This window comes from Onychomys torridus, chromosome 21 (assembly GCF_903995425.1).
Source record: "Onychomys torridus chromosome 21, mOncTor1.1, whole genome shotgun sequence".
In the NCBI taxonomy this organism is placed as follows: domain Eukaryota; kingdom Metazoa; phylum Chordata; class Mammalia; order Rodentia; family Cricetidae; genus Onychomys; species Onychomys torridus.
In genome coordinates this window covers 28,038,560-28,178,609 of record NC_050463.1, presented here as the reverse complement: position 1 = coordinate 28,178,609, position 140,050 = coordinate 28,038,560, and the positions used below count along the sequence as shown (strand labels likewise).

Genomic DNA, 140,050 nt, shown 5'->3' with positions numbered 1-140,050 from the left:
AGTGTTTGTGAAATGAGTGTCCTTCTTACTGTCAAATATAACACTGAGTGCAATACTTGAAAGTGTCTTGAGCCGTTGCTCATTGGCATGAAATTGCACAAGAAAAGGCCTGTGACAGTGTTCACATAGGCAAAGGAATGTTTGTGTCCCTCACTGACAGGCATTGGCCCTGGGCAGTCTACCTGCCAATCTCATGCAGGATGGACTGATATATTTGTCCCAGCTATACATTGAGAATATAATTGGGAACAGGCATCACCTATTTGGACAGCACAAAGAATACCAGAATATTGCACAAGCATGCTAGTTGGCTTTAACTCTTTTCCGGCCTATAGTCCTCTATGTGTAAATAAATGTGTAAATCTAGAAACTCATTGAACGGTCTCTAGCATCATTCAGCTAGGTTAAGGAAACCGCTCAAATAAACATTTGACAATTCCCAAACTCTGTATATCTGAATGAACTTCTATGTCATTGGAACACCCATTCTGAAGCTATGGAACTTCAATTTAGACTTTACACTTTTACTTTTTATACCTTTCCATGTTAGTTTTCGCTTAACATGTTAATGTAGTATTATTAATGGCTTTGTTTTTCAGTCTTCAGACCAAGGAAGCAAGTGGTTTATGTGCCATGCTTACAACATTAGCGCATTCTGAAAGTGTTGGACTAACTACCAGTGACTTTCCCTTCTTCTTCTTCCTCACGTACATCTCTCCCAGGTTGAGGAGTCACCCTTTTTGGTTATGAGTCTACCTTTTAATGGCTGAGGCAACTCTCTAGCCCTTGAAGAGCCCCCTGTAGCCATTCTTTTAACATTTCTTGTAGAACAGATCTGGTGAAGGGATACACTCTCAGCTTTAATTTACTTGACGATACCTTTATCTCTTTGTCATTTCTAAAAGGTAGCTTTGTCAGGCCAAATGTTCTCGTTTAAAAGTCTTTTCCTCCATAACTGTGAAGATCTTAGGTCCCTTTCTCCTCCCCTGTAAGATTTCCACAGAGAAGTGTGCTATTGGATGAATTGGGACAGCTTTAGAGGTTGCTTATTTCTTTTCTTTTACAGCCTTGAGGATCGTTTACTTATCATTCCCCTTTGTGAGTTCAATTTTAAAATGTCTTGAGGTTACATTTTGTTGAGCTAAATTTTAATGGTGACCTGCATCTGGATATGTGCATCCTTCTCCATGTTTGAGAAATGTTTCTACTATCCCTGCCGCCCACCCAACCTAGTCCTGGAGATTGAACCCAGGGTCAATCTTGCTTGGCAAGTGTCCTACCACCGAACTATACCTCCAAACACTATTATTTCTTTGAATAAGCCCTGTACCCTTTGTCATTACTAAGTTTTTCTTGAGCCCTAATAACCTAAATATTTGCTCATTTAGCAATCTCTCAACATTCTTCTTCCTTCTTTCTCTTCCAACTATGTATCTTTAAAAGCCTATCTTCAAGGTCATTGATTTTTTTCTCCTTCTGTTTTTCTGTTCCACCATACTTGCCTTTTATTATGTTTTCACTCAGTGTAGTTTTCTATCAAAGAAATTGAATTTTTAAAAATTCCTCCCATCTGGAGTTGGGGATTTAGCTCATTGGTAGAGTGCTTGTCTAGCAAGCACAAGGCCCTGGGTTTGGTCCTCAGCTCTGGAAAAAAATCCTCCCATCTACTGAAATGTTTCTATATATTTTAAGTTTAATGAGTTCCCTTAAAATTGGTGTTCTAAAGTTTCTGAGAACTTTAGCATACTGATCACCCTCTGGTCAGTTTCTGGCTCCTTCTGAGGTGAGGTCATGGTTTCCTGAAAGTTCTTGATGCTTGTTGCTGGGCAGCAGCATCTGGTCCAGATTGCTTAATCTGGCTTTGTTTGTTCCATCCTTTCCCCAAACCCTAAGGCAGACGCTGCTCTTCTCCAAGCCTGTAGTCATGCTATTTTAACACTGGGTATGTCCAGGTCCAGATTCGCTAAGGGTCTACTGTTAGTATGTTGTCAGTATTTCAGTACTAGAAGAAAATCAAGCCCAAGTTTGTTCCAACTTCACTGATAGTGTCCTGTTCAGAAAGAACCAAGGGAATGTCTGCAATAAATAGTCTGTCTCCTCAAGGCTCTTCCTTAGAGCTGCATTAACCCAATATACCTTATCAGTGGTTATTGGCTTGTGGGGCTCTAACTAGTTTTGGCCATACTCATCCTGGACTTTGACCATACTCATCACGGATGAATCATCTCCAGATTCTTATGTCATAACTGTTATCACCCAAGACACCAAATGGTTTCCTATCAGCCTAACACTGAGCTAGGACCAAGACCCACACTAACATGGCTTTCTATTGCTGAGGTAAACTCAGGCCTAAGACCACGGCAACAAGCCACAGGTGATGCCAGTTGAAACAGATGTCTGATAGACTGTGGTCTCTTGTGTGCCAGAGGCTCCATCCATAGGCGAACCTCAGGATCAGGCTCGGTGTGTGTGGGGGGGATCTTCAATGTGATGGGAGTCCCAGGGCAAAGTCCATTCCAACTAGTGTCATCTGTGTCCGTTGCACCTATGAACTCACTGTAGCTGTGGTTACTTGCACAAAACCTACAGAAGAGAGGTCTCGACAACATTCCATCCTGGGAGGGGGAAGAGCTCATGAAGCACCACCCGTCACTGAGAGACTATTTACAGTTAATGCTGACTGGGAGGAGGGGTATGGCTTTCCTCAGTGGTAGAGCCCAGGCTCTATACATCCCACCTATGCTCTTGCAAGCAACTCTAATTAAACTCAGTGGATCCCACATACAAAAAGACGTGAAGGTAAGTTGGGGGGGCTTTAGGAAGAAGAGTGGTTTCAGTAGAAGGAACGGGGGTGAGACAAGTAATGGAAGCTGCAAATGAATAAAATCCACTCTATTCATGTATGTAACTATCAAAGAATAATAAAACAAGAGAAATCAATAGGGAGGCACAAAAAATTCAAAATCGCTTAACCCACCCTGTGTAAAAAGGGCAAAGTTGAAGGCATCACAACCCGTGATTGAAGACAGACTAAAGAGACACAGTAACCAACACCACATGGTATCAGCATAAAAACAGGCTCCCAGACCGTGAAACCAGAATAGAGATTGCAGAACTAAATCCACATGTCAGCCAACTGATTTTCCTCAAAGACACCAGCCGCCCACCCTGGAGAAAGTCTCTTCAATACACATGCTGAGAAAAGATATCCACATGCGGAAGATGCAGTCCCAACCCTTCTCTCTCACCCTGTATTAAAACTGACTCAAGCCAGGTGGTGGTGGCACATGCCTTTAATCCCAGCACTGGGGAGGCAGAGGCAGACGGATCTCTGTGAGTCTGAGGCCAGCCTGGGTTACAGAGTGAGTTCCAGGAAAGGCACAAAACAAAGCTACACAGAGAAACCCTGTCTCAAAAAAAAAAAAAAAAAAAAAAACAAAAAAAACAAAAACAAAAAACCAACCAAACAAAAAAACCCAAAAAACCAAAAAACCTGACTCAAAATACATTAAAGTCCCAAATGCAATACACTAGTAGAAGAAACTTTACTGGAAACACATCAAGAGGTTGGCCAAGGCAATGCTTATTCCAGATAAGACTCCCAAAGCATTAGAAACCGAAGAAAAAGTATACAAACATGAATACAACAAAGAAACAACTAATAGAGTGAAGACAACCTATGATATGTGGGGGAGATATTTGCCAACTATTCTCCAGACAGAACAAATAAGCAACTCGAAAACCTTAACAAGAAAATCAGTAATCAAGTTGAAAATGGGAGGTGACCAGAATAGACATGCTAGTGAGCCAGACTCTGCCTCCAGTGAATTACACAAATGTTTGCCTCCGGACACCTATATGTGACATTTGGGACTACAAGAGGAACAAATGAAGTCATTCCAAAACACTCACAGTAAGTTAGCATCCCATGTTCATCACTTGGATGAAAGGCATCTGGGCTTTGCTGGGGAGGGCCTGGAGATGGGCTCTGGACCATGTTTGTCTGACACCATCGCCACTGGATGGCAGTAAGAATCCTCGGATTTCCTGTTGAGTCTCTTTTCAAACTCACTTGCCCTTTTGTCTAGTTCAAAATGCCATGCTTTGGTAGTTAGCTTTTACCAGAACATCCTTATGTAAAATGCATTTAAGATATAAAACTCAAGTTCAAAAGTTTTATATTAGGGAAAAAAAGACAAATAAATTGTGTTCAAAATAAGATTAAGATATTTGGATGCCAGTTCCTTTTGTGCTGTTTCCCCATTAATTAAAATGAGTGGTCGCTATGCCATTTAAACATCAAATTAGGTGAAAAATGTTTAGGTGTAGAGTACATGAGTTTTCCTAGAGACTACAAGCTTTAAACCTGTGTGGAATAAGGTTCTGAAAATAAGGACATAGGTGTTCTCATTCGTTGATTACCTTCAACATAGAATAGATTCAATTCCCAGAACAGACTTTCAAATCATGACTTGAAATTCTCCATGTCTAAAAATAGACACGTTAACTTAATCTTAGAGCTTATTCCTCCAAATGTTTGACAAAAAATTATTGAAACAGGTAGGCTATGGTTAGGTATTAGGAATGTAACAGTACTCAAGACACCCAAGGCCATCACAACCATGGAGCTCGGATGCACTGGCCTTGCCTTAAATGTTCAACCAAAATCTGAGTGTCACCTCCTGGCACTCTGTCTCCCAAAGCCAATTGTTTGTTCTCCACCCTAGATATCTCTGGATTCCATCCATGTCTCATCTTTTCCACTTTGAACCCATCTTAACAGGTCTTCCTGGCTTTGGGTGTGTCTGGAGTGTCATCCATATCCCCATCCTTAAACAGGATGCACTGTTTGTTCATTTATTCCATTTGGGCAAGGAAATGCCAATAGGTAGCCCAGTACATCCTCAGGGTGCCAACCATGCTCTTTCCTGTTCCGTCATGCAAACACAGTCCTCCCCATTCCAGTGTGCTGCATCATCCTGGCCAGCTGCCTGAGATGTGGCAGCCTTCCAGTCCCACAGCACATCAGCTTTCGGGGATGGCTCCTGCCACTGGTGCAAGTTAGGTTCCTTTGAAAGCAGACCCTGATAAGGAGATCAGCACATCGGAATTGAATTAGGGAATTGCTCTTGGGAGCAGTTTTCCTAGAGGATTAGAGAAGGCAGTCAATACAGGTAGTAGAGAAAGATGGATGGTGATGGAGTTTCAAAAGACAGTTCACTTCATTGAGATCTTAAATTCTGCTGTTTAAAGGTTTGTGCTGAAACAAATAATGTTAATGGAATCGAGGTAACCCTCTGCGTCACCCGTCTTGGTATGTGGGTATCAATTTTGATGTATTGACTCTTCAATGAAGGAAACACCATCAACGAAGAGTTCTGTCAAGGCTTCCTGATATTCTTCCTCTTACTCATCTGGAGGAATGTGTTACAGTCTTCTGAATTCAATGACTATGTTTCTTACAAATGCTAGTTTTATTTAATCCTTTTCAATGGACTTTTGTTTATTTTTTTCTTTCAGATTTATTGTTTGAACCTAGTGCCTTGTGTGTACTGGGCAAAGTGCAATTCAACTGAGCCTTTATTGATTTATTTATGTCCTTATTTATCTTAATAGTCATACAAAGACCAGGTCTTCAGGAATGAAAGTACTGAACTAGAATGTAGCAAATACCAGAAGCTGAGGCATGTTGAAAACATCTGTTCTTTGGCATTTAGCATGGCCAATACTAATCTGTGTTGATATTTGTTTCTTTGGATATTCAACATGTCTTCTACATGTCTTCAGTTAAAAAAAAAAATCACTGAGGAGGGAATGCATTTTAGTTCATTGATCTTTTGCCTTAGAATCATAGCAATGTTTTATAAGTCTGGCACAATGGTTTGTGTTCAATTATCAAATATGAAGCCCTCACAGGGAGTTTCTAAGCAATGATCAGGTTTTGTGTATTGAGTCAGCAGTCAAAAAAGAGCAGGTTTGCTCTTTTTTTTTCCAAACAATTTTTAAAATTTTTATTTTGTGTGCACTAGTGTTTTACCTTCATGCATGTCTGTGTGAGGGTATAAGATCCCTTGGAACTGCAGTTACAGACAGTTATGAGCTGTCATCTGGGTGCTGGGGATTGAACCCAGGTCCTCTGAAAGTGCAGCCAGTGCTCTTAACTGCTGAGCCATCTCTCCAGGCCCAGTTTGATCTTTTTTTTTAAATTAATTTTTTTTCATTTTTACATACCAATCACTGCTCCCCCTTCCTCACCTTCTCCTGGCCCTCATCCCACCCCTCATTCACTCCTCATAGGGGTAAGGCCTGCCTTGGGTAGTCAACACTGGCTGGCTTACCAAGTAGGGCAGGACAAAGCCTCTCCCCCTTGCATCGTAGGGAATGGGCTCAAAAAAGCCAGTTCATGTACCCAGAACAGGTCGTGGTCCCATTGCTGGGGTCCCACAAACAGATCAAGCCACACAACTGTCACCCACATTCAAAGGATCTAGTTCAATCCCATGCAGGCTCTTCAACTCTCAGAGTCCCTGAGCTCCCACTAGCTCCAGTCAGCTGGCTCTGTGGTTTTTCTCCATCATGGTCTTGACTCCCTTGCTCCTATAGTCCCTCCTCTCTCTCTTCAACTGGACTCCAGGAGTGCGGCCAAGAGCTTGGCTGTGGGTCTCTGCATCTGCTTCCACGAGTCACTGGATGTAGGTTCTATGATGACAATTAGGATAGTCACCAATCTGAGTAATCAAAGGAGAAGGCCAGTTCAGGCACCCTCTCCACCATTGCTAGGAATCTTAGCTGGGGACATCCTTGTGGCTTCCTGGGGATTTCCCTAGCTCCAGATTTCTCCCTAACCCCTTAATGGTTCACTCTGTCAAGATTTCTCTTTTATTGCTTTCCCTCTCTGTCCCTCCCCAAACTCGGCCATGTGAAATCCCTCATGTTCTCACTCTCCATTTGCTCCCCTCTACCTCTACCCCACTCCCATTTACCCAGGAGATCTTAACCCTTTCCCCTTCCTGGGGTGATCTATGCATGTTCCTCTCAGGGTCCTCCTCTTTACCTAGCTCCTCTGGGGTTGTGGATTATAGCCTGGTTATCCTTCACATTGCGTCTACTATCCACATATGAGTGAGTACATACCACGGTTGTCCTTCTGGGTCTGGGTTACCTCCGGTTTGTTCTTTATAACTTTAAAAATCTCTGGGAAAATTCCTGTCATCCTCTTCTAGATATTTGACTTTTAATTTAATTTTAATCTTCCTAATTAAGATGACATAAGGCTCCAGGTGGTGTACACCAGCCACTTAGAAAGAAGTTTCTCACTGATGGTATTGGATATAAATTTGTATTGCAAAAGGCTTAGCAGGTAGGAAGGGTCTCTCTCTCTCTCTCTCTCTCTCTCTCTCTCTGTCTGTCTGTCTACTTAGACTAGGATGTCATCGACCCCCTGATCCTCCTGCTTAAACCACCTGAGTGCTGGTATTACATGTGTGCATCACCACACCAGCTCTTTTTATGATGAGTTCAGATTGACAGATTGGCGTAGACTACTCCATTCTGATCTGATGATTTTTACACACACATAGACATTTCTTCATTCATTCACTTTTGCAAACTTACTTGGCGGTTGAAGGGTTTGCATCTTGAGTAGAAAGATTTTGGGTTGCATTTTATTTAGGTTTATTTCATTACTTTTTAAAAAAATACTCTATGTAGACAGGGTCTCTCTTTGTTGACAAGGTCTCTCTAGCTGTCCTGGAACTTGCTCTATAGACCATGCTGTCCTCAAACTCAGAGATCTTCCTGCCTCTGTCTCCGAAGTGGTGATTTTAAAGATGGTACTGAAGCTAGAACCCAGGGCCTCACATATCTAGGCAAGTGTTCTACTACTCAGCTATAGCCTGTATTGTCTTCCTTGAGCCCAAGTCTCCACTGTGTTTCTTTTGAGAAAGGGTCTCACATAGTCCAGGCTGGTTTTGAACTCACTCTGTAGCCAGGGATGACCTTAAACATGTGGTCCTGCCTTTACCTCCCCAGTGCTGGGATTACAGGCACGTGCCACCATGCCTGGTTTACCCAGTGCTGGGGATTAAACCCTGGGTTTTGTGGGTGGTAGGCAAGCACTCTAAGAAGCTATATCCTCAGGCTGTTCATTTGTATTTTGAATGAAAAATTAGAGGGAGAACTATTTGAAAGCCATTTTTCATGATGAAGGTTAACCTAGTAAAACTAGAGAACACGATGTAAACGTCTTCTTACTAAATCCTTGACTAGTGGCTTGAGGCTTGTGGGAGCAGCTGATGAGGCCAGCTCTGCCAGCCCAGCCACCCTGCTCTCTCCACAGAGCCTTGGAGTTGTAATTAGAGCTGTTACTATAAGGAGCTTGGCGGGACATCAACTCCAAATTTAAAATGCTTCGTGTCCCCGTCAGCCATCTTGAACTTCTACAAGCAATTTTTGGAGCGTCTATTGATCTTGTCCTCTTGTTTTGGCCTGTCAAGAAGATATTTTAACCCCTCCCGCCACACACACACACACACACACACACACACACAGATATGAAGACACTGTCTTAATGTGTAGCCCAGGTTTGTTTGGAACTTACTAGACACAATCCTCCTGCTTCTGTTTACTGGGTGCATGTGCCTCCTACATCCAGTCCATCAAAACGGGGATTCTTATTCTGTCATCTATGATGATATATACTTTCTGTGTCTTCCAAGCTTCCACACCTTCAGCAGCTTAACTCACAACATGAACAGATACATTAAGATGGGTGTCTCCTTAAAGTGGAAGGCAGCAGTGAGACTAACTGCTTCCTTTGCCAAAGCTGCCCAGGCCCCTGGGGGTGTCAGTGGTAGTGTGGCTAATCTGTAGCTTCCTCTGAGCTTCTTCATGGGGGCCATTTGGATTTCAGATCGGGCCACATGACTCAAGCAATTCTTAGAGATTTCTGTTCGCACACCCCCCTTGCAGGCCCGCTCCAGAGATCTTCAGAATTTTCTCCCCAGTCTCCTCAACAGCTCCAGCCCACTTCCTGGCATCCTTAGGAGCCCCTCTTAAGGGAGACATTTAAATAAAAAGGTTCCCACATTTACCTTTGGCCCATTTTCTCGCCTTTGCTCTTCCCTCCACTGCCAGGCTCTCCGCCGGTTCCCAGGCAGAGGGTAGGAAACAGGATGTGTGGCCACCCTCTTTGATGTCAACGCACTTCCTCAGGTGAGAGGCTCTGGCACATGGAAGTCTGTCGGAGGGGAGATTCACAGCTCGTGTCTCAGGGAGGTGCCTGTGAGGGGGACTGCTGTGGCAGCTCTTGCCAGTTGTGGCCTGAACAGCCGCTGGTTTCCAACATTATTACCCTCTCTCACTGAGCCTGGAAGTTCCGTCCTTTTATGTCCTTTCAGTCAACACAAGAAGTGCTATTTCTACCCTCACCCCAACAAAGTCTTGCTATGTAGCCCAGGCTAGCTTCAAAGTCCTGAAAGTCGGTGTTGGGGATTTAGCTCAGCGGTAGAGTGCTTGCCCAGCAAGCACAAGGCCCTGGGTTCGGTCCTCAGCTCCAAGACAAAACAAAACAAAGTCCTGAAAGTCTTGCCTTTGCCTCCCAGATGCTGAAGCGACAAGTGTGTGCCCCCCTGTCTGCTAGAAGAACTGTCTGGATGGAATTGTGAAATTTTGCATAGTTTTCATCTTTGTTGTGGATTATCTTATTGTAACCTTTCTCCTAATCTTTGATGTCCATATCTTTGGTATCTAGGAAGGAACATTTTCTGAATTTCTGTCTTTCTGACCGTTTAGCTCTCTCTTATCTCCACCTCCATCAGAATCAGCATCTTTGACCTTGGCGATGGTTCGAAGGCTCAAGCTGTCCCAGGTCTATCACCCCATTTCTGGCCACAATGACTGTTACCAGAAGCAGGTGAGTTACCCATAGCAGAGTCCCGACAGGGACTTTTCTCACTGGAGGTAGAAGGCAGGGTGGGTTTCTCTCTGGTCACTCCGAAGACTACAGATGTGGGTCTAGAAGAGGCAGATCTCATCTCATAGAGAATTCAGAGTTTGAAGAAGAGATGGAAACCCAGGAAAAAGATTTGTGGTGCTGTTCCAATGTGTTCGCCAAACAGCCAGTGTTGCACTGTCTTTGTTCTTCCTGAAATGGAGTTAGTTCATACAATTCTATTGCGTCAATCAGTCAACTTCGATGCCTTTCCCCTTGTCACCATCAAAGGTGACTAGTTCATTTTATTAACGAAAGATAACTCACAGTTGATGTCTAACTCTAGATTCTAATGTAGTGTGGTCTCTGATCATGTCAGGCAGCTTCAGTTGCCTTCAGAACTCTGATGTGATTCCCTCGGGGTTGGGAGGGGCTCAAAGTTTGGATTTCTAGGAGTAAAGATCTTACTATCTTTTATAGTAAGTACATTTGTTCTGAGAGTCAATGGTGGAGTTCAGACTGCAAGAGACAATATCATTTGCTGTCCTGTGAGCGAAGTCATTCAGCATCTTCAATCTATGAAAGTATAATAGCCGGAGTTGCCAGGAACCGTATAGCCGGTAATTAGCAGGATCTGAAGAACTCATCCTTCTTCATTGGAAGTTTTTTCTGCTCTGGACACCTGCTGCACTGGCTGGTTTTGTGTTGTCAACTTGACACAAGTTAGAGTCATCAGAGAGGAAGGGGCCTCAGCTGAGGAATTCTCTTCATGAGATCCAGCTGTAGGGCATTTTCTTAATTAGTGATTAATGGGGGAGGGTGCAGTCCATGGTGGGTGGTGCCATCCCTGGGCTGGTGGTCCTGAGTTCTATAAGAAAGCAGGCTGAGCAAGTCAAAGGGAGGAAGTCAGTAAGCAGCACCCCTCCATGGCCTCTGCATCAGCTCCTGCCTCCTGGTTCCTGCCCTGTTTGAGTTCCTGTGCTGACTTCCTTAGGTGATGAACAGCAATGCTGAAGTGTAAGCCAAAGAAATGCTTTCCTCTCCAACTTGCTTTTTCGTCTTGGTGTTTTGTTGAAGCAGTAGAAACCCTGACTGTTATAGACATTTCTCTGTCCTTGTCTCTAAGAGTGAAGCACATAACTCAGTAAGTTAACTAGAAATATTCTTTATATCATTAGGGTTGGCTTGGTCATATATGCAGAATTCAGTCAAAAACCTACTGGGATTTCTGGGAAAGTAGTGTTCTCTCTTCAACTTGAGGGTTAAATGTAAGATGAGGAAAGTCTGGTGACAGCAACACCATCCCTTGATAATGAACAGAGACTGCCCAAGGATGGTGCCAACTCACAGGAAGTGGACCCAGAAGATGATGAGGAAATGCTGGATCTTACTACAGCATTGGACCCACGGCCTCAGTAGGTGAAACTGGTTGTTTTCTTTTTATATTTAAGAACATATAAAAATAATTGTGTAAAAGATTTAATAAGACACCATATTTAAAACCATGCTCAGAGTATGATTACATCACTTAGAGGACTTGATGGTGGTTTTAAAAGTCTGATCACTTAAAAGAAGCAAAGGTCAGCCAGCCTGCTTGCCACCTTCCTGTCTGTCCTCTTCCCAACCCTCACCTGTCTCCCTCTTGCTATCTTGGAGATACACGTACATTGTAGGCTAGACAGCCAAAACGGATGAGGAAAACCTTCCACTCTGTACTTTGGGATCCCAGAGACCATCTTGCAGGCCATTCTGATAGACAAATGGCCTAGATATTAGTATCTACAACCATTGCAAGCCACTTATTGATAGCTCTCAGGTTAGAAACTGTTCATAACTACCCTTGACTCCAGAGCATAGATATTATTTAGTTGGCAACATAAATAAGAAAAATGTGAGTTTTTCATGGCGGTGGGTATGTCTAACTTACTCAAAGACATATTTTTTGCTTGTTTGTTTTGTGACTTGTTTGTGTGCTTCTGGAGCATGGGTTTCGGAAACAGTCATTGGTTCCAGTGGTGAAAGTTGTCCATGCCTGTAAGGCATGCGAAAGTTCGTTGAAGTTGAAGCTAGTCCCGACTGACTTAAAAACCTATGTTCTTTCTAGCTTTGCCATGCCTGTCTTGCTGTTACCCTGCTCCAGTACACACAACAGAAGAGAGCTATAATCTTCCGGAGTGTCCACAAGAGGCTTTGTGGACACCTTCATCTGAGCCTCTGACCTTTCTTGGGCCACCTACCTTATTCTGATACCAGCTGTTCTTGGGATGTGACTTGCAGAGTTGGGATCCAGTCCTGTTTTGCCTTCACAGCTCCTCCAGCATTAGCCATGGCCTTCCAGAACTTCCAATATTCTGCATTTAAGATTGGTTGCCTTCCCCCAAAAAAAGCTGGGTGGTGGTGGCGCATGCCTTTAATCCCAGCACTCGGGAGGCAGAGGCAGGCAGATCTCTGTGAGTTTGAGGCCAGCCTGGGCTACCAAGTGAGTTCCAGGAAAGGCACAAAGCTACACAGTGAAACCCTGTCTCGAAAAACAAAAAACAAAAAACAAAACAAAACAAAACAAAACCAAAAAAAAAAAAGATTGGTTGCCTTTGGCTTATAAGACACTTAAAACATGTTTACCTTTATTAAAAAGAGATCCAAATGTCTCTAGGTATGATTTAACCCTTCCAACACCTCCTGAACTTTTGGGATTTTTTTTTATCACTGGTCCATCACTTCTCAAGTCTGCAATAGATGTTGGTAACAGTAATTACATTGTAATCCCCATTTTCTTCCCTCCCATCTACTCTGGTCATAATCAGTTGTTCAACAAATATTGAGAATGGAGTCTTCTATCTGATGGTGACATGATACAGGTCATCTGGCTATACAGAACATGCCAGCCTGACACCCACCAGGCCCCAGACAGAGCTCTGAACACATCCTCTGTTTCTACAACCTCATGTCTTCCCCCTCTCCCTTCCTTCTGGTTGACAGTTGGACTCCTGAAATCAGAACCTCATTTTGAGTTTGATCTATAAGCTCATTTTGAGTTCACTTTGTCATTTTTATCTTGACTATGACAGTATCATCTATTAGCTTTGAAAAATGCCCCCTTCTGTCATCAAAACAGAAAGGAAAGTAGCAGTTCTCAAGGGCAGCCGGGAGAAAGAACAGAATTGTTCAAAGGCTATGGGGTTTCAGACAGGCAGAATGAAAGCATGGGATCTGCTGCTCAACAGCATGAATATGTTAACACTGCTAAGACACACACGGGTCAATATGGTAAATCAATTACATAGTAAATGCTCTTGTTATCATTTAAATGCTGCAAAAATAAGGAATTTTTTTTTTTTTACATCTAGAGAAAAAAGATCCCTCTGTTATGACCTCTTTGAAGAGACCAAAACTGAATTTGTCACCATTAGATACGAATTGGAACTGACTCTAGAGGAAGCTTTTACCATAATGTGTTCCAGAATGATGCCTTGATGTTGGCTGTGGCTAGCAACAGTATTCCCAGTATTCCAAGTTCCTTTGGCCACTTTTTCATTCTGGCTAAGAATGTGTGTTTTGTCCCCTGGATCACCTCACTGTCACCAGATCATTGGTGCTCACACTCCAGTGTGCAGTAACAACCCAAGCGTATCATAAATGCTCATTCCAAGGCTTACCCTAGATCTAGTAAGTTATAAATCCACTGGGGCTGAGTCCCAGAGATGGACATGTTCTATAAGCTATCTAAATTATTCTGACACTGGCTCATTGGACCATGGTTTGTGGAGTTTGGCTTTAGAAGGTATGCAGCTTTTATAGAAAGGACTAAATGTTCAGTGCTTTTTTTGTTTTGTTTTGTTTTTTTTCTCATACAGTTTAAGCCCAGAGCTTTGTGCTTAGTAGGCACTTACATGTAACTAAAAGTGCTGGACTTATCCAAATAAGAGGGACTTTGTAATGTGCTTTTTCATAGTTAGTTTGTGCAGTTGCACTTGAACAAGCCATAGGATAAGGAGCTGAGAGATGATGCCAACCCCCAAACCATAGCATTACATTTAGTCTCTTGAACTCTTAGCTGTTCTGATCTTGTAAAGCCCTGTATAATGGTTGATCTTACTCACCAATTTGATGGGAACTAGAGTCACCTGGGGGACACAATTCTGGGTGTATCTCTGAGAGAGTCTTACTCATTCTAAGTGGGCTACACAATTCCTTGTGTTGGAGCTTCAGGCTGGATTAAAAAAAGAAAAAAAACAAGTGGTTGGGGACCATATTCATTTCTCTGTTTCCTGGCACAATATGCGGATGAAATATGACCTGCCACCTCACATTTCTAGCACCATATGCCACCTGCCCCCGTGATGTACTGTGGCTCCTCAAACCATGAGCCAAAGGGGTTCTCCATTCCTTCAGTTTCTTGGGTCATACATTTCGTCATAGTAGTGAGAAAAGCAAACTATTACAGGACATTTCTTCCTTGGAGTGGACATTTCTTTCTTGGCCTTTTTGAAATCACTCATTGGCTTCTAAATTGATATGAAAAACTCCTAGTTTTAAATTTATTTTCTTCTTTCAAACTGTGTTCTTGATTCAGTATTAGAGAACTTTTGTGATATATCCCAGGGTCGAATCCATCCTTACAAAAATGACAGTGAACATGTTTCAAATTTTGTATGTTTGAGCATTTAATATTTTTTGGCCTGAAGAAAAAGAAATCATTTTTCTGTTGGCAAGCAACTCAGAGTTGCCTCATTTAGATTAGATTCACTTTAATTTTTAATAGTCACTTATATTTATGCTATTCCAAGGATGTGCAATCAGAGTCCATCAGTTTTTTTCTTAGAAATTGAAATAATATGTTCTTCATGTTTTATAGGATATTTGTCCCTTCCATGAGTGATTAGAGAGATGAGTGAGAAAGCCCTAAAATACTGTGACAGTGACTTTATACTGCCAGAATGATTTCTTGATGTACTCAAAACTGCTTGGATATACTGTGAAATAAAATTCATTTCCCACAATCACATAATTTTTTTAGCCCAAAATTTGCCTGTGCAAAATTAAGTTCATAACAATCTTATCTCCATGAGGTTAAAAATGACTTCATGCTTGAGGAATATAAATGTTCCAAGGGAAAAATAAAAAATGCATCAGACAGTTGATACTCAAGTAGAGTTGGCTTTTCACTTTTCTAAGGGACTGGGCTACAGTATATGATCTGTCTCCTCTATGTTGCTCAATTAAGATATGAACAATAGTACGAACTGTCAAAATGCTGCATTTGAAACATAGTCAGGATTCTTGGCATCCCAAGATGTCTTAAGAGGCCTGGAAGAACAGGTCCAACATCACAGAGGCTTATCACTGAAGGACCTCAGAGATAGGGCAGGAGGACTGGTGCATTACTGAGTTACTCAGGAGTTCACAAAGGTAAAGGCTGCCTTGATTCTCCATCAAGGTGATGTAATCCTCGCTGATCTGAAGGAGGCAACATTAAGATGTTTGTCTGGTCTGCCTTTGTGTAACACTCTCCACCCGTCCTTTACAAGACCACAATGGGGAAGGGGACTGGAGAGTGCTTAAGATCATTAGCTTTTTTTTCCCAGAAGACCTGGGTTCAATTCCCAACACCCACATGACAGCTCACAGCCTTCTGTAACTCCAGTTCCAAGGGATCTCATACCTTCACACCAATACACATAAAATAAAGTTAAATAAATTATTCAAACAGAAAGAAAAAGGAAGAAAAAGAAAGCCCACATGGTAGCAAGAGCTCTTGTTTCTTCTAGATTGGTTACTCAGGCTCTAGGGTGGTTCCCATGATCTCTCTCCTATGGAACACAGAAGGGACCTATGTCTTGCTTCTAGCTCATAAACTTCAGCAAAGTAGATGAGGTATATATGATCATGTGTAAATGACTGCCTCAAGCAAGTCTGGAGGCCATTTTCGTACATGATCTTCTTCCAAATCTACTTGGCCAGATGTGGACAAGCTGGGGCATTAATTTCACAGCCTTAAAGGTCTGTGAACAGTGGATGGAGAAATGGTTCTGCTTTACCAGCATTTGCTGCTCGGCAGAGAACCTGGGTTTGGATCCCAGCACCTATGTGGTTATTCATAAATACCTGCAACTCCAACGCCAGGGGAGCCAATAAACTCCTCTGAATTTTTCAGGCTCCTGCACCCTGTCATCATGTGGTACACACATGTACACACACACACACACACACACACACACACACATACACACATAGCTTTTTTGTTTGTTTATTTGTTTTTTTTTTCAGGGGGAGGGGGGTCAAGGACTCACTACATAATAGCCCTGGCTGTTCTGGAACTCACTCTCTAGACCAGGCTGGCCTCAGATCTACCTGCCTCTGTCTCTCAAGTGCTGGGATTAAAGGTATGGGCCACTATACCAGGCATAAATACATTAAAAAAAAAAACAAACACTGAGGCCAAAGTATAGACTAGGGCTGTGTTCTCATCCTAAACTTGATTGGGACTGAATCTCTTTGCCTACTGGCAGATTGAGTTCCTTGCAGTCTGTCAGAATAAACCTTTCAATCTCTTGATGGCCGCTCGAGGAAAGTACCATGTAGCTCTATGAATAAGCATCTCTCTGCGAGTTGATTTGTTTCTCCAAATCCAACACAAGAGATGAGACAGGGTCTTGTTCATGTGGTACACAATCAGAGGGCTCGAGGGCTTTTTGTTTTTACTTTTAACTTGCTATATCTCATTAAATGGGGTTTGTATCCCCAGAAGTTATGCTAGAATGTAGCTGTATTCACTTGCCACTGTTAATGTAAATTCAGTTTAAGCTTTTTGCATTGATTGTATAATTTGGGCATTCAGGGACTGAAGTATTTCAATACAATTGTAAGTTCAAACAATTCTAATGTCCAAACAAGGAAACTGTATAAACTATTACATCTGTAATCAACCTACAGAGTGGCTTTTTAATCATTCTAAAGAGACTCCAAAACAATGAATTTCAATTACGAGGAGGAATTTTCCCATGTTTCTCCCTCCTCTCCAATATCTCACAAGACAAGGTAACCCAGGGCACCAATGCTCTTGGAGTCCCTAGTAGTTTCTCTTTGTCTTCAGATGTGTGTTTCACACTGTCCCTGCAAGGGTCTCCCTTCTGCATAGTGTATGCCAGTGAGGCCCTTGTTTCTTCCTGCCAGCGATTAGCTTCACAAACAACTTTACGATCGAGTCTGGCAACTTTCCTCAGGGGAGCCTGCAAGAAGCAGAAACATGTAAATGAGGGCCCATGTTTCAGAATTCACATTTTATTTGTTTGTTTGTTTGTTTTACTGCATCAGCAGTTAACATTCACTTTACTCATGACATCAGATTTTAGTGTTAGGAACACAGAACATGCTCCAGGTAGCCCCTGTCAGAGAGCCTCAGCATCTTTCTGCTGCTCTGCTTGGTGTTTTAGGTGTGAGGCAGAGGGTCAGGACAACAATAGAGCCCAAAGCCCCCAAACAATGAAAACTGCCTGGTTTAGATTTTTCCCACCGGACATTTCCGAGGCTGGGCCTCTCCTGGGAGATACTATGCATTCTAGTACTGGGCCAGGATTTTTGTAACTTTGCAAGGTGACTTTAATGTTATTTCTCCTGAGAACCTGGCCAAGTGAAAATGAACTGCTAATGTACATACATTCCTTTTAATTAAGTTAGTAGGGAAGGTTCTTTTTTATCTCACTCTTTTCTGGTTCTCTCAAACAGTGAATGACATTTATATTTTATGTTAGAATGTAGAACTCCTAACCCTTCATCTTCCTGCTTTTCCTGTTAAGCCTGTGTTGTCTTGAGCGCTCATCACAGAAGTCCCTACGTATTTTATTAATATTTATTATACAACAGTTGAGTCAGAGGATACAATTCAGTGGTGACCCAGAGCTTTTGCTCTGTGTAGACAAAGATGGGCCATTACTAAAACACATAATTAAGGCTCAGATAGATGTGGTATGTTCTGCTCCTCTGAACACTAACATCCAGACCTTTTGTTTGTTTCTTTTGGGGACATGGGTTTGGCCTTTTTTCTATATTGCCCATAATGAAATTAATTTTAGGTGATGGCGATAAGATGTATGCTGTTTTATTCACTTAACAGAAAACCAAGACAACCAGAGAAGGCTGTTCATTAGTTCTCCCAACAGGTCTCCAGTGTGTCAGATAACTTTTCTGAAGCTCCGATCTTCTGACTAGGCGTACCCAATATAACCAACATTTAATTTTTCCTCTTGTGTTTAAAATTTGAAATTCCTTTTAGAAGTTGCAATATTAATAAACAAGCCATAAAATAATTTCATAGAGAGTTGCTTGATACTAATCATGTGGGACTCAGAACTTCTGATGTAGATATCACCGATGTGACTGGTCCTTTGCTGGTCTTTTGAGAGGTTCCTCCAACAGGCAAGATGGTACTGTATTGTGTTCATGTTATTCCTATGTAAAGAGAAGCTTGTGGTAAGGCAGTTAAGTGTAGAATGGTAGATAGATAGATAGATAGATAGATAGGGAGATAGATAGAAAGATATAGAGAGATGATAGGCAGGCAATACACAGGCATTTTATAGTCTTGTGAAGCTCTTTGAATAGTACAGTTTTTCAAATTCACTATTAACTGAGTAAAGTTTTATTTTTACTTTTAGCATTTTTTTTTTACAGGACTGGGAATTAAAACTAGAACTTTGAGCATGCCAAGCAAGTAGTCTACCAGTAAACTATATTCTTGGTGCTAAATAAAATGAAAATTTGAAGCGTGACATATGCAGTTAAAGTAATTTAAAAGCTACTGTGAGCATGTGCTATCAACTAAACTGTTTTCCCATCCCTAACTTATCTCTCACTCTGCAGAATAAACTAGATTTCATTACCTTGTTGGAGCATGTAAACTGAACTTTTGGAAAGAAGGTGAGAAATACCCACAAAAGAATAGAGGCCAGGGTTGGAGAGACAGCTCAGTGGTCAAGAGCTCCGGGGACCTGAGTTTAGTTCCCAGCACCCATGTCAGGCAACTCACCAACAGCTTGTAACTCCACTTCCATTAGATCTGACACCTCTAATCTCCAGTGGCATCAGCACTCATATGCACACATATATTACCTGCCATATATACACGTAACTAAAAATAAAATAAATCGTTTTTAAAAACACAGACCAGTTTTATATTTCTGCTTACTGTTATACAAATGGTTATTTCTCTACATGTCAGAAGCAAAGAATAGCTAAAGTTTCAGCTGCCCATCTGCTCTGTAAAAAATACTCTCTAATTTCTGTGTTTGCTCACATTGTCAACCATCAAGAGGGAACTTGAACAACTTTGAATTGCAAGAATGTAGAAAAGCTATTATTGGTTAAAAGAATGGATGATATGGTTTCAGACTGGATTTTGTGAAAGTGTCTGCTTTTCTCATTTCCATTATATTCAAATGCTATATTCATTTTTCAGCACCTGGACTCAGGAAACTCTCCAGTTTTTCTTTTAAAGACTTTATTAATTTGTGTATACATACGCACACACATACACATACACACATATATGGGGAGGAGGGCTTTTGTGCACAGAGGCCAGAAGAGGTATTGGATCTCTCCATGTTAAGTTACAGGCATCTGTGGGATGCCGACCTTGTTACATGGATGCTCAGAACCAAGTTCCAGTCCTCATGATCGCTAGCAAGTGTTCTCACCCTGCTGAGCCATCCTTCTAACCTCAACATCTTTTGAAAGGACAGGAAACAAGTGAGTCTGACATGGTCGCGAGTGCTTGCACGCCCAGTATTTGAGAGGCTGAGGCAGGGGGACCATGAGTTTGAGGCTAGCTTGGGTTGCACAGCCAGACACCGTCTGAGCTGTCTGAAATGAAGGATGCAGCGTAGATCTGCTCATGGTGGTTTGACGCAGAATACGTTACGTTCCCAAATTCAAGCTCTGCTAATGGAGAGTGACAATATCTAGTCAAGCAGAAGCTGGGGGACAGAAAGTTGCAGCTCTACTGCTCACTCCAAAGTTGAATTGTTTAGGCTACATTTTCTTTAGTGTGTTTGCTGGTGTTGACTTGAAAGGAACACACACACACACACACACACACACACACACACACACACACACATCTGTGACTGCCTTTTGAAATCAAATACATTTCCTGCCTCTTCTTTCCTCAGTACTCACACAACCGATTTATTTATAGTCCAGGAAAGGGGAAAAAAAAAAAAAACACCACTCTACTGGAGGCCGGAAAACTAAGTAGGGAAAGAATAGGAGGAAGTGGGCTTACGGGTTAGCCAAGCAACCTTTACTTCATTGAGCTCAAAGCTTAGTAGCTTCGTGGTGGTGGTGGTGGTGGGTAGGCATAATTGGCTTGCAAATTTCTTTTCCTTTCTTTTTTGTTTTTAACTCTTCATTTTTGAACTGTACTTGAGCAATGGAGGTGATGACAGCTTTTTCCAAGCAAGAGCAGCGATCTCTAGGTGTTCCGGCACTTTGAAAAGAAACTTCCAAGAGCCCGGGGAAAAGAAAGATGCTTCTCTAGTGTCGTGAGCGTCTGTTGACTCCGTGTCTGCGAACGAAGGTACATGTCATTTTTAAGTTTGCCTCTTGCTGTGTCTTAACACATTTGATTGGCTTTGCATTCTGGCCATGGGCAGGATTTGTGACTGTGGGCATGTTCTCCTGGAACTGTTCAGTGAGCTTTGCTTAAGTCTGCTCTGAAGAGCAGCCAGATGCTTCAGTGATGGCACCCTGAGCTTCTAATAGTGAATGCTTGTCTTAAGGTTATTTCAGGTTTCCTTGTGGTAACTTCCGCTAATCTCAGCATCATCTATAATCTCATTGATGATCACCTTTGAAAACATCTGCCTGATAGTGTTTGTGCTTTTTGTTGTGCTGATCAATAATCCATCTGCCATTTCTTTGATCAATATCAGCTTAGGATTTATTTAATAAGCATGTCTTTAAACACAGCCAAACAATCACTGAAGTTATTTTACTGAAATTTAAGTTTTGTGTAAAATCATGAAGATGAAAATTATTCTAGTACCAAGTTTCCCTTTTTGATCAGTCATTCTTAAACAATGATGAGCGAACCTTCTAGAAGACCAAAACAATCCAGTGCTGAACTTTTCCAGTGATAGGAACTATTTGCAGTAATTATTTACATTTCATTTTGTTTTTCAAAACATATCTGCTGCATGTATTTTGAGTGTCTTCAAAAAAACGTTCTTGTGCTTAGAGATGGAAAGGTAGGAGGGAAATTAAATCCAAGAGCAGTTGATGCTGCTCACAAAAACTTGGGAGGTTCCAGGGGACCTTCTAAATGACATTCCTTGCCACTGAGTGAGCTCCTTTGTTTAAATGATGAGGCTGTGTGCATCCGAGGCAGATAGAGACGCTTGATTGATGTCAGCATGGTGACTTGACAAAGGAGGAGGCTCTGCTGGTTGCTGAGAAGGAAACAGGTCACTGTTCTTTCAGCCCCCTCCCTACTTGAGATTGCTGTGTTTAGAATCTGCAGCAAGAAGATAGCGAAGTTGAAAGGCAAACTGTGAGCCTGCCAGAGCTGGTGAGGAGCCTAGGACTTCCTTCTAGGTCAGGGCGGCTCTCTTTGGCTCTTTTGTATTCTGAAAGAATTTAAGTGTGGGCTCTTTTGTTTTGTTTTGTTTCTGACTAAAAATTTGTAAGTCATTCCATGGAAATGGTTCACAGAGTTTTTTTTTTTTAATAGGAGAAGCATAATTTCTTGGTTGTACTGAAGTTTTGAAAGGACAAAGGGAAACAGAATGACTAGCGAGATATAAGAGATCTAAGCAAACCATTCTCCATATTGATTTTTCAGGGCGCCACAATACTCCAAAGTCAGTTCTGAATCCATCTTGTTCTACTAAACTGTCACACAGTGACTCTAGGGACTGGGCTCTCACTCTCAATAATGCTGAATCTGCTAATGCTGAACTCATCCCTCCCTAAATGGCTAAACAACTTTTGCCAGCTGAGAAGACGGTCATTAAAGTGCTTGCCACATAGGCAACAACCAGGAAGACCGAGGTTTCAATCCCCAGTACTCACATTAATGCTGGGTGGCCTAGCCAGCCATGTTGGCAAGCTCTGGGTTCATTATATAGTTCTTGCCTCAAAGAATACATTAGAGGAGGACTCCCAGGTCATCTTAACACCTCTGCATGTGAGAACACCTATACACACATGCACAGCACATGCATACACATGAAAAAGAAAAAAGCACTTTCAGTAAACCTTATGAGAGTTACATTTTCATATGAATCAAGTAGATAAAAATGATGAGTTCTGGGATATATATTATCTGCCAAAGTCTTATCATTAGCTATCGGTTTCTGGGTGCCAAGCTTAATAAATGTATTCATAAGATGCCAGTTACTTCACTTGCATTTTTAGGAATTGCTTAATAACTTCATAGGTTACTTGAGGCATTTTCAGGCTCCTGGCAGTATTTTAAGTTAGGTAATTTAGAAAAGTATTTATCAATTTTTTAAAAACTTTTCTATTAACTAAATCGAGGGGTGCCATCTCTAGGATGACTCTTACAATCACTGTGTGTTTACAGGTGACAAAGAATAGCTACTCTGGGCCTCATTTTCCATAGGAATGAAATTCAGGGTCAAAAGATCAGGAGAAGCTCCAGGGATTCAGATGTCATTGAAAATAATCTTCAACATGTGGAGTATGTAAAAGAGGGTGTGGGGTAAACCAGGCCAAAGTCATGACAAAGGCACACTCATCTCCCATCTGGCCTGAAGCTGGGCAGAGGTCAGGGCCTCTGTGTGCTGGGTTCTGTCTTTCTACAGGAGCCTTGAATTTCAGATTAAGGGTCTTGGCAGAGTTCCAGTCTCCTGCAATCTCAAACCCTGAAGTCTAGGCTAGCAAGTGGCACCCCCACACCCACCATCGTGGCACCAAAGCATATCAAGTTCTCTTAGTTGTAAAATCATGTCAGATCTTGGTACACTCAACATGCAGTTAGAGAAAGAGAATTAAATAGGAATTAAAAATAGAATTAAATCCTGTATCTGGAACCAAACTAATGATATAACGAATCCTTGATAAGGAAGACCTCAGTCAGGGAGGCTTGGTGGAACATAAAGCTGAGTTGGTTCCTGTAGTGCAAATATGTGATGAGGACAGACAGAGGTGAGAACAACCACTGTGGGAAAGGAACTGTGACCATGGACAGAGATGGAGATATACATGGCATGCCCAGGGAACAGGGTTATTAGATGAAGGATGCTCACTGAAATGTGAATTTCTAGTAAAAAACAAAAACAAAAAAGCATTCTAGTATCTGTGTCCTATTACACGAGTTTACATGGGGACAATTGCATGGGTCACATTTATAAAGCTATTACTCTTTCACCTGAAATCACATTTAATTAATTGCCCTTTATTTTTAATTCTACTCTCTGGCATCCAGTCAGGGAACTGAGTCATTCAGCTTGACAAGAGCAGAGAAATGAACACGTGGAGCATGTGAAAAGTGTCTGGAAGAGGTTGAGGCCATATGCTATGGGATTGATGCCAAACTAAGGGACATCACAAAGATGTCATGGGACACTGAGAGATGTTAGGCAGGGTAATGATGTGGATAAGATTTGACACAGGACTTTCTAGGGTAGGGAGAGCAGGTCCCTGAGGTCTGGGTTCTGATGCACATGAAGAATCCATTAGGGAGCAAATTGACCTGCTCTGAAAACTAACTAGGCATGGCTATGGGAGGAGAGGACAGATTGTGTGTGTGTGTGTGTGTGTGTGTGTGTGTGTGTGTGTGTGTGTGAGAGAGAGAGAAAGAGAGAGAGAGAGACAGAGACAGAGACAGAGACAGACAGAGAGACAGAGAGACAGAGAGAAGAGAGAGACACAGAGTGAGAGACACACACACAGAGAAAGAGACTTATGGTCCATTCAAAGCCCATCAAAGGTAGTTCTGAATGAATCAGGGAGTGATGAAGGAATCAGACATGTATGGAGTATGAGGTGGTGGTGGTGGCGGAATAACCAGGTACAAAAGCTACTAGCAGCTGGAAACACAGACTAGCTGAGGAGGGAGGCAAGGAATGGCAGTGACAGCAGCCTGCTACTCCTGAGCACTTACTGCATCTCAGTGAAAGGTCAGGATGCTGATCTTCATTACCTTATTTAGGGACTCACAAACAGTTCCGGAAAGATTCCGTTGGTAGTCATGTGTCATAGGTGAAAGGGCAGAGCCCTGAGGGTGTTACAAGTCATCCATAATTCAGGACTACAGTCACTGAAAGATAACAGGAAATGGAACCAAAGTCCTTGTTCATGTATAACCTAGATTTCTGGTCCTTTCTTGTTCCAAATTTGAGTAGAATTCATAGACTTCCTTGCCTTTGTGCAGTAGTACTTTCTTATTGGGACAGTTAGCCCACAAATAATGACACAGGGACTTCTTATTAATTATGAAAGCTTGGCCGATAGCTTAGGCTTGTTTCTAACCAGTTCCTATAACTTAAATGAACCCATTTCTATTAATTTACGTGCTGCCATGTGGCTTTTTACCTCTATCCCATTTTTTTGTGTGTGTGTTCTACTCATTATGCATCTGGCTGGAGACTCCTCCTTCTTCCCAGAGTTCTTTCTGCCTCAAAAAATCTTGCCTAGCTATTGGCCATTTAGCTTTTTTATTAAACTGATTACAGTGACATATTTTTACAGTGTAAAGGAATATTGCACACCCTTGGGTTAGTATCTCTGAGGAAATGGAAATAGTTAATACAAAGAGGTTTCAGTTATTATTGTCCTCATCTTTGTTTTTTTTTTTTTTTTTTTTTTTTTTTATAAGCCAGGGTCTCACTCTGCAGCCCAAACTGGTAATTTTGTTTCAGCTTCCCAAATGCTGGCATTACGGGAACATATCATTATAATTGTCTGTATTTGTTATATATTTATTACCTGTATTATTTTCCCCTTACTAGCTCAGTTTTCTTCTTCCCTTGGTTATTCTACTGGAATAAAGATTGTGCAGTAGAACAAAACCAAGGCGTCCATCTCCTGCCTCTGTCCCTGGCTACCCTCTAGATGGGTCATCTGCTAAAAACCCTCCATCCAGGCCAGAGACAGTAGAGGCTGACTGGGAGCAGCAGGCCACTCAGCAATCTCAATAATGTGGCCGAAGTTCCCAAAGTGACTACATCACTAGCCTGCGGTGCCCACACTAGTTTAAAGGCTATTTGTATTAATAAGCTGAGGAAAACATTTATGAAATTATACAGACCCTTCAGTGGTAGGGCACTTGCCCAGCACATGTAAGACCCTAGACTGCAGGACCAATACCAGCAAAGAATGAAAAAATAAATATATTAGTTTTATTATATTTGACTATTAAAGATGATAAAGATATTATATATAAAAGATAAACTTTTAAAATACACACGTAAGACTTTATTGTTAATAGAACTTCTTAAACATCACAATGTATTTTATTTATTTATTTATATATTGGTTTGTTTGTTTGTTTTTTGAGACAGGGTTTCTCTGTGTGGCTTTGGAGCCTTTCCTGGAACTCACTCTGTAGCCCAGGCTGGCCTTGAATTCACAGAGATCTGCCTGTCTCTGCCTCCCAAGTGCTGGGATTAAAGGTGTGTGCCACCACCACCTGGCACAATGTATCTTTTTAAGTAGAAAATGAAAAGTCTAACTTAGAAATGCAGTCCAAGGAAATAATCAAATTCAGACAAAAATGTCTGCAGACTTTTTATCTTTAAAAAATTACTTATTTTTATCTTATGTTTGTGTTTTGCCTGCGTATATGGATAGAGGTACAACACCGGTGTGCAGTACCCTCTCGGATGAAGCTGGGCGGGGGGGGGGGGGGGGGGGGGGGGGTGACGGTGAGCTGTTACACGAGTGCTGGGAACTGAGCTCCAATCCCCTCTCTGTAGGAGCAGCAAGTCCTTTCAGCAGGTGAGCAGTCTCCAGGCCCTGTAGAAGAATCTTTACCTGCAACAGGCAGTACTTTATTACTAAATGGAAAATATTTAAAAAGTGGAATTATTTAATATTATTCCATAATTTTTAATTTTATAGAGATGATAGTTTCCATTAGACTATTTAAAGGTGTTGGGAAATAGTCACACTTAATGTTACATGAGAAAGAAAAGGCTCTAAGATTAGATTTGTGGTATGGTCAAATGTGCATATACATACATATATACATGTATGTAGTATATATATGAAGGAACAAAGAGTTGAGAGTTCACAAACTGAGACGTTAACAGTCAGTGAAATAACAGTGACTTTTATTTTCTACTCTGTCTGGGGTAAATAAACGCATACTACTTTATAAACAGGATCGAAACCCCATCTACAAAGTAGAGAGCCCAGTCTCTGTCCTGTGCCCTGCCGTCATGGTCAACAATACGCTTGTGCTAATTCAGCGCCATTTGTGGCCTCCTCGCCCAGCTAAGAGCCGTATCCTGTTTGTGACAGTGTAATTTATGGTCATGGAAAAGCTTGTGATGCACTGATCTGCTCTATGACTTCACCGCATTTCATGGGCAACAGGAAACAAAGACACACATACACACACACTTTTTTTTTCTTTCCGTAATTGTTTTAGTAATAATTGACAATTGGAGGAAATGAATGGAAGAAAACAATTATAGGCAGACAAGATGTCAGCAGCTCCAACTGGGAATTTCAGTGGACCCTGTCTCGGCCTTATTTCTGCTCTCACTTCAGAACCCCACAAAGATAGTATTGTTTTGTTCCCAATCTACTGTGAAATCACTATTTTTTTTTAACAAGCAGTAATACTATTCTTTCCTGGCAGCACTGCCCCCCAATATGTGTTGAATTCAGTATCTGGTAATCCATATCAGGGATTGGTGTTGAATAGTTTATGTTCACTGCTATCCCGGGGCCAAGGTGAGCTCCACCCTACACACAAATCCAGGAACACTACTCAGCAATATCTCTGGAATTTTCCCGCATCAGACTAGCTGCCTGCAGCCCAGACATGAACTATTCGAATTTTGACTTTCCATTGAACTTGAAACAATCACATTCATGTTTCTATATTTGCAGACTGATCTCTTGCCTTTGTGTAGCCGTAGTAGACAGGGGTAAGGGGTAGCAGTGAGGGTGGTGGTCAAAAATTCAGGAGACTTATTCATGACTCACTGCCCAGTTTCCTTGACATGAGGTGGGTATCGCTAACGCCTTCGTAGATGAGGTGGGTATCACTAACGACTTTGTAGATGAGAACGAAGAGTGTATTGACAATTGGGAATGGCTTAAGGGACAGAAGGTGGCTTCATCATTTAAGGGCTGATGTCCACGGCTGATGTGTTGGGAGGTATTAAAATTCTGTGCATGGAGGAGCTGAACCAGCATGGACCTTTGCAACCTTTGCTCCAGTTCCATTTGCTTCCAAGTAATTCAATTTGCAGTAGAATTTTGCAAGGGCTCTGAGTACGGCTTTTTATTAGGGAGGCCATAAGACCAGTGGTGTCCAAGAGGAATACAAAAGGAGATTCATGGTTCATTTCATCTTGTCAAGAGACTGAATTTAAATAAATAATAAATAAATAAATAAATAAATAAATAAGTCAAGTGAATTTTAGTAATTTGTTTTATTTAACCACCTATCTAGATTGTTACTAATCCAACATATGTGACTGACATAAAAACCGTTCATGAGATATTTTACCTCTCTCTCTCTCTCTCTCTTTCTCTCTTTTCCTGCCGTCTTTGGAGTTTGTTGCGTAGTTTTGTTTCCTGCACATCTGGATTCAGATTAGCTTCGTTTCAAGTGCCCAGTAGCTCTAGGTGTCCAGGGGCTGCCATGTGTGGCAGCAACACATGTAACACGTGGGTTGTGCATGCAGCGTTCAGGACTCACAGTCTCCTCCATCCTGCCTGGAGAGCTGGCAACTCTTCTGAGGTCTCAATGGAAATGGAATAGTTGAAAGCAGGCAAAGGCCTGGAGGCTTTTGTGATGTGGTCTATTAGAACAACTCAAAGTTCGTTGAGTCTGAGTACTCATGGATTTCTCAGTTGAACACAGGAGTGAACAGGGCTGGGGAGAGAGCTAAGCCAGTAAAATGCTTGCAGAGGAGTTCTGAGGACCTGCATTTGCATCCTTCACATCCACACAGAAGCTGGAAGTGGTGGCCTGCCTCTGTAGCCCCGGAACTCTCGAGACAGTGGCAGACACATGCTGGGCTCACTGGCCCACCAGTCTGCCCCCAAAGGGCAAGCCCCAGGCTCAGTATGAATCTGTTTCAAAAATTAGGGTGGGAATTGATAAACACTTACGGCTGACTCCTGGCCTCCAGACCAGGCTAGTGTACCTGCAGACACACATACTACACCGACAGGAGAGTCATGCAGGTTCAAAATAAATCGGATTATATACTTGTAATAGACTTTATTTGTTTTGAATCTGCGTGACTCTCCTGTGGGTATCACGTGTGTGTGTGTGTGTGTGTGTGTGTGTGTGTGTGTGTGTGTGCATGTGCCCAAATTCTAAGCCTAAAATAGATTCTTCTACACAGACTGAAACTGAGTTCCAGAAAGCATTTGTGATTTTGTGCTTCTGGTGGTACATAAAAGGAAGACATCATTAGCAATTTAAATGTGTGCATTTGTGCGTGTGCACACGCGCGTGCACACACACCCGCACACGCACACATACACACACACACATGCACACACACGCACACATGCACACACACACGCACACGCACACACACACACACGGTTCTAGCATTGTGACTACTTGCTGATGTTTCACTTGAAATGTAGGAAGCATGCTTCAATAGTCTTGTGTAACTCCCTGCCCTGGGGACTCCCATGCCAGTCAGCTGGGGTGGTAAAGATAGCTCGAAGTGCTAAATAAGGAGATGCAAAAATAAACCTGTGGAAGGGGATACGACCAGAAGAGCCTGTAAGTTCCCATGGTTCTGCCAAAGGCAGAGACCTGGAAATCCGGGCCCCTGGAGCCCTGAGGAGGGGCTGCAGCCAACTGCAGCAGTCCTCTTTGGGGTTCCTCTCTTGTTACACAGGGGTTTGATTATGAAGGTAGACTTAGAGCAGCCAGAAAAAGTCCAGACTCAGAATAAAAGCTAAAGACGTCTAAAACGCAAGTAATGACCATTTGCTGCATGGCTCACATGTTGGGAATGCTCCAAAAGCTTGGGGATTTTCTTGGACCTCTAAATTCACTTTCCATTTTCTCTACAGAAAGAAAGCTATAAATAGTGATCAGGCATCTGCACCTAAAATGCCATATGTCTTCGATGAAATTGTTTCAATGCATCTACAATGAATGTATAATGGACTGAGTTCTTGCTTGATAAGTTATTGTTTAATATAAATATATTATTATATTCCTGAAATTATTCATTTTATTTACAAAGAAATACAGTGGTAAATATAATGTTTCTACATTGATGCAATATACTTTATACACTAACTATATTAATATATTAATAATTGCATTGTATGACCAATGTATGAATGCCATGTTAATTAATGAAATAGCATGAATTGTCAACTTATCATCACCTTGTATGCAAAGAAACAAGCAATAGTAAAGATTGCAGGAAGTAGATGCTGTCCTGCATTCCAGGACAAGCTAAAGAGGTAAAGCCTATGTATTTTATCTGTTAATGTTGGTAGAAAACTCAATCCATTAACAAAGAATGAGGAAATAGAATTCTCAAGAAAGTCACTTATCTAAGTGACTTAGGGACAAAGTCCTTTTTAGTCATCATGTGTCCATTCCATGACCCATCTGTGTAGCCCTGGTAGTCCTGGAACCTGCTCTGTAGGCTCAAACTCAGAGAGAGATCTGTCTGCTTCTGCCTCCTGAGTGCTGGAATCAAAGGTGTGCCCCATCCCCCCCCCCCCCCCCCCCGGGCCCTTTTTAGTCTTTTGTCTAACTTACTTCCAAACCCTGGTCTTGGCTTTTCTTTAAAGAAATACTTTTGGCTGTGCACTTAATGCATACTCCTTGCAGGGAGGGTTGAGACTGGGCTTGGAGGAATGACCCTGCAGCCTCCGTGGTCTGGGAAAATAAGGGAGGGATACGCAATCAGCCTTCACTTCCCAGTTTTTATGCTTTGGTGAGTAGCTGCAAGCTGGATCCTGAAGGTACTGCCACTGTTGCTTGCTTCTAAGCACTAGGAAGTGAGGTAGGTGTAACAAAGCCAGACACTAACTGGTCCCCAGTCAAGATCAATAGAGCATGCCAGTGCTCAGTTTTACCAGACAGTAAGTGAATGCAGGGACTTGCAAGAAGGTTGGGACAGAAGTTTGAGAAGGGGAATAGAGAACACCTTGCTCTACTTGATTCTCCCAGTATCAGATACTTCATAGTTCTGGTGTTCCTCCACTTTATTGATAGATTGCTCGCTTGATTGTGTGTGTGTGTGTGTGTGTGTGTGTGTGTGTGTGTGTGTGTGTGTGTGCATTTTCCATAGCACTCATATAGAGGTCAGAGGACAATTTCTGGGGATTGGGTTCCCTCCTTCCACCTGGTTTGGAAGCAGGGTCTCTCTTGTGTTGCTGTGTAAGAGGGTTTTCAGCTGATTTCCCTATCTGTGCTGCCCATCTCGCCATGGGAGCACCAGGAATACAGATGTGTATGCACTACCGTATCTGCCTTTATTAAAATGTGAATTCCAAATATTGAGCTCAGGCGGTCCAGCTTATGTGGTAAGTGCCCTCACCCACAGAGCCATCTCCTTGGCCCTTCTAACCTCTCGAAGAGATTCTCTCTCTCCCCACAAGTGTAATTGTTTCCTGTGTTTCCCGAAACCCATTCTCCTGGGTTACACTTGTTCTTACCACTGAGGCATAACCAACCCTGACCTTGCTTAAATGGCTTTGAGAGGATTTGAGCTTATGCTCTAGGCCCAGGGTTATCCAATTGTCTCCAACATGCCTCTTCTTGGTGTTCCTCATAGTCTTAAACTTGGTGTTTCTGAGATGAGAATTCCGTCCTCGGTGGATATCCACTCAGTGGGCGTTGCCCTTTGAAATACTGACATCACTCCATTTGGCTGGGGCCATCCTACCCTTCACCCACCACGAGCCCAGCTGGCCATCCTTCCTGTTAGATGCGTCTCATTTCCATTCACAGTGCCTTTCCTTCTATTCTTGTTCCTTTTTACCTCATTCCTGGATTCTCTTAGTAACCTCACAGCTGCTTTCCCACCCTCAGGGACTCCCTCTCCACATACTCGCTTGCTTTCTGAAATCCGGAGCGAACAGCGTGTCTGGGAAAAGGTGCAAACTGCCTACAGTCTTAGCCCAGGTTGCCAGAAACAGAAATATGGGCGAAGTGTTGAATCTGTTACAAGAAAAGCTGTGTGTTGTGCAAATAGAAGTGACCGGGAAGATGAAGGCTTTTCTCTAGAAACCAGGTCAAGGGCTAAAGCTACATGATGGAACATGATGGCCACTTCTCGCTCCCTCCCTTCATTCACTGGCCCCTTTGTTCTCTCAAGCTTTCTTAACCTCACCATGCACCCACACACAGGAATAGGAAAAAGTCTAGCAGCTCCCCAGTTTAGGAATTGATGCATCTTTTGTGAGACTAATTTTTTGTTTGTTTTTGTTTTTGAGATTTGGTCTCACTCAGTAGCTCTTGCTGGCCTGGAACTTGCTATACAGACCAGGTTAGCCTTGAACTCAAAGAGATTCCACCTGCCTCTGTCTCTTCAGTGCTGGGATTAAAGGTGGGAACCACCACTCATGGTTAATTTGATTCTTAGAAATGTACGTGTAGACAGGGTCTCCCTGTATAGCCCAGGCTGGCCTCCAACTTTGAATCCTCCTGCCTCTCCTTTCCAAGTACTGGGATTACAGGTGTGATTCATGATACCCAGCCCTAGCCCATACTAGATTTCTTGTTTCATGCTGTTGCAGCTGGAAAAGTTCCTTGGCATGGTTTTACTTTTTTAAGATTTGTTAAGACTGGTTTCATGGCCTAACATCTGGCCTATCCTGGAGACTATTCTGCATGCACTTAAAAGAATGCACATTCCACTGTTGGGTGGAATCTTCTTTGTGCAAGTCCACTCAACCTCTAGTGGGTTGTTCAACTCCATCATTTCTACTTTGGTTTATGTCCACTGTTGAATGATGTATGTCTGAATTCTCTATGATTATACTATTTCTACCTTAAGTCCCGTCCACACTTGCAAATACCTACGTTTATAGTAGTCACATGTATTTATAGTTATTAGAGCCTTTTGATACATTAACTCCTTTCTCATGTCATGCCATTCTTTGGTTTGATAGTTTTTGACTTGGCATCTCCTTTACTAGACATAAATGTAGCTATCTCTGTTCTCTTTGCTTTCCATGCATATGGAATACCCATTTGCATCCCTTTACTTTTAGAGTAGGTGTAGCTGACATGGGACCCTTGCTAATAACACATAGTTGGAGCTTTCATTTGTATTCATTTGGCCACTTTATATCTTTTGACTCAATCCATTTACTTAGCAAGGGATTATTAACAGGTAAGGACTTTATATTGCTCCTCTCCTGTGTCTATATGGTATATGCGTATGTGTTCCCGTGTATGCATGGATATACTTGTCCACATGTGCATGTGTGGAGGTCACAGGTTATGTTGAATGTCTTCTAGCACTCCCAAACTTATTGTTTGAAACAAAGTCTCTCACTGGTTCCTTACTTGGCTAGACTGGCTTGCAAGCAAATCTCTGGGATACGCTTTCCCCGCACAGTGGTGGGTGCACCACACCTGGTATTTTACATGGGTGATGGGGCTCCAAACTCAGACCATGCTTGTGTAGTAACAAGCACTTACCAACAGAGACGTTTCGCTAGCTGGTTGTCTACTATTTAAGAGTTCTTTTGTTCATTCTTCCTTGGAGGCTGACATCCTTTGTGATTTGGTTTTCTGTTGACGTTGGGGGAGTATGCTTTGATTCCTTAACTTTTTAATCTCTCGTTTGTTCTTCCGGAATTTGCTTTGTAGTTACCACCTGAGGCTCACACAAAACATTCCATATTTTTAGCCATCTATTTTAAGCTGAAAACAATAACTCTTTGTTAATGATGTCGCAATTTGCACCATTCCGTATTGTGTGTCTATTAACAAATGAATGTAGCCATAGCTACAATGTATCAATACATTTTGCCTTCCATTTTTATATGATAGTTTAAAGTGGCTAGGGCATCACCACTGTGGTCTCAGAATATGGATGGATCCATACTTATGATGGGCTCACAATTTTTCTTTTCAGTCTTGTGTTAGGCAAAATTGAATCCATTCAGTTGGGACCATGTTTCAAATTTCTGATTTTGATCATTTTCCAGCCAGTGATACACAACATGTAGTCTGTGGTGATGCTGGGCAGTGGATATGAGCCCTAGTTCTGTCTGGAGCATGACTATAGAACAAACATATACCTTACTGTGTTGCCATGTTCCAATGAATGGAAGGTTTGGTGAATTAAATGCATTTTTTTAATCTTCAATATTTTTGACATCTGATGATCTTTTAGGGGATGCAATCCCATTGTAAGTTAAGGAGTATCTGCATTCTGAACTTAACTAAATGCTTACTTTTTAAAAAAAAAAACAGAGATGAGTTTAATATCTTAAAATTTTATTTATTATTTTGTGTGTATGGGTATTTTTGCCTGCATGTGTGTCTGTGCACTGATGTACAGTGCCTTTAGAGGCCAGAAGAGGGCATTAACTCCACTGGCACTGGAATAACAGCTGTGAACCTCCATGTGAGTGCTGGGGATCAAACCTGGGTCCTCTGGAAGAGCAGCTGATGCTCTTATCCTCTGAGCCACTGCTCCAACCCCTAGAGATAAGTTTTATACTTTCATGTACTTTCTAACTTGAAGACCTCTCTTTGGTTCCTAGGGGGTGTCTAATTGGTGATGAACCCCCACACCTTTTGTGTGTCTGGGGAGGTCCCTTTTATCTCTTTCATTTCTGAAAGATGACCTTGCTGGGTTTAGTATCTTTAGTTGATAGATTTTTTTTTAAGATTCTGTGACATCATTCCATTTTTCTCCCAGCCTGCAAGGTTTCCGCTGAGAAACCTGATGATTGTCTTCTGAAGGTTTTCTTTTTATGTGATGAGTTGTTTCTCTTCTTGCTGCCTTTCCACATTTCCTTTGTCTTTGGATTTTGAGAAATGATTACATTGTGTCGCTGTGACGATATCTTTCTATGTTAACTACTTGAGGTTCACTGGACTTCAGGGATCTGAATGTTTATTTTTCCATCTAGATTTTACAAGGTTTCTGTCAACTCACTTATGCACAGTGGGATTCTCAGAATGCGTAGAGAAAGCAAACAGGGCAGAGGTTTACTGGAGGAAATAACAAGATCTTCCTGGCATGGCATCAGACTTCCTTCAGAGTGAGGCAATGCTTTTTCCGGCCTTACCTTGGTAATTGAACTGTCACTTTTCATGTATCCTGTTGGCCAGAGAGAATCTGCCTGCATTCAGTGTGAGCCAGGACTACACAAGAGTCTATGAGGTTAGCTGGGGGACATCTATCTGCAGGCTGCTACACATGTGTACCATACAAACTTCACAAAGTTGTGATTACAGAATTTTATTTTTCTTCTTTGTACAGTATGTTACCTTTTTTTTGGCTTATTTGTTTTGTTTTGTTTTTCAGACAGGGTTTTCTGTGTAGCCTTGGCTATCCTAGAACTCCCTTTGTAGAATAGGCTAGCCTCGAACCTACCTCTGCCTCCCAAGTGCTGGGATTAAAGGTGTGAGGGGCTTTGGTTGGGTCACATGTGTATGGGCTAAAGTATACTGGGCAGTTGAAAATGGTGCCAGAAGGAAGTGGGAACCCTAGGCAGACAGTGTCACAGTGCAAAATAGACCTCAGCCTCTTCTGTAGATGACATCATGTAGACAACAGCACCAGACAGCACTCAGATTGTCTCATGAAAATAAGAAGTACATACATTTTACATTTAGGCAGCACAGGATGGTTCTTTTTAATTTTTTGAGGCTATAGTTTTATCACCGGCCATGACTGACGGCACAAACCTTTAATCTCAGTACTTGGGAGGCAGAGGCAGGTAGATCTCTGAGTTCTAGGCCAGTCTGGGCTACAGAGCTATTCCAGGACAGCTTTGGCTACACAGGGAAACCCAGCCCTGAAAAATCAAAGTAAATAAATACAAATAAAAATTTTCATTTCCCTCTTTCCCTTCCTCCCCTAAAATCCTCCCATAAACTCTTCCCCCCATCTCTTTCAAACTCATGACCTTTTTCTTTAATTGTGGTTTCATATGTACATTTATGAACTTCTCCCGCACCCCATCCATGTTAGTGTGTCTGTCGCTGCTGTCCTTGTTCAGGGCTCAAGACACGGACTTAAGATTCCACTCAGTAAGAGGGAAATCAAGCCAGGTACTGGAAACATAACCATCTACCCAGTGAAGAGTCTACAACAGCCGCTTTACTAAATCCCTAACTACATTCTAAATGTTTGTCCTTATGGCCCCCCAGATAAGTATTACCCCTCATCAAGGGACTTCTCTCTGCCACAGCCGGAGACTATCACAGAAAACCACAAGGAATCAAAAGTCAGAATTGTAGTGCCCAGTGCCAACAGATACATCTACAACACAACTCCCCAAACCTAAGGCTTGGGGTTCACTGCAGAGAAGGGGGCAGAGGGGTTCCAAGAGCCAGAATAATGGGGAGTTTGCTAGGAAGATTGTGTCTTAACAACGTCAGAAGAACAGTTGATCAAAACACCTTTTCTGTGTCATTTCCTCTCCTTTTGAAAAGAAATCCAGGAGTCACAAACTGCCACTAATTTTGTTGATTTACTCTTAAGATGGACTCCTAAGAGCAGTGTAGTAGAATTGCTTGCTCACTGTCCCTCAAAAGGACTAAGGCTGAGGTAGCTGAGAAGTTGGGTCTTTGGGTTCCTCATCCTGTTCAGTTTTCTATTTTAGCAACTGGGTAATCAGGACAGCACCATGAAGTCCTTGAAAATTGGGATTGGGGAAGAACGTTTGGAAAGATGCTATCTTCAGGTAATGAGCTGCTGTCATGTTCCTAATTTCCTAGTATCTTACTCACAATTCCCTGCACTTCATTCCCAACGTGTATAAAATGAATGGAGGCTGAGAAAGCATTGTCAAACATAGACAGCCCAGAGGAACCACATGGCCTCCTTCTGGAATCAGACTAAAGGATTACCTTCTGGAAAGAATTTTCCATCTGCTTCCCTGATAAGAATGATTAGAACCATCTATCTAGTTTTGCACGCTCTGAACTAAGAGAAGAACTGTACCATCTGGCCTGGCTAAATTTAGTGTAGATTTCTTCAAGGAGTTCTGTCTCTGTTATGCAGGCAAAGATTTCACCTTCTGAAATCCTAGGGAGAACAGGAGTTCATGGGTGCTAGAGATTGCCCTCTTTGCCCACTCCAGTAGGAAGTGTTGTGTGATTTGTCTTATCCCGGCCGGACACCTGTTATCCAGCTGACTGACACTGGGCATGTGTTAGGTACTTTTTTGCCAGTTTTATTCTCTGTGTCGAACTTATGGCACAGATATGTTCTTTGTCTCCTGGGTACTTCTCCCATCCCTCACTTTTCCAACTGCATGCATCAGTGCCCTCTGTTATTTTTGGCACGAAGAACCTGCTTTTAATTTGTTTCAAAGCTTTGCAATAAGCAGTTTAAAGGAGTTGAGCTGATGAGAGGTGTCTCTCTGGTCCCCGGTGTACATGCAACAACCTTATACCCTAGTGGGAACTGAGCTGAACCCAGGCCTATCTTCTTTGTTATTTAATAACAGTGTTTACACTCTGATGGTGAGTTTAGACAATCCACACTGTGGTCATTAGAATATTAAAAAGCTTTAGTTTTTAGTATCACTAGTTGTTTGTTTGTTTGTTTGTTTGTTTGTTTTGTCCTCTTTTGAATTCTTAAAGTTCACTGTATTCCATTTTCCCCCAATTTGTGCCTTGGCAGTTACACACTCTGTCTCCTCTGTTTTATAGCTGGAACACACACTTGGTTTAACAAAGTCTAATATAAACATGTTTGCTCTAAGGTAGGCATGGGGCACACACCTGTTATCTCAGCATTTGAGAGGCTGGGGCAGTAAGACAAAGAATTTGAAGCTAGCCTCAGCTACAGAGCAAATTTGTTCAAAGCCAGATTGAGCTGTTCACTGAGACCTTGTCTCAGAAACCCAAATCAAACCAAATCCAATCAGTAAGAACAAAAACCACCCTCAGCCTTCTTCTGAAGAATTAGGACCTTAGAGACCTTCGATTCTGAACTCATTCTTCTTTAATGCTATTACTGAAAGGGGTCCCTGGAGTAAGCACAGGACACACCCAGACATTAAATTCTTAGCACAAAGGAGATTTATTACCCTGGAGGGACAAGCAGGGGTTGAGGTAGTGGTGGAGGAGTGGGGCGGGGGTGGGAGGTTGGGGTGGAGGTGGGATGAAGGGGTTGGGGGTTGGTGGGGGGGGGGGGGGGGGTGCCTTTGGGTTGGACAAAGACACAGCAGGAATTTTTGCAGGATTGGTTTTTAAGGTGAAAAAGGGGGAAGTCTGTGTTAGGATGAGTTGGAAAGTCCTGATTGAACAGTGTAGCCAAATAATGAATTTTGATTGCTAGACCTTGGAGTCTTAGTCAGGCATAAGGAAGTAAGTGGTCAAATAATGGAATAGACCTTGGGGGCTAGCTTTAGAAATGCAATCTAATAGTTTAGCAAGGGAGAATGGAAGGTAGGGATGTGCAGAAGGCAAGGCCTGCCAGTGGCTGTTAGCCCTTCAATTACTGTTGAGCATTTCAGTGTAGCTGGTAGTTTCCATGTGTCCTGCCTGGCCTGAGGTCAGGACAAATCTCTCTCACCCACCAGTCCCATAGCCTCTCAGACCCAAATGAACACACACAGGCTAATATTATGTTTAAGCTATGGCCATGGCAGGCTTCTTGTTATCTAGTTCTTATATCTTAAATTAACCCATTTCTATTCATCTACAAGTTGCCACATGGCCAGGGCTTACCGTACTTTCACATCTTGCTTCCTCTGTGTCTGGCTGGCGACTCCTGACTCAGCCTTCCTGTTCCCAGAATTCTCCTCTCTCTTTGTCCCGCCTATACTTCCTGCCTGGCTATTGGCCAATCAGCACTTTGTTTATTAACCAATCAGAGCAACACATTCACAGCATACAGAGTGATATCTACAGCATTTCCATTCTACTAAAAGGGCGGGGGAAAAGAAAGAAAGAAAAACTGTCCAGGTACAATGGGCATAAAATAAATCATGCATATTTAAAGTACAACTAGATTTCTTGACATAGCGTGCATGCATGAAACCACCACTATAACAGTAAAGGTAATAAACATCTTTTTAAGGCAAATCAATCCAATTCACACTCAGATATGACCAAATGTATACTATGAAGATCTACTAATTTCCTGTAGCCTTGAGAGTTCTAAAAGCCCAAGGGCTGGGAAGTGAAAAGAAAAGAGGGAGCAGGAAAGGTCCTACCTTTCCCTCCAAGGACACGCCTCCGGTCACTGACAGGCCTCCCACTAAGCTCCACCCCTTATGGGTCTTGTCACCTCCCATCAGCACTGGGGTGGAGCTGAGCCTTTAACACGTGGGCACTGGGACTTTCATCTAAACCATATCAGGACCGAGTTTGTACTTCCCTTCAGTTTTAGTTTTAGGGCTGATGAGTTGGCTCAGCGGTGAAATGTGCTTGTCATACAACCTTGATGGCCATGACCAGTGTTCAATCCCTGGAACCTGTGTGAAGGAGAGAATCAACTCTTCAGAGTTGTCCCCTGACCGACATAGACCTGCACCTCCCCCTGCCACTAATAGTAAGAATATTAAACATTAATTATAGAAGTTGTACCATTTGTTATAACTATACTTACTGCTAAAATTAACCATATAAGAAAAGGATGCCAGATGGTAGTGGTGCACACCTTTAAACCCAGCACTTGGAAGGCAGAGGTAGGTGGATTTCTGTGAGTTCAAGGCCAGCCTGGATGACAAAGTGAGTTCCAGGGCAGCTAGGACTATTACACAGAGAAACTTTGTCTCAATAAACAAAAAACAAAACAAAACAAAAATAAATAAAAAAACAAAAAGGAGAATCCTGTTTGGTTTCATAAGAGTTCAAGAGACAAAGGACAGATTTTCATTAGTAGTAACTATGGCAAAAGAGCCCAGTGTAAAGATTAGGAGGTAAATGTGATTTACACAGAAGCACCCAGGTGTCTTAAAGGGAAAATGCGGGGCAACCGAGCAGGGGCTTAGTAGAGGCAGAGCGTTGACGGGTATTGGCGATATTAGGCTGTCTGTGTCTGCTAGTTATCAAAGTCAGGAAGTTAGCAGTTGTCAAAGTTAGAAATCTGTCCTCCCACAGAGACCAAATGACATGGGTCTTGTCTGTCTGGTGGCTGGAACAGCCAGTAAAGATTTTTGCCAGCCTTGAGCAACCTTGGGAAGGGACTCATTTGTAATAGCAAATCAAAGTAATCTCACAGATGTTGCCTTGACGTTCTAGAAACTATTTTGGAGTTTGTTCAAATTGTGTGTGTGTGTGTGTGTGTGTGTGTGTGTGTGTGTGTGTGTGTGTGTGTGTGTGTTGTGATGGACGTGCACTCATATGTGTGAGTGCAAGCAAGCACGTGTGTTTCGTGGCACACATGGAGAGATCAGAGGACACCCTCAAGTGCCGGGCCTCGCCTTCCACCTTGTTTGAGATGGGCCTCCTTGCCGTTTGCCACTGGGCATGCTAGGTCAGCTGCCCCTTCCAGGCATTCTCCTGTCTCTACCTTCCATCTCTCTATAGAAGCATTTGGACAACAGGCATGAGGCACCATGTCCAACTTTGTGTGGATTCCGGGGTCCAAAACTAGGTCATCATATTTGTGCAACAAACCCACTGAGCCATCTCTGCAACCTGGGTTTGTTCAAATCCTGGTAGGTCTAGATGGGTAAGAGAGGTGAGAAACCTGGCTAGCATTTGATCAAGAAGATCTTTGTCCACAGAAATCAGTAAATTAGCAACACTAATAAACCCAGTTTGCAGATCTATACTATAGAAATAAAAGACATGTACTCAATGATACTGTGGGTAATGGTGCTTACAGAGGCAAAATCTGGTATTTGAGTATTCATCAATAGTATAGTGAGTACCCTCTGATGTAGCTATACAGTGGATGTAACAATAAAAAAAAACTGTATTATTGAGTTTGGAGCCAATACATATGGCCATTATATGTTATTAAAGGAAAAAAGTTTACAGAGCATCAGCTTTAAAAATAGAAAAGAAGATCTATGCTATCTATCTTTTTAGAATCTCATATTGCTGACAGAAAATACATGCTACGTCAGAGAGACAAGAACACCTAGAAAAGGGGATTGGTAAGCTCTCACACATAGCCCTGTCTTGTTCCGTTTGCTACCACAAGTGTGCAATGCTTTTAAATTTAAGCATTTCCTAAATCAAAGCACAAGAGTGCTGGTTTTCTGATTTTGCGAAGTAGGGTGCACCCTTACCTCATCCTCCAGGGTGATGCAATGCCTATGGTTCCAGTAACTAGAATAAACCACTCACGTAGTGTTTCTCAATCTGTGGGGTGCCACCATCAGAAAACACATATTTCTGATAGTCTTAGGAGCTGAGACACTGCTCGGTAGCAAAATTTCAGTTATGGAGTGGCAACAAAAATAAATTTATGGTTAGGGGTTCCTACACTTGATCTTAGCCAAAAGGCCAAGAAGCGATGGTTAGGGGTTCCTAAGGCTTTCAGAAGTATGTGTATTCTGATGGCCACGACCCACAGGTTGAGAACTGCTGGAAGAGAGTTTGTGGGAATTCACGCTCTACCACAGCTTCACTGGTTTGGGTTGGCCATTTCTAGCCGAGCAGCCCTTGCTCTTCTGTTTGGATGGCTCACTCCCCTCTGCTCATTCCCACTAACTGAGAGGTTTTATTTGAACCTCTAATGATCTCCCGAAGGAAACCAAGCCAGGCTTTCAGTTCTGAACCCTCCATGTGAGGTGCGATACTCCACAAGAGTGGCCTACTTGTCATGGACAGGAGTGGACATCATAAAACTGAACCCTGAGAACACTCCAGTTTTAATGAAAAGATTCAGCAGAAAGATCATTTACCCACCATTTTTGAGATCCTGCTAAAAGTGTCTTCTTAGTTTACCTACCACAATGTACAAGTAAGAAAATCTTCTTGCAATAAATTACATTAGGTCCTCCTTAGCTGGCTCTACTCAGCTAGAGATCTCATCTCTATTCTCCCAGAAAGTCCTATGAAAGGGCAAAGGGCTCAAAGGATTTCTATCCATCAGTGGCTCTCACCCTTCCTAATGTTGTGACCCTTTAATACAGTTCCTCATGTTGTGGTGACCCCCAATATGTAATTATTTTCCTTGCTACTTTGTAACTATAATTTTACTACTGTTATGAATCATAACATAAACATCTGTGGATTCTGATGGTCTTAGGTGGCCTCTGTGAGAGGGTTGTTTGATACCCCTCATCCCCCCACCTCACCTCCCCACCAAGGGTCATGACTCATAGGTTGAGAAACCCCAGCTATCCCCCAAGAGACTGCTGAAGAAAAGTTGAACAGATACAGCGTAAGTCAACAGTGGCCCTGTTCACTGATGAATCTGATGAAGTAAGTGATACTTTAGAACAGGATGTGGAAGTGTGGTCAAATGCCTAGGCCTCCACACCTATACAGGAGACTGTAAATGGTTGGATTAAAATTTGAGCAGGCAGTTTGGCACTAAGGTTGGAATCATTGACTTTGGAGCCAGTACAAGGGAGTAGAATTGTAGTTGGCTAGCTGGGTTTGGGAATCTGGTAATTAAAGTGAAGAGAAAAAGGCAGTCAACTGATGGACATTCTTTGGAATTGTGCACAATTTTGAGTGTGTGGATTGGAATCAAAATAATTATCCATTCTGTAGTCATAGCCCTGATGGAAACATCCATACAAATATCTATCCACCTATCCATGTCTCCATTCATCCACTCATTCATTTATTTAAAAGTGTAGAAAGACCGTTATCGTCTAGGCTAGGCCAAGAGGCTGTGTTGTGAACCCAAAGCAGATTGGTGGACTCAGGAGACCCGTGTCCACTGAAGGCAAATCTATAATGTGAAGATGGAGAGCCGTGGGCCAGAACGAGTCCAGGGCTCACTTATGAGATCAGGGAACTGAGTTTCTCCCTGTCTCTTCCTTTGAGTGCTAGGACACTCAAGCTCTGTCCCCTCATGCACTTCGCTACAACACGTTTTGAGAAATAAAAATGTAGTTCAGTATTTATTTTTGCCTCCTCAGCTCTGAAGCAGATTTTTATTTTCTGCTTTGAAATTCAACGGTCTGGATGCTAGACTAGGAAAGAAAACATGAACCTGAAAATTGTCTTTATAATATTCTCAGCACCCAGAATGGTTTTGAGAGAAAAAAAAATGCACAGAGGCAGTTTGGAGGATTTAAAAGGTGTATATTTCTTCTCAAGAGCTAAAAGAATCTTGGGCACAATGGTGTCACCCTGAAGGAGAGCACTAGGTTCAGATCCACTTACCCAACTTACCTGTGAGTCTCTGGTTTCTAGGGGTGACATCCTCACAGACTAATGAACACTGCTGTTGAGTCAGATTTTGAAAGGAAAATATTATCGGAAAGAACTACTGTGTGAGCAATGATGCCAAGCAAGGGGTCCTGTGGTGTGAATGCTAAATTCTCCTTCTCCTGTTTTGAGGAAGCCAGCTTCAGGCGAGCTGAAAGAGCCCGCTAGAAGGAGGGGGACATTTTAAGAGAAAAAAATGCAGTCATAAAGGTAAACTTCAATAAATAAAATTTTAAAAATACAATTATGCCAAGGGTGATGTCTTTCAAAAGTGAGCGAGAATTTGCAACAAGGGAGGGAACGAGAGGAGCCAGAAAATAGGACAAAACAGAGAACTGAAACAGGAAGTCTATTTTAGTCAGGCCTAGTCTGTCTGCAAGTTTGGGAGTTTCTCCAAGGACACTGAGGAAAGGGGAGCTGAGGAGGAGGGGCGGGGCTGGGTGCAGAGACTATTTCTGATGGAGGGAGGCTCCCCCTCATTTTTTCTGTTGTTTATTAGGATGATTTTCAATGCATCTGGGGATTGTGTTCCAAAGGTGTATCTGCAAATGGGCTGTGTGGAATGTAGCTGGAGAGCTTCTCTCCAGGTGCCATCAAGCCCCCGCGGCCCCTCAACCCACGTATAAAATAATCACTCAGACGCTTATGTTACTTATAAACTGTATGGCAGTGGCAGGCGTCGTGGAACACAGCTGTGTTTGCTCCATCAAATGCATTCATTCACAGAGAGAATGCTGCAAGTGTCCATTTGCCCGACTACCACACAGCCACTTAAAAGCTGTAACCTGTTAAACATCACATTTGCGATTGATGATATCAGGAAGCTCTTCATTGGAGGCGAACACTTAGACCCCCAACTGCAATACAGTTGACTAGATCGCTTGCCTGTAGGCAAACAGGCTTAACTGGACGAGCAAGTCTTCTGTGGCTTCTAAGAAAACCTCAGTGGCTACCAAATCATCAGGGGTGGAGGTGATGTGCAGGGTTTGGAGTCATAGTGGTGATCTGGGTTGACATCTTCATTCTGTAGACTGCTTGGGGAGGCTGGTTAACTGGAAGTGATGGTAGCATCTCCCAGAGCTTGACTATGAAGAGGAAAACTTTTGTACAGCACTTAACGGACTACATGTTATAGTATTAGCATAATACATATATATTAATATGGCATTGCTATTATAACTACTTCTACTTGTATATGGCTCTCTATGTGTTACTCTTTATTCCCAAGCTAATGACCTTGAGGGCAGGGATTTTTTTTTTTTTTGGTCTCATTTTGATGATTTTCACTAGATTGAACACAGACACTGTATTTCTCCATTTGTTGAGGTTGGTTGCTTTGTGCAAGGACAGTGGAACTAAAAATCTCAACTCTGAAAGCTGTGCAGAAAACAGTGTTTTCTTTTCTGGGACAAGAGTGTAACTAAGAACTTCATCCCTGTTGTTTTTCAATGTTTTTGCTGTTTGTTTGTTTGTTTGTTTGTTTGTTTTGAGACAGGGTTTCTCTGTGTAGCCCTGGTTGTTCTAACACTTGCTCTGTAGACCAGGCTGGCCTCGAACTCACAGAGATTTGACTGGCTCTGCCTCCTGAGTGCCGGGATCAAAGGCACGTGCCATCACCACCCAATATAAGCACAACTGGGTGAGTTCACCATGATTGGGTACCTACTTTGATTTCACAAGAAAATGGGGGGGGAGAAAGAGGAGCAGAGACAATGTCCCCAAGATTCTTAAACAAATGTTGAAGCTAAAAGAAAAATTGAGAAAGTATACACACACACACACACACACACACACACACACACACACAAAAAAAAAAAAAAAAAAGCCTGTGTGTGATGGTATTGTGTTCCCTGAAATATTGTGCACCCTAATACATTTATCTGGGGTCAGAGAACAGACAGCCACTAGATACAGAGGCTAGAAAATGGTGGCACTCATGCCTTTAATGCTAGCATTCCAGAGAAAGAAATCCCTCTGGATCTCTGTGAGTTCAAGGCCACATTGGAATCAGCCAGGCCTGGTGACATATGCCTTTAATCCCAAGAAGTGAGCCTTTAATCCCAGGGAGTGATGGCAGAAAGTTAGAAAGATATACAAGGCGTGAAGACCAGAAACTAGAGGCATTTGGCTGGTTAAGCTTTTAGGCTTCTAGCAGCAGTTCAGCTGAGATCCATTCCGTATGAGGACACAGAGTTTTCCAGTCTCAGGAAACAGGATCAGCTGAGAAACTGGCAAGGTGAGGTAGCTGAGGCTTGTTCTGTCTCTCTGATCTTCCAGCACTCACCCCAATACCTGGCTCCATGTTTGATTTTATTAATAAGAACTTTTAAGATTTGTGCTACACCTGTGTCAGTGTGAGGGGTGGGGGCTGGGCTGGCCGAAGAATAGAGCAATGATGTTGAATGCAAAGTCCAGGCAAGGCAAGGAAAGAGGGGATGGGTTTAAGTCACAATACATGTTAGTGCCTCAAGCCAACAGCAGGTGGTGTATCATAACTCAGAGCAGCTTGTGTGGAGTTTGGCACAAGGCAGGGAGCCTCTAGCAGGGAAGATGGACAGAGTCCCCAGGTCTGAGATGGGACATTTGGGAATCTCTACCTAAGGTTGTGCCTTGCATAGGCGAAGCCTAAGAGGGAGAATCGGGGCACTCAGGCCAGACCACTGTTCTCTTCTCTTCTGTGTCCACGGAATCTGCTGGTCTCATCACTTCTAAGGATTGCCTGCCAAATAGTCTCTGTAAGACTTGCCAGTGAAAGAATTAAGAAGTATCCAGCTTTGTTATGAACTTGAGTTTCTGTTGTTGTTTTGTTTTGTTTTTGTTCTTTGTGTTTTCCTCGTGGTTCTTTTTTTTCCCCATCCTTTTTCTTGTCAATGGCTTTCTCCTCTGCGTAAATGTCGAATGCCCATAGGAACCTTCTAGATCACTTCTGTTCTCCTGTATTGGTGAAATTATTAAGGCCACTCCACGTAGTTAAAAGGGAGGTTTATTTTGTGGGGTAACTTACAAATGAAGGGGTAGGTTGTAGGGTCTGGCAAAGGTATAGCACAGTCGGGCGGTGTTCTCTGGAGAACTCTGCTTGGTCTACCTCCAGCGTCCAGCGTCCCCGAACCAAGAGCGCAACCTCCTCTTGATCCTCGGTCTTCCGCTCCCTCCTTTGCCCCGCCTTGTGGGCGTGATCATTACTGAAGCCTCAATGGGGGTTGGAACTTCCAGGCCAATGCTGAGATGGCTATCCACTACATCTCCCCCTTTTGTCTAAATAAGAACGTTCTAACCTAATACAAGACTATCTACAAAGAGATGGTTATCAAATATTGTCCAGGAGTAATGAGGGATAATGACTTAGATAAGTTGGAATTACAATAAGTGCAAACAATATCAAGCAAAAAACACATAGTAAAATCCAGGGAAGTCTAGGGTATGGGTAGGTGGCATGTTACAAGGATCATTCCAAAAGGTGTACTATCCTAAAGAACCTGAGTCTAATACTTAATATATTCTATCTAAGATATTATATATGTGTAGTTAGAGTTTTCCTGCCTGGCCCAGAGTCAGGACAAATCTCTCTTACCCGCCAGTCCCACAGTCGCTCAGACCCAACCAAGAAAGCACACAGAAACTTACATTGTTTACAAACTGTATGGCCGTGGCAGGCTTCTTGTTATCTGCTTCTTCTATCTTAAATTAACCCATTTCTGTTAGTCTATACTTTGCCACATGGCTTGTGGCTTACCAGTGTCTTTACATGTTGCTTTTCATGGCGGCAGCTGGCGGAGTCTCTCTCCAGCCTTTTACTTCCCAGAATTCTCTTCTCTCTTGTCCTGCCTAGCCTTCCTGCCTGGCCACTGGCCAATCAGAACTTTATTTACACAGAGCGATATCCACAGCATATATGTATATATACTAAGTTGTAACTATAACTGTTAATCTCCAGCCTCATCAAAGACCACTACACTCCTGTTCATTTTAGTCATTCATTCCTTCATTTACTTATCTTTGAGACTGGTCTCATGTACCCCAGACTGGCTTTGAACTCCCCGAGTAGCTGAAGATAGCCTTGAACTTCAGGATCTCCTGCTTCAACCTTCCAAGTCCTGGGATTACAGGTGTCATCCCGTTCAGGCAAGCACTCTACCCACTGAGCGACATCCTCCACCCCAGTTTCGCCTGACTAATTTTTAAAAGCTCTTGTATAAAAAGTGTATGTGTGTGTGTGTGTGTGTGTGTGTGTGTGTGTGTGTGTGTGTGTATGTATGAATGAACTTGACTCTCAGAGACAATTGGATAAACATAAACTGTTTAAAATTTTTGATGTTTGTTTTAGGCTTTTCCCTATGTCAACATAATATTTGTTTTGAAAAATGAGATTGCTCTGAAGAAACTTTTGTGGCGTGATTTTTTTTCACTTACTAAATACCAAATATTCCCAGGTTAATAATAAACTTGGACATCCTTCTGCCACAGTTGCCTAGCACTGCATCCTGTGAAGGGACTGACATGGAGGGAGCCTCCCTCACTGAGCTCTCAAATATGCAGTATTTTCACTAGTGTAAGAGGTACCCTAAGGAGCAGCCACATAGTTATGCAATCCATAGTCTTTTCTTGGAATATGCTTTTATAACAGGAACTGATGAGTGAAGGGAAATCACATTTTAAAGAGTGTTTGCTTCAAATTACAAAATTAGCTTCCTCACATGTTTCACCACCTTTTTTTCTTTCTTTTTTTCTTTCTTTCTTTCTTTCTTTCTTTCTTTCTTTCTTTCTTTCTTTCTTTCTTTCTTTCTTTCTTCCTTCCTTCCTTCCTTCCTTCCTTCCTTCCTTCTTTCTTTCTTTCTTTCTTTCTTTCTTTCTTTCTTTCTTTCTTTCTTTCTCTCTTTCTTTCTTTCTTCCTCTCTCTCTCTCTCTCTCTCTCTCTCTCTCTCTTTCTTTTTTTTGAGACAGGGTTTCTCTGTGTAGAGCCCTGGCTGTCCTGGAACTTGCTCTGTAGACCAGACTGGCCTTGAACTCACACAAATTCATCTGCCTCTGCCTCCGGAGTGCTGGGATCAGAGGCGTGTGCCTCCACGCTTGGCTTAGCAGTTACATTCTTGACATCCAGCTAGTGAAGTTTCTGTTTTCTAAACCTCCTTCTAACATTGGAAATTGACATTATTTTATTTTTGTCAAGTTTATAGATTTCAAATGATATCTTACGTTCATTTAATTTGTCCTTTGTAGGGGATCTGAATTTTTTACATGCACATTGGACACCTAGATTTCTTCTTTTGTGAAATATTTATTGACATCCTCTGCTCATTTATTACTTGTCAATAGTTTATGTGGTAAAGTTGTTTATCAGTTACCTGTTTGTTTCTCTCTTTATCTTGTTTTGACATCTGTGATAAACTTTGGTTATGATGGAGTGATAGTTTATATATACAGAAATTTTATCTTACCATATAAATACTTTAATTGTTCATTATGGCTTAGGCTTTTGTGACCATGCTTAAAATATTTTCATAATGATTAAAGGACTTAATCATGATTAAAATAATGATTTTAAGGTTATGAAAATAATCATTTTATTTAAGTTTCTTTCTCACAACAGCAGAGAGAGACAGAGACAGAGAGGGAGAGAAGTATGATGAACAAAAGGAGATTGTGGCAAACAGTCCCTGTCAGTTAAGTCAGACCCAAACTACTCTCAGAGTCTCTGGACGCAAAAGAAGTCCCTTAGATACTTCTGTGACCCCTTCCTGAGAGATTTCACGTGTAGGTAAAGTATAAAAGAGGCATTGAGGTCATAAATCAGGATTTTAGAGGTAAGCCTGTAGTAATTCAGGAATCAACCAGCATGTATAAGACTTGTTAGAAAACAGGAATGGAGAGAGATTTTTCACAAATTCAGGGTTAGGTAGAAAGGAAGTCCACATAGGAGGCTGAAGGAACTTGCAGTAAGATTTCCTGGAAGCCACAGGACATTTTCAGCACCACATGGTCAATTGGGTCAAATGTAGCCAAAAGTTCAAGTAAGATAAGAGCAGAAACATGTCCATTGCTCTTGGTGGATAACCGTGGAGAGTGAGCATTGTCTGCCAAGTGGGAGAAGCCAGACCACAAGCAGCCTGAGCCTTTGGGATTTGAGATGGGAAGACAAGTTATTTCTCCAGAAACTTAGTTGTGAATAAAGGCTGACCCATGAGAGTAAGAGCAGCAACCAATCAGCAAGGTCATTGTTTGGACATAAGAGCCGTAGGAGTGGGCACAGCTTGATGGTGAGAAAGGTGTGCTGAGTGGGAGACAGGTGTGGCTGTAGGTGGGGGTCTAGGACAGGTGGGAGGCACAGGCAGGGAGGTGAGAAGGTGGGAGGGGATCCAGAAAAAGGCAAGATTTTTGGAGATGAAGGAGAAAATGATGAGCACCTGTAGGCAGGTTGGGTAGAAAGAAAAGTGTTCTTTCCCTTGCAAGGCTGGAAGATGACATCATTATGCAGCCATCTGTCTCCTTACTAGACACAGAACAGAAGGGATCAATGTTTTGCTCTCCATTTTGCCTCACAAGTAGCATCAAGGTCTACCCTTGGCTGTAAATAGAATTAGCGAAGAATCTCTATATTGTTTTCTCTGTCAGTCAGTGATTCGTTTCCAGAAATCTCTCCTTCCTTGACTATTTAGTGCATAATGGATTGCGAGAATAATCAACCCACTCAGTTGTAGATGAAGTGACTGAAATGGATCATTAAGGATCAGAAGTTTCTGTTACTGCAAACAGGGAGTATAAAGAAATCAAAAGAGAATTTCAAATGCTTAGCAGGACTCTTTACTGTTTGTGAATGGAGATCAAGTCATTGATGCAGGCGTGAAAAAGCCTTTGGAGATAGAATGTTTCAGGGCATTGCATTCCCAGATCTGGAGTTTATATCTACTGCTGACTTTAAACTCTCACTAATAGGTTTTGATATCCCTAATGTTTCCCACTTATACTCTGGGCTTTCACAACTCAGTGAAAAAGTAGACCTGAAAAACTGATCCTCTTCCTCACTTCTTCCTCCCTCCTTTTCTTCTTCTTCTTCTTCTTCTTCTTCTTCTTCTTCTTCTTCTTCTTCTTCTTCTTCTTCTTCTTCTTCTTCTTCTTCTCCTCCTCCTCCTCCTCCTCCTCCTCCTCCTCCTCCTCCTTTTCTCTTTTTTTCTTAGTACTAGCTTTTATACAGTGGGAAATTTCTGGCCTAATTTTCACCACAAATAATTATTAGATGAACCTCAGTTTGGAAGATTGGCCATACATGCTCCTATCCTGAGAGAGTTTACACTTGTTAAAAATCAAGGCTGACAGTAACAGGCTAATTATGACTCAGAAATCCCCTGGGAGACTTTAACCATCCATTCCTGTTGTTTGCTTTTCCAAATAAGCTGATTGTCCACCAGCTCTCCATTCTTCCTTGAAAAGAGAGTTCCAATGTAGTTTTAGGAAGCGCCACCTCAATATTCCAAGAAGTCAGAGACTCATGGTCAGACCCATTCTAAAGCTTCGTACTCCATGGGTTTTCTTAGGAAAGATGATAAGGGCAAGAAGGGAAAATGAACTCTGATGGGAAGGATGGATCCCACACAATGGGCAGGACAGCCTGCTGCCCCTGTGAGCTCCTGTCCAGACACTGCTCCTGTCCCAGCTTCCCAGAACACAAAGTGGTCAGCAACACACCTGCAAAGCAATGGTTTCTCTTTCCAGTCACCTTGGCTGACAATCTCAACCGATCTGTGGTTCCCCCAGGATGTTGACACCGGTCTGATAGGCAACGACCAGTGTTGATGTGGCAGTGAGGCTTGAAGCCACATGAAGTCACTTCCAGTGGCTCTTTTGACACAACACATGAGATTTTCTTCTTTCACCCCTTACGTTCTTGTCCCTGGCCATCTCTGGGGGCAGGCCCTGGCCTAGGAGAGGTCTGCCAGGTGGGGGTGGGAACACCACTAAGCCTTCTTAGAGGGCTAGAGTTTGCCTTCCTTGGGGACAGTCCCCTCAGTTGTGTGAAGAACCACACATGCTGGAGCCTGGAGTTCTGAGAAAATGAAACCAAGCAGACTGATTGCTCTAAGGGCATCTGACCTGTAAAGCAACTTCCACCTGTTGGCTGAACTCCTGGTTCCTTTTTCTTGCTGACTAGACACCCTAGAGGAAACTTCAGTGAGATGGGAGAGCAGTCAGCACCTCCCCACCCCTAGGCAAACGCAGTTTGCTTTCTGTTTGCAGGGACCTGCCCTCCCTCTCTCCCCGGTGTGACTTATCAGCTCTTGAGGCATTTGTCTCCAAAAAGAAAACAAACGGTGGAATGCACTGCTTGCTGCATGCTAATGAAGTGGCCCAGCCAACCCGCAGCTTAGGAGAAGGTTTGCCAACCGGGCGAATAATAAGCTTCAGTTTCTGATGTCCTGGCACTGCTTGCTCGGTGTTTATCAGGAGGTACATGTGACTGGTTAAGACACACACACACACACAGCCTGGCTCACAGGAAACAGCTGCTGGCGGCATGCTCCACACTTGGCGGCTAGACAGGCAGAGTGCTGGTTCAAGGAAGAGAAAATCACCCTAGTAAGTAACTAGAGACTTTCCTCTGTGTGTGTGTGCGCGTGTGCGTGTGCGTGTGCGTGTGTTCCAAGCCACCACCAATTTTTTATTTCATGTGGACTTTGGTACTCTGTGACTGTAGAAGGGCGTTTCATTTGTACTTGTTAATTTGTGGGTTTTACTAACTTTTTAAGAGTGTCTTCTTTTGAGCCACACTACCCTCTAACTTTGAGGATAGCAAAGGAATTGATGGCTGTCTAGCAAAGGAGTTGATTTCTAGGTGTCCAGCATTTTTAGGTTCATAGCCAGGATTTAAAGCACAGAGGAGTGAATTGGTGGATGATAGGAGTTGATGGTTGGAGCCTTACTAACATTTAACCACTGAAACTTGAAAACATAGTTGTTTAAAATAACTGGTGAATTTATGGTATGGCTGACTTGGCCATTCCTAGTCAATTTTGAAAAAAAAGACTTATGTAACTATGTCTAAGAGTCTGCAAAACATACTTCTAAATTGACACTTAGATCAAAGGTCTCATGAGGTTTTTATTCATGCTTTCTGGTTCATTGAACGCTTAACTTTATAACGCTTTTCTTCCATAAGCTGGCACACTTCCATGACATTGAAGCTAACACTTCCAGTTGTCTTGGGTCTTTCTTATTATAGTGACTCTGTGGTGCTCAGGGATTTTTTGTTTTGGTTTTGTTCCCCCCTTGTTGATGATGTGGATTGTAAGTGTTCAGTGACAGAGCTTGCCTCTAAAAGTGGCAAGCCTCTGAAACAACATGGTAGAGAAGATGACCAGGCAGATTCCTTTTCTACATTGCCTGGACAGTCTGGAGTCTCAGGAGATGCTGTTTTGCTTGAGATGACACTAGGGTATTCTGAGTCCAGTTTCCCCAAGATTCCTGATGGATTGTCTTCAAGGATCAAATAGTTCAATTTGCTCGTAACTTCTGCCGCTGGAGGGCATGCAGAGTCTAGCCTACTCTGCCCTCTCACAGATGGAGATGGAATGAAAATAATGTAGGGTGTGGCGGTTCTGTCACTGAATTTCTGTAGCACAACTGACCTTGAACATCTCATCAGCCATGATTCCCTAAGGAGACAGCTTTGGGTGCTCTGTAGGGTAGGGGCAACAAAACCAATCAAACAATCAAACAAACATACAGGCTAATAAGGCTGATCTTGTGCCCGAAGCTCTTCTCTTTCTTTTCCTTCAAATGTGGAAGAAGCTGCAAAATCTGGAGTGTCCCAGGAGAAAAAGTTAGCTCCAATTCTTTGTTCCTCTTTATGCCATTTTGGGAGGTCCTGGAGTCAGCTGGTATCCTCCCTGTGTAGCCTGTGACTTCCCTGTGTAGCCTGTGACTTCCCTGTGTAGCCTGTGACTTTCCTGTAGTCTCACTGCAGACGGCTGCTGTTGTCTGTACCATCCTTGAGAGTTCATGTTTAGCAGAGTCCACATCTTCCACAGGTTAACAGTGGAGAAAACAAAACAAAACAAAAACAAAAACCTCTCCAGTGAAATCTTATCTCCAGAGTAATAGATCCTCTCGCAATAAAATGCAGCGTCTATGGAAGTCTAAATGAAGGACTGTTCTCCATTATGACAATAAATTTGTGATAATATACAGGGATGAGGTAGAGCTCAGTGGTACGGCACTTGCCTAACATCACGAGGCTCTGGATAAATGCTTCTTTTCCACCAACCATATCCAATGGGATATCTGTGTGGGACTTGGTGTCTTTTTAATTACCCAACTGCTGAAGTTTTGAATGCTCCAAGCTTTTGAGCAATGCAGTGATACCCCCTTTTCAAGGTACTGATGGAAAAAGATCTTTGAAAAGTCATTAATTTTACATGTAAATAATATATATCAGTGTCAAAAAATTTTAGATCTGGATATGAATTGTAAGATGTTCAGTTTAACACACACATTTTGAAGATGGGGAAATCTGCACTACAGATTCTACTGTAGTGAATATGTCCCAATGTAGAAGCAGAAAAAAATACCTAAGGCTTTGTTACTGAAACTGGAGAGAGCATAAACACTAGCAAGGCTGGTGAATGCTTATTGTGCATTTACCATGCCAAATGATGTGCGCAGGTCTATGTATTTTCATAGGCCATGCATGCTAATGTTATGGGCTGTCTAGTCAATCTTTGGCTCATGGTTCCTTGACTTAACAATTTTCTCAACCATGTAACAGTGTGAAAGTGATAGGAATTTGGTGGAAACAGTGCTTTGAATCTTCCGTGCTTGACCTGCTGGGTAGTAGTGTGAGCTGCAGCTCTCATTCAGCCAGACAATCAGAAGAGCAAACCACTGGTACCCTACAGGGAACTTCACTACTAAGTAATGCTGTTATCTCCACTTGATGGTTGAATGCATTTTCAACTGATGCTATCTTCAATTTATGTTAGGTGTATCAAGATAGAACCCCATGGCAACCTAAGAAGCCTGTATATGTTTTGTCTATTGAAGAAAGTGAGGCACAGAGGCTGCTCAGGCACATGCAGAAATGATGCCTGGCTTAGACTCTTGACCCATGTACATTTTTTAAAAGATGATACTTATATATAAATCTCACCATTGAAAGATCCCATCAAATGCAAATAAGAGTATTTCTATCCCAATACAACTTGATACATAATATGTGTGTGTGTATAACAGCCTTCTAAACTCTTCACAAAAGGAAGGGCTAGTTTCCTCCTGTGATAGTCCCAACCCAGACTCCATAGGAGCACTGACTGGGGGTGTACTTTTTTTTTCTTTTTGAAATACAGTTCACAATGAAGACTTTGGTGTTGGTAAGTCCAGTGCTGAGAGCTCTGTGATTAATCTGGAATGTACAGCACTCCTGTCCCTTCTGGGTTTCCCATCACTTCTTTTATCTCCTGTGACTTCTTTTCTTTGGAGAATAGCCACTCTACCCACACTGAGTGCTGAACACCTGGCTTCGTACTGGAGAAACTATTTTCAGACCTGTTTGTAAGGTACAACTTACAAGGCTGGCTGTCCAAGTAGGTTGTTTATTTGCTTATTCATAGAAACAGCACAATCCTTTACTCCTACTCTCGAAAAGCATCACCTGTTAAATGGTCCAGTACAGATATACCATACCATCACAGAGTCGAAAAAAATTGTTAACTTAAAGTACTAGGAGTCAAGGACTGGCTAGAGAGTGTGTAGCATTACCACGCATATTCTAAAAAAAAAAAAAAAAAAAAAACATATACCTCGGTACACCATTTGGTAATAGTAAATGCACAGTAAATATCACACCTGTGTGGTTATGATCACACTTGATCTGTTTAGTGCAGCATGGAACGAGTCCCACGGCAGGGGACTGGCTGGGAGCGGGGAAGGAGGAGATCTGATGTCTGTCACACCTGTCATTTCATTCTGAGTCATAGCTGATATGCATCCAGACACTGGCTGTCTCACTCGCCGGTTTTGAACTTGTGGGTTTTCTGGGTCATCAGTCAGGTAGAGCCCTTACAGAAAGCTACTTCTTAAACCTTTTTACAAATTTCATCTGCCTCTCTATATCCCTTCATGTGGCTAAATGTCAAAACTGTAGTGAGCAAGAGGCTCTATATGATGCACCAGGGGCAAGGGCATTGGGAAAAATTTTCAGTCAGTCAGGAGAAACATTGAGTATATAGGTATTACATGGGTACCTTGAGAAAATTATTATGTATTTTTTTCAAAGCCAACATGACCACATGAAGATCAAGCTATTTATAGAAAGAAAAGGCAGGTTTTAATCTTTTATTGTACTCACTCTGAAAGTAAGGACAGCTCAATAATTCTCTGTGTCATTGTCTAAACCAGAACACTGGGAATTGCCTTCTGTGGGGATTAGAGTTGTCCCTTAGTGTCCCTAAGTGATAAGTTCTAGGACTCCATGAATGCCATGACCCAGATGCCCAAGACCCCAAGTTAAACAGCATAGTGTTTTCATATAACCTATGTTGATCTTCCTGTGTGACTTAAATCATCTGTGTCTTACTTGGAGATGTGATTTAATACTGTTCTTCTGTATTGTTTAAGAAATAATGGAAAGGACCTAAAGGCTGTACATGTTCCATACCAATACCACTATTTTGAAAAACATACTTTAAATTCTTGGTTGGTTGCATTTCATAGACATAAAACCTTGAGGATCTGAAGGATCCAATCTTTGGTAGGAACTGCTTATTTCCAAGGAAATGGCATAATTCGATGAGTGCGAGGCAGAGACACAAAGAATGGACTCAGAATTTTGACATCATTCAAAAGCCATACTTAAGAGCTGATATGTAGCAAAATCAAGTGCTTGCTTAATTTCTTGGACGTCTTACAACAGGGAAGCAAATGTTGTGATGCAGAGCATGTTTTGTTTGTCCTGACAGGGTGTATGATTTAAAGACACTTATTTCCAGAGAGCTAGCCCATTGACCCTTATTTCTCTTTGTACCAGTTACTCATTTACTAATCCAAGTTAGCCATTGGTGTGCCATGTTCTCATGGCACTAGACCTAAAGTATTGGGTGTTCTACTCTTTCAAGTGGTCTTTGTCCTTTCAGAGTCTGGGCTATGTAAAGTTACTATGCTTTGGTCTAGGAGTCCATCTTTGGGACTGAGAAAACAGTTTTTCCATGGAATTCACTGGCATTTGGCCCTCCCTTGTACTTTGCAACGATTTCATGAAGGGATGTAGCCATTATTGCCATTGTCTACAGAGAGGAAACTGAGAAGGAGAAAATGGAAGTAGCTTGTGCACAGTCATGGAAGAAGGATGTGGCAGAATTCAATACAGTGTGTAGTCTATTGGCCCCAAATCCCAGGGATTTTTCTCTGTTTATGCTGTCATCCGGGGAAGACAAGTTCCAACTGTGTCATCACTGTGCACATTTTGAATGGCTTTTTGTAATAAAGAGAGTTGTAACTTGTCCTTATCATCTGGTAGGCGAAAGATAAATGAATGACTGGTTTGTGGTACGCTGACTGATGCATATTGTTGGTGGTAATAAAAAAGTTTATGGGCAGTTGACTTCAGGAGTAAGGCCGCCTTCATCACAGACACAAAAATATTGACTTAGGATAATATTTGTAATGGAATTTAGTGATCTCTTTCCTCTTAGATGTGGCTAGATTTGAGTCCTAGCAATGATGGCATGGTATAACATCAGCTTTGAGGGAGTCTGTTTCTGAGATACAATAAGTTAATTATATAATTAATTGATTAAATTAAAAAGAATTCAGTCTGTTCTCTTGCGTGTATTCTCCTTTCCTAACAAAAGCATTAGCATTCTTGGGAGTTCTGCTAGTTACAACATAATGTTGTGATATATTGGGTGCCCTAATAAATTTGCCTGAAGATTAGGGAACAGAACAAGCCACTAGATTAAACACAGAAGCCAGGCTGTAGTGGCACACACCTTTAATTCTAGCACTTGGGAGACAGAGACAGGCTGATCTCTGAGTTCAAGGCTACCCTGGTCTACAAAGCAAATTCCATGACATTCAGGGGTACATAAAGAAACCCTCTAGGACTCCTCAGCCTAGAAAGTTTTCCTCAGCCGAAAGACTTTAGTTCCTGTCTCCTCATGCCTTATATACCTTTCTCCACCCACCCATAACATTGCCTGTCTCAGCTTTCCTAGCGCTGGGATTAAAGGTGTGTGACTCTCAAGTATTGGGATTAAAGGCATGTGCCACTACTGCTTGGCTCTTTTTCTCTCCTAGCTTGAGACATTCTCATGTAGTCCAGGGTGGCTTTGAATTCACAGAGATCCAGATGGATCTCTGCCTCCTGAGTGCTAGGATTAAAGGTGTGTGCCACCACTGCCTGGCCTCTATGTTTAATCTAGTGGCTTGTTCTGTTCTCTGACTTCAGGAAAATTTTTTAGGGTACACAATATATCACACAACATCCTCACTTCCAGGGAGCAAAAGTGCATTGCGATATGCTTATTATTTTTCTCTGTGTATGTACTGAATCACTATGAAGGGTCTTAGCTTATAGACCAATTGAGACTCTACTATTGATCAGTTTTCAGATGTGTTCATTGTTTATTGGCTAACAACACTATCAGTAAGATCATAAAATTGGCAGTACGCGATGTCTATTGATTGTCCGTGCAGCTATATATAGTAATAGCCAGGGAATTATAAGTGCATGGGGTTTTGCAATAAAAGCTATTACAATAAACTTTGAAATATGGCTATTTAAGGAAACATTATTTGAATTATTTAAAAAAAGGGTCTTGAAAAACATTTAATTCATGAACTGACCCAAAAGGCATATTTTTTCCTTAGTGACTATTGTAATATTCAGAATTTTCTGCACCTTCCAAGAGTATACAAGAGAACATTTTTTTCAAAGAAAGAAAAACAGTGAAATGGTTGGTTGTACATTTACCATCATGGATTTTATATCTGTTTGTGGAATCAAAAAAAATGTAAATCTTGATGCCCCTACCATAATAGAAGGATTTCATTCAAGTCTATTTAGTGACATGATAAAAGATATACCAATATCTTTTAAGTTTCTATTTAATAGGATTAGTACTTGTATTTTTGGAAGGCTTCTTTATTTCCCAAATGCTGTCTCATCTTTTCCCCTAATCAGATGGACTATCACCACCCCATAAGAGAGCATATTATTATGACACTGATTTGCTTTAGGAGTATAAATAAAGCCAGAGTTTTAATTAAGAACATATTTCTGATACAATCTGGAAGAGAACTAGCAATGGAGTGAAAAATAACGTGAAAATTTATATCTTTTCCCAGAGCTTCATTATAATTATTTCAAACCCGCAGACAAGTAACTGCATTAGAGAGTGTTTAAGTGATTTTAATTGCCTTTCTTTTTCCCGTCTGGGGCATTTGTAATGTGACAGAGACCTAAGCAATTGGCCCAAAGGGAGATTGATGGGCTAGGAATGGTCTTAGACACAATCATCAATCTCTGCAGAGCTAGACACCTCAGTCTCTGCTCTGTTTTTAAGGCCCTGGGCATTTTCTTTCCACCCAATAAACCAAACTGTTTCTCACCAGGTTTCCTTGGCATCTTCTGTATAAATTTCCATCAGAAGGCACATGAGAGGGTTGTTCCTAGAAATCTGTATATACAGGTATCAGTTGCAGAGCACTTTAGACCTGGAGTCAAGGACCTAGGTAGAAGAAATATCCTTTCCTGGTTAAACCATAGCAAATCACACTGTGACCATGAAGGATGCTCCTTCTCAAACCTCAAGTGAATAGACTCCTGGAGCTCATAAATACTCAAGAATTTTAAGTAGTTTTAAATTGGAGAACCGAGAACATCCATACTTGGTTCTGAGATACTCAGACTACAAGTTCAATATGAATGAACTCTGGAATCTGCTCAGCTCCCAGTTCTGCTTTCTCAAAGTAGAAAGTAGTTCATTTATGTGTGGAGTGCCTGTCACTCAAAAATCATATGAGTTGACAGGCTGTTTTAGAGATTTTTTTTTTTTTGGCATGGGCAATGGCCAAACTGAAGGGTGGCTGTGCAGGTTTTTCTGTGGCCCTCTTCTCTTCCCAGCTGCTTTTGATCCTGAGATGGCTCTGTCTCTGTGTTTCTTTTATAGTATTTAAACTGGGCCTATGGTATGAAGAGGAAATAAAATAACATTCACTTTCACCTCATCTAGAAAGCAGAAACTGTTGTGAGTGTTATACTGGGAAAGCAGAGACAAACTTTAGGAAAATTAAGTACCTTGCTTTTTAAAAGGCCATTCATGATGAGATCCTAGCTAGAAACAATGCCCACGCAGTTTTAATGTAATTGTACCATCTGGTTGTAAAACATTATGTTAACTAGGCAAAGATGTGTTACATTTGTCTATGTTGCAGACTATTATTGTGTAAAGGTGGGTTACTTTTGTTTATGCTGCATTAGTTTAATGATGTAAGGATGTGTTGCATTTGTTTCACCTTGCCTGCCTAAAGCACCTGATTGGTCTGATAAATAGCTAAATGGCCAATAGCTAGGCAGAGAAAGCATAGGAGGGGCTGGCAGATAGAGAGAATAAACAGGAGGAGAAATCTAGACTCAAAGGAAGAACGAGAGAAGAAGGAGGAGGAGAGCCAGGGAGATGCCCAGGGCAAGAAACCAGGCAGATGCCAGCCAACCAGACCTATTGAGGGCCACTGTATGCTCCCATGGCCTTTGGCTACCCACAGCTCTCAGTCCAGACATAGAGAAGCAGTGAAACTAAGTTATACAGAAGTAAGAAAGGTGGTAATCCCTGAGACAAAAGGTAGATAAAGAGAAACAGGTTACTTTAAGTTAAAGGAGCTATCCAGAAAAGAGCTAAGCTAAGTTATTATCAACAGGAATAATAAGTCTCTGGGTCGTGATTTGGGAGCTGGTTGGTGGCCTATAAAAAACTCCTGGTACACCATCTCTCGTTCTGTCTGTGTTTAAAACTGATGCTGTGCAAAGGAGACTGCTTGCCATGTCATGCAACTGATGGTGCATCATGACCAGTACACTTGCCATTTCCTCTTGTAGACTTTCATAAGACAGACAAGGATCCACAGTCTCCTTTGAGTTCCTACCCAGAACATACTCACTTTCCATTACTGTAGTGTTCTCTCAACTCTGGTCCTCTGCGTTTTGTGCAGGGTGGTCCTGCAGAACTCAGCCTCTGCCAGCGCTCAAACGTCATTAGACTATTTCTCATGATGACAGGTAGAAAAAACGGTCATGACTCTAGGCCTCGCAGATTCGCCAAAAGTGCTGAGAGCTGTATTTAAGTTTTATAAGAAGTGACATAACATTGGCACTGAGAGGAACAGTCATACTCACTCCCATGAAATGTTTCTGGGGGACCATTACTACAGACAGCTAGAAGGTACAAGCAGAGCCAGGGGCAGAATCAATGTAGGGGAGCTCATGACATTTCACCTTTATGTTTAAAAAGTAAAGACTTCTTTCAGCCTCCCTTTGGAAGTTGCCAGAGCTTTGCCTTGAGCAAGTGATGGTGATAGCAAATGAGATGTAAGAACCGAGGACCTGTCTATCCAGCTGTAAGAATTAGTGAAGTGCATCATGCACAAAACCTTCTGCAACTTATCTTTTATTTTATTTCATACCAAGCTTGTGGAAGATGAATTTAGAAATTCATGAACTTAGTTGTTTGGACTGTTAGTCCCTAAATTCAGAACTTTTATTTCATTTATTTATTTATTTTAATTTGTTTTTAATTAATTAATTAATTTTTTATTGAATCCAGAACTTTTCAATGCTTAGTAAATACAGTCTAGTTTACAGGTCTCCCCAATGCAGAAGTCATTAAATGGAATTTTAAAATCTAAAACAATTTTTCATACAAGATGATTCATTCAGGATTTTTAAATATCAAGCCTGGATAATTGTATGGACTTTCCCTCCATAGGACATTGCCACCTTGTTAATCATACATGCATTTGAAAGTATTGCAATAAGCACATTGCAATACATAAACATAAAGAAGTGTTATACAGAGTACTGTGCGAGTCCAGGAAATAGAGATAACTCTATCAGGTTGAGCCAGGAGAGATTTCCTGGGGCTGGTGACTTTGAGCTGGAGGAAAAACAAACAAGCAAACAATAACAACAGTAAGTAGTTACTGTCGAGAAGAAAAGGCAAGTGTTTTGAAAACATCTATTCCAGGAATCACATCTAACTTGGTAGAGCTGAATCTTTGGGTCTGTATTGGAGGGCAGAGTGAAGAAAGGCTTGGAGACTGGTGCTTCCAAAGTGGAGCTTTTCTGAAGCATTGGGACATACTCGAGAACCATTTAAAGTTTACAAAACAAAACTGAAGTAGAAGGATCAGAAGTTCTAGGCCAACTTGGTGAGACCTTTTTTTTGTTTTTGTTTTTGTTTGTTTTCTTGTTTTTTGTTTTTGTTGTTGTTGTTTGAGACAGGGTTTCTCTGCGTAGCTTTGGAGCCTGTCCTGGATCTCGCTCTGTAGCCCACGCTGGCCTCGAACTCACAGACATCCACCTGCCTCTGCCTCCTGAGTACTGGGATTAAAGGCGTGCGCCACCACTGCCCGACCAAGACCTTGTCTTAATGAGAAGATGGAAACAACCACCACAAAACCCAAGTTTTTATTGTGGCATGTTTGAGTATACACAAAAGTAAATGAAATAACACAATGAACTTTCATGTTTTTAATCACACAACTTGAAGATATTTTTTATTTTTAAAAATCTCTACTATACTCTTCTCTTGCCTTCACTAATCTTTGTTCATGCAGTACACAAAGGCACTTGTAGTTCTCTCTAATGACCTAAGTTACCCACATAGTAGGAGAGAACTGACTCCCACTAGTTACCCTCTGACCTTCACATGCACATCTTGGAACATACACACACACACACACACACACACACACACACACACACACACACAGGTATGCATGACCTTGAAACGGTTGAAAAACCTCTTGATCTTGAAGAACTGCCCTACTATTGAGGAGTCTTTAAGGCAGTGGTTCTCAACCTGTGGGTCACAACCCCTTGGAGGGTTGAGTGACCCTTTCACCGGTGTTGAATGCCAGATATCTGCCTATCAGATATTTACGTTATAATTCGTAACAGTAGCAAAATTACAATTATGAAGTAGCAACAAAATAATTTTCTGGTTGAGGGTCACTGCAACATGAGGAGCTGTATTAAAGGGTTGAAACGTTAGGAAGCCATGTTCCTCTCAGCGAACATGAATTGAGTTTGAATAGGGAGCAACTAACACCCAGAACTGTATACTTATTTGTTACTTCAAAGTGAAGGAGCTGGAGCTGGAACAAACCAGCTCTGTCGGCTTTGCAGTGAGCATCGTTCTGCCTCTCCCAGCTGTGTAGGTCAATAATGCAGCAAGAAAGACAGTTTGTAGGTGAAAAGGTACCAAATGCATTCCCCGAAAAGTCAGCAAAGAGTGTGCAAGAGGACCAGCTGGGCAACAGGAAAGGAGAGGAAATGTTCCTAGGTAAAAGAACTCTCTTTATGTATGGAAAACAAATCGCGTGTTCGTGTTTATCCCTCGACTCCCTCCAAAATGGGTTAAAGCTGCCAGTGCTAAGTGGTGGAAACAGAGAGAGAGAGAGAGAGAGAGAGAGAGAGAGAGAGAGAGAGAGAGAGAGGGAGAGAGGGAGAGAGAGAGAAAGAGAAAGAAAGAAAGAAAGAAAGAAAGAAAGAAAGAAAGAAAGAAAGAAAGAAAGAAAGAAAGAAAGAGAAATATTATGATTGGAACTACTAGGAAAACTAGACACAAATTACTCCAGTTAGTAGAGCAGGGGGGGGAATTTGGGCTTTATAAAGCACTTGAAATGTTCCTAGTTGTGGCAATATTTGATACATTTGCTCATTGATTTCTTTTTTGTTGTTATTGTTGTTACGTTTTATGTGCATTGGTGTTTTGCCAGTTCCCCTGGAACTGGAATTGCAGACAGTTGTGATCCACCATGTGGGTGCTGGGAATTGAACTCAGGACCTCTGGAAGAGGAGTCAGGGCTCTTAACCACTGAGCCATCTTTCCAGCCCGCTGATTGATTAAAAAACTCAAGGCTGGCAGAGGTGATGGGGTGTAACTTAGCAGGAGAGTGTATACATGTGCACAGGCCTGGGTTTGATACCTGGTACTAGAGAAGAAAAAAAGACAAACCAGTTTAAGATGGCGATGTCTAAAGATACATTCCTCCAAAACGTTTATTACTAACAAAACAAAGAACATGTAGAAATTATTTGAATCCTAGGAAAATCAACCAACTAGTTATGCCTTTGCTCACACAAAAGTGGACATTCTGATAACAGGGAAAATGGAGGTATCTTATGAACTTCAAAATTTACTATTTATTTGTTTGTTTGTTTGTTTATTTGTATGTGTTTTCAGTGGCACGCATGCCAAAATACACCAAGGAGGTCAGAGTGTGACTTTCCAAAGTCGGTTCTCGCCCTCCGTTTTGTTGAAGCAGTCTCTGGTTTTTCAAGCTACACTGCACTCCAGGCTCACTGCGGTTACAAACGTGGGCCACCCCATTCAGCTTTTTATGGGGGTTTCTGGGAGCAAATTTGGGTCATCAGAGTGAATTCTGCCTGCAGTGCCATCCTTCCCTGATGGAATTTTTGCTTTCTATGTTGAGGTTATGCTCATCACAGCGTGGGTCCTTAACTGAGAGAGGCTTTACCAATTGGGATTTTTGCCAGTGTCTGAAGATGTTTAGGCTATCCCAGTTGGGGTTAGGAATGAAACAGTAGTGGTGTCTACTCAGCAGGGACCAGGGATATGGCTGAACATTCTACAGTCCGGAGGACAATCTCCACAGGAAGAATGAGCCGGCCTCAGATGTCAACAGTCCCCAACCTACTTTCAGTTTGATTGACAATGCTCATTGAAGAAACTCCAAGGGGAAAAAAAATGATGGAAAACTACAGACAAACCCAAGATCACAATTGATAGGTTAACCAATTAGCAAGTCACCACATTTTATTTATTTATAGTATAGAAATGGTGCTATTAACTATTTTATAGAACAAAGCTGTGCTTTTTAATATCCTTTGAAGAAAGACATACAGTACTTCACCTGAGGTGATTTGGACTGTGTACTGCTGGTTTTTGTTTGTTTGTTTGTTTTAGCCAGATGGCTGCACTACACTATACTGAACTCTCCTGACGTATAAACCAGAAGGATGTCACCAGTCTTTATTATTGTAAGCCCTCCTTGACAACTTGCCAATCAGTTTTGGGCCTCTGTATTAAACACTTGAGACAGTCAACTTACAAAGAGAGAAGGTTATGTGGCCTCATGGTTTTTGAGGTTTCAGAATATGATCTGTTGGCACTAGTCCTGTGGGCCTTTGGTGGCCAATCATGGTGGAAGCATGGGCCAAAACAAGACCTCTCGCCTCATGGGCAGTAATTGAGAGGAAGGGTCATCCCATAACCATGTCGACCAAATGTCTTACAGTTTCCATCATCTCAGTCCCATGCCTTGGACTAAGCTGTCAACACACAGGCCTTGTGGGGACATCCCAGATGCAAATGATGGCTAAAGGATCTAATTGGCTAGTGGTTTTGTGAAGCAGCTAGAACTAACACCATTGTCTGTGCTATCTTGGATGCTCCTCTCCTTAGCCCTGTCTTGTGGATCATGAGTTCGAGGCCAACTTGGTCTATAGGATGACTTCCAGGACAACCAAAGCTACACAGAGAAACTGTTTGAAAAAAAAAAAAAGTATCTATTCCTCTGTCAAGGTCTATGTTGTTCTTTAATCCTACCTGGGATCCTTCAGCCCCTTGGACGGATGCCACTTTGACTTTGTCTCACTTCTCAGCAGAGGGCTGCTGTGCCTTGCTGTTCACTATCCTCTTACGGCCTCCTGCTTCAGCATCCCAGTGGTGGGATTATAGGCGTGTGCCACTGGGCTTGGTCATGGCACTTTTACAATGGGATGCTCACGCTAAGGTTGCTTATGTGCTGTTGGGAAGAGGTTAAAACTTTAGTGGCTTAACTTTTTGTGGCTCTAAAAATCCGGTGATGAGACTTAGGAAGTTATGATGCTTAGCCTGTTCTTTGCACTGGGGGAATCCATTTGTTTGGAGCTGCAGACATGTACTAGGGTAAATAGTTTTGGTGCATTTCAGGAATGGTCTTAAAATTTTATTGAGGGCCTCTTGGAGACCCTGGAGAAAGGTCTTGTCCTTACCCTACACCCCCGTGCACAAACATATATTGAGCAGAAATTCCATGACTGTCAGCAGATAGCTAAGTCATCTTTCCATATCTAAATAACAAGTGAACAGCTTCATGGTAAAAAAAAAAAAAAAAAAAAAAAAAAAAAAAAATCCACACTTCTATAACTAGGTGCTTTACTTCCAAATCAGCTTTCTTTGGCATTTAGTTTGTGTGCCTCAGGGACACTCCCCCCCCCCCCCCCCCCCCCCCCATGTGAATCTGGCTTCTAAATGCTTACTACAGTGGGGTATTTTTCTTTGGGCCACTATACTCATTGCTTAAACATGGGTCAGTCATTATCATTTTGGTCATAGGGACCTTCTTTTGGAAGAAGGCTGCTAACCTCGTAACAACTAAGAAGTCCTCTTGAAAAGTGGAAATGCACCTTGTGTCTCTCACTGCCACAGTCTCCTTCTGAATTGGAGGTTTAGTTTCCAGGGTCAACCCAAAACACTATCAGAAAACTTGAACAGACAGGAAGATGAAACTGGGTGGTGGCTGATCCATCCTGCAGCTGCCCTGGCCAGCACACAAACCTTCTGTTCTTTCTGGTTTCTCGTCTTAGAGTGAGAGAACAACAGAGAGGGACACCAGCTCAGCTTCTCAGCCAACAGTGACTTGCGATGTCAGGGAATATCATTTTAAGATCTGTTACGTTCGTTGATGCTGCGGAACATTTGCTTAGTGGTGCAAAGATGTGTTGCATTCTTTCATGTTGCATCTGTTTAGCTCTGTGAAGCTGTGTTACTGTGCCTGTCTAAAATACCTGATGGTCTAATAAAGAGCTGAACGGCCAACAGCAAGGCAGGAGAGGGATAGGCGGGGCTGGCAGGCAGAGAGAATAAATAGGAGAAAAATTAAAAAAGGAAGAGCAAGAAAAGGAGGAGAGAGGTCACCAGGGGCCAGTCATCCAGCTACATAGCAAGCCATGATGTAAGAAGTAAAGAAAGGTATATAGAATAGAGAAAGGTAAAAGCCCAGAGGCAAAAGGTAGAATGGACAGTTTAAGTTAAGAAAAGCTGGCTAGAAATAAGCCAAGTGAACGTCAGGCATTCATAAGTAAGAATAAATCTCTGTGTGGTTATTTGGGAGCTGGATGGTAGACCCCTAAAGAGTAAAGAGTTAAAAACAAACAAACAAACAAAAGACCCACAAGAACCAACTACATTGTGACTTTACTTTATTCAGATGCGATAAACAACACACAGGAAGCTATCCTGAAAAGTTCACAGTGGGGAGTATGTATGATTTCTGGGAGCCTACATGGAGAAGTCAGGTGTCTCCAGTTGTAGTTAAACAAACTCAGAGCAACAGGAAGAGAAAGTGAGACTCTCCATAGAGTGTATAGAATGGGAGAAATAGACCTTATTTCATTTATATTTTTCTTAATCTTCCTAGAAAATGTCAAAACACATTAATGACTCAAGTGATTCATTAGTGAATACTATTGTACTGAGAACTTTTTTTTACAGGGGTGTGTGTGTGTGTGTGTGTGTGTGTGTGTGTGTATGTGTAGGAAGCATGAGTGTGCAGATGCAGATGCATGTGTTTGTGTGTGTGTGTGTGTGTGTGTGTGTGTGTGTGTGTGTGTGTAGGAAGCATGAGTGTGCAGATGCAGATGCATGTGTTTGTGTGTGTGTGTAGAGAGAGCAGAGGTTGGTGTTGGCCATTCTCCTCCACCACTCCTCCTTTTATTTACTAAGGCAGAATCTCCCATGGAATCAGGAGCTCATCTGGCTACCCAGTTGTATCTTGTGTCTCTTGTCTCTGTTTCACCAGCCCTGGGATGACAGGTGGCCTGCCCTGTGGGTGCTGGGGATCTGAACTCTAGTTCCTATGCTTGTGTGTCCACCGTTTGATCCGCTGATCGATCTGTCCTGCCTGAGAGCTTATTGTGAAAGAAAAACACAGAAGTCAGAGGAAATTGGGAACCTGGTAGTCATGTAGACTTTTGAGGCTACTATGAATGAAAACAAATAACCCCTTGTTAGCCCAGCGATTCTCGACAGACTGCTTTGTGTCCTGGTGAGAGATGGAATCTGTCTTGCCATTTGAGCCTCCCTTTTGAGTGAGCATGAGGGGAGGCTTGACGAAGCACTGTAGTTGGCTTGTCTTCCCCCTTATCTAATCTACATGTAGGAGCTCTGTACCTTGAAAGATCCTCCTTAGCCTTTGAACCTGTGATGGCAGAGGACCACCCAACAAGTCTGAGGTGGAGGTTGGCAGAGGGAACATCCTCACGAAGTCATCAGATTCTCTCCCTGCTTAGGAAAGAGACCCTACATGGTCCTCCTAAACCTCCCAAAGTGGGAAAGGCACATCATGGAATGATAAGGGACACTTGGTCTCGGCCTCAGGGGACAATAGAGGGTAGAGAAGATTTAGGGAGCCTGCGAGGCCCTTGCTGGTTGGTTCAATTAAATGCTGCCTTGTGGTTGGTAAACCCAGAATGTGCAAATCCGATTTTCCTACAAGAATCAAGAAAGCTAGATGTTCAAGTGGAAGTTGGGTTTGTACACTTTTTTTTTTTCCCTTTTACAAATAGCAAAACAATTTTGAAAAATTCTAAGTGCCAGCAGCAGCACTAACACATACAGCTATGGGCTGCATTATTCCCAGAGGCCTCCAATCTGTAGAAGGAGGTAGAATTGATTAGTGTACATGGTCTTCGCCGTCGGCAAAGCTTGGAGACCTGCAGTCCATCATTTGCTTGTCCTTAGGTAGGCTTTCTCAGCTAAGAGGGGGAAATGTGCAAAGAGAAAGGTGTTTGTGAGCAGTATTTGTGAGTGATGTCTTCACAGGGATTGTGTTCCTGCATGTCACTGCTGTCCCATTAGAGACAGAGCTTGGGTGGTTATGTGAAAGCAGGGTTGCGTTTTGGGACCTGCAAGCACATCTGTGAGACACTGCTGACGGCAGATCTGGTGGTACTCTCACTGTCCCCATAGTCCTCAGCTAAAAACTTGGTGGAATGATTCAGATGTGGTCTGAGTTACAGCAAAGGTCCAGAAGCTTGGAGATGGCTGGATGACAGAAGAGATTTTCTAGATTAAAAAAAAAAATGTAGGTGGTTGGGCCTTTGTTCACATTTTATTAAAGGAATCACTGCCTTCTCCAAAAGCTGAACATTAAATTTTAGGAAAGAAACTATCATGATAGAAAATAAGTTTGCTGGGCGTTGTGGCTCATGTCTGTACTTGCCAGCACTCAAGAGAGGATTGTAGCAGAAAGGCTTTAAAAAAAAGAAGAAATCAATAATGACAACACATTTATTTGCAACACATAAAACTAGTACATGTTGGGTCTCAAGTATTTTTTTTCATTTTTCATATGTAGAGACAGATAGTTCCAGACATTTAGGTATTTTTCCTAGTCATTGAATGTTTTTATGTGTGTGTGTGTGTGTGTGTGTGTGTGTGTGTGTGTGTGTGTGTGTGTGTGTTGTGTTCCTGTGTATGACTGCAGGCATGCACATGCCATGACACCCATACACAGATCATAGGACAACTTCAGCTGTCAATTTTTACCTTCCATCTTGTTTGAGACTCCTATTTTACCACCGTGCACCCAGGCTAGCTGGCCTATGGGTGGCCTGGACTTTCCTGTCCCTGCCTCTGATCTCACTGTGGGAACGGGTGCAGGGGTGAGGGGTGCATTTGTTACCACCCCTGGTAACCCCTGGGCTCTGGGGATCCAAACTCAGGTCCTCACACTTGTGTGGCAAGTACTTCACTCACTGAACTATCTCCGCTGTCCTTCATTTTTTTTTTCCTGGAACAATGAAAGAATGTAGTACTAAATTAATGAGATGTTTAAACACGTTAATTTGTATTTTTCAGTTTTAATTATACAACTACACATAACTTCCAGTACATTTAGTAGTGAGGAATTATCTTTTTACCTAAAGTTCTGGTGAATTCTGAATATTTGTATGATTAGTAAGAAGACAATTAGATAAACAATAAGATTAATAAATACATGCTCTGTTTCCCTCCCTTCCTCTCTCTCTCCCTCTCTTCCCCCTCCCTCCCTCCCTTCCTTCTTTGTTTCTTTTCTTCTTTATTTGAAACAGGGTCTCTCTATATAGCCCTGGCTGTCTTGGAACTCTCTCTGTAGACCAGGCTGGCCTTGAACTCACAGAGATCCATCTGCCTCTAGCTCCAGAGTGCTGAGATTAAAAACATGTGCTACCAGGCCTGGGGTACATGCACTGTTTCCTGGGCTATAAATTAGAAGCAAATGTTGAAAAGGAGCTGCTAGATATTGTGGTGAGATACAACAGTCAGCTATTATGGGAGCCTGCACACTTGTAAAATCCCCACAAGTTACCACAGAAGCTGCTGCGTTCTGTTCTAAGTTTACTACCAGCTTGGTTTCAGTTACTATTTCAACTCTTTAACATCCTTATTGTGACCAGCAGATCATTCACAAGACTTTTGGTGAAGATGCTTCCCTGTGTCATCCACCCTCAGACTTGGTCTTAGGAACATTAGGAATTGGCAAGCATTGTTTCCTGGAATCTCATTGTGATCTTTGATCTGGAAAGATGGAGAAAGAGAAGGCTAGAGGGAAGTGGACACAGCTTCTCCTGAAGTAACAGCGTAGGAGACCCAGAAATGGGCAGAGTAAGCCTGGTAGGCCGGGCCATAAAAGAGGAATTAATGAATGGAGATATCCCCAAATGCGAGCACATCAGGATGCCTGGAGCTATCACTGTCTGTCCCCTGTACTATGACAGTAGCTTACTCAAGCTTTGAGACTGACACCTCCTGCCAAACTGAACATTCTAAATAATAGTGAAATTATTAAGGCCACTCCACGTAGTTAAAAGGGAGGTTTATTTTGTGGGGTAACTTACAAATGAAGGGATGGGTTGTAGGGTCTGGCAAAGGTATGGCGCAGTCCAGCGGTGTTCTCTGGAGAACTCTGCTCAGTTTACCTCCAGCGTCCAGGGTCCCAGAACCAAGAGAGACCTCTCCTCTCGATCCTGGGTCTTCTGCTTCCTCCTCCGCCCTGCCTTGTGGGTGTGATCATTACCGAAGCCTCAATGGGGGTTGGAACTTCCAGGCCAAGGCTGGGATGGCTACCCACTACATCTAAATGCTTACAGGACACCCTGTTTAAAATCTTTACACAGTTTCTTATTATGCTACATAGTTCTAGGGTCTTTTCCATGGTATACAAAAACCTTTGATAAATGACCCCTTACCCCAGGCCCACTCCTTACCCCAGGTCCACTTCTTATCTCAGGCTCACGCAAACCCCTCTCTCTGCTCCTCCATGCTTTATAACATTATGAAAACGATCTTCTTTTTCCTCGTGCTCTGCACATCACCTTTCACTGTTTTTTTTTAAAGTGCTGTCCCACTCCTGACACGTTTTTAGCTTGGCAATAGCAAACGTGCTTTTCAATAATTCTCCACCTTCCAGAACCTTCTAGACAGACTTTGGCACCCCATGAACTGGTTTCCTCTATGCTTTGTGTGATTTATATCACCACCTGGATCGGTTTCCCTGGGAGTCTCTAGAGAACAAGACTGTGCTTTTTGAGACCTCCCTACACAGAAATGTGCCTGATATCTCCGAGAAGATCTCTCTCTCTGCCAACACGCTCTTTACTCTTCCTGTGTGGCCTTTAAACACCAGATTTGCTTCCCCTTCTCCTTTCTTGGTCTCCTCTAATTGTTTGTGATTTCATGATAAGTTATCTTCTGTTCCTTCTCTTTCTCCGTCTCTCTAGGTTGGAAGTCACCATCAGATTTTTGGCTCTAGGAAGTGCGTAACTTTGGAAGCTAGACATAACCAAGGCACACTACCAACTTCTAAATCAGTGGTCTGCAACCTGTGGGCTGAGACTCCTCTGGGGTTGCATATCAGATATCCTGCATATCAGATAGTTGCACGATTTACTGTTCACAGCAGTAGCAAAATTACAGTTATGAAGTAGCAACATAATAATTTTATGGTTGGGGGTCACCACAACATGGGCAACTGTGTTAAAGGGTCGAGGCGTTAGGAAGGCTGAGAACCACGGCTTTAAAGGCTTGAGAAATTCCAAAGTTCTTTGCAGTATGTTGACAGATCTGCCTCTACTGGGCTCCTGTCTCCCAAATGTAAATATGTTGTTAATCCATTCATAATATTGTCTTAATGAGAAACCTTTTTTTTTTTTTTGGCTTTTCAAGACAGGGTTTCCCTGTGTAGCTTTGCGACTTTCCTGGAACTCACTTTGGAGACCAGGCTGGCCTCGAACTCACAGAGATCCGCCTGGCTCTGCCTCCCGAGTGCTGGGATTAAAGGAGTGTGCCACCACTGCCCAGTGAGAAATCGTATTTTAAAGTCCAGAAAACGACTTGGCAAATTCGGTTGGGAATGTTTCACCAGTCCAGGACTTCATCTTAAAATCACCTTGTGGTTCACTCTCTCTAACTTTTCACAAACAGATTCTTTTGTTCAGCTGAGAAAGATGGAGTGACTTCTTTTTGTTTTTGCTTTTTTTTTTTTAAGATGTATTTATTTATTATGTACACAGAAGAGGGCACCAGATCTCATTACAGATGGTTGTGAGCCACCATGTGGTTGCTGGGAATTGAACTCAGGACCTCTGGAAGAGCAGCCGGTGCTCTTCACCTCTGAGCCATCACTTCAGCTCATGGAGTGACTTCTTTCCCGTTGGACAGTAACAGTGAACATTTGCAGAAGTTAAATGGCACCTACGATGCCACAGAACGTGCTGGTAACTTCTGCTTTCTTTTTGGTAGGTATGTGCTATGATTTCAGGAGCAAGGAAGCTGATGTCTTAGGTGTGAGGATGAGCCATGTCCCAGCCTCTTGATTTCTTTTCCTTTTAGAAAAAAGAAGAAATATTTGTGGTAGGATACGTATCTGAAGTAAAAGGAGAGAACAGCAGTGCCACTGAGGGGAGCCCTCCAGTCGGATACTTCAAGCTGTCTAAATGTAACTAAAAGCAAAGGAGGAATTTGAAAGACACTCTTTTTTTTTGTTCTTATGTTTGGCTTTTAGTCAGTTCCAATAAAAAGTCTAGCTCCAAATCCCCGATTCAGAAGCAATTTAAACCGAGATTTTTTACCATCTCATAAAAGAGTACTATAAACACGCAGGTTTCTAAATAGGAACAAATGTTTTCACTTATGTGTTAGTTTCACATAATAGTACAGTTTCAGTTGGAGAAGAAAAATAATCCATATAAGAGGTTTGGTTGGGTTTATAGTCTGTGCACATGAAACTGGTATCAAAAAGATGAAAAAAAAACACGTTTATCTTTTAAAATTTATCACTGACAATGATAAAATTGCCAAGGTTATAAAACTGGTAATAATAATAAAGCACGGTGTGTCCCATGTGTTATTCTTGTTTTAATTTAGTTTTATGTGTATGCATGCTTTGCCCACATGTGTGTTTGGGAACCACATGCATGCCTGGTGCCCATGGAGACCAGAAGAGGGCATCGGATGGCCTGGAACTGGAGTTCATTGTGAATGGCCTTATAGGTGCTGATAATTGAACCCAGTCCTCTAGAAGAGCAGCCAGTGCTCTTAATGAAGCACTGAGTCACCTCTCCCGTCCCTGCTCTTTTTTGATTACATACTTAGGTTAGCTTATAACATAATGGGTTTCATCATGGCATCTTTATACACGTGTCCTGATACTTGGTTTTCATTTGCTCCCACGTTCCCTCCCCTACTCTGGCTGATTACCTCCCTTTCGGACTTACTTTCTCATCACATTTCTTTTTTCTTTCTTTCTTTCTTTCTTTCTTTCTTTCTTTCTTTCTTTCTTTCTTTCTTTCTTTCTTTCTTTGTTTTTTGAGACAAGGTTTCTCTGTGTAGCTTTGGAGCCTGTCCTGGAACTCACTCTGTAGCCCAGGCTGGCCTCAAACTCACAGAGGTCCACCCGGCTTTGCCTCCCGAGCGCTGGGATTCAAGGCGTGCGCCACCACTGCCCAGTTCATCATGTTTTCTTATCACATATATTTTATTGCTCTTTCTGTTTTCCGTCCACCTTAGGACACTTCCCTTCTCTCTCATGATCATTTTTCTAATTTTATGACCTACTACCCCTATGTTTTTTTAATGTTTTCATTTATTCATGCAGTTTTATTGTATTTGAGATTGAAATCTAGCTACACTGCCCAGGGTAATCTAAACCAGCCTCTCAGATAGCACCATCCCCTCTGGATTGATTTGTGCTTTTTTTTTTTTTTTTTTTTCCAAAATTCAAAGATTTAGTTAGACATGGTGGAGTATGCCCATAATCTCAGAATGGAGAATCTGAAGTAGCCAAATCATGAGTTCTAGGATAGCCTGGACCACACAGCAAGTTCAAAGCCAACTTGTACATACTGAAACCCTGTCTCAGAAAATAAACAAGCCAAAAAAAAAAATTAGTCATTTAATGAAATCCAAGGCCTGGGTGGTGGGTGTGGCCCCAGTGGTAGAAGAGTTGCCCAGAAAGGGTGAAGCCCTGAACTGAGTGGGGTGGGGAGAAGGGGAGGGCGGGGCAAGGGATTGGCCCAGAGTTCATTTCACCAGGTTCAGTGTATTTTGGTAACAATTAAATAACAAGATTTTAGCTGCATTTTGTTTGCTGCTGGAGTGCTAGAGGGGGACAGGGCCTCTGGAGTGGATTTTGGAGGGGGTTGGAAGGGTAGGTGGGTGTTAAGGAACTCAGAGCAGTGACTTGCATGAAAATCATTTAAAAAGACCTCTTCCTCCTTCTTCACCGATACTACCACCACCACCACCACCACCACCATCATCACCACCACCATCACCACCACCACCATCACCACCACCACCATCAACCACCACTACCACCACCACCACCATCATCATCACCACCACCACCACCACCACCACCACCACCAGCACCACCACCTCCACCTCCATCATCACCACCACCATCACCACTACCACCACCACCACCACCACCATCATCATCATCATCATCATCATCATCATCATCATCAAATTCACTCTGAAGTAAGTGAAATAATCAAAGGAATGCAGGGATGTGACTATTTCAGGTGACTTCATACCAGACCCTTCTAGAGTTTTAGGACCACCAACAGAATGACTATGAGGACAAGATAAGCATCTTGAGAAGAAAACACTGATTTTTTTTTTATTAGAAAATACAACTATTTTTCCAAAGTCCCAAATCTGAATTTCTAGGATAAACAGTTTCTAGCTGCCAGTCTCATTTTGGAATGTCATTTTGTAGTTTGAATATGGGGTTAGCATAGTAAGTCCTAACCCTTTGGTGTGGATGAATACATCCATCTGTATATCACCCACCCACAAGTGTCTACAGCGTGTGCATGTGGCTTTGTTTCACACCCAGATCCTTCCAAATACCAGGAAAGCACCTTTGGGTTGGACTTTGGCGTTTTATGGTTTATTACTAAAGCATCCCCTGGACTTTGGTATTTAATTTGCCTCAGCTAATACTAAGTATGGTAGTTTGACTGCTAGTATTAAATGCCAGCAAGTAAGGAAAACACACGCAGCTGAACTTTGCTATTTTATTATTCCCCCTATCGCTGCCCCAAATGCAACAAGGTCTTGTGAGTGAGATGAACTCTGAGCCGCTCCTGTTTGGTACTTGGTACCAGTGTTCCCCTGGGTTGCCAAGCCTGCTGTAACAATGAAGCTTATTCATCTATAGACAATATAGCCAGTGATAAATACTTAGGAGTCAGCACAGGAAGTAGTGAGCATGTGTTTTTGACAGTGCCTAGAAATGGATTTAGCAGGCTAAAAGGTTTTCTGATCACGGGGGGGGGGGGGGGGGGGGGGGGGATACATTTTGGGAATTAGAGGGTAATATGCTATTGGACAATCAATTCAACCTCCTTAGGCCTCAATATTCTTATTTATGAAGTAAAGATAATAATGCTTAGCTTTTTGGATTTTATTAGTGTAGCTATAATGTAGATATTCCCCCAGCATTGTAACATTCATGCTATATTTCCAGCAATAAGTGGTATTTTTACATGCTATTATTGCCTTTTAAAAAATTCAGGACAAAAAATTCTATTAATATTAGTTAATGTCCTATTAATTTAGTAAAATCCTTTAGAAGAAAGTGATAAATCAGCAGGCAGGACATAACTTAAGACCCAGGAAAATCTTATTAAATAAGCCTGTCAAAGGCAAGAATGGAAAGTAGTTTTAGAGTTGAAGAATACAGTATTGTCATTGTTAAATGACCTTTGGACTAACGCTCAGCCATCCCTCAGCGTAGGGGATTTTATTCTTTGTGTTATCCGTTAGGACCTGTGGACAATGATTCATTCTTGCTGTAAGCACAGGGCCCATGCTCTATGTTCAAACTGTCCCAGTAGATCTGTGACACAGACAGACAGACAGGAACAAGCACGAGACTGATGGAGTACCCTGGGAAGGGTAACTGACCAGAGGAAATGGGGTAGAAAGAGAAATCCAAAGAAGCAAGGGATGAGCTTGAAAATATCTGGGGCTGAAAGCTAAAGTAATGAGATTGAAGTTGAAATAACAAACAACAACAACAACAACAACAACAACAATAAAAAACAACCAACCAAACCAAGAAAACAAAAAACATCAAAAAAAAACTAACTAGAAAGTGGGAATTAGCAAGAGAAGAATGGTGCCATATTGTAGTTTTTTGTTTGTTTGTTTGTTTTTGTTTTTTTAAATCTCTTTGAAGACGACAGGAAATGAGGGTCCTAGAGGGTGTGAATGGCTAGCCGGAGATGTGGGAAGCCTGGTTGGGAAGGTGATGATCATGGTGAGTCATGGGTTGTAGTTGTCAGATGAAATAACCTGGGTCAATGCAAAGGGCAAGAGAGAAGTCATTTCTCTGTTATTATCTCTATTAATTTCCCTTAATGTCCTTGTCACCCATCCAGGCAAAGGTAGATAAGATGTCAGCTAGGACCTGTGCCATCTTTTTTGTGGTTGCTGTTGTTGCTGAGACAGTATCTTATTTATCCCAGGCTTGCCTTTCTGTTGTAGAATATTATTTTAAGACGTGTTACATATTTTTTATGCTCTGGAACATTTGTTTAATGATGCAAAGATGTGCTGTATTTGTTTATGTTGCATTTGTTTAACTCTGTGAAGCTGTGTTACTGCACCTGTCTAAAACACCTGATGGGTCTAATAATAAACTGAAGAGCCAGTAATGAGGCAGGAGAAAGGATAGGTGGGGCTGACAGGCAGAGAGAATAAACAAAAGGAGAAACCTGAGAAAAGAAGAAGGAAAGAGCAAGAGAACAAGGAGAGAGGGGTGCTGGGGCAGCCACACAACCACACAACCAGCCACTGAGTAAGTGTGAAAGTGAGATATACAGAAGTTTAAGAAAGAAAGGAAGGAAGGAAGGAAGGAAGGAAGGAAGGAAGGAAGGAAGGAAGGAAGGAAGGAAGGAAGAAAGAAAGAAAGAAAAAGCCCAGAGGCAAAAACTAGACGGGATAACTTAAAGTTAAGAAAAGCTGGCAAAAAACAAGCCAAGCTAAGGCTGGGCATTTATAATTAAGACTAAGCCTCCATGTGTGATTAATTTAGGTGGTGGGCCCCCAAAGGACCAAAGAGTAAAAAAGACAAATGAGCAAAAACAACCAACAACATCTTTCATTATCTAAGAAGGTGACCACGAACTCCTGATCCTTCTACCTCCCCCTCCAAAGTGCTAGGAATACTGGCATGTGTCGCCATGTTGTGTTTATAGCAGTGATTCTCAACCTTCCTAGTGCTGCGTGTGACTCTTGAATACAGTTCCTCATGTTGTGGTGAGCCCACAACCATAAAATTAATTTTGTGGCTACTTCATAATTATAATTTTGCTACAATTATGGGTTTTGATGGTCCTAGGTGACCTTTGTGAAAGGGTCATTTGACCCCTCCAGGGGTTGAGACCCACTGGTTTGTATGGTGCTAGAAAAAAGACCCAGGACTTTATGTGCATGCTAGACAAGTTGTGTACCAACTGAGCTATAGCCCCAGTCCTCAGCCCCATCTTTGGTACATGCTTCTTCGGTCTCTTCTCCATGCTATAGCTGTAATAATCTCTATGACTCCAGAGTAATCCCTCTTCTTTCCTGTTCACTGTTAGAGGAAGAGTTCCCCCCTTGCCTTTTGTTCTGTAATCCTTTGTAGCTTATGCTACTCCTCGGGACTTAACTACTTCTAACTCTTTAGTCCTGTCCCCGGCCACATCCAACATTCAGTTATCCCAAATGTCTTTCACATCCTCCCCACTGCTGTCTCCTTGCCGACTCTTTACCTAGCTAAAACACTCCCAGCTCCTGGACTCAACAAGTACCCCCTCCCTACATGCTCTGTGCTGTGCTTCGGACATTATTTTATCGTAATTGGTTCTCTAGTTCTTTGTTACTGCATAGAAACAAGAATTGTGTGTCTCTGGGTCACCAACCCATCTTCTCCCTTCCCTGCCCTTCAGCAGCCACTCTAGTGCCTTGCTTAGCATCTCATATTTAATACATCCTTAGTATTTGGCACATAAATTCCCTCTCAGAGCCTCTGTAGTATTTCTTTTATAGAACTCAAGATTAAGGCTTTTTTTTTTTTTCCAAAACAATGTCACCTGTTTCAGTACAGGTACATAAAAAATTTTGTCTCTATATGAAGGTCAGATATTAGTTTACAAAGTGTGTTTTGTTGGGCAAGGTTGCACTCATGAGATAGAGACAGGCAGATCTCAATGAGTCTGAGGCCAGCCTGGTCTGCACAGTGAGTTCCAGGACAGTCAGGGACACATAATGAGACCTTGTTCTTTACCCCCAAAACAATACAATAAGAAAGGGGAAAAAAACACATTTATGAAGAGAGGGTCTTTAAGAAATTTTGTTTAATCTTTTCTGGGAAGAGAGAATGCTGTAGACAAGTCAATCTTTGGAAGTTCTAATATTGCTAACATCCTTTCAAACTACTTCTCATTAGATATAACATATCACCTTATGAATTCTGCTTTCCTGGAGCTAGGAAAAACCCTCGGTGTGGTGTTGCTGTGGTTCCCAGGCACCTGGCACTAGGAGCTTAGTCTACAACCTGACAGTCTTCCTCAGCTTTGGCTTGAGCATTTTCAGGAATGGAATTCCATTACCAATAAGGCCATCAACCCACTGCACCTACTCCAAAGCAGCAGTATTTTTCATTCCATTTCACTCCTTTTGTCTTTCAATGCCACCACTTCCTGCCACATCTACAAATTGGTTCTCTATTTCAAATTAAGTACTCAATTTAAAAGGCATCAGGTTTAGGTAAAACTTCACATGTGATTGGCTAATGTTGAAACCAGATTTTCTTTTTTGAAAAGTTCTAAGTCAAGAGCCTGAAGTACTCATTTATATCTATACATATTCATTAAAACTGGCATGAAATTGGCCTCTGCCTATTACTCTTAAAATTGGGTGCATGTGTGATCATCCTAGCTAAACTTAGGGGAAGATATTTTTGATGATAGACTCTTCACAAGTTAAATCAATGTAAGTCTTTTTTGCTATGTGAATGTATTGTGCCTTTGAAACCATACTCAACAAAACCCTACTGCCCATTTAGAATGATTTTTCCCCCTTGGAAATAGTTTGAACTATCAACACTTTAGTAAGTTCTAAACTACCAGGAGACTAAACAACCCAAACTACAATAACACTGACATCCCTGTTGAGACAATCCCAAGTGATTTAGGATCAGAGTGGCGTTAACTGCACAACGAAGTGCTTAAGGATTTGTTAACATCCAGAGTCAATTCTTGGAAACTCTTAATAAGTAACTTATGGAGATAAGTATACAACCAAAGTAAGATTTTACACTACATACAATAAAACTTTTTTTGGGAAACACATATGAACTGTTTTAAGGCAAATTTAAAAAATTAAATTCTATTTATTATTATTCTGGGATGGGAATGGTCCACATGCTGTGGCATATGTGTGGAGGTCAGAGGATGGTTTTGTGGAGCCAGTTTCCTATCACAATTTTTACCTGCATCTAGAGGTAAATTTGGGCCACCAGTCTTTTGTAGAAAACACTTTACCACCTGGGCCCTTTCTCCGGGCCCTAAAAAGTAGAATTTTAAAACTGCCAATTGATTGAAAAAAAAATCATGCCACCAAATAACTATTTTGAATATGTTTCCATTTTATTTGATTTTAAGGTTGAAGTTTACATCAAATCTCAAACATCCTGTAGACCTCAGAGAATACCTTTGGGAATGCTCAGCACCAGGTAGGTTCCTTAGAGTTCCCATGTACTAACTTGAGGTTCCTCTGCTGTTTTCAGGTTTTCCAGAGCACTTATAATTTGAGTTGGCTGAACCAGTTCTTCAATCTGCTTCCTTGATGCCCTTTCCAGGGATGACAGCTGTCCTTGACATCTCTTCAGACCTGGAACTTTATCTGTATGAAAATAGATTGTAAGTGCTTTTTAAAATAGATTAATTAAGATTATCTAAGAAACAACCCTAAATATGCCCAACAAGACAAAAGAAGCACACTATGACATTAATGAGAGCTAAATTTTTGCATGATGCGATTATAGGTCACGTCTTTCCTTGCTGTCCATTTTAAGACATAGACGCCCTTGTTTTTGCAAGCTGGAACCTTGGTTTTTGAAAAGCCATTTGTAGACACAATAAGGTCCCCATGAATGAAATGTGATCACAGGTAAGTGTGCAGGAGATGGAAGGGTAAGTGGAGACACAGACAGGCTTAATGATTGCAGAAACAGATTGTAACCTAATAGCCCAGGCCACTTGGCCCATTACGGACCAGATTCTTCTGTGTTCACAAACATAGCTACAGATACTGTGACAAGCCTTTAGTTCAGGGTTATTTCTAGCCACTTGTGGGGGAACTCAACACTTCCAAGACAACTCAAGAATCATTTTGGGGTTTGGCCTGAAAAACCACTTACAGTCATATACCACCACTTCCAGCTAATTGTTCGGTCTCAACTTATAAACCCACTAATGGAGCTTACATTAGAGGAAACTGGGGAAATGCTGCCCAGAATGTTCTAGAAGAGGTATGAAATTCTTATTATGATGATAGATGGACCCTGTTAAATATAAAAGGTTGACAGGAATTTTTAAAGCTAATTCAAATTAGTGAATCAAACTGAAAAAGGGGGAAAAATAAAAAACCCAAAACCTCTTAAGTATTTATAGAATCTCTAATTCTCTCACAAATTTGCACACATTCAGACACACTTTGGATAATTTTTATTTTATTCATTCATGAATTCACTCATTCCTAAAATTAATAAATCTTTTTGAAGGAATTTTTCTGTGGAGAGTTATTACTTCAGGCATTTGAAGAAAGATAAACCCAGGAAGAGAGTTAAGGCATGCTGATTGGGAGGTGGCATAAGGGGAGGGGTGTTCTGTTTTGGTTTGGTTTTTAAAGTAGATGATCAGAAAACATTTGCTGATAAAGGTGATTTTGTTATGAGGTGTAAGAGAGTTGGCTCCACATAACTTTATGAATCCCCTTCCTGGTGTTTTCATTAAGCCATTTTTTAATCCTCCAAGAGTGGCACCCTAGGCCAAAGACATGATTGTATAGAATGAATTGACAAGAAAAACTTTTTCTTTCATCTAGAGTTAGATGAAGCCCATAGGCTCAATGTACGCCCAATACACAGAGTCACCCAAATGCCATCCTTTGCTGATCTCACTGACTGGATACAACCATGCCTGTGGACATTAGTCATTTCTCCCTGTGCATTCTGAAACCAACTGTGAGCCTGCTGAAGGCAGGGAAAGAATGATTCCTTCCTTCAAATTCTAATTCATTGCTTGATGCTCAGTGATGGCCAATTAAGTAAACAACGCTGGCAAGGGAAATAAACCCTGACTCAACAGCTCCCTGGAAGAGTCTCCAATTGCCCAATTTATGCATTCCACCATCCAAAGTGGGTAATGCTTTACAACATGGTAGCCTCTGTGCTTCTCCATGTCCTATGATGACCTGGCATCAGAGGCCAACTCTGTGAGTAAGATGGTGCTGTCTCCCAACAGGGACACTTTTCACAACTGACACAAGACCAGTTGTCCCATGACATTCTCTTGAGTGATAACTGTGGTGATCATAATTGTCTATGAATGATAATTGTGGTGACAGCCTCCTTCTGAGATGTTGTGGAAGAGCAGTGCCCTTAATACTAGATTAGGGGACAATGCTATGACAGCTCACACTATTCATATCTGAGGGAGTCATATGAGGGGAAGGGAGTCCAGAAGTTTAATTTTAACATGGGGATCTTACTTCTAAGACTGAAAGATGAGATAGCTCGGATTAAACAGTTGAGTCTCTGAGGTTTACCTGTAGGTAGAGAATGATTAATTGCTGCCTGGCAGCATCATTATGAAGGTCTCATCAATAGAGTTGGGTAATATCACTAAAGCTTTTACTGGTATTTTGAATGAGAATGGCCCCATAGGCTCTTATGTTTTGGTCCTCAGCTGGTGGAAGTGTTTGGGAAGGATTGAGGGTGTGGCCTTGGAGGAGGTGTGTCACTGGGGGTGGGCTTTGAGGTTTCAAAAGCTCACACCATTCCCAGCAGACTCTTTCTCTGCCCTTTGATCGTGCACCATCGGGATGTAGTCTCAGCTACTGCTCCAGTAGCATCCCTGCCTAACACCATACTCCTCACCATGATGGTCATAGACTCTAACCCCCTGGAACTATGAGCCCCAATAAATGGGTTTTTTTAATAAGTTGTTTTGGTCATGGTGTCACTTAACAGCAATAAAAATGTAATTAAGACAACTATTCATAGTAATAATGTTACTATTAGCAAGTTTAGGAAAAGTTTGGAATTTGGGCTTATAATTATTGAACATGATCAGTGAGGATGATGTTTACAACTGCATTTGTATTCAAAAGTGTGTGTCCCTAAATATATTTGCAATGGCATTAAACTGAGTAACGTTTATAGCATTCTTAAAAGCCTTTTTATGTAAGAATATGAAGAAAGTATAAGATACTATTTTTAAAACTGTTCAGCTCTGTAGTTGGAGTTTTTCTGGTCCTGCCTGGCTCACAGTGAGGACAAATCTCTCTCACCTGCCAGTCCCACAGCTGCTCAGACCCAACCAAGTAAGCACACAGAGACTTGTATTGCTTATAAACTGTATGGCAGTGTCAAGCTTCTTGTTATCTACTTCTTCCATCTTAAATTAACCCATTTCTATTAATCTATACTTTGCCACGTGGCTTACCAGTACCTTACATCTTCCTTGTCATGGTGGCGGCTGGCAGCATCTCTCTGCCTCAGCCTTCCACTTCCCAGAATTTTCCTTGTCCCGCCTATACTTCCTGCCTGGCTACTGGCCAATCAGTGTTTTATTTATTAATCAATCAGAGCAACACATTTGACACACAGAACATCCCACAGCACAGCTTCAGAAAGGGATGGTATTTAAGATGGAAGACCTCTGTGGTCTCAAATCACAGTGCATGCTAAGGGGCATTCCATCCAGGTGTTTCATTCTTATGGCAATTGAGATCATCTGTCAATCTGACACTTTTCTTGTAGAAAATACAGTCAGTGGCAGATGGGCAGGCCCAGGGGAGATAGGAAAAACACTCCTTTGATGTGGTCTAAATCTAGTCTGAAGTAATCTTCTCTTCTTGTTCATTTAGCATTTTCTTGAAGTATAATTAGGAACAGAGGCTCCACAAGGCGAGAGAACCACTGGCTGACACAGCTATGGAGATGATCTGTCTACTGCTAGAAATGTCTCCAGATTTTTGACAACGGCTAAATAACCATGGGGTCCAGCGGCCTTGGGAAAGCAGCAACGCTAGATGAACTGCTCAGCACATGCATTGAGATGTTTGGTATGAACCTTTCCTCTTCGGGTCCCCTTGTGAGTCTCGATGCTGGTGTTTGCTTCGGTCCACATGCAGGTTCTTTCTGGAATAGGTTTCTGTCTCTCCAGTTTCACTGGCCTCTGCTTATTCCTGGAACATCCTTTTTTTTTTTTTTTTTTTTTTTTAGTTTTTCGAGACAGGGTTTCTCAGTGTAGCCTTGGAGACTGTCCTGGAACTCACTTTGTAGACCAGGCTGGCCTTGAACTCACAGAGATCCACCTGCCTCTGCCTCCCAAGTGCTGGGATTAAAGGCGTGCACCACTGCTGCCTGGCCCTTGCCTTGTGTCATTTTCTACTTCCATAATTCTCTCACTGGAATTTTCTTTGAGGCTAGAAGTTGTTACCCTGAATAGTCATAATTCCTGATAACGTATCAGAAATGATGCTCACTTCTACCATCCCACTTCTTGGTGGATATATATTGCCATGCATATATACATGCTACAATGATGTTTGCCTTGTTCTTTGACTCCTCTGTGTGTGTGTGTGTGTGTGTGTGTGTGTGTGTGTATTACACAATCCACTATAATCTTCATTTATATATATCATGTATCTATCTATGCACCTTTATTTTGCTGTCTGTGTATCCATGTTCTCATTGAGCATTGGAGTCACACAAGAGAACTTCAATTAATCAGTTTAGCAATTTAATCTCTGTAATTGATAGAAAACCAGAAGTAAGCCAGAGTAGGGCTATTGGATAAAATCCAGAATGACTGGCCAGCAAGGTGGTTCAACTAAAGGCACTGCCAATACAGGCACTGTCAAGCCCAATGGGCTGAGTTTGGTGCCCAGAGCTCACATAGCAGGAGGAGAGAACCAGTTCCTGAAAGCTGTCCTCTGACTTCCGCACATGAAGCACCCTACCCCAATAAATAAATACAAGATGATCACTTACATTTGGCTTTCAGATAATCGACATTTGTGTGTGTGTGTGTGTGTGTGTGTGTGTGTGTGTGTGTGTGTGTCTCAAATAGACCAAGGCCATACTTTGTTCTGACAACTTAATCCCTATTTACTTTCAATTCAAATTGACTTGGATGTCCTGAATTTAGATTTGCTAAACTTATCAATTGCAAAACAGAAAAATGGTGACACCATGTACCTTAGTTTGCAGGGAAATACCGGCAGAAGTAAGAGGCAAAAAAGAACTGGGAAAACGTACTAAGCCATGTGGCTAAACATAAATAAGAATTATGGGTTAATTTAAGTGTAAGGGCTAGTCAGTAATAAGCCTGAGCTAATGGCCAAGCAGTTATAATTTTTTAAAAAAAGATAATTGGGCTTGAGACTAGAGAGATGGCTGAGAGATGGCTCGGAGGTTAAGAATGCATGCTGCTGTTAAAGAAGATCAGAGTTCAGTTCCCAGAGGCCATGTCTGATGACTCACAACTGCCTGTTACTCCCACCAATGCCTCTGGCTTCATGTGCACACACCTACACACATACACATAATTAAAAATAAATCTTGGGGGGCTAGAGAGATGGCTCAGAGGTTAAGAGCACTGCTTGCTATTTCAAAGGTCCTGAGTTCAATTCCCAGCAACCACATGGTGGCCCACAACTATCTGTAATGAGATCTGGTGCCCTCTTCTGGCCTGCAGGGATACATGCAGACAGAACACTGTATAATAAATAAATAAATAAATAAATAAATAAATAAATAGATAGATAGATAGATAGATAGATAGATAGATAAATAAATAAATAAATAAATAAATAAATAATTCTTACAAAATATAACGGGGCTTATGAGATGTTGTTGACACTGTATTTTCTCAAGTGATGTTAAAGGAAGAAATGTTTGACCCTGGCATCTCTTCGCCTCTTATTTTATTTTCCACAGACGACAATGGAGAACTGAATGACAGCTATTTGCCAAGAATAGTTCTTCTGATGCACCGATGGTATTTATCTTCCACCGAACTGGCAGAAAAACTCCTCTGCATATATCTTTTCAACTGCTCTGTAATGTTTATAGTCATAAATCAAGTTCTGTATTTAGATAGAGTGCCTATCCAAAACCACTAAATGAAGATGAATAAATGGTCTTATTTAGTCAGCTATCCAGATGTTTTGACACTATATAGATATTAGATGAAACATCTGGATGATAAACCAAATAGTTAACTAAATACTGGGTGTTTTGACTGAACTTGAAGATATCAGTAAGATGTGAAGTATAACAGGAGTTGTAGGCTAAGGGTTCCCAACTTATCCTAAATATTTAGACTATTAGTATAATGAAAGATTATTTAACACTGATTCACTATTTTCCTTCTGTGATGACAACAAAGCCTAGCATAGTTTTCATATTTCCCTGGCTGGTAAGACACACTGAACATTCTAGGAGGTCTTTCCCCCCTGTAATTTGTTGGTTGATGCTAATTTTTTGTTTTATTGACAAAACCAAACAAAATATCTGTATAAGGCTGAACATAACATTCCTCATAATTGAAAACCCATTTTATAATGTGGGTAGCTGTTTACTGATTTTGTATGTAATATAATCCTGAAAAATGATTAAAAGGCACATGTATGATAATGCAAGCAGTCTCACAGTTTGAGGAAGTTGATTTCCTAAGGTCTGTGTTTGCTGTACCATCTCTAAGTGTATTTTTACATCTCTGCCTTATATTAACCCAGGAGTCTCTGTATAAAAGAGAACACTTACAGAAAAGGGAGAGCCTGGGACTTAGAAAGTCTGCCCAAACATTGTTGTTGTTGCCTGCCAAGGCTGTCTCAGCCAAGCAGGGATTGAGCCTGTCCACTTCATATTCTTCCCACAACCTCAAGGGAAAGGGGGAATGTTATAGAGGTTAAGAAGACACTCACCCTGAATGGAGAGCCTTAGAAGTGAGCAAGACTCTGCATCCATTGGTCCATCCCATTCTTGACAGGTAGAGTGTAGGGAAGGATGAGGGAGTCAACCACATGATGCATACATTGCCCACAGAGCTCATCCACAAACAACCCACTTATCCTTAGTGTGTTTGCTAATGCATGAAATACAAATAAAGAGGGATGTTCAGACATGTTAGAGCATAGTGTGGGGAATTTCATGGTGGCATGAAAGTTGAAGACTGACATTTTCCTCCTTGGATTCTTTACCTTCTCTGTGCCCACTGTGTCTGGTTACAGTAGGAGTATTTGTTTGAGAAGAACCAGTGAATAGACTTAAGAACAAATAACGCAACCTTAATATGAACATACCTGAACATGACATTTTCAAAAACTCATCAGATAAGAGTACTTGTTACATAAAACACCAGTCCTAGATATGAAATCTTTTAGCTAAAATGGTGCTGCTATCAATTTTGAATTATGTATACTTTGCATTATGCTTGTAACCACAGTTTGTGGTTGTTGGTTGGTAGGTATGCAGGAAGGTGTAACTAATTTGAAGTGACTTCTCCACCAGACCAAAAATATATCCCAGAGCCTTAACAGGTCAAGTCTGACTACTTGGTGTTGATGTGCTCACATCCTGCTTCTATGTCCACTTGACTGTCTCTAGGTTGAGTTTACTTCATCCACAATTTTGAAACTCAACCATTTCATACCTTGGATTTTTAACAAATTTCAGAATAGCTGTACTTGCGTGTTAGGAATGGTCATGGTTCACTGAAGAAAAACTTAAACAGTTTAAATGTCATATGCAGCAGATATCAGAGGGCTTAAAGGACCACAATCTATTAAATACATCCAGGGTACACAAACTTAGTTCCTAGTTACTTGCTTCAGACTCAAGCCAGAAATCACATATAGGAAGCTAGATGAAGGCTATTTCTAGAATCGGCAGTACTCTATATGATCATTAATATAATGACAGGACGTTACATGTATGTATATGTGTGTGTGTGTGTGTATACATATATATTAATTACTACACTTACACAATAAAATGTCAATAAGGATGGCACACAGGTCTAGAAATGCACTATTTGAAATAGACTTTCATTTGACTATAGCGTCGTATTAGTTCAGGAGTGACATTTTTTTCCTTGTACTATTGGCTCTCCAAAAGTTTCAGAGTTTAGGGCATTTTGCATTTCAAGGTTTTGGATTAGAGGTGCTTAGCCTATAATCGAATTGCCTGGGATTTGTGTAAATTGTTGGAATAATGTTGGTGAGGAATGTTCGAAAGGAAGACATGATGACATTTTCTTTAACTAGTCTACGTATCAGAACGCCAGTGGAGAAAGCTGTGATGAGTTCCGACTGAAGGTCTGCTATTTCATGAGGTAAATACACTTACAGATTTAATTTCTCAGAGCTTTGCGTTCTGAAATTGTTGACAATTCCTGTTTTTTTCTAAGCAGCCAATACTTCACCTTGCTGCCTTTGTAACTATTAGTTCTCTGTTCCTGGTGGGTCGGGTAGAATTTACCTTAATGAACTAGAGATTAAGTATGAGATAATGCCTTACAGAGTAAAACCAGCTCACAGATCCGGTGGATTCAAGGTTTTCTACTTCCTCACCATATACATTACCATGAATTGGGGATGTAGAGGGGGCTTCCCTGTGGTGTGTTCTGTAGTAAGTCAGGAAGAAGTTCAGGGTTACTGGATTCTGGTTCTTGATGGAAGGAACAGAAAGACATGTGGTAGGCTTGCTGGGGATACGAGCCAACAACTTGGAACTACAGTACTAGATTCCATGTTAAGTTCAGCTTATAAAATGGTACAATAGGGTTGGGGATTTAGCTCAGTGGCAGAGTGCTTGCCTAGCAAGCACAAGGCCCTGGTTTCGGTCCTCAAATCCGGCAAAAAAAAAAAAAACAAAAAACAAAAACAAAAACAAAAAACAAAAACCAAAAAACTGGTACAATAATCTCCAAAGATATCCAAGTGAAATATTTTAGCTGTCAAAAGTCTGTCATGTCTTTCAGGTACTGGATTCTGAAATTCCCTGCAGAGTTTAATTTGGATCTTGGTTTGATTCGTATAACTGAGGAGTTCCGGGAAGTAGCTAGTCAACTAGGATATGAAAAACACATCAACCTCATGGACATATCCAGCATGTAAGAGTGACGCAAGTCTTTTGGGTCTTTATGGGTCCATTGCTTTGGGAAAGGAATAATGATGACGCTGCTTGAATGGAATCTATATTGTTCTAGAAGGAAGCTCCTCCTTTGGAGATAGCCTGGCTATAATGAATGCACCTATAGTAGACACCATCTATCTCTCCAAGCTGCAGTTTGGTTGAAAAATGGGATGGTACCTTTATGGAATTATCCTGTTTAAGAAGTCCACAATGGAGCACAGGAAAGCATCTGGCACCTAATGGATGCTGAGTCCTTAGTTCTCAAACTGAACTTAGCCATTGTCTCTTATATCCCAGCTACTCAGATCACACCACACTGGTTTCTCCTAGGAGCCCATCAGAAAACAATCTTGGGTCTCACCTAAGCCTGTTGAATTGGAATCTATACATTAATAAGATCCCCATGTGATTCATACTCTCATGCAAGCCCGAGAAGCTCTGTACCCCATCGCTTCAGAGGCTCCCCTGACGTTACACAAATGTTGACCACAGTTGTGTCCTGACTGGTCATCTCATAAGGGACCTAATACTAATTAGACTCATTTAATGCAGACCAGCTAACTTCCCAGGAAAAGCTTTTTTTGAACATAGGTATGGTTGTCCATATTATAATTGTACACTCTATCCCAACCTGGCCTGGAATTCATTGTGGATCCTAGGCTGTCCCTGAGCTTGGGATGGTTTTCCCATCTTGGCTTGCTGGGTGCTAAGATTACAGATGGACATCAAATGCACATATTTTGTATCTTAGGCATTCTCTTTGCCTGGAATACTTCTTCAAGACTAATTATAATGAATGACCCAGGAATCATCAGGCAGGCTTGTTTACAATGCCTGCCATTCAGACCTGTCCCTAGTAAATCAGAGTCTTTGGAAGTGCCATCTAGGCCTTTTTTTTCATAATGAGTTTTTCAGATAACCCATATGATGCTCAAGTATGATAAACACAACCGTGGTTGTTTCCAAGTGCCTTGAATCACCTTCTATATGCCAACAAACTTCTGACTTTATAGGCCTAGCCCTGATCTCTCTTCTTTAGAGTTCAAATCTTTCTTGGTTACAAGAAATACCCAGTAAGAGATTCAAGCTGGATCACAGCAAACCTACCCTGCCTAGAAAAAAACAACTCCAAGTCTGTGTTCTGTTGGCAAAGGGTGGGTGGTTTTCTCTTCAAATATGGAGGGCAGGGTATGTATTTCACATGAGCTACTGGCAGTGGGCCAAGAGTTACAAGTAGTAGGTTAATATATTCCACTGAGTGAAATGCATTTTCGGCACGTTGACCAGACTCTCTCTTCTTTTACAGTCCTTCCTATGACTGGATGAGGAGAGTCACACAGAGGAAGAAAGTATCGAAAAAGGGGAAGGCTTGTCTCTTATTTGACCATCTGGAGCCCATTGAGTTGGCTGAGCACCTCACTTTTCTGGAGCATAAATCTTTTAGAAGGATCTCAGTAAGAACTTGATGGTTATTCTTCCAAGGGTAACATGCACTGTGCCAACTTTCCCAAGAGCTACGTGTTCCTACTCCCAAGTGTTGGCAGCCTCTGCCACTGGGCTCCATTGGAAACATGCCCTCAATTCACAGGAACAATCCCTTTTAACCAAATATAAATATTATCCTGTCTTTAGTTTATGGCTCAGGAGCTATATTTCTGCCACTATAGTCAATGTCTCCTTTCATAGAATTAAAGCATGATTTTTCTAAATATTCAGCAGAGATTTAACCATTCAAGGTTTTAGTTCAAATGACCTTTTCCAAGTGAACTGTTTTGCTGGGAATTTTTATTTATAGCATGGAGGGAGGGGGAAGTTAACTTATTTTGGTGTCTATACAAATGCCTAACTATGGAAACAGGTTGAGAATTAAAATTGGAAACATTGAAGAGCTTTCAACATTAGAGGTCCTGCATTAGACTTTCCTTTCTACACTTCCTGATGGACCCTCAGTCCTTTCCTATGTACTGTCTCCCTTCCCATTCTCCTTCCTTCCTCACCTGCAGACCCTTCAAGATGCCTCTTTGTTGCTACTCACTTCTTTATAGAGATCCATCAGTGTGCCTCATGAGCTCAGGTGAAATCATTCCCCCTCTAAGGAGCCTGAAGTAAATCACATCATTGCTGGCAAACAAGATACTTTTGTCTAGAGGCATGGGTTTCTTTCTTTTTCTTTCTCTCCCTTTCTTTCTTTCTTTCTTTCTTTCTTTCTTTCTTTCTTTCTTTCTTCCTTCCTTCCTTCCTTCCTTCCTTCCTTCCTTCCTTCCTTCCTTTTTTTTTTTTAAACTTTCAATAGTACCAGGGATCGAACCTAGGGCCTTGTACATTCTAGAAGCTACATCCTTAGCCCAAGAAGCAGAAATTTCTGAAAGACTGATGCATTCACCAAGCAAATCCTGTTTGTAGAGAATCATCATGATGCTTCTCAGACACGCCAAGGAAAGCAATTCAAGGCTTCTGCCTATGTGACAGCATCTGCCCTCACAGTCTGAAAATACATCTGGATTGCTAAAGAGCATTCTTACTTATTTTTTTCCTATCTCCTTTCTCCCCTTGAAATATTAGAGTCCTATTCTTATTTAAGAGTATTGTATTCCATCCATTTCCTGTTCTTTAGTGTGTGCCATTGTATCTTAAACATGCTTATTCTTTGGCACCACTGGTAGAAATAAAAATGGAAAACCTCAGTTCTTTCCTGGGGAAGATATTAATCTTATCTGCCTTGATATTCCCAGGCTAATAATGGTCTAGATGGATGTGAGTGTTTGGTAAGTTTGGAATTCTCTAGAATAGACCTTTGAACCTTTCCCCCCTTCTTCCTCCTCTTCTAAAGTACTGCGATTTGTGTGTTTGTGGGAGTGAGTTTTGAAATGTAGCAAAATGGCCCATTAAAGGCGCAGAGGTCTAGAACTTGAAGGAATCCTTTATAAACGGGAAATGGAAGAAATCACCATGTTGTCACGAAAAGGCTAGCTTACCCACTTTACCCAACTGTCTCATGTCTGATTTTGTGAAAGCTCCATGACAATTTAGAAGCTCTGGTTTTTCCTTTCACCAGTTCACAGATTATCAGAGCTACGTCATCCATGGCTGCCTGGAGAATAACCCAACATTGGAGAGATCTATTGCTTTATTTAATGGAGTCTCCAAGTGGGTCCAGTTGATGGTCCTCAGCAAACCAAGTCCTCAGCAAAGGGCAGAAGTCATCACAAAGTTCATCAATGTAGCGCAGGTTTGTCTCATACTCAGACCTGGGTTTGGGGAGTCTGTGTAGTCATAAATTTTATTGAGAAAAGTCATCGAGAGCTTTGGGGTTAACAACAGAAGAGTACTGGACAGTTAAACTGCCCGTAGATGTCTAATGAACAAACCATACCGCTCTCACACAACAAAACTGCTCTTACGGCAGTGCTTTAGAACTATTTAATTGTGTGTGCTGTGAAATATATCTTTTTAAGAGGATTCAATTTTCATTTCCTCTCAAACTGATATTTCCCCCCTAGATTCTTGATATTAACCATGTGCTTGTATTCACCTGTAATTTGGGAAATTCAGAATAACTTTTAGAAATCCTTACCAAGTACCGCTGTTAACATTTTTTTTTTAATCGTAGAAACTCCTTCAACTAAAAAATTTTAACACCTTGATGGCAGTGGTTGGCGGCCTTAGTCATAGCTCCATTTCCAGACTCAAAGAGACCCATTCTCACCTCTCTTCAGAAGTTACAAAGGTATGGTGGGTTTTGATCTGAATTTGGAGCAGGCAGTATAGATTGCTGAAATGTCCTCTGATCCTGACAAGTATTACATGGGGGAGAAACATTTTTCTCTTAAACCAGTGCCAAGTTACCCATAGGGAAATAAATAGGAAGGGAATAGCCCTGACAGTGGAGTCCACCCAGAAAACCAGATTGCTGCTTGTGGGAAGTCTTACAATAAGAATGTTCCGGCCAGGTTGGTGAGATTGCTCAGTAGGTGAGGATGCTTGTCACCAACCCAAGTGACCAGGGTTTGATCCCTGGAGCCTACATGGTGGAAAGAAAGAGCTTATTCTGAACAGTTGTCCTCTGATCTGCATGCATAGGCTGAGCCATGCACACCTCCGCTCCAAGAAATAAATAAATGGAAAAAGAAAAAAAATGTCCTAACCCAAGATGAATATATTTTAAACATCACCAAATATTCAGGTGATGTTTGCTGTGTGATTGGCACTCTGATAAATGTGGAAGACACCAAGTAAGTAATATAAATACCCCGTGCTCACTGGTACCTACTCTAGTTACAGCACTGTGGCACATAGGAGACGCAAAGAAAAGGGGAGCCAGAGGTCTTACATAGAAATATTCAGCAGACTCAATGGGAGGCAGTGGTGTACACCTTTAATCCCAGCACTCAGGAGGCAGAGCCAGGCAGATCTCTGTGAAGCCTGGTCTACAGAGTGAGATCCAGGAAAGACTCCAAAACTACACAGAGAAATCCTGTCTCAAAAAACAAAACAAAACAAAACAAAACAAAAAAACAAAACAAAAGAAAAGAAAAGAAAGAAAGAGTCAGATTCAAAAGCATGTACCTTTGAAAGACAGTGCACAAATTGATATTCTCTACTCTATTTATTTGTAGACCATATCAAATAACCATTTTACTTACTGAGCATAGAGGAACATTTTTCCCTCTATTAACACCTGGCTATGGTAGTAGTAGGGTGTGTTCTGTTTTAACCCTAAGGAACATGAAAATGAAGACAATTGAAATTGGTTAAATAATAAAGCAGTATATTGTCTGACAACCTTGGCAGTCCAGTGGCTGGGTGAACTTCAGGTGTGACCTTATCAGAGTCTGGCTCCATTGTTTCTCCTTCTTCCCAGTATCTGAGATTTGTGGCTGCTTTTGTTCTTTTTGTTTGTTTGTTTGCTTGCTTGCTTGCTTGATTAGCCCGGCTTCCCTTCTGGTTGGTCTTTGGTGAGCAACAGGAAAGATCTACTTTTATTCATGAAAGACTTCTCATTTGATTCTCTTCTCATTAAAGACACACTTTCTAGACATGTTTGGCCACCTCAAGTCCATCCTGGACCAGTAACAGTTGTCATAGAAATACAGTGTACTTATTGGCTTAACTCTCTGTTCCTAAACTGTCTACAAAGGGATAGAATTCTGGTGCTGGAGCAGATGATGATTGGAGCAGATCCCTTCCTACGTCCTGTGCGGAGGGGATAGAAACAGCTCATCTGAGCCATGTGGGATGCTTTTGGAAGGGGAAGACTAATAAGAGGGGATTTATCAGAAAGTCTAGCTGTTGTTCACTAACCAGCAAACATGATCTATATAGATATGAATGAATATACCAGAGAAGTATCCTACCTGGCCTCAAACTCTGCCCTCATCCCAAGTATAAGGGGACTTACTATGGACTATATTTTTTCTTAAGCATTAGACTCAATTTCAAATAAAAGGCAAAAAGAAAATTTAAGTTGTACAGAATTAAGAGGCTTGAGGTTATAAGTATATCTTTAAATATTATATATTAGAAGGATGGAGAGATGGCTCGGCTTTTAAGGATCTTCCAGAGGATGGGGATTTGAGTTCCAGAAACCACATGGTGGTTCACAACTGTCTGTAACTCCAGTCCCAGAGACTAACACCCTCTTCTAATTTCTACATGCACCAGGCCGGGCACACATGTGTTGCACACACATACATGCAGACAGAGCACTCATATACATTAAAGTAATAGCACACACACATTCATGCACACACACACACACACACACTCTTAAACTCTTCTTTCTTATAGGAAAAGAAATTGAAAACCAAACAAGTGAGAAGCCATGTTCACATTCACCCCCTTAGTTAGTGTGGAACCTAAACCTCCAGCTCAGGGAAGCTTTTCCTGCCCCGCCTTGTCCCGGACTAGCCTTCTAGTGACATTTGCAATGCAGTTCTTGGAAACACGAGGGCATTGTAATATGCCACCTGCTTGCCTTTGTGAATTGTAATTTCTCCTGACTCTCCGACTCCTAAGCCTCTCGTGATGCCATTGAGCAGCTCCCAGGTAAGCGGAGGTAGGAGCCATTGATGTGTTGTTGGAAAAAGGAACAGGCTGTCCAAGGGAGAGCCAGGCCTTGTACACTTCTGTTTTCCTTCCTCTTGGTCCACAGTTTCCCCACAGCATCAACACTGGTGTAGCTGAGGAATTCCAGAGCCACGTTCTCCAGGATCTGGGAGTGGACAGGAGACAGAGCTGTTGTTTGAACATTTCTACTTTTCCGTCTCTTCCCAGAACTGGAACGAAATGACAGAGCTGGTCTCCTCCAATGGCAATTATTGCAATTACCGCAAGGCCTTCGCTGACTGCGACGGCTTCAAAATCCCCATCCTTGGCGTGCACTTGAAAGACTTGATCGCGGTCCACGTCATTTTCCCAGACTGGATGGAGGAGAACAAAGTGAACATTGTCAAAATGCACCAGCTCTCCGTTACCCTGAGCGAACTGGTCTCCCTGCAGAGCGCCGCTCACCACTTGGAACCTAACATGGATCTGATCAACCTGCTCACTGTGAGTCCGCAGGGGCCAAACCTGTGCTGAACAGCACTTCGGTCCCTTGATTTCTAGTGCCGTAGAAAGACAGGTTGCAACAATTCAGTTTTGGTGAAAAATAATTTAGGGATTAATACCCGATAAGGAGTCTCAAAGAATGGCAACAATGGAAACTTACACCCGTAAGGAGTGTGACTGGAGAGTATAGCATTGGGGCAAATACATTTTTCTTCTTTGGGGTGGACCTGGTCTCTGCCTCTCTGAACCTCTTCTGTGAGTCTTTCCTCCCTAAGAGCCACCTTAACCCTTTGCTTTCCCTCAGCACCCTTGCCCATCTGATCAGTACTTTCCTTGTGCCCTCAAGTCCTCTGCTTCTCTTTCCATTGAAAATTCAGACTCCATCTTTGTTCTTAATGTAAAAGTTTTTGTTTTGCATTGTATGTGTATACATGGTGTATGTGGGGGGAGGGGGGAGGAGGGGGAACCTTTAAGCATGGATGGAGAAGGGGAGGGAAAGGTAGAGAGAGGGAGGGAGGGGGGAGGGAGGGAGAGAGAGAGAGAGAGAGAGAGAGAGAGAGAGAGAGAGAGAGAGAGAGAGAGAGAGAGAGAGAAGATCCTTTGAGCATACCACAGCACACATGTGGAGGTCAGAGGACAATGTCATGCAGTTTGCTCTCTCTTCCCAGGTTTGTGCAAGGAGTGCCTTTACCCACTGAGTCATCTTGCTGGCCCCTTCTTGCTTTTTTTGTTTTGGTTTAGTTTCCAGGGATTTGTTGTTGTTTGTTTGTTTTAGACTTGGGTCATGCAATTTAGCTCAGGCTAGTTTCGAACTTGTGGTCCCTGGGGCCCCAGTCTCTGAAGTGCTAGGATTAGAGCCGTGGGCCAGCATGTGCTGCTTTTCAAGGACGTTGTCTTTCCAGAGAACTCTTTGTTCTCTTCTAAAGCAGTAATGAATCTGTCACATGTCACCCTTGTGCTTTACATTTCCCTTAACTGTAGAAAGGCATTGCTCTGCATTCCATAGGTTTCTTTCTGTTCACGTGCTTTTTTTTTTTTTTTTTTTTTTTTTTTTTTTTTTTTTTTTAACTACATACCCAGCACTTTTTACAGTACCTGGCTGAGAATTCAGAAGACAAAGTAAATGCTGTATTTAGGAGTAATGAGTGTCAGCTACTCCAATTATTATTTATTATTTTGGCACTTGTGACAGACTATCTAGATGGTCTTCAGGTCTAGAGCTTTTTAGACACAGCAGGTGTACAGATGAAGGTGTCTTCCCTCGGGTCTTCTTTTCGAGGAGGAAGAAGTACAAACCAATTCTCTTACCCTTGCTTACACAAGGGAGGGCACAACTTCCCCATTTGGCTTCACAACAGTCTAGCACCTGAAACTTGACTGCCATGGTGAATTGGTGTTTTCTTCTTATGTCCTTGGAAAATCAAAGCGGTAACTCTTCTAAAGCTCCGACCGCCTGAATCCCCTACCACGGCTGCATTGGAGTAGGAGCCTGACTCCCAGACTTCATATCCACTGTTCCTAAAGCAAGCAATTGTTATCAAAGGCCACATTCCTGAGTAGAATGATAATACTGACTGTACTCAATATGAAGGTGAAGTGGTCAACACACAGATCTCTTGGGTGTATGATAAACGATAAACAAAAAGACTTTCTCCAGCAGGGAACTCCCTCACAATTGTTCAAGCACCTGCACTGATTAATCGTTTGCCATGTAAATATGTTTCCATGAATCAGTGCCCAGAGTTGTAGCCGCAACCAGGCAACAAACCACAAGACAGACAGGTGATGTCTGAAGAGAAGTGCCACTGTGGGCCCTCAGTTTCAAGTGTCTGCATCTAAGCTGTGTTCTTAACCTTGAGTTAACTTCACAAGGCAGGTGCCTGCATTTGGACAATGTCTCAAACACCTAAAAGACAATAATAATGTAGGGAAATTAAGTTTGAGTTTTAAGTACATCAACCAAGGGAAAGGTTTCTCCGTGGTAGAGTGTACTTGCCTAGGATGCACAAGGCCCTGGTTCTAGATACAAAACAAAACAAAACCTAAATACACCAAGCAACATTATCAAAAAGAGGTGTTTAGGAAAATTCTGAATTTTTTTAAATGAAAGTTGAATGGCACAAATGGGAAGCCCTAATTAAAAAGAAAAAAAAAGTTAAGAAATAACTTTTTTTTGTAGAAAAAAAACAAAAGAAAAGAAACGACGCCAGAGTGTGCCCACTCTTTTTTTTAGGAACACTGAGGGAAAATGCAAAGTGGCTTAGAACTATATTTAAGGATAGTGCTGCATAACCCAGAGTGATGGCAACAATCCTAGATGAAGTCTTGATCTTAGTCCTGCCCCTGTGCTAATCAGTTCTGACTTTGCCCTTTTCATAATGTCTCTGTGCACTATACTTCTACGAATCTAGAAATACACAATAGCAAAGCATGAAAATAAAGAAACGTTTCTGTGGTATTAGCACATGGCCCACTGATTCCCTAGGACAGCACAGGCCTGCAGAAGGGTCACCACACCTAAGCCAGTTTCTACTTAGATCTACTATCTTTCTTCCCTCCCCACAAGCAAGTAAAGTGTACATTACGCACAAGGTCACATCCATTTTTTTTTCCAACCTCTGGGGAGGTTATGTCCCCAACATGAGTCTGGAGGGAATTTATGTGTTCACTAGAGTCTAGTGACCACTTTATGAAGCACATATGTGTTTGGATTCGAACCACACAACTGTAGCTGTCTGAGGCATGAGAGCAAGTCTGTAAATGTAGCTTTTAAGAAGTGATTCAGTTTTCTCCAAGTCAAGTTTTTTGCCCAAAGTGTCTGTGTTCTTCAGTGACCCATATGCACTTCAGACACCAAAAGACAGAAAGTGAGAACTTGAGTTAATGAGCAATTATTAAACTCCTATTTTGTGTATCAATCAGGCTGTCTACCAATGCTGGAACTTTCCATACCCCCAATTCACGTGACACTCCACCTGTATCTCCCTGGTGTATTCTCACAAGGGCCCTACAATGAATCCTAGGAAAAACAGAAAAATGGCACACTACCTCTCTTCCTTCCTTTCTCAAAAATGAAGGAACTGAGATTTATGAATACCCGAGAAGTCTAAAAGTGACTAACTTCTGGATGCAAGGTTGGGGAACTGTCTCCCTCAGGTAATGTATTAGTCAGCTTTTCATCACTATAACAAATGCCCACTATAAATCAGTTCATGAAAAGAAAGGCTTATTTTGCCTCAGTCTGTTAGAGTTGGCGCCATTGCCGTTTCTGTGGCAAGGCTGCACACACGCAGGGCAACACATGGCAAAACACAGTCACTTACCTCATGGTGGGAAAGTGGAAAGAGAGGAGATCATGGCTGAAGTCCCACAATTCCCTTGGAGGCATGCTTTCATGATTTGAAGACCTTTCACTGGGCTTCACCTCTTAATGTCCCACTACATCACAATAGTGCTGAGCCACGGAACAATCCTTTAATGTAAGGGCCTTTGAGGGGGCTTTTAAGATGTAAATGAATAGTGAATGATTGACCTTGGATGGACATCTGCTCTCTACTGTGGGCATATTTATCACTAACATATAGCTTATTTTGTATCACTGGAAATTTAAGCAGGATTTTCCCCCAAGCCTTTTCACTATTTATTTAGAGAATAAAATAAATGAGGCAAAGACCATGTTACTTTCGCCATTGTATCCTTTGTCCCTTGGACAGCATGGATAAATGAAGAGCGGAGGACATAGCAGTAGACTGGTGGGATTTAGATAGTTCTCTCTTTCAGTGTAGATCTGGAGAAGGTGTTACCCCTTGAGGTCCCAAGTAATAGAATGAAGAGTTCTCACAGCTGACGCCTCTGTTTCATGACAAATGAAACACACAAGTTCTTTTCGTGGTATTTTTGGCCCCCATCAGTTACCTTTACCATTTTGAGCACATGCAAATAGCTGGAAAGCCCCTATGTTTTCATGGTCTTGTTTTTTAAAAGACAGAAAATTAAAAAAAAGAGAGCGAAGAAGAAAGAGAGGGAGGAGAAAGAAAAAAAAGGAAAAGATGATTGCTAAACTGATGAGTGTAAGTAGTTCGATGATCAAGAGTGTTTTGTTTTATAATAAGCCAATTTTAACATGAAGTCTAACTCTAGATTCACCTGTGCTGACAGGATTGGAGGTAAATGTAACTGACAGTGGGTCAGAATTTTTTCTAAAACTACCAGGGACAAAATATGTTCGGCAAAAGCTGGTCGTATTATTTTAAAACGGGAAGTAGACAGGGAAAATCCTTAGATTCCCCAAGGAGATCTGAGAGAGGAAATAGGGTTGTGACTGGCAGGGCAGAAATTGTAGCAGTCGCCTTGGGGACAGTTTTCTGTTCACAGAGAAGCACCATGACATGTGGCTGCTACATGGCCTAGATGCCAAATCTGTGTCTGTGACCTTCTAAACAAAGCCAGTGGAATGGATACACATTAGCTCATTTAAATCTTCATCAAGGTCCTGGCTGGAAGCTATGCCGATCAGGAAGAAATCAAGAAGCTTAATGGCTTGCTCAGGATCATAACATTTATAAGTAGAAAGAAGACATTTGGAGAAGACCAAATCATGTCCATTAAATGCCCATCCATCATGGGAAAAAAACCTAACAAGCGTACATGTGAGAGCATCTTGTGAACTTAGGGGTGTCTTGTGGGCATTTCTGGTTGAATGTCTTGGAGCTGCTGTTACCTCATTGGAGGATGCTGGTGCCAGTCATTATGGGATTTGGACATCTCAGGACTTGGAGGCAAGTCAGGAGGAAGGAAATGTGCTTGTCATTCAGTGCCGGAGCTAACACCTGGCAACAAGGAATTTGGAAGGAAGACTGCACTTGGCATTCTCTCTTCATTTTTGGAAGATCTTCCATGCAAGGTCTCAAACTGTAGTGGAGGCAAAAAGGACAGACGTACTGCCCACTTTCGTGAGGCACAGGGCCCAGCAGAATCCTTGGTTGGGGGTTTACCAAGTGGTAGGTGACTTCCCATGGCAGCTGTGTTTTATTTATACAGTAACATGAAAGTTGTGTGTTCCCATGACCAGTGTTTAAATATTGTCCTAATTCATATTAAACTCCAGATTGCCAACTTCTGACAGACCAGAGCTGGCAACTTGACATCAAATATCAGGCTGACAAATATTTATTATGTCCGAATAATGGCTGCTTTCAACTTTTCAGAGACCATATCCCCCCCTATTGCTTCCTTAGCAGAGAGCTGGTGTTCTGTTTCATGTACCATAACAAACTGTTCAGCATGGAGAAAAGATTGAAAACCTAGTAGCATCCGCAAGGATCCCCCCCCCCCCCCGCCCGCCAAATAAGTCATTGTGATACTGTATCAGCTATTACCTAGTCGCTGCACAATATCTGACAATGTCTTTAATCCCAGTACTCAGGAAACAGAAAGAAGCCAATGTTGTTTGTTGTTTTTGCTCTTTTGTTCTTGCTCTTGGGGGGGAGGGCTGCCAACCAGCTCTCAAATAAATCACACATGGAGACTTATTCTTAATTATAAATGCCTGGCCTTAGCTTGGCTTGTTTCTTGCTAGCTCTTCTTAAATTATCTCATCTACCTTTTGCTTCTGGGCGTTTCCATTTTGTTGCTTCTGTATATCTTTCACTCTTACTTGGTGGCTGGCTGGGTGGCTGGCCCCTAGCATCCTTCCCTCCTTGTTCTCTTGTTCTTTCTTCTCCTTTCTAACGTTCATCTTCTATTTATTCTCTCTGCCTGCCAGCCCCACTTATCAGCTCTTTATTAGACAATCAGGTATTTTAGACAGGCAAAGTAACAGAGCTTCACAGAGTTAAACAAATCCAACATAAAAGAATGCAACACATCTTTGCATCATTAAGCAAATGTGCCACAGCATAAACAAATGTAACACACCTTAAAATAATGTTCTACATCAGGAAAATTCTGAGTTTGAGGTCTACCTGCTCTACATCTTGCTCAGCCAGGGTTACATAGTGAGACCTCCATTGTAGCAGGAATCTTAAACGGTCTTATTAATAAAAACAAATCTAAAGCCAGGTATTGGGATGAATGCTGGAAGATCAAAGAAGCAGAACAAGCCACAGCCACCTCACCTTGCCAATTCCTCAGCTGATCCTGTTTCCTCAGACTGGAAGCCTCTGTGTCTTCATCTGAATGAGTCTCAGCTGAACTGCTTCTCAAAAACCTGAATGCTTAACCAGCCTAGTTCCTGGTTTTCATACCTTATATTCCTTTCTGCTTTCTGCCCTCACTTCTGGGATTAAAGGCATAAGTCACCATGCCTGGCTGTTTCCAATGTGGCCTTGAACTCACAGAGATCCAGATGGATTTCTGCCTCTGGAATGCTAGGATTAAAGGCGTGAGTGCCACAATTTTCTAGCCTCTGTATCTAGTGGCTGTTCTGTTCTCTGACCCCAGATAAGTTTATTAGGGTGCACAATATTTTGGAGAACACAATAACACCACACTCTATCTCTAAAAACAATATAAGAAAAGCAACTTAAAAAAGAAAACCAAGTTATTTTGTCTCACAGTTCAAGCATCCAGTCTATTATATCAAGAAAGCCAAGGTGGCACAAGCTTGAAGTAGCTAGTCCCCTATGTCTTCGTCAGGAGCAAAGAATGACAGGCTGGTACATGGCAGGTACATTTATAATTACATTTACATTAATAATTAATACATTGATTATTAATACATTAATTCATAATTAATACATTACATTTATAATTAAGAGTAAGTCTCTATGTGTGATTTATTTGAGAGCTAGTTGGCAGCACCCCCCCCCCCAAGAGCAAGAACAAAAGAGCAAAAACAACAATCATCTTTATACAGTCCAGGACCCAGCTTAGGGAATGGTGCCACCCAAACTTAGGGTAGGCCTTTCCACCCAATGAAGCTAACCTAGATAATCCCCCACAGCTTTGCCCAGAGATTTCTCTCTTTGGTGAGTCTAGAATGGATACTATTAACCACCATAGGTACCAATGTGTCCATCAAATATCCTTTTAGTGCACCCTGTTTTGTTCCTTTGAATGATTGGCTGCTTCCTAGAGGCATTTGTCTCTGACACGAGTGAATAGATGTCACTGCTATTTAGAGGAAGGTAAATACAGTGTCCATTGTTAGCAAGCAGGATTTCCAAGACCTGGGAAGATTTTGGGTACCTTTTTATAGCAAGGTCAATTTTATTATTCCTAGGAAAGAACTTCAGGTAACAAAGTCTTTGATTTGAATGACGTATGGAGTGGCTGCTAGGACAGTGATGTGACTGACCTCCGGCACATATTATGTGATTGACAAAACATTTGCCAAGTGAATGACTGCTCTGGGATTGCTATGGTGTCGACTTTGTTTTTAAAGGAATTAGAACAAAAACACCCTAGAAGACATAGTTTGCCTCTCACTTTCTTTTCATCCTTTTCTTTCTCTTCTTCTTTGCTCCAAGTGATGATTGATTCTTAAACAAACCAACACAAAACCTTAGAGGACATTTGTTGTGCCTAAAGGCTGGTCGCACTGACTCTCATCATCGTTGATGAAGCAGTGTGATTCCTCGAGTCTCCATACACTGAAGGGCATGGGTGGGGACCATCTGCCTTACTGTAAACCTCATGATTTGCTTCAGGTGAGCAGGAGCAGGCATGGTCATTGTATACACTCTCCAACCTTGGTGTAAACTGTTGTCCTTGTCTATGCTGGCTCTCTCTTCCTCTAATTCTTTCCAGTTGACAGCTCCCTCCTGGATCTTTCCTGATCACTTCAGTCTCCAGGGTCCCTGTGTGTAATAATGGTAGTAATGAGTACACATACATCAATAATAACAATATCAAATAGCATTTCACGAGACAGCCCTGTATGCCAAGTTCCTCTGAAGCACTTTGTATTCTTTCTTTTGACCCTCATCAAAATCTAGTTTGGTGGAGACTATAGTTATTCCCATTTTACAGATACAGAATCTGAGTGTGGAAGCACAGATAACTTGGTTGGGGCTCCAGAGTTCACCAGTGGCAAACTCAGGGTTGAAGGGAAACCCTTCCACTCTTCACATTTACTCTTCCAGTTCCAAGAATAATTCCTGTAGCCTTTGGGGTGGCGTCTCTCACATCATACCTAACATACGTGGAAGGGAACACAGTTCGGTGGTTGTTGCCATTTGTTTGAATTCTGTTTGCTCAAATTAACTGCCAGACTCTTAAGGGCAAAGAGGCACTTTTCACCCTTTGGTGTCAACAAGACTCTTCACAGCAATGTAAAGGCAATAGGATCGGGGCTAACTCACTCTTTATTTCCATGGTTCTTTAATCCGGTCTTGGACTATGCATCTGTCCTGCCTCCAGCCTACAAAAATCTAGACTCCTGCACCTCTTTCTCAGAACTGAACATGCAAGAGGTGTCCAGCCAACACAAGCGAGGAAACGGAGTCCATTGTATTTTTCTTGATGCGGATGACTAGGCTAGGATTAAATTTCTCTTTTTAAATTTTTATTTCTCACCCTCTGCATGCCTCTGTGTCTTTGAACTCTTTTGCATCCATCCAGATTACTGGGCATGAGACTTACAGCCTTCCATTTGAAAAGATTTCAGTAATGTACATAAAGAAATGCGGTCCAACGTAATCACTAGTGTCGTTTGATTTTGCCGTAGCTCTCTCTGGACCTCTACCACACTGAAGATGATATTTACAAACTGTCACTGGTGCTGGAGCCTAGAAATTCTAAATCGGTAGGTATTGCTTTTCTCTCAGGACTCCAAATACGGTTTGTCATTTATTGTCATTGGCCATTTTTATGGCATCTTGTGTTCTTAAGACTGAAGAACTTTGAAGATCTGTACAATTCCCATTTGACCAATGGGCCAGCTTATTCCCAAAGGTTTCAGAATTATTTCTTCACATCAGACGCTGACCTTTATCTTTTGTATCCCCCTCTAAGAACTCAGCTACACAAGAGACAAAAAAAAAGTCATCCTAGTATTTAAGATCCTGTGTTAGGTAGGGTTTCTATCCAGATCCCTTTTATCCTTCTAGGCTTTGTAAAAGATGAATGAATGAATGAATGAATGAATGGGTTGGGGAGAAGGCTTAGCGATTTAGAACACTTACTGCTATTGCAGAGGACCGGGTTCAGTTCCCAGCACCCACAGAGTGGCTCACAACCACCTGTAACCTGGTTCTAGGGGTTTTAATGTCCTCTTGTGGTCTCCACACATGAGGTGCATTCACACATGCAGGTGCAAACACTCATACACAGAAGTAAAAATAAAATAAAACAGAAACAAACAAACATACCAACAGGAACAGCACAAAAACACCCTCACACCCCACAGAAGTAGTTTAAGAAATTTTTTAATCTGTCTCAAAAATTTTGTGACTAAGAATGATTAAAGACACCTAAGGTTGACCTCGAGCATCCACACACCCATGCAATACACGCTTGCACACATGTGTGCACACACATTCCTACACACAGAGCCATGGCATGTGAAGAAAGGGTGCAAAAGTGTGAGTGCATGCACGAATCTGCCTAACTTGTATGAAGTTGTTGGTCTTACCAGTTGCCCAGCCAGTAGTACCCACCTCAACATAGTTTGGGGTCTAGATGAATTATGGTTCCTTCTCAGATTCTTTTGAAAAACATTTAGCTCCAGTTCATACCAAAAATAAAGAGCCTCCTAGAAGGGGTTTGCCTGTGTAAACCAGTGAAAACACCTCCACTGTCTGAAGGTCCCACAGAGAGCAGTAAATAAACCTCATAGCAGCCTCAGCTTGGCTTCCGGTTGGGTTGTGTGTGCTGCTTGCGTTATGAATTATGGTCACCACATTCCCCAGGTAACTAAGAGAAAATGTCTTGAAAGACAGACAAAACCTACTGGAAAAGCCTGTGGAGAAGTCAACGGTGGGAGACAGGATAGAGAGACAGAAGTAATTATTATCTGAAACAAAGTATGGGTGGAAAGGACAGGAAGTTGGCCTCATGTTGGTTACTAATTGTTATATGCATTCAGTGCAAATTTGTCACTAATACAAACTATTCCAAAAAATTGATAAAATTAGATAATTTTTGTTTGAGAAAGGCTCTTGCTATAAAACCTGTGCTGTCTCAAACTCTTGATCCTCTGCCTCAGTTTCCCAAGTGCTGGAATTACAGGTATGTGCCACTGTGGTTGGCTTGATAACTGTAATCTATATGTATGCATGTGTGTGTATGCATACATAGATACATACATACATATGTAAAAGTCCATGGTGCATTATCATGTGAACCTTTAGGAACGATCTGGTGATAATCTATAGTTAGAGAACTCAGATGGGCTATTTGGGTGGTCAGGGAGTACAGTGTTTTTATACTTACTTAAAAGAATAAAATGGAGGTTGCTATTAAACAAAGGGCATCATCAAAACATATCCTTAGCCATGTGCTAGTGCATGCCTAGAGGACTCACACTCAGAGGCTAAGGCAGTGGAATGGTAAGTTCCAGAGCTCCATAGTAAGGGACTTTGTCTCAAAAAGCCCAAACTAAGGCAAAGCATGTTTTGAGTTACTAGTTAGACTCCATTAACAAAAGATGTTGCTTTATAGACATGTGAAGCTATGTATGGTGGTCTCAGGAAGCAGAGGCAAGAGGGTATATACAAACTTGAGACCAGCTTGTTCTGTTGTCTCAGTCCTGCTGGGGTGACATAGTGAGACACTGTTCCAAATAAACACTTGAGCACTATATAGACTTAAGTCTTTACTGCTATTCATATATTAAATTATCTCTCTTGGTAGATCAAGGCCCGCCCGATTAATGTTGAAAAATGTGTCTGTGTGTTCTTTTAGCAGCCTACCTCCCCCACGACACCCAACAAGCCTGTGGTGCCCCTGGAGTGGGCTTCAGGGGTGATACCAAAGCCAGACCCCACAATCATCAACAAACACATAAGGAAGTTGGTTGAGGTAAGTGACTGAAGCTAAATTAAGCAGAGAGTTCTAGAAAGACTCTTTCTCTTTTCTGAGTGTTCTATGATTGTTCAGAAATCAGATGACCATGAAAATGGCTCCTGGACAAGTAGGAACAGTTGAGCTTGATTGAGGAACAAATTCATCAACTGACACTCCATGCTTCCTGCATTGGCCCCAAGAGGGGGATTTATCAGAAAGAACCTTTTCATCTCTTGTCCATGTCTTCTTTTATTATTATTTTTTGGAGGGTGGGGTTTTGAGGCAGTGTTCCTCTGTGTAGCTTTGCGCCTTTCCTGGGTCTTGCTCTGTAGACCAGGCTGGCCTCGAACTCACAAAGATCCGCCTGCCTCTGCCTCCCGAGTGCTGGTATTAAAGGCGTGCGCCACCACTGCCCGGCCTTGTCTATGTCTTCTTATTTACCCAAATATCCTCAGCTCCCTCTAGCTCCCTTCTTGAGCATTTATCATCCCTCTCACTGCCACCAGCTTGAAGAACTTTAGGGATTAGAATTACTCATGGAAAACCCACTCCAGATAATTTTGTTACTTCCAAGCAGGGAAATATCCTGTAAGATGGATTGTTTCAGCTGCTATATATTATGAAGGTCTTATGACACAGCCACCCAATGCCACTGAGGTCAGAAACATCACTCAATCTAAGTCAAGGCTCTTTTAGGGTTCTCACAGATTTGGGTGTAGTGATGCACCCATGTAATCCCAGCACTTGGGAGGCTGAGGCAGGAGGATTGGTGAATTTGAGGATAGCCTGGACTACAGTGAGACCCTGCCTCAAAGGATGTGAGAGAGAGAGAGAGAGAGAGAGAGAGAGAGAGAGAGAGAGAGAACAGGAGAGTGGAAGCACAAATGTGAAGGAAGAAGTGGAAATGTCTCTGTCATTAGAAACTGTTATCCAGGCCCAATTTTCATGGACTGGTACATTGTCTATTACAATAAAGTTGAATGTAGGAGACAGAGTATCTATGAGAAAGTAGATAGTGCTGTTTGCTGGAAAGGGATGTTTCAGAAGAACACAAAGAACGTTCTTCATCTTGGAAAACCCAGTGATTTGGCAATTGCTGAGAGAAGTTTTATGTTGGGTATGAGGCAGAAAGAAACAGTTTAAAGGCATAGTGTGGAAGGCCAGGTGTGCTAATGCACATGAAGGGCTGAGACAGGAGAGTTAAAGGCAACCAGAGGTACACAACAGGACCTGATCTCAAGAACAAGTAAGCTGAGTGCTGGAAAGATTGCTCAGTGGTTAAAAGGACTCTCTGCTCTTCTGCAGGGAATAGATTTGATTCCTAACATCCACATTGGGTGGCTAACAACCAACTCTAACTCCAGCTAGGGAATTCAACACCACTGTGGCCTTCATAGGCCCCTGAATGCACGTGCATGAACACAGACATACAGGCATATGTACAATTCAAAAATAAAAATTCATCTTAAGCAAGCAAGCAAACAAACAGAAGACCCAAGCAAGCCAATGACAACCACAAAGGTGGTGTGGAAGGGACTTTTGCTGAGGGAAGGGCCTAAGAAAACCGTATAGTCCAGGGCAAAGAGGGACAGAGTCTGGGGGCCAAAAGGACCCAAGGAGGACATTTCACATCAGGATGCTCTGATTACAGAAAATGAAAACTGAGAAGTAAAGATCTTTCTTTCTTGACATCCTTTTCCCTCTCATTTTCTTGCATTTTTTAAAATTAGCGTATAGGTTGGGGATTTAGCTCAGTGGTAGAGCGCTCACCTAGCAAGCACAAGGCCCTGGGTTCAATCCTCAGCTCAAAAATAAATAAATAAATAAATAAATAAATAAATAAAATTAGCATATAAACTATTATATTTCATTATGGCATTGTCAAAGAAATTTTGTGTTTACTTATCCTCCTGGCCTCCTCTTCTCCCCCAGGCTCTGTCTCTATTTGTACCCTCCCACCCCAGTAACCTCCTTTCTGCCTTTGTGTCTCATCTGTCCTGTTGTTCTCCCAACAGCTCTTATCTCCCTCTCACACTTTCCTTTTTGCTTCCCCAGCTTATACCCACACCCACATAGACCTATACACACACACAGAAACATTCAAAGCTAAGATCTGCAGGTATGAGAGAGAATGTGTCGGGTTTCTTTTTTTCCTTTTTGGATCTAGGTCACCTCATTTAACATAATATTTTCCAGACCCATCCATTTTTCTGAAAATTTCAAATTTCCTTTTTTTTTAAAGCTGAATAAAGTTTTTCCCATTGTGTGTGTACCACATTTTCATCAGCTCGATACTTCTCCACTAGGCAAGCAACTTAAAGGTTAAGTGTTTTGAAGTGCCTAATATTTGTTGTTGAATAGCCATACTTTAATGTACAAAGTACAAGAATTTTGTAAATGGGACTTTAGTACAAGTTCATAAATGAAATAGTCTTTTATTTGATTAAGCTAATAGTAACCATTTTTACCCAAACTGGGCCAATCTTTCAGCAAGGATTTAGGTTTGGACTGATGGGAATAGGGTTGGAGAAGCAGAGAGAGAAGAGAAGGGAAGTGGGGTGGGGAACTTGAGAGTCTCTTCTGAGCAGGGGGCAGCCTGCAGGATGAGGTGGGTCCAGACAAATGCTTTTTTGACATTGCATGTGCTTGGGGACTCTCAGTACACGCTGACACATCTGTTGTCAATATTTGATTTCTGAAGGGGAGAGTTCATGTGCCTCTCATCATTCTGAAGGATTTTTAGCCTGTGTATTGACTCTTATTTGAATTATAGAATTGATTTGTTCATTTGTAAACATTTTTCCCTCCAAGTATGAATTTTTAAAAAAAAAAATCTTACTAGGATTTTTATGAGGATAACATTCAACACATATTTTCAGTTTCTGAGGTAATTTAAATTTCTAAAGTTTCATTTTCTATTTTCATGGTATTATAATCAATAAACTCACCAACCTAACTCCTACTCAACCCTGAGGTCTCAGTTTAGACATTTCTTTCCCCAGGAAATCTTTCTTTATCTAAATTCCAACCTCGAAGCCCCCCCCCCCCCACAAACCACTTACCATTTTATAGTGTTAAACAAGCCTTGAGTTTACACTTACTGTTTTTCTCAAGTTCAAGGCCTGACTTATACACGCTCACGGTAAATGCTCCTCTATCCTTTGCAGTCTGTGTTCCGAAACTATGATCACGACCACGATGGATACATCTCCCAGGAGGACTTTGAGAGTATAGCTGCCAATTTCCCCTTCCTGGATTCCTTCTGTGTGCTAGACAAAGATCAGTAAGTCTCACTTTGTTGTTCTTAATGGATAGAGCTTAAAACAGAAGATGATCTAGGAGGTGTGTGGGGCCAGGCAAACCTGCATCCTGACAAGTCATGCCCTATTGTTCTGATGGGGCAGTCTGGCTTTTCACTCCTTGTTTTTCATGGCAAACTTGACCAGTTGGGTGCTGTCCCAGGGCAGATCCCATCTCTGTTCAACTTAAGTGCCCATTTGCAAATGAGCCAGCTCCCAGTTTCTTTCAATCCTTCCACTACTTCACTACCAGCTCTGAAAGCCCCACCAAGACAAATCGAAGTGATAAACGTAATGGCAGATGCCTGTGGTCCAGGCTACTTGGCAGGCTGAGGTGGGAAGATCAGATGCTCGGGTTCTCCTTGGGCTTCAAAGAAAGAATTCAACAACAGCCTGGAGGACTTAATCAGTGAGACCATGTCTCAAAATAAAAATTGGTAAAAGAAGGCTGAGGATAAAGCTGAGGGTAAAGAACTCCCGTGGGGACCCCTCTCCCCACTCCACACCCACAATTTAAGTCCAGTGTTCCTAATGACTGGCCAACATTCTTCTTTCTAGTAACTCACAGAGTAAGCTCCTGCTGTCATGTGTTTCTGCATACATCCTGGTTCTTGGAACTCCTAGCCTGGGAGAGGACACACGGTAGACAGGCACAGGCGTTTCTTAAGCTCCTTGATCTTTGAGGACTTTAGACCACGTGTGTTGGGAGTTGGAAGCTTCTGTGCCAGGATATCTGTGTGATGTGAGATGGGATACGTGCTAGGCAGCAAGTCCTCCTTTCTCTGTCTCTTGAGCCGTGGAAGGACCTGAGCCAGGTTGCTGCCTATTGGTTGAGCTCCAGTTGCCCCATTCCCTTTATAGTATAATAAATGGATCCCTGGGGCATGTATGATTCACTGATTCTACATCTGCATATATGTGTGTGTGTGTTTCTTTATGTATATGTATATGTTGACACACACATATGCATGTATCTCAATGAATGTCATCCAAATTAGACTTTTGTATCTGTTTGTGATTGATGCATATGTCTGCAGAAATTGTAGGATAAGTTTTTTAAGGATAGGAAAGATACTAGATGACTTAATTTTATAAATTCTAAGTATGATTCAAGTTATTTTGCATATGAGATGAAAAAAAGATCTTCAGTCTGGGGTACAATTATGGCATCGTTAATAGCAACAGGGAGACCTGTGGTAATACAAGTTGGAAAGGAAGATAGACTTTGCCATGGTTGTGTTGATTTTGAGGGGGGTGTATAGGAAGAGATGCCTAGCAAGTTATTGAAGACGTAGTACAAAATGTGTGAGAACAGCCAGGCGGTGGTGGCACATGCCTTTAATCCCAGCACTCAGGAGGCAGAGCCAAGGCAGATCTCTGTGAGTTTGAGGCCAGCCTGGTCTACAGAGTGAATTCCAGGAAAGGCTCCAAAGCTACACAGAGAAACCCTGTCTCAAAAATTAAACAAACAAACAACAACAAGAAAAAAAAAATCCTGTGAGGACAGTTGGGGTTGGAGGCACACATTAGCTTTTCAGCCCAGCCACATTAGCTGGTTGCTGGAGCTCGGTGCAATATTCCTTTCTGGTGGGAAATTTAGGGGAGATGAGCTCAAGGCGTGCAAACCAGCCTGCAGGACTTCCCTCCCCAGTCATGGGTGATGAAAGTAACAAGTGGAGTTCTGCAGAAGAGACAGAGAAGGGGAGCAGGAGAGGAAAGAGGAAAGCAGAACGGCACAGACCTACAGGCTCTATAGAGAAGAGGGTGTCAACAGATAAATCTGTCCCCGTGTCACACACTGCCATGAGGCTGGTGATTTCGAAGAATGAGAGGAGGCCACTGAGCATTGTCTTTAGTGACCTTTTTGGTAGGGTAGCTGTGGGAAGAACTTGACTGGGTAGTATAGAATGAGGGCAGAAAATGCTGATGAGTGAGTGATGCTTTGACAACTTTGGGAGTTGGCGAGAGAGAAAGACCGGTACTGGGGAAGACAGCGGGAGCAGGGAAAGAGATCGGAGGAGAAGCGGAGTATGGGGCATCTCTGTAAACCGAAGAAATAGGTGAGAAAATTGAGCAGAGCCTGCGAGGGAGCAGAGGTCGGTGGAGGCTGAAGAGCAGAGATGGGAGCCTGGTTGGGAGTAGCCCTTGTGATGCCATAGGGAGACCTAAAAGAGGAAGAATAAGGGATCCCTGAGCAGAGCAGGAAAGATGGAATCTCTGAAGCCAGCACTTCCCTATGTCACGTGTGTTGGTCCTTACTGATAGACAAGTGACAGGCAGGGTGTGTGATAAGCAAGGAACACATAGGTGGAAGAGGAGAGTCATTCTGTGTAGAGGCGATCTGGAGGGGTTTGCTCTAGGTAAGCAGTGGGTCTGGAGCACACAGATGCAAAGGTCACTGGGGGGTGCATTAAGCTGAATAAAGTTGGGAATGACAGCAGCGATTTCAGCCTTACTGTTAGTCACGGACTAGAAAGCTGTTCTTCTGGGAGCTTGTATTCAGTAATAAAGATAACTCTCTGATCCCTGTGCATGCGTGCACGCGTACACACACACACACACACACACACACACACACACACACACACACACACACACACACCATCTACTTATTGGAGAAGCCTTCGACTCCTTGATGTGTCTTGTGAGATTCACCCTCCTTTTGGATGTTGAAGAAAAATGAACATTTCTCATTCGCTTTTGGTCACAAAGATTTGGGAGGTGGTGGGTCCCAGAGGGTGGCTACTACTTACTGATACAGTATTCAAAGATTCTTCCCTTCTGTGACTCTCTCTACCAGGGATGGCCTAATTAGCAAAGACGAAATGATGGCTTATTTCCTGAGAGCCAAATCCCAGCTACACTGCAAAATGGGCCCTGGATTTATCCATAACTTTCAGGAGATGAACTATCTCAAGCCGACCTTCTGTGAACACTGTGCAGGATTTGTAAGTCAGCTTTTCATTTCTCATTTTTTTTTTTTTTTTCAGCGCCTTGGAAAGGTAGGGAAGTGATTTCCGAAACAGGATCCATTTTTCTTCTTTGCCTCAGAAGTAAAATGTGTGGCGATTCCCTGAAATTAAAGCCAGACTCAGATCTGTTGAGTTTAGCTATGCTCTGGGAGCACCCCAAACCAAGACAGGGAGGATTGCTGAGCCCCGTTCGATTGAGAGAGAGCTTGTACTCCTAATGTCTGCCAAGGGAAGTATCAGCGTAGAGAACTCTGGCATTCATCACCACTCTTGGCGATGGTTACTATGAAGAGGAGCATTTATCTTAGCCAGTTCCTGATAGTACTCATTTAACATGATATTAGTCACTACATCCATCACGGCATGGCTCAATACTTCCCAACTCAAAGAGGGGGGGAAAACCCTTTGGGGATAAGGCAGTCGTGATAATAAATAACATTTACTTAATGCCTGACAGTAACAAAGTCCCTGCACGGTGATGTCAGGCATCCCCACAGCATGCCCGTGAGGTAGGCATTTTCTCTGCATTCGGCCGGTGAAGATGGAGAGGTGAACAACGGCTAACCCAAGTCCTCCAGGACTTGCGAAGTCCTAATCAAAAAGCACATGGACTCCAACACTGGTGCTCTGAGTGTGAGCCCTGTGCTCAGCCCTCACCATGGCAGCGCATGAAGACTCTATACCAGCAGTTCTCAACCTGTGGGTTGTGACCCCTTGTGGGGGGGGGGGCGAATGACCTTTTCACAGGATTGAATATCAGATATCCTGAGCATCAGATATTTACATTACGGTTCACAGCAGCAGCGACATTACAGTTAGGAAGTAGCAACGGAAATCATTTTGGGTTGGGGGGGGGTCACCACAACTTAAGGAGCAGTAATAAAGGTCACAGCATTAGGAAGGGTGAGAACCACTGCCGTATACCCATTCTGGGTAGTGGGGCCCGCTTTTGGCCCTCTCCTTACCGGATTCTTGGGCTCTGATTATCTTCCAGTTGATTCTCAAGTAAAAAAGAAAATGAGAAATTTGAGGTGAAGGTGGGCCGGCACCTAGGTATGATAACTGCCAGAGATTAACTTGCTTTTTATTCAGCAGTCACATTGCAGGGCTGACTGCTGTCTGTCAATTACACATGTCCCATGCTATGCTTGAAGGACTGACTTTGTGAGACCAAGGGTACACCTATCTCTGAGAATGGGTGCGGAAGAAGCAACTTCTACTTTTTTTCTTTTCTTTTCTTTTTTTCCTTTTCTTTCTTTTTTCTTTTCTTTTCTTTCTTTTTTCTTTTCTTTTCTTTCTTTTTTCTTTTCTTTTCTTTTCTTTCTTTCTTCCTTCCTTCCTTCCTTCCTTCCTTCCTTCCTTCCTTCCTTCCTTTCTTTCTTTTTTTTTTGAGACAGGATTCTCTGTGTAGCTTTGGAGCCTGTCCTGGAACTCGATCTGTAGCCCAGGCTGGCCTCGAACTCACAGAGATCCGCCTGCCTCTGCCTCCCGAGTGCTGGGATTAAAGGCATGTGCCACCACTGCCCGGCTGTTTCACCTTCTACTGTCAAGATGGTTCCAGGTGCTGACAGCAGCCCCCAGTCCACCCTAGCCAGCTTGTCTCACCAACCCCAGGGAAAGAGAAGTTCCTTTTTTTGTTAGCATCTCCACTGGGTGCTTCACCAGACCCCCACTATTGGACAACAAATGCGTTTCCTTTTTCATGTGTCTCTTGTTTCTCTATTCTCATGGGGGATTTGGGGAAGTCGATAAACCTGAAAATGCAAGTGAGGCGAGACCATGGGGGCTGCTGCCCTGCAAAATTTGAGCCTTTGAATGCAAAGGTCAGACTGAGTGGACTCCCCAAGGCACAACTGAAAATCAGGATGATTACTCGGTCTCTGGTGCTGTGGGAGGGATTTGAGGTACTTATTCAGTCTCAGAGTGTGAGCTGTTGCTGCCCCCTCCTTACGTGGGGATGCCTGTTTCCTAGAAGAAGGATGATGCTCATTCGTGGGATTCCACGTCTTCCACAGGCTCATCTGAGTACAGGTGCTGCTGCACCCAGTATGAAGTACAAGACTCTGGATCCAGAGTCTGGAACCTTGGCCTGGAACCTCTAACAAAACCTCCAAGTTTTGCCTCCTCTAACTCCATGTCATGGACCCAAGTTCTTGACTACCAGTGTGTCTGTTTTCCTATTTGTAAAAGACAGTCAATATACTACTTGCCTGTCAAGTTGTTGGGGAGGTGAATAACACCAGGCAAGTTATGAGTCCGAAAGAACCAAGGGGATGGGAAAAAAGAGAAAACAGCACACACATTTTTGAAAGTGTTCTCTTGACACTTTTACAGGTTGCCTGAAATTAGCTCTTTTAATTTTTATGTTCCTTTTTATTTTTTAAATATATTTAATTTCATTAGTATAGCTTGACCTGATCTTTGCTCACATAATACCCAAGGGTCCATTGATCTTCATGGGATTTATAAATACAACTCTGAAGATATATCATTGAAAAGAATTATGAGACTGCCAGGAACCATTTGCCAGTGCCTGGGCCATCTGCTTTTGAAATAGATTCTATTTTAAGGGTAAGGAAGGCAGGGTATGTATTTCAGAATCAGAGTGTCAGAACTGAAAGCATGTTGGTAATCCCCACATTTTATAGAAGAAGAAACCGAAGGCTGGAGAAGCGAAGAGAGTTAGTTCCCCAAGGTCACACAAGTCACTGGCAGCTGAGGCACGAACCCCAGACAGCTCTCCTAACTCTGCTAACAGTCAGTGTTCTTTATATTATAAAGAATGTCAAGTGTTGTAGCAGCCCTTGTTCCTCAGGTCAGAGGAGCCTGGGAAATGCTCCTGAGACTCACCTAAGTGGGGTTGCCTCCAGCTGTCATTGGCTGGCACACTGACCCGGTGCCTTTTCCTGGCAATGTTCCCTCCTGGCTTCTAAGTGAGCTCAGTAGACCATGTCCTGAAAGGACCCTTGCTTGGTAATATCTCTTTTCAGCAGCTCTGCAACGGTGCTAATAATCTACTACATTTCCATATTAGGGTGCCCTGTCTTTAGGGGTGGAGTGGGGTCTCATTCAGTAGTTCAGGATGGCCTTGAACTCAAGACCTTTCTTTCTTAGTCTTCTGTATTCTAGGGTTAGATTCAAGCACCACCACACCAGGAAAAATGCCTTCTCCTCCTCCTCCTCCTCCTCCTCCTCCTCCTCCTCCTCCTCCTCCTCCTCCTCCTCCTTCCCACCTCCTCCTCCTCCTCTTCTTCTCCTTCTCTTCTTTCCCCTTTTTATTGAAAATAGACTTTTTTCTCACATACTATATCCCCCCTCTACTCCTCCCATTTCCTCCCCATGTAGCCTCCCATTCAGATCCACCTTTTTATATCTCTCACTAGGAAAACCAAAACAAAACAGGCTTCTAAGGGATAATAATAAAATAAACAAAAACTAACACATTGGAATAGAACAAAACAAAGAAACAGAAGGGAAAGGGCTCATGAAAAGACACAAGAAACAGATACAAATGCAGACAGAGACTCACTTCTTCCAACTCCCAGGAAGCCCGAAAAATACTAAACTGGAAGCCATCATCTAGCTTCAAAGCACCTGTGCAGGGCCTGCGCATGCTGCCTCAGCCTCTGTGAGTTCATCCGTGTGTTGGTCCTGCTGATTTAGAAGGCCTTGTTTCCTTGGTGTCCTCATGCCCTTGGGCTCTTCTTACATTCTTTCTGTCTCCTTAAGCAGGATTCCCTGAGCCTAGAGGGGAAGGATTTGATGGAGACATCCCATTTAGGGTGAAGTGTTCCAAGGCCCCTGATTCTTTGCATCATGACCGGCTGTGGGTCTCTATACTTGTTCCCATCTGCACGTCTCTGATGATGGCTGAGCAAGGCCTATGAGTCTAGGAGAATGCCCTTTGGAGTCATTTTATTGTTATGATCCTTTAGCAGTATGCTAGTATTTGGTTTTCCCCCAGGTCTCTGGACTATCTAGTCTTAGGTCCTTGATCACCCAAGTAGTGTTGAGTATGGGTTCCATCTTGCGGAGTGGGCCTTAAGTCAAATCAGATATTGGTTGGTGACTCCCACAAGCTGGGTGCTGTCTTTACACTAGCTTGTCTTGCAGGCAGGACACCATTGAAGATCAAAGGGTTTGTAGGTGGGTTAGTATTTACATCTCTGGTAGCATGCAGAGAGGTGTACTAAAGACACTAGCACATAGGGATGAAGGCTCTATGTAGATAGCAGCTCGACTTCTCTATGTTCAATGAGTTAGGTGGGTATTGTCTTCCGCAATAAGACCTTCCATCAGTTTGTGGAGAGCAACCTTTAGTCTTGGCAATGGCCTGGGTTGTTTGGGGGGTCCCATGGGATCCCTTTGGCCAGTAACTCAATTAGATGGAACCCATTGCTGGTACAGGGAGCTCCCTTTGGTGACAAGAGATGTCCTGTTGGGACTGTGTCTCCCCTATTATTCGGAGATTTTATTTAGATCAATTTCATATGTGTATGTATTTTAGGAGGCTTCTGCCGTATTAGGTTTCCATACTACCTACCCCTCAAATGGCCCTTAATTTTACCTAATTCTTCCAATATGTATTTCCTCCCTTCTTCCAGCTTTCTCCTCCACTTGACTTTCCCCTTCCACCACCCCCAATCCATCCATAATTATTTATTCTATTCTGTTAGGGAGGTCTATCTGTCCCCACTTGTCCCCTACTTTGTACTTAACCTCTGTGGTTCTATGGATTGTAACTTGGTTATCATTGAATTAACAGCTCTTATCCATACATAAGAGAGTACATACCGTATTTGTCTTTCTGGGTCTGGGTTACCTCACTCAGGATAATTTTTTTTTTCTAGTTCCACTCATTTACCTGTGAATTTCATTTTTTAAAAAAAATTGCTCCTTCTTAAATCTCCCTCTGGCCCTACCCCGGTGACTTTGCTCGCACAGAAATGACCCAGGGGTAAGAATGTCACCACTTGTAAAGTTTTCCAGGTTGGGACTTGTAAGTTATTTATTTCCCTGATCATTATCTTCACCACCTCTTCTATGACAGAAGCCAGCTAGATGATTTTTAAAGCTTCCCGGGCTCCTGAGAAGGTGTTGCTAACCTGACCGCCCACTTCCCTCTTCTGCCCTATCGGTCTTGGGTGGCACTCTGCCCCGAGCCGACCTGCCAGTCTGTGGTAAAGAAATGGTAAAGAAATCCTTCCTATCCGGAGGCAAACTACAGCCCTGCCAGAAGACATTTGCATCTTCATGTGTTTGAAAGACCTTGGGACTGTGAGGGATCAAAGGAATCTCTGGGGTCCCCTGCTGGAATTTCCTTGTCCGTGGGAGAGAAAGAGGCAGCTACCCCCACGTCCTTGTCCTTATGCCACTCTGCATTGGCAACTACTTTTCCTATCAGGGCCAGATGACCATGCTCAGGGGGCTTGATTGGCATTATGCTTTGTGAACAGTGTTCTCACCGGCCTCGGGAGGCCATCGACCTAGCTCCTCTCAGCATTGTTTTATTAAACAAGCAACAAGCACCTAGCCCAACCCATTAACAAGGTCGGGAGTTTTCTCAGCTTCAGCTGAGCCTAGTATTGGATGTGCTGGTGGTGTCCCTGCTGCCCCTGGGCAAATGGCATGAGAAGGCAGGAGGAAGGACAGGGCAAGGGCACCTTCCTCCCCATGTTAAGAACTATGTGGAAGGCAGAGCCCCCAGAACCTCGGGCCCAGGAGCCCCCACCAAACTAGGCTTAGCGCCCTGACCTCAAGACGCGAATCAGACAAATAACAGGCAATTCGATGTGGTTGGTCACATTGGGAAGAGGAACCAATTGAAGAGGCACAGTAAGACTCCATCGCGTCTCCCTTCTGAGTGCTGACACTTCCGGTTCAGGCATAAGTAGAGCAAGAATTATACATGCCCAAGCTGTTGAAGTGTGGCTTGGCCCAATTTTGACCCATCATTCCAGTCTCTTCTGCAAGGTGGTCTGAGAAGCTGTCAGAGAATTGTGGGAAGGCTCTCGGAGGGAGACGGGCCCCTCCTCTTGCTGGCCCAGGACTTCAGCCTTCTCCTTCTCCGGGCATGAGATTGCTGGAAGCTCCCGTTCCTTGGGGACCATTGCTTCATTCAATAGCTTGAGGGGAAAAGGGAAGGGAACATGAGTCTCTTCAGAATATCTTCATTTCTGCCAGGATGTTACACCACAACCAAGACTGTGCCCAGAGCAGCTGGCAAAAACACCCCTGGTTGAACCCGAGGCATTTGGCATGTCAAAGGCCAAAATTACAGTTCCAGTTAAAGATCCTAGGCAAAGCTATTTTAGGTACTAAAACCAGGCACCACCACGTCATTCCACAAAACAGAGTGAGTTTTCCAATGAGTTCAGTGGCAGCAGCTGATTTTATAGACCGAGAAGCTGAAGCCATGGCAGATGGGTCCCTCCCTCTGCATGGAAGGTGGAGGGTGGGGGGGGGGATAGAAAACAAGCCAGGCTTGAAGGTGCATGCTTGTAATCTCAATGCTTGTGAGGCTGAGGCAGGAGGATTAGGAGTTCAAGACCAGCCTGGGCCACACAGTGAGAGCCTGTCTAAACAAAAAAGAATTGGTAGCATGTGTTTCCTTCACCTTCCTGTTTAAGAATTAAGGTGTCGGTGTTGCTACATGACCGCACACGTGCTGTTTGGTGGCCAAGCAAGGGGCCTTACATCCTATGTAATCCGTGTGCTGGGTGGTCGCATAATTTACACACAGCGTGATCAAGCATATAGCATCAATCTATGCACATGTGTGGTGTAGCTATGTGAGCCCATACGTGCTTGTGTGGAGGGGGTGGGGTGTCCATAAAAAGTGGGTCACAGGCTCCTCCACCCCTTTCTTCTTCCCCCTTCTCCTTCTGCCTCTCTCTCCATGCACAACCTTCCATAGGCCTAAAGCACATCCCCTCTGTTCCTTCTCCTAATAAACTCTTATAGTGGGTTTTGTTGTACCTCGTGGCTTTCCTCACATGGTAAACAGCGCCACTTAATGACGTAGCACCGCCGCATAAAACTAACAGTAGGTAACAAATTGAAACTGGCCATTTAGGAAGAATTTGGCTGTTGTTTCTCCTGGTTCCTGGGAAGGTCAGATTAAAAAGCTTAGTTTCAGCATTGTGGGTGATTGTATTCCGATTTTCATTCTGGTGTGTTGGGGTCTTGTGCAGCAGCTAAGTCCCTCACAAAGCCCTCCGGTAACTTTTATTCAGCAATCACTTCCAACTAGCTAACTTCATGGAAATCATCACATCCTTGGTTAGCAGAGGTAGGTGGAGCCTTTTTTGAGTTCTCCCACAGCCCTGATGCAGACACGATGCCTAAGATCATTTGACCCCTCTTTTCCTGGCAAAATCTGAATTAGTTTTGTTGTTGTTGTTGTTTGTTTGTTTTTTAGCTGAGGATCGAACCCAGGGTCTTGCACTTGCTAGGCAAACGCTCTACCACTGAGCTAAATCCCCAACCCTCAAAATCCGAATTAGTAAGAGCACACCGAGGCTGCTTCCTTTCCTGCAGAGGGCGCCAGAAGCAGCCAGGGTCATTAGGAAGAAAGACAAGACCCAAGGGTCAGTTTTCCTACACATTTGTCTTGAGAGTACGTCACCAAAGTCGAAACAATGTGTCAGCTTACTAACTTTAATTTCCCATGCCAACTACTGTTTGGCTCTGAGAAAGAAAAGGGAAGCTCTCACCACAGCTGGAGGGGGCTGGGAGAAGGCTCCTCTCCGACAGGAAGGGTGTCCAGAGCAGGGACATCCTGTTTGTGAGCTGCCGGGCACCCAACTTCCCAGGACTTCCTTCTCTGGGGCTTTGTTTTCTTTCTAGGCTTCTCTTCCCATGCTCTGATGTTCCTTTGTCTTCTGTTTCAGCTCTGGGGCATCATCAAACAAGGATACAAATGCAAAGGTAATTTGGACATTTGGAGTGGGAAACAGACCTGTCTGATTAAACCCTAAACGCTCTTGGCCTCGTGGAGAACTTAGGTCCCTTGGGACAAAGGAAGCTGAGCTGGAAGAAGGCCCTGAACTTCTCAGAGGCACCCCTGAAATTCCGATGGGGGAGGGGAGGGCTAGCAGCTCCTTTGCCACCCTAGAAGCTGGGTCAGACACACAAGCAAGCGTCACACTCACCTGTGGCACCTCTGGGCTCTTTTCAGACTGTGGAGCCAACTGTCACAAACAGTGCAAAGACCTCCTGGTTCTGGCCTGCAGGAGACTTGCCCGGGCACCCTCCTTGGGCAGCAATCCCGGGTCACTGCCTGGAAGTCCAGCTTTACCCCCAGGTAAGTCTTTCTGTGTTCTTCACTGTCACAGTGAAGGTCTCTCTACACCTGTCCTTCATCTGTGTTCTGCATCTCCTTAGGGTCTGAGTCATATAAGCAGCAAGGATACTTGCTTCCTTAGATGCTAAACCCTTAATTCTTTTGCTTTTTTTTTGGGGGGGGGCTGAGGATCGAACCCAGGGCCTTGCGCTTGCAAGCGCTCTACCACTGAGCTAAATCCCCAAGCCCCTCTTTGCTTTTTTGGTGAGCTCACTCACATGCTCACCTGCGGCTAGTTGAATTCTCTCGCCTTGTCAGTTCCTCTGGGACCTCGCATATCAGATTTCTGGCATCCGCACTAACAGTGATGGTTTGCTACCGAGCAGACTGACGTCAAATAATCACAACTCTCCTCTTCCTTCTAGCGCAGGATGAGGTGTTCGAGTTTCCTGGGGTCACTGCTGGACACCGGGACCTGGACGGCAGAGCCATCACGCTGGTTACAGGCTCTTCTCGTAAAATCTCCGTGAGGCTGCAGCGAGCCACTGCTAGTCAAGCTACCCAGACGGAACCTGTGTGGTCAGAGGCTGGCTGGGGAGACTCAGGGTCCCATACATTCCCCAAAATGAAATCCAAGTTCCATGACAAAGCGGCTAAGGACAAAGGCTTTGCCAAGTGGGAAAACGAGAAGCCCACGGTACAAGCTGGTGTGGAGGTTGTAGACCGAGGCACTGCATTCAAACCTGACCAGGATGAAGGGCAAGATGAAGCCAAACAGGATGTCGAGGTCAGTGCCTCGAAATCCTAAGTAGTATCCAAAAGGAGGAGGCTGAGGGTGCTGATACGGGTATTGTGGCTCTGGAAAATAGCCTCATGACTTCAGAAGCACTATGATTGGAAACCAAGCTGTATCCCTTTTAGAGCTACTGCCTGGTCGTATGAGCCCGGAACGATGATTTCTTATCCCTTGGATCTGTTTCCCCGTGCAGAAAGCTAAAATAGAATTCTGCGGTGTAAGGAGGTCGTGTCTGTATTGCAGTGATACATCAGGGACCCGTAACTGTTGCATGTATTCAAATACCAGTGCACTGCATCATTTCCCAAGACAGAGTCAGGGCTCAGACTCAGGGAAGACTTGTAAACAGAGAATTAGATTCTCGCCGGTGCTAAAACAGACACGTAACAGTATCACAGAAAAAAGAGGGGTTGGAATCCAAGATGTGAACGGAGGCTCAAAGGTTCTGTAAAGTGGGCTGTTTCACCCAAGAGTCACACATTCAGGTCACCCGAAGTAAACTGGCATGCACATGGAATGTTAGGATATGCTGAAATTATAAATCGATTCAAGATGGAGATAATTCAGTTGTCAGCAGTCCATGGTGTGTTAGGAAAATAGATTTGAGAGCATCCACTACTCCCAATCTCTAAAGTAAAGCAATCATTGGGAAATCGAATTCACACTGTATGCATATGTATGTATCTAGATTTTCTCAGTGCCCTTATATGTTATAGCATGGCTTTCTGAGATGGAAATATTTGAATAGGGAGCATTTTGAAGGAGGGACTAATGTTTCGTGCAGTACCCTATGGGAACACCACTTTTTTGTTTGGTTTTTTTTGGGGGGGAGGGGGGTTTTGTTTTGTTTTGTTTGAGACAGGGTTTCTCTGTGTAGCTTTGGTGCCTGTCCTGGATCTCGCTCTGTAGACCAGGCTAGCCTCAAACTCACAGAGATCCGCCTGCCTCTGCCTCCTGAGTGCTGGAATTAAAGGCAGGTGCTACCACCTCCCAGCTGGGAACACTACTTTTATCATATATGAACTCTATGAGAGTAAGACTTTCATGTGCTGAGTGGACAATCTGGTTTTGTTTTTTTATGATTTATTTGTTTTTATGTATCTGAGTATGCTCATGTATGTGTGTAGGAATATGTGCACCTGCATCCATGAGCCTGAGCATATGCAGAAATCAGAAACGGGTGTTGGATGGCCTCTTCTATCACTCTCTCCTTTTTAAAAAAAAATTTTTTTTTTATTCAGGGGTCTATCTCTGAATCTGGAGGTCACATTCTCCCCTGTTGGCTGGAAGCTAGTTGGCTCCAGCAATCCAATCATCTTGTTTCTCCCACCACTATCTCAACGCTGCAGTTACTGGGGTGCCCAGGACATCCAGCTTGCTTTGGGGGTGCTAAAATCCAAGCTCTGCTTCTCATGATTACACAGCAAGGACTTTTGAGACATTGACCCATCTCTCTGATACCTGTTAACTTTTTATTCTTGTTTCTGTTTTTAAAGTTATTTTTGTGGTACGGAGTCACACTAGGTTGCATGAGGCTAGCCTCCAACTCCTGGGCTCTGGTTCTCAAGGAGCGGGGACTACAGGTGCAGGTCATACCTGGCTGGATCTATGATCTTTTAATCCCCACCTAGATAAATAAACTATGAGGCACACTGGTCATTTGAGGTCTTCCCTGGCATTCCTCTGGAAAACAGCTTTCTAGGAACACTCTGCTTTTATTAAATGAGACCCAACTGTGCAACAGGTTCCGATGTGTCTTGCAGGATGGCTGAGATCAAGCTGGGGGAACTGAAGGCCATCATGTCAGCTTTGGGGAGAGAGAAGAAAAGCTCCGCAAAGCACTTCTGGCTCTGGAAGTGATCTGGAAAAGAGATCTGCACATGCTCACAGCCTCATGCCAACCTGGGATCTCCATGACCAGACAGGATTTACCCCAACTCTGAACTATTTATTTCCCACACTCTGCCCCTGCTGAGGTGCCACGACCACTGTTATGGAATCAGCAGTTTCTCACATCTCTCTAGAGCCGTTTATACACAGGGGAATGAGAGCTTTTGGCACATGTGATGATACCCACTCTCTAAATTCAAAACTTGGCTCTTTTGGACAATATTTTTTTTTTTTTATAAATTGTGGTGTGTGTGTGTGTGTGTGTGTGTGTGTGTGTGTGTGTGTATGTGTGTGTGTGTATCACCTAGGTCTCACCAATCCTGTATCACCAAGGGGAATCACAGCCCCCAAGCTCGCCTAATATTCATACTAGCTACAGTGAAAAAAAATTATATGCCTCGTCACCTAATTATATTCCACAATTTCTGAAGAGTCCCAAAATAGAATGTTAATTAAGAAATTAAATTAAAACAAACAAACAAAAACCACCAAATTTCTAGGTGAAAAGAACAGCCAGTTTGGAAAGCCAAAAGTCACATTAAGATTTTTGTTTTAGATAACCTCTGGATGCAAAAGATAACTTAATTTCTTAATAAATTCTTACCCACAGTTGAAGAATATTCACAGAAAGAAAAATCATCATAAACCTCACTATGGATTGATATTCCATTTATGCCTTTAAAATATTAATACTTTAAATATCTTCCTTTGGATGTCTATCTTATGAAATAGTGATTCATGATGCAGAAACAGAGAGACAAGGCCAGGTTGGGGTTACACACCACACCTGTATTCATTCCCTGCAGTTGGGTCATGAGGTAGGAGGACCCTCAAGTCTGAGGTCAGCCTAGGAAACTTAGCAAGATTCTAAGAAAACTAATAATAAAGATAAAAGAAAAATTGAGGTGATTGAGTCTGTCATTGAGGGGACCATCTGATGCCAAATGACCAGTGATAAAGTCTTTCACAGAGGTAGCCTGGTCCACAGTTGAGGGCTAACATGTATGCATCCCATGTAAAACCAATTGTGTTTTCATTTGGGAAAGTCACTGGTGGTTCTGTTCTGGTCCTTAGAAATTGAGAGCGGGAGAACATGAATGTTAAGTGGTTTCAATGTCTTCAGCGGCCATGTGGGTGCTGGAATTTTCCTCCAGAAAAAGCAGTCAGTGCTCTTAACCACTAAGCCAACCTCCAGCCCCAGTGTCTTAAAACTTTGGTGGAGCCGATGTAATCTGCCCCAACGGTTCTGGAATGGGAAAGGATTCAGACTGGGAATACTGAAGAATAAGTTAAACCAATTAATTGAGGAGCTGAGATCAAGCTAGAGACATACTCACTTAACAGTGTCAAGCACCTCAGAGGACAGTGGTGTTGGATCTATGTATATACACTATGTTATTATTCATAAATACAGCTAAATATATGTTAACCACTTAAAAACAGAAAATGGTAACTTAAGTACAGGAAACCCTTCTGAAAAAAAAAATCAGAAAGAAACCTGTTAAGGAATGTTGGACTTTTTATATTTCTTTTTGAAGGAGTTATTTCACTTGCCATTTGACTTGGATATTTATGTGTTTTTATACACAGAAGGAATTTTGTATTTTCCAGTCTTCCCATAAGGAAACAAAATGTAGCGTCAATGAAAAATAAACATAAAAAGAAATACAATGTGTATTTGTATGCATGTATACAGCATGTGTATGTCAGTGCATTACACACACACAATTGTTATTATCCCACTGGAGAGGAATTTTGGCCCATAATGAAGCTGCTCCACAATTTTGATTACACCATCGACTTAGCACCAATGGTGACCTCAATGGTGACTTCATCAACTTTCCAGAGTCAATAAAATAAAATAGACAAGCCCATGGCAAAGCAAAACAGAACAATCTCGCTTCCTCAAGACCTCATTTTGTAGTAGATTGATTTTCTTCTTTTTTAAGAAAAGTCTTATTTTATATGTATGGGTGTTTTGCTGACATGTATGCAAGCACACCACTTACATGCAGTGCTCTCAGGGGCCAGAAGAGGGCACTGGATCCCCTGTAACTGGAGTTAACACTGTTAGCTGCCATGGAGGTACTGGGAATTGAACCTAGTTCCTCTGGAAGAACCACCAGTGCTCTTAACCCCCGAGTCATCTCTCCACCTTCACTTTTATTTTCTTGGGGGGGAGGTGGGGGTCATACTATGGGTAACTAGGGAGATAGAGTCTCACTGTGTAGTCCAAGGGTGGCCTCCTAATATTCTAGGTAGCCCAGGCTGGCTACATACTTGAGAGTCCTGCACAGTACCCTGTTGCTATTACCTGTAAAAGGAAGGGCAAAGGCAAGTCTTCAGAGTGAATTAGGTAGGTCAGGGCACAGTAGCTACTTTCATTGATTCTCCTTAATCCAGCGCAGCTGCACCTGGTGTTGAAGCCTTTTGTGGACGGTCTGCCTCCTCAGCAATGTCCCCAGACATCCACAGTAACAGCCTTTGGAATGTCGAAGAGCTCTGCTATTGGAAAATGACGCTGGCGGGTGCCCGGGGTAGGAGCACCAAACTGTTAACTGGTGATAGGAGGCGCATAAGTTCCTTGAAGAATCACGGTATGTTCGTCAAAACTAATGACGGCAAGATTCTAGACTGAGCGAGACAAAACACAAACTACTTCTAAAGCATGCCTTTGGAATACAGCTTACACCTGACTTACACTCCTTCTCCACTGTCTGTAGTCACGGGATACAGGGCACGTCAGAGACATCTATGGGAACCTCGGTTTCTTCATGCAAAAAAGACATTCCATCACTTTCAGATTTCAGAGAGACATTATTTAAAATTTGTGTCAAAAGTTACTGTAAAAAGAAGTATCAGTGGAAATGCTTCAAGATCATATGAAGATGATGGTTTTTGTGTGTGTTTTTGTTTGTTTTTGTCTAGCGCTTGTTTATTCTTCCCGAGGTCAAGACAGAGGAATTAAATGTGTAAAATGTAAATTAGTTTAGAGGGGGAAAAAATCAATATATTGTACACATGTAAATAGGCCAAAGGCTAAGAGAATTTTGCTTTTTACAGTGAGATAGGAAGAAAATAGAAATTAGCTTTCAAAATTAAAGTATACGATGCATGGACAGCTGGGTTGGGGTTTAGAATTAGAGACGGTGGCTAAGCATAGGAAATGCCCTCCTTTTCAAGACTTCTCAGGAAGTAGGTTTCTTCTGGCTGCACCAGACTGAGCTGGGTAAAACCAGGGGGATATGGGACTCTCAGATGAAAACAGTTCCTGCATCTTGTGCTCTAGTCTCTGTCACACTGGAATTTGTGTCCCCTGAGAACGTGTCAGGAAGAGCACAGGGAAAACATCACTTGGGTATTTCAATAAGCAACTGACCTGAACACTTCAAAAAGAATATGTTACAAAGTCAGGGGGTAAAAGCAGTGGGGAGTTCTGATCAAATATCATATCCAAATGTAGCGTTAGGGACCGTGGTTATAGTCTGGGCCAAACATCAAATGAATCAGTTTTTCTATGGTAACTAGGAAGATTGAAATGTGAACTACATGTTATACAATGATAGTGCGTGAGTCCTAGTTCACTAGAATATAATAATTTCATGGTTATGTGGGAGAAGAGTTTTAGGAGGAGCCTGTAGACTAGTTAGGGAACCAAGCACCAACACAAGCAAGGGGTGTTGTTTTCCCATTCCTAAGAATACCATGTAGCTGGCTATGCCTGGGGCAAGGTACTTTCAAATGGTCTACTTTTAATTTTTTTTTAAGTTTCTACTGCACAGTGTGATAATGTAATGTGACAAGATTTATTTATTTATTAATTTAATATTGACTCCAGGTAAAAACATTTAAGAACTTTCCTGGACATTTCTAGTTCAAAAAAGTTTCAGGGGAAAAAGCACATTTCTCTTTAACATCAGTTTAAAAGTAGCAATGAACATAAAGCAGAACACAGAGAGAATCCTCAATCTTAAACCCAGAGGAGGAGCTAGCCACAGGTGAATATCGATCAGGTCTTACAGGAGGGAGTGGGCAGAAGGTCCTGTGGTAGACACGGATTCAGTAGCTGCTGTGTTACTTAACAAACCAACAGAACAGGCAATAGTCATCCCTCTCCCTTGTATTTTGGGTAAAAGTTCAAAACTAAAAACAGTGTAAGAACCCAGAGCACACTAGAAATTATGCTGTTGGCTGGGGAAACACAAGCAATACCCGAGGTCTCCTAAGAAAACAAAGGCTACAGAAACGTAGGAAAACTCCTTTGAATTGTTCCAAGAATTCAAGCAGTTTTTGTGGCTCCCTGATCCACACACACAGTAAGCATTTACAGCTGTCTAAATGTACTAAGTTTTAGGGTATCTCGCTACACCATAGACAATGAATTCAGGGCAAGTACACCACAACCTTTGGGATTATCCTGTCCACTGGAAAGATGTATAGATCTCTGGCAGATTAAAAATCATTTATACGTCATCAGTTTTCTTCAGGTTTGCACCCGGACCCTAATCTACAGAAACCCAGAAGTCGAACACAGAACTCTGTAACATACAAGATTGATTTTCACTTTGCTCAGTGAGTGTTATGACCAACCAACAAGCACATGGCAATAAGGCACTGGACCCACATCATCCAATGCAGTTAAGTAGCCCATAGCCACATGTGGCTACGAGCTCCTGAGATGTGGCTAGTCTAGACTGACTTGTGCTGTGCATATAGAAGATTTCAGACCGCAAAGACTTAGAGCCTAGAACAGAGGGGATAAAAATACTGTTAGTTTTGATACTGACTGTGAGTTGCAGTAATAATCTGGATATTAACTTTTCAGTTTCATTTTTTATCCTCTTAGCCACTTGAAACTTAAAATTGCATAGGTGAGTTATGCTATATTTTAGGCAGGGATGTTGCGGACTACATGAAACCTTATCTTTAAAAAGAAAAAAAAAATCACTAGGAATCACCAAGATGGTTCTTTATTTTTGACCTAGTAATTCGGTATCTAGGAATTTATTCTAAAGATAGTGAGGCTGACAACTAGTAGAATTACAACTACATATGGAGGCTCACTGAATCTCTACACTAATCCCCAAGTTCCTAGTGATGTGGGACCAAGAACATAGAGGAGTAACGGCCAAAGTTTATATATGAAGTGAGTGGTGGAGCCAGGGCCCACTGTCACCTACACCCAGAATCCTTGCTCTCATTTATGACCACTCTAGCTACACTTGGTCATAAGAGAATTACAAAGAAAATAGGGTTTTACACACACACACACACACACACACACACACACACACACACACACACACACGCTTTTTCTGGAAAGGAAATAGTTGGAAACAGCTCCAAATCCATGAATAAAGTCATGGTTAAATAAAGTGCTATATAAATACAATACCATTCTTTAAAAAAAATTCATTTATTTGCATTTTATGTACATTGATATTTTGCCTGCATCTATGTCTGTGTGAGGGTGTCGGATCCTCTGGAACTGGAGTTACAGTTGGGAGCTGCCATGTAGGTGCTGGCAATTGAACCTGGGTCCTCTGGAAAAGCAGCCAATGCTCTTAACTGCTAAGCCATCTGTCCAGCCCCCATTCTTCTTATTTTTTTTTAAATAAGTGAATATGGGAAGGTGTCTGAGATATTTTGTGTGTGAACCAAACAGAAATCACTAAACAGTAAAAAATAAAGAACATATATTTGTGTGTGTGTATATGTATGTGTATATATATATGTGTACACACACACACACACACACACACACACACACACACACACACACACACATATCATGGTGGTGCACACGTATTTAGTTCCAGCACTTGGGAAGCAGAGGCAGGCAGATCTCTTGAGTTCAAGGCCAGCCTGGCCCACAGAGTGCATTCCAAGACAGCCAGCCAGACCTACACAGAGAAACCCCATCTTGAAACCATCATCTGTGTATAAATACAGTGAAACAAATGAATACTTTTATTCTCTTCAATGGTCTTTGAAAGAACACAGACACACGTCCGATCAACAGGCTCTCAGACCCCAAGCCTGGGAGCTGCTCCCGCAGGGGGAGAGATCCTAGTTACAAGCCTCCACCCAGAGTGGGCAGTGCCAGCTGCCACCAAGGGCTACACAAACACTGTGACACCAGAGGCCCCGCCTGCCGCTGTTCTCACCTGCCTACTGCAGGCGTTCACTGTGGCCTCCACCATTAAACGGGAAGAGCGCAGAAGCGTCAAGCAAAATCACAAAACCACCACTTGGAGTATTGTTTTCTCACTTGAAAACTTTCCATTTTCCCATCTCATTATTCTCCAAATCCGTACCTTTTCCTGTTCCACAAGTACATCAAGCCTCACCGCATCTCATTTTAACCTCTGCTTTCTACCCTGCTATTAAACCTATTCTCTAGCCCATGAATTAGATGAATTGTAACAGGCCCCAAATCGGTACACACCAGCTGTTGCTGACGTCACCGAACAACAAAAGGGACATTTCTAATTATAACCACAGTAACGAGGAATAAAAACAATAATGAAATCAGGGAGAAGTCTTACAGAACACTGTATGTGGTGCTGAGCAATGCATGAATGTATTTTTCCACTTAAACCCAACGGTCCTTTTTAAAGGCAGGAGTCAAGATTCGGACATGGTGGTGCATACCTGTAACGTCAGCACTTGAGAATGAAATGCAGGAAGGTCAGTTCAAGGTCATCCTGGGTTAAATAAGGAGTTCAAGACTAGCCTGGGCTATAGGAGACCTTGGTCAAAAAAGCAAACAAAAACCACAATCAAATACCATTAGTGAAGGTGGTGGGCGATTACCTCCACTTAAAACCTATTGTTAAAAGGATGTGAGCAGAGTCCAGTAAGAACCCATACAGCAGAAATGAAAAAGTGGAATGCTTAGAGAGAAAGGTGATTTGTCCCCTGGCCATCAGTTCTGTGCATGTAGAAGTGGTTTCAATTCTTTCCCTCGGCCTGACTTAGTCTATGTCTGGTACAGCAGGACATCAGGCAGGTTGGTTCTACAGCACGATACAAACAGGGCTGGTGACAGGACTTAACAGTTCTCAGCACTGATGCCTGGTTCCAGTTCCCACTCTCAGAAATGTACAAAGGCACTATGAGGTCTACCTAGTCTGTGCCAGAGACAGTTCGTGTAAAAAATTATTTCCTAAAATCTTGATTCTCCAAGAAATCCCCACATGCCTTACTCCAGTAAACCACTACTGACCACAAGTTTAAGAGTATCTACAAGAAAGATCAGGACAGGTGTGGATGGTGGCACTTGCCTGTAGACCCAGCTGTTTGGGAGGCAGAGGTGAGCCCAAGAGTTTGAGACCAGCTTGAACAACACATTGCGATTCCAATCCCAAAGAAAACAAAATCAGATTATGGTCAAAGAAACACTCTCTGTAAAACCCAAGAATGCTAATATGATAAAGTTGGCAGTTGTATCTTCTCTAGAGAATTTATGGTGAAGAAGAGAAACTAAATTCTTTGATGGCGTCTAAATGTGGAGAACAATGTCTAGGCTGAAGCAGAAACAAGGATGTAAAATTTAGGGCCATCATGCATGTGAAGACAAATCTACCATTTGAGAAAACAACCTAGTATGAATAAATCAAAATTCTACTTGTCAAGAATTTAACAGGAATACTGTAGAGTCTTGGGTTATGAAAGCAATTAGAGCAAATGTCTATCTAAGGCACTATTTCAAGACATGTGGCTATGGCAATTATATTTCTAATAGGAAATACCTGTATCCAGGAACCTATTCAGTGCTTACACTCTAATTCATTTTAATAAAACATTCTGAACATCTTGCAATCACAAAAGCTAGCTGAAAGTTTGCTAAGATTATTAAAAGAAACATGGTGGTCTTTTGAGGATGGTTTTAGTTACCAGTAAGTCTTTACTTCAATAGTAAAATACTTTTAATGGTAAGACACACTTTGGCTTTACCATCTCACTTAGGGCCTGTGAGATCGCTCCAAGAAAGTGTACTCGCTACCCAGGCCCCACTACCCGAGTCTGATCCCCAAGTCCCCCTACGGAGGGAAATAACCAACTCCTGAAAGTTGTCCTCTGAACTCCACACATGCCACCACTCACACACATACATCATACATACACAGACCATAATAAACTTCTAAATATTTCCACTTAGTTGAAGATACAATTTCTCTTTTAATAAATATCTTTGTATTTTTCACTTCACTTTAAGAAAGCCAAGTCTCAAACATTTTTTTTTTTTTAAATAGGAAGAATGGAAAAGCAAAACCTCTCAAAGATTAGGGAGGAACATTAATGTATCTTGCCTAACATGTGTAGCAACAGCTACACCCAGTGGACAGAATTAGAGTGAAGCTTTCTTTCTAGTCATACCGTTGTAAATAAGGTAAATTCAGAAACAGCTAATTTGTTTTCCCAATTTGTTTCATCTAGGAAAAGGGCTACCCACCATCTACTTAAGAAAACACTCCTTGGGAACAGAAGTCTTAGGCCACAAGTCTCACACAGATAGCCACAACAATTTAGTGTGGAAAATAGCTAAAATAAAACTCTTGCTGGGCGTTGGTGGCGCACGCCTGTAATCCCAGCACTCAGGAGGCAGAGGCAGGTGGATCTCTGTGAGTTTGAGGCCAGCCTGGTCTACAAAAAACAAAACAAACAAACAAAAAACAAAACTCTCAAAGCAACGAGAGAATGTACAGATACTTTATTGCTCACCTCTCACACAAAACACACCTCCAGCCACTTTCTTTCACAGCTTGACAGTGTTTACGTGGACAAAACCCCAGCAGCAAGCATCACGTGGTTCCAATAAAGGATGTGGACAGCGGTTCAGCCAGGCTTTTGTCTTCTGCAGCAATAATAGAGGGCCTCCTGCACTGAGCAGGACTGGATCTGACTTTGTAGTGCACTTCCATCACAAAAAGGGTCCCCTGCCTAAAGCAAGGTTTGCTGGAGCCGGTGGCATTAACTCGTGCCTAAAACAGATGACTGCTTGCCATTCTTCTAGCACATTTCAAGTAAAAACAAGGTTGAAGGAGGAACTCTGTCTCCGATGGACAGACGCAGGTCCGTTTGAGTTGCTACACTTACTAAGTGCCTACAGATACTATAGTTCACAACTTAGTTCGCTTTTGTCGGCTTTCCAGATTTTGGCCGTGTTCGTGGTTTTTGGAGGAGCATATGGTACAGTATTCCACCAACAGAATAAGGCTACTGAATGTGCTATCTGCAAAAGAGCTCATGTAATAGAGACCAACCCAACAGCTCTGTCACGGTGATGGGACAAAACCTCTCTGAATAAAATGCCAATCATCAGGGGCAGAGCTATGCTTGGAGACCGGACATCAGAAGATAGTTTACGAAAAACACACATGGGTTGTTAATATGAGGAAGGTTTCCCAGCAGTAAATATAAAAAAATTCTAGGCAAATCCTCATTTTCAAAACTTGCATATTGAAAAGATGAAAACTTTTATTCAAGTAATTTCTTCAAAAAAAGCATGTATGTTCTAACTGGATTAGTCTACTGGTCAATTAAAGGCAAATTAAATTGCCTTCAAAATTTGTTTTCCATAGAAAGGAGAGATATGTTTCTTAAATAAACAGTGTTATGTAAAACTGTTTAATAATAAAAAGAGAGAATTGAATGAAGACCGACAAATGGTGGTCCCAAGCAGGAGTATGCCTGCCACCCGTGGTCTCACATTCATTCAAAAGAGATGTCAGATTCAGAATTCTGAAACTAAGTTCCTATTACTTGAGCTCCAGCAAAACAGAAGTCTCGGTAGCCTCAACTGGTGTAATGTCTTCCTTGTCCAAATCCAGAATGACTATACTGATAGCCTCCATGTTGGAAGTGCTGTTCAAACTGGCCCCCTTGGTGATAAGTCTGGCTTCCTCTTCCTCCCCAGCCTCCTCCCTGGCCTCCACGCCCACCTCGGCCTCCTCTACCACCTCTTCCCCCACGACCACTGCCTCGATCCCCATGGTGCCCAGCATCTTGGTATCTGTTGTCTTGCTGGTATCCGCCGCCCTGGTACCCACTTCCTGTATAGGAAGATGCCTGGAAACCACCATAGCCACCACCTTGATAGCCACCGCTGTGGCCACCATGGTAGCCACCGGGCTGGAAAGCTGCATCTCGATAACCACCATCCTGGTAGCTACCTCCACCTCCACTCCCTCCATCTGTCCAGCCTCCTTGGTGTTTACTTCCTCTTCCTCCCCCTCGGCCGCCATGGTCATAGCCACCGCGTCCACCTCGCCCTCCTTGTTCATGACCTCCTCGTCCTCCGTATGAGGAATGTTCATAACCACCTCTCCCTCCTCCTCGGCCTCCGGCTTGCTGCTGCGGGCCATCTTGTCTCTTCTGCCACGGCGGCATCTCTGGGGGCGGAGGCTCAATCTCATTGGGTCGGCCACCTCTGTCAGGCACCCTGCCCATCAGGACCTAGGGAGTAAGAAGGGCATTGTAGACAGCTCATGACAGACAGACAGATGTGAAAGAAAATCCGAAGTGTTCTGCTCACCTTATTGATGGCACAGGCAGTCTTTTCTCTTATGGACCCGCTGCTTGTCCTTAAAATCTTTGACAAGTCTTGTCTGGCGGCCAAAAGGTGAGCAACGGAAATGTCACCTTTAGGAGACAAGACTGACCGCTTTGGCTGGTAAACCTTGGCTAATTTCTCTGTCTGGCTCTGTGGGAACAAAAGCGTTCAAAGACAGCGTTAATGCTGAGAACAGCATGGGTGGGGAACACTACATCTACAGACGTTCAAGGTCAGGACTTGGCTGGGTTCCGAAAGGCACTGGGAAGGCTTTAAACTCGGCGCTGGTTCCGCACGTAAGAATTAGAGTTGTTGGCAGCGCTGAGGCTCCCGTGGACACCTCCCTCTCTCGGGGTTAGGACGCGCCCCCAGACAGTGACCTCGCATACCTTGGCTCTGTCGGACCAGCCAAAGGACTGTACGGTGACATCCAAGCGTTTGATTAGCAGCTTCCTGCGGACTTCATACTCATTGCCTATGGCTTGGTTAATGGCTTCTATCTTCTCCTGAAGCGAAGTGGAAGGAACCAGTTAGAACTGACCCACGAGCTTGATCTCCATGCCCTGTTCCTAAGCAGCTTGCTGCTTTCCCGGGCGACTGACTCCCCAGCACTGGGCACACGCAGTCCTTCCCACTGGCCAATGTAGAACAGTTGATGAAGTGACAGGGCAGGAAAGTTAGTCTCAAAACAATAAGAGATGGAAAGCCCAAAACTTTCATTAAGCTGTCCCATAATTCACTGGGTGAAGCTGGTTCAGCTCAGTCAGGTTTGGTTGGGCTCCATCTGGCAATTAGAAAAATGCTTCGTTCATACCAAACTTCCATTTATTTACTAAGTGCATGAAATATTTACAAATTATGAGGTAAGGGCTTTGAATCATACACAAATAAAATTTTTTTCCACAGTGGAGGTTCCCCGAAATGATTTTAAGGCTGTCCATATGGCCAACCGCAAATCAGAGTATCATTAAGTCAGGTGCCATCACAGTACTTGGGAGGCTGAGGCAAGGCAACCGCCCCAAGTGTGAGGCCCGACAGTTCCTTAGGAAGTTGACTCAGGATGGCAACTCACCCAGTGGGCTGGTCCCATCGACTTCTTCAACAACGGCTTTCCCACATGATTAGGTGGAACTTTTGCTAATGTTTCCTTTAACTGACACAAAAATAGATGAATGAATAAAAAAAAAAAAATTCAAGTAACATATATCTTGCTCACTTTCCCAATTCCCACCGTATCTTGCCATCAAAAGAAGACTCCTGACAGAGGCAAAGGTGGAGGCAGTTTTGAAACGTAAATGCAAAGACCCATGAGGTGAGACACTGGCTTGTCTCACTCCTCCGTGACTAGAGAAACATGGAGCCTTCACTGGACCTAGAACTGTGCCTGACACAGTGGAGCACCGAATGAGCATTGGCTGAATGGGGGAATGAACACACAAGATACGGACTAGGGGTACACTGTTGTGCCCCACAGCATTCGCCCCATGGTGAGACAGGAAGTGACTTCATACAACAAGTACTATTTTCTTTTACTCATCCATTTTAACATGAAAATTGCTTGTTCCTAATCGTTTACATATATACATATATAAAAATCGGTATTATGTTGATAATGTGTGGCATAAAAATGATTCTACTTTCACACATTAAGTTCATAGCCAGCAAATCGAGTCTGCTAGTTGGAATATATAGACTCAAAGCAACTGGATTAGAAAACAGAACATATTAATGTCCTGTCTGTCTAGTCAGTGGGGGAAGCACAGTAATAAAAGATTAAAAACTGGAAAAATCGCCTCAAAGTTCAATCATTTTAGTAAGGTCTTAAGAATCTTAATTATTTCTACATTATAGCTAGCTTACTTCAGTTTTTAAATGAAAGTATTGTTTTGTTTTGTTTTAAAAGAAACATGTCAATGTCTAAAAAATAACAAAAGCAAAAAGCCCACTAAAATATTAATTTCTCTTTAAGATATCTAGGACTTAAAACCCAAAACTCATTTATTAACATTCCTTATTAATACGTACATTAGGTTCCCATTAAGAGAAATAAACTTAATGCTTCATTTCAAACAAATGTAGGACTATGCCTTTAATACGCTACAATCGGTACTAAAGGTCTTACTTTTTTCTCAATCCCGCTGAAGAATTGGAACATAGTTATATTGGCTGGAGGTTTGGACATTCCTAGAGCAATACATATGCCTTTCAACTCTCGAAAGACCTCACTACCGCCTCCTTCTTGAGCTTTTTTTGGAGGAGCATTCACACAGAGCATTCTGGCAGCTTCTAGTTCTGAGATGAGGTATGCTGAAGTAAACAAAATAAGATTTCAAAATAAGATACTACAGTTAATAGCCATAAGTCTGGAGTTACAACTCTATAGACCTAAGGATACGTAACTTTTAAAGCTGCAAGAATGGACAGAACAAGAAATGTAAACCACTTTTACCTGCTAATGACATAACATATACACTGCTTATGTGACTCAGGCATTTATGCACTGTTTACAGGTTAATTAAAATTAGGCAATACTTTGAAACCAGAGACCAAGGTTGATCACACCTAAACATCTGGATTCTTGAATTCAACCATGCTACCTCTAGAACAGGGGTTGGCGTCTGTTAAAAATCTTGCACAAGGTGACAGACATTTTCAATGATTCTTCACTTTGAGTCACTTCTAAGCACAATAACAACACCGCCCTGCCCACTCTAGTAATTAGCTTGTCTGGAACTGATATGAAACGTTTGTGAGGAGCCACTGGTCTGCCTAAAGGTCCTCTCACTCTCCAATAGCCTTATGTTACTCTGGGGGTGCTCCTTCATCTTTATCCTTCCCATCTGCCCTTTCTCTCCACATTTCTCACCTTTCCCCCCACAAAACAATGAAACTTCCAAATCACTTCTGCTTTTCAGTATTTTGTCATATGTGTGTCTATGCGTGTGCACGCCACAGCACATGTATGGAGTTCACAGGACGATTTGCAGGGGTTAGTTCTCTTAACTGTGTGGGTCAGGCTTTGAGCTCTGGTGGTCTCGGTGGGAAGAGTCTCTACTCTGGGAGCCGTCCCTTCGGGCTCTCAAGTCACTTTTTGTCAGTATTTCCTCTGTGTTGAGTGTCCCCTTGTGAGTTGTTTTAGCCTAGTATAATGAGGACCACATTCTCAGGTAATTCAGCAGAAGGCCTAACTAAACACTGAATAACAACATTCCTGTATCTGTCCCAAAGACACTTCCATCTAAATCATAGGATTTCTGATATTCAGCAAAGTCAGCTTGGACTCTTTTGAAAGGTGTTTTCTAGGTCATTCGATCCTGTCAGAAACACTGAAGTATGATCAGCTTGAATACCTCCCTTGCCATCCCCAGGACAATAGGCTGAAGCCAAGGGGGGATCATGATTTTGTTAAGAAGCCACCAATTCCTGTTCTAAAGTAGCAAACGCAGCTAGTTTCTGCTGAGGCCATTCCATGTGGCTTTCATAAATCTTGGTAGGTTCCATGTAGCAAGCTGTACTTGGGCATTAAGACAATGAGAACAGTAAACCTTGGTGGTTATGAAAATAACTGATGCTATTGTAAACAGGTTTGGCCAGGGGCCTGTCCCACTTGCTCCCTCGAACATCAATGATTGCTTTTCTGCCACTAAGATCCCATAGTCTGCTTAGCCAGGACTGTTTACTTTAAGGAGGTTTGCCAACCCTTGTTCTAGAAGATCATATATGATTTAATAATACACTGGTTGTTTAAATCTGGGGTGAGCTAGTTCAGCTACCCATGAACTTAACTAAAACCATCAATCAACCAACTTTAAAGCACTTGTTCAAAGCACCAGAATGGCATTGGAGACAAAAAAAAAAAAGAAAACCCAAACCAACGGTGATGTCTCCTGACAATCTAGTTAAGAATCAAAATACCTCCCCCTTCATCTATTAGGAACTCAGGCCTGACTTAACTTACACAGGAGTCTCAACTGAAAACCATAAAAGGCCAATAAAGAGCCCCGAGTCCCTCCACTCACACTATTCTATTCTGCTAGTTCAAAGAAGGTCCCTTTATCTTTCTCTTAAAGGAGAACATGCTAAGCAGTCAGATTAGTGAGGCGAGGAGCTGGAAGAAGGAAATCCTAGCATCAAGATGCGGCAACAGTGACACTTGGCAAGATGAGAAGTAATTACAGAGTGAGCAGCGATGAGCATGTGTATGAAATGCCACAATGAAAGGGAATGCTGAGCAAGGCAGGCTGCGGTGACAAGGAGAAAGAAAGGGGACCAGGTGAGCACTTGGGAAGGACGTAAAAAGCAAGTAACCTTAGCTGCTTCAGTTATTTACGGGAGCACATGGGTGCATAGTCTTGATGTGCTCCTCAGGTATCAGCCCATCAAAGCAAAGTTTGTAATTATGACCCTGATTCTAAAACAGCTAGTGCAGTCTGCTTGTGAAGTGGCAAGGGGGTAAAGGGACTTTACAAAGGTTTACAGTCAGTGTGGTTTTCTGAAGCCTCAGGAGAAGGCTGAACGCTGAGTCTGCGGAAGACTCAGCCATCCAGGGTCACTGCTGAGCAGTGCGAATGCACAGTGGTTAGTTTCCTCTGTAGATAAGGTAAGTAAGGGGCAAGCACCACTGGTCAGGATAAGCCACACCACAGATTAGAATCAGCTGGACCGCTGCTGCTGTTGGGTCAGTCACAACCTGAAGAAGACTGAATGAATGGATAAAAGCTAGACAGAAACATCAGTGCCCAAAGCAAGTCCGGACCCTGCGTGCATATATTCCCAGCAACAAACACTGGACAATGTTAAGTAACTGCAGAAATGTTTAGTTCCTAGGCATAATAGCTGCAACACATTTTTCTCCCCTAAAACAAAAATAAAATAAATAAAAAACATAAACCTTCAAAAGTGGGGTTCTAGTATTTTTCAGACACCACAGTACAGCTACAGAAACAAAGAAACTCCCTGGACTACTCTTGTTATGGGGCACTCAGTTAAGCACAGCCGAATGTAGCTGAATTCCAGAATGCCCCCCAGCATCTGAGTTAAGATCACTGCTTGGGCTTATTAGAAGTTTATACAAGGCAATACAATTTATGAGTCTACTGGCTGTATTTCAGTAAAAGAGAGAGTTATTGGTATCTTTTTAAAAGACATGGAAGGAAAGAACTTCTCATTAAAAAAAAAAAAAAAAAATGATTCCCCAGAATGACCAGTAAGTAGAGTAACCATTCAAGTGCTGATCCTGTCTGCTTAGAAACCAAACCAAACCCCATTTACCAATCCAGAAAATCAGCAGTAAATGAAAACACTTTTACATTATCATCATATACACACTGCTTCTCCCCTCTACGGTCTTGCCCATCTATTTAAGTGTGTGCTTTTAGTCTAGAAAAGGCTTACGGTGACATGCTGGCATGGCACTCCAGCCCCTCTACTGGTCACATCAGGAGAGGCACTTCCGCTGTGGGGACACCAAAGCGGAGGCCAGGAAAGAGCAACAGTTAGCAAAACAGAGCGCCACAGGTGTGCATGCATCCACCAGCTTCTAGTTGCAAATGCAGTGAAGTCTTCTTTTAAAACCAACAGGATCTGAGCTCAAGTCACAATGAAGCCAACTATAACACCAACAATGCACAAGTCACTCAAGGAAGACAGAGCAGAGCTACACTCTAGTAACCATGAACTTACTGAGCAGGAGGAGGCAGTTCTTCTGAACAAGAAGGCGCTTGGTTACATCCCCAGATGTCAGAGAAGGATACGGGCAGCTCATCTCCCCAAGCAGCCCACTCACCTCAAGCTGGAATTCTTCAGCTTCACTTGGACCTTGGAGTAAAATAATTTCGACAGCGTCAGTCACAGGGTGGAAGTCTCACTGGGCTTTTCCTGCCCCAGCTCTTCCCGATTCTTCCTTGCTCACACCACCGCAGAACCCTATCATTGTGTGCAATGGGCCAGCTCCTTACTTGACCATTAAAAATTATTAAGTGTTGTGTGTGTGTGATGTCTGTGGGGAGCACACAGGTGCAGAGGTCCGAAAGACTCTATGGAGTCAGGTCTCTCCTTCCGCCTTTATTGTGGGTGGCAGGGACCAAACTCAGGTCACCAGGCTTGCATGCAACTGCTTTCCCTGCTGAGCCACACTTCATCAACCCTACCTGGGAGTTTTTAACGGCACCTACCTTGTACCTCATCCAGTTTTTTCTGCCTGCTTCTAAAGATGCTTCCCAACTGTTCAAGCGTGCCTTTCCCAGTACATCCAATCACAACCATCTAAGCACCACTTCCACAAAGACCCGCTCTCCTGGGCCACACCTCTCTTCTTTAATGTCCTAGGGAAGCCTGTCTCAATTCTACTTTGGGGCCTTTACTTGAAGTGTGAATGACAGACAGGGTGGCTACACTCTTTACTAGCAAGCCTTTCCCGTCCATCACAGCCCAGCGGGCGGGCTTCTCCTCCACAAAGCCTCCCCTAGACACTCCTCCCCAGGGAACCATCAGGCAAGATTTAATCACTGCAGCAAACACCAGTTGTCTCTCACTTGTATCCAACACTCCCAGTTAACTGAAACTGGAAGGCAGCAAACTTGGTGACTGACAGCTCTGTAATTCTAAGAATGTGCAAAAGGAAGTGTGAGGGTTAGTGGGTAAGTCAAAGGGGGGTGTCGTCTCCACTGTTTTGATGTTCCTCTACTCAGCATCACAGATGGATAAAAATTAGCAAGTCTTGGGAGTCATTTTTAAGACCCAAGTCCATTTTCTGACATGCTTATGTCAACCCTAAGGTGGAAGAGAGGAGAGTACACAGTGTTTCATCAGATGTGATCAAACCATCCCAGAGTTCCACAGGCTCTTTTACAGACAGCTGCGGAGGGGAGGTGAGGAAGCGTATGCGAAGGGTGCCTGCCCTCCCTCT

General features: G+C 42.4%; 2 protein-coding genes and 1 pseudogene across 4 annotated transcripts in view; 1 reads left to right on the top strand and 2 right to left on the bottom strand.

Annotated features, from left to right (window-relative positions):
- Positions 1-20,289: 20,289 nt before the first annotated feature.
- Rasgrp3 (RAS guanyl releasing protein 3) lies at positions 20,290-124,251 on the top strand. 3 transcript variants are annotated; one of them, XM_036171095.1, is made up of 18 exons: positions 20,290-20,504; positions 79,206-79,338; positions 82,571-82,768; positions 84,648-84,750; positions 86,983-87,045; positions 87,694-87,825; positions 89,155-89,302; positions 90,904-91,077; positions 91,459-91,575; positions 94,122-94,397; positions 103,066-103,143; positions 105,243-105,359; positions 108,512-108,627; positions 111,444-111,591; positions 119,508-119,544; positions 119,795-119,920; positions 120,325-120,686; positions 122,459-124,251. In XM_036171095.1, the coding sequence occupies exons 3-18, from the start codon at positions 82,699-82,701 to the stop codon at positions 122,465-122,467; spliced, it is 2,076 nt and encodes a 691-aa protein (XP_036026988.1). In that variant the 5' UTR covers positions 20,290-20,504; positions 79,206-79,338; positions 82,571-82,698; the 3' UTR covers positions 122,468-124,251. The 3 variants fall into 3 exon arrangements, with proteins under 3 accessions (XP_036026988.1, XP_036026989.1, XP_036026987.1); XM_036171094.1 differs by lacking the exon at positions 20,290-20,504 and adding an exon at positions 50,942-51,179; XM_036171096.1 differs by lacking the exons at positions 20,290-20,504; positions 91,459-91,575 and adding an exon at positions 50,941-51,179.
- LOC118572057 lies at positions 40,665-40,739 on the bottom strand (annotated as a pseudogene).
- A 7,035-nt stretch (positions 124,252-131,286) lies between the features above and the next one.
- The window catches only part of Fam98a (family with sequence similarity 98 member A), a 15,128-nt gene continuing 6,364 nt past the window's right edge, over positions 131,287-140,050 (bottom strand). The window contains exons 3-8 of the mRNA XM_036171192.1: positions 138,826-138,960; positions 135,266-135,450; positions 134,216-134,296; positions 133,533-133,649; positions 133,126-133,293; positions 131,287-133,046 (exon numbers count right to left, since the gene is read on the bottom strand). Of these exons, the coding sequence (XP_036027085.1) occupies positions 132,387-133,046; positions 133,126-133,293; positions 133,533-133,649; positions 134,216-134,296; positions 135,266-135,450; positions 138,826-138,960 (1,346 nt within the window). The 3' untranslated portion in view covers positions 131,287-132,386. The remainder of the gene's footprint in view (positions 133,047-133,125; positions 133,294-133,532; positions 133,650-134,215; positions 134,297-135,265; positions 135,451-138,825; positions 138,961-140,050) is intronic.

Coding starts and splice junctions, on each gene's coding strand:
- Rasgrp3 (XM_036171095.1), top strand. CDS start 82,699: ATGGGGTCCAGCGGCCTTGGGAAAGCAGCAACGCTAGATGAACTGCTC. Junction 91,576..94,121: donor TCTCTTCAGAAGTTACAAAG/GTATGGTGGGTT, acceptor GTCTCTTCCCAG/AACTGGAACGAAATGACAGA. Junction 103,144..105,242: donor AGCCTAGAAATTCTAAATCG/GTAGGTATTGCT, acceptor GTGTTCTTTTAG/CAGCCTACCTCCCCCACGAC.